General features: G+C 40.5%; 3 protein-coding genes and 1 long non-coding RNA gene across 11 annotated transcripts; all 4 read right to left on the bottom strand.

Moving 5' to 3' along the window:
* Positions 1 to 15,917: 15,917 nt before the first annotated feature.
* On the bottom strand, positions 15,918 to 29,014 carry LOC121826155 (leukocyte immunoglobulin-like receptor subfamily B member 3). Of its 4 annotated transcripts, none has more exons than XM_076568954.1 (18): positions 28,823 to 29,014; positions 28,624 to 28,659; positions 28,125 to 28,409; positions 27,681 to 27,983; positions 27,088 to 27,372; positions 26,645 to 26,947; positions 26,081 to 26,365; positions 25,293 to 25,592; positions 24,701 to 24,985; positions 24,257 to 24,553; positions 21,083 to 21,379; positions 20,556 to 20,858; positions 19,257 to 19,376; positions 18,869 to 18,944; positions 18,753 to 18,784; positions 18,460 to 18,512; positions 16,553 to 16,708; positions 15,918 to 16,478 (listed from the first exon to the last, which is right to left on the bottom strand). In XM_076568954.1, exons 1-18 carry the CDS (start codon positions 28,854 to 28,856, stop codon positions 16,368 to 16,370), a joined length of 3,561 nt encoding a protein of 1,186 aa, XP_076425069.1. In that variant the 5' UTR covers positions 28,857 to 29,014; the 3' UTR covers positions 15,918 to 16,367. The 4 variants fall into 4 exon arrangements, with proteins under 4 accessions (XP_076425069.1, XP_076425073.1, XP_076425080.1 ...); XM_076568958.1 differs by having other exon boundaries at positions 16,568 to 16,708; XM_076568965.1 differs by having other exon boundaries at positions 28,348 to 28,409; positions 28,823 to 28,852.
* Positions 29,015 to 50,500: 21,486 nt separating this feature from the next.
* LOC121826808 (leukocyte immunoglobulin-like receptor subfamily A member 6) lies at positions 50,501 to 125,676 on the bottom strand. Of its 5 annotated transcripts, none has more exons than XM_076568920.1 (11): positions 58,900 to 59,091; positions 58,611 to 58,646; positions 58,083 to 58,367; positions 57,639 to 57,935; positions 57,045 to 57,329; positions 56,602 to 56,898; positions 55,878 to 56,174; positions 55,286 to 55,570; positions 54,842 to 55,138; positions 51,791 to 51,841; positions 50,504 to 51,702 (listed from the first exon to the last, which is right to left on the bottom strand). In XM_076568920.1, the coding sequence occupies exons 1-11, from the start codon at positions 58,931 to 58,933 to the stop codon at positions 51,557 to 51,559; spliced, it is 2,310 nt and encodes a 769-aa protein (XP_076425035.1). In that variant the 5' UTR covers positions 58,934 to 59,091; the 3' UTR covers positions 50,504 to 51,556. The 5 variants fall into 5 exon arrangements, with proteins under 5 accessions (XP_076425054.1, XP_076425035.1, XP_076425043.1 ...); XM_076568928.1 differs by having other exon boundaries at positions 50,504 to 51,696; XM_076568943.1 differs by lacking the exon at positions 54,842 to 55,138 and having other exon boundaries at positions 50,506 to 51,702.
* Positions 121,158 to 125,266, bottom strand: LOC143272823 (uncharacterized). The gene is made up of 3 exons (XR_013050406.1): positions 124,952 to 125,266; positions 121,880 to 121,930; positions 121,158 to 121,777 (listed from the first exon to the last, which is right to left on the bottom strand). It is a non-coding gene; the product is annotated as an uncharacterized LOC143272823 (long non-coding RNA).
* A 900-nt stretch (positions 125,677 to 126,576) lies between the features above and the next one.
* Positions 126,577 to 137,277, bottom strand: LOC143269951 (leukocyte immunoglobulin-like receptor subfamily B member 3-like). Its single transcript, XM_076557979.1, has 5 exons — positions 137,264 to 137,277; positions 128,811 to 129,139; positions 128,367 to 128,663; positions 127,774 to 128,058; positions 126,577 to 126,869 (listed from the first exon to the last, which is right to left on the bottom strand). Exons 1-5 carry the CDS (start codon positions 137,275 to 137,277, stop codon positions 126,577 to 126,579), a joined length of 1,218 nt encoding a protein of 405 aa, XP_076414094.1.
* Between the last annotated feature and the right edge of the window lie 6,902 nt (positions 137,278 to 144,179).

Genomic DNA, 144,179 nt, shown 5'->3' with positions numbered 1-144,179 from the left:
AAGGGGGATTACTTATGACTTTGGGGAAAAACTGTTTCTGTGTTTCAATCAAGAGTAATTAAGAAATATTTGCATCGTTGAGGAAAACGTGAAAGAGAGAAAAATGTAAAGATATGATACAAATAATTGTTACTGGTCACTCTTCTCTTAGTCTCCCCAAATAATGACTCTGATATCAGCATTGTCTGGGACTTTAATACTCATTCTGACTGGATTAATGGTGAGGTTCTACAGCTTAAAACATATTGCCAATAATGTATTAACTATCTTTAAAACCTCTTTAGGGCAGAATGAGTCCATGGTTTAGCATATTCACTAAGACCAGAGTGTAATGTAACAGGCCCCCAAGCCCTTAATAGGAACCCAGACTTTAGCACATTTGACTCCACAATGGAAGTACCATCTAGGCCATAAAACTCAGCATGGAAACATCATTACCTGCTTAAATTAAAACAAAAACCGAATACATCAAATTCATAGTTCTGTGAAAGACTCTAAATGTACTAACCTTGCTTTTTGGCTTCTAGGGTTCCACTTCTTGCTAAGTGTTCTTGTTAACTAAAGTATGACAAACCAAAATATAGTTTTTGTACTTAAAAGCTTAGCCTTAGGAAGGCTGAGGCTGCACTGGAATCACAAACACCCAGTGCATTCTTTGGCCAGCTAATAAAGAGTCTCTATTGGCTTGAATCTGTGTCCCAGTTGTGTCCCACAAAAGGCTACCTTATAGCAATATATATGCATAAAATTCTCAAAGAATAAAAAACCATATATTAAAATCGAGTAAAATTGGGTAGTAGAAAGCTGGGTGGTGTTGACGCATGCCTTTAATCCCACCACTCAGGAGGTAGAGCCAGGTGGATCTCTGTGAGTTCGAGGCCAGCCCGGGCTAGAGTGAGTTCCAGGAAAGGAGCAAAGCTACACAGAGAAACCCTGTCTCGAAAAAGAAAAAAAAAATTGGGTAGTAGAAATATAATAAGAAATGTAAAATTTAGGAATTAAACTCTCAGCCTCTCTTCCCAGCAAACAACCACGAAGGCAGAGATTTTTGACCTCACAAGTTGCTGAGAGGACGTGACTATTGAGTTCTCAGCTCTAAAATAGATACGCCTTCCCCTCAAAGGCTCGAGCAACACTAGTTAAGAAGGGGCTAAAAGATTTAAGAGACAAAAGATAAAAAGGACAATAAAATACCATCTGAGTAATACACAACTATTTCAATCACAAACTCCCAACAGCTGCTGGTGAGTGTACAAGATCAGTAGGCACAGATAGATGGAGAAGGGTCTCAGAGGATCCTATCCCCCACTGACAAAATACACCCTACCTTCATATTCAGAGAAGGAAGGGGTCATTTACTATATTGTGTTCCCACTGGTTACCCCACCAGGCTTAAGGGCATAGTACCAATTCAACTGTCACACATATGGCCCTGATTAAATAAAATGGGTCACACTTCACAACCAAAACTCATGAATATGAGAAAGTGATCAGATTATAGGTTTTCGGGGCCCTAGGAAAACATCACAGACTCAAAACAAATACAAAAAATGTATTGAGTACTACTAACAGGACATTAATTTCTGAGACAAACTAGTGATGCCCTTGCAAAGGGGGGTGAGGAGGAAAATATTTTTGAAGTCAAAAACCACAGGATAATTGTGAGATTTTTGCTCCCTCTTACCAGCTGCTTGATGCAGGTATGCAGGAGACAGAGTCAAGACAAGATTCCCGGGAAGCAGACTCTGGAGACCAGCATTGAGGTACAGATTTGGTTTAATGTGTATGTCCACTGGCGTACATGCATACATTACCCAGTCAGCTAAGGTCATATCAAGTTCCTGTTCAATAAGTCTCAATAACATACAACCCATGTTATATGAGGGTGTACAGGCAATCTGTCCTGGAAGTGTGTCTGCGGAAAAAGGGCAGGAAGCAGGCAACACCCTGAGATTTGGCACTGAATTGAAGGTTCTCCAGTACCTGGGACTCCATTGTGAGTCATCTAGTGTTCCAGAGACTCAGGTCTGCTCAAATAGTCGCAAGAGGTGCTGCCACTTCTCACGTTCCCTGTCTTTTAGTGACACCATCGAGCAGAGACTGACCGCTCATATGACACTGAATATTTGCACAAGCAAGCCAGGAGCTGTTCTGCTCTGCCAAGATTATGTAGTTAATGTAACCTCAAACAAGTCCTCGACTCTCTGCATTAGCAAATTACAGAAACTAAAAAGAAGTTAGTCATAATGTAACAAGTAGACAGTCATGGCTTGCATAATTCTGGGTAGGGGAGAGTCACCAACCCAGGGTTACTAGGTACTTACTGGATTCATAGACAAACAAATAGTAGGTATCAAGATGGATGCCTAGAATAAAATGGAGGAGTTTCTTTAGTTATCATATTTATCTAGGGCTAGAGTGTTATATTTTAATTGTGTTAACTTTTTAAATATCTGTAAGTAGCCAGTTTATGATATAAGGGCCTATGATATGATTCAGAAATAACAGAATGAGAGGACCTTAGTTTGTTACATCCCCCATTGGCTCTAAGAAATGAGTGGTGGAATTTAATTTTAAGGCCCTGGTAACTATGCTGTCTGACACTGACATTTGTAAAGGATCATTAGTATGAATAAAGCAGTGAGACAGAGAGAGTAAACATTGGCTTTCCCCAGGGAAAATTTGGTAACCACAAAATAAGTCACTCAATCAGAACCCTGTCCCCATCTTGAATAACCCTTTTTTTAAGTTCCACGGCCTTTAATGTGGAACAGTTTTTATAAACAAGAACTGAGAAAGGGGGAAGAAAAAAATCTAGACACCTGTGTTAACAGAATTTAGCCATCATTTTTATATGATTTATTTTTAACAAATTCTACATGTAAACAAATATCAGAGAATATAAATTGTAGCAACTACATGTACATGACAAAATACCCAAAGGTGTACAGAGTCAAGAAGATGAATTTCTTTGATGAAATAACTAAAAACATGAGTAGTACTGAGATGCAAATTTAAGGCAAAATAATGATATATATGCACATTATTGAAGATCTAATTGAAAATGATGACTTATTATATGACAACCAATGCAGTAAAATGATTAGGAAAAATGGTTCTTCTATTTTTATAATTACCCATGGCAGGTTGTGAGGGGTGCAATATCTTTCAATACTAATATTTTAAAATGTTAGATGAGCTTTGGATATTTTATTCACTGATAAAGCATTTAAGTAAAATATGAGGCTTTAATTTATTTATTTTTATAAGCCAAGGATAAAAGTTTGGCATTAGAATACTTAACTTTATTCCCAAATGTCTTCAGGCCAGCCCTTTCTTTCTTATCCAGGCTCATTCTTAGTTCTCAGAAAAAACACAAATTAGTCTTCAGTTACTGTGTATTTGGGTATTACTAAAACATTTACTCCAGGAGAGACACAAAGAATAACTAAATTTGTAAGAAAATTACACCATTAAAGGAAACATTACTGTGATTATGCAAGAAGTCAGTAATATGGGAGACACTCTTCAGTAGAACTGCCTGCAAGTTGTGCATGAAACTCTAGTGAGTCTGGGATTAGTTACCACATGAACTGGGGTAGGAATTTTGCCTTCAAGGAAGGTTGCCTTGAAGTCTTCAACTATCATGTAAATATTCTTTCACACTACCTTTATTAAGAAAACTTATTAACTTATAAGAATCATTAAAAGAAGAAAAGATGGCCAAAAGTTTTAAAGTTTTAAAAGAGTTAAAGGACATAAAACATATAAGAAAAAATAAAATAAAAATATTGAGAAAAGTATATATAAGGGTTAAGAGACACAATTAAAATTGAGCAAATTGTAACTAATTCTAGTAAGTGATTACTAGAGAAAATGGTTCAGATTCATAAGAGATTCAAATTAAAAGTAGTAGTATTTCTTTCTTCCATCATAATTTCATGTAAATATTTTTATTAAAAATTTTAATAAACATGAGTAACAGTAGCAAAATATTCTAAGAAATTTTTCCTAAGGGCAGTGTTAGACAATATCTGGATTATATATATATATGCATGTGTGTGTGTGTGTGTGTGTGAGAGAGAGAGAGAGAGAGAGAGAGAGAGAGAGAACTTTTCATTGCTGTATAGGTGGACTTCCTCCTTATTCTTAATTTTTAGCTTGTATACCATAGTTTTTCCATGAAACATCGAGGCCTCATCCAATCAGGGTGAAATTACTTACATTCAGCTGAGAGGAGTGACTGCATAATTCGGTGAAATTCCAATGACCTTGTCTATTTCCTTTTTTTAAAAAAAAATATTAACTCTTAACATATCCATCTCTGGTTATTTTAAGCTGGTATATCTGAAGTTATTGCTGAGAGATTTTATACAAAAAGTTTTGTTTTATTTTATAACAAGTTTTTTTATATCTTCAAATGGGAACAGACAATCTATAAACCTTAATAAGTATTTTTCATAAAGTCATCAAGTTGCAAAAAACAAATGTAAGTATCAGTAACCTACAGATCATTAAAGAGAGAACTATAAAAACCAGACATCTACAGGAACTCAGAAAACATTCACATCAGGTTATTCTTATTTTTATTTTGCAGATTTTAACCATATTCAATAAGTTTACAACTCCCATGTTATAGTATGTTTAAAAGTACCTGTTTTAAAGCACATAGCGTCCTTTCTTGGGCCCTTTTGTTTTGTTTTGTCTCTTTGCTCTAGAGCTGGATGGACTTCCTATGTAAGACAGAGATTTTGGAAGCAATTTTTGAACAAGCATGTTCTAGTGGGCCACAAACTAAGTCTAGATCCAGTGTTTTTTAAATAAAGTAGAACAGTATAAAATAATACTTCAACATTATCCCTACCCAAAAGACACCTGGATCTCTGTAAAACAAAATCCAGTCATCAGAGGGAGAGACCAAAGCAAGCAGAGAACAGAGAAGGCTTAGAGACACGAAATACTGGGTGAGGGCCAGCAGTAGTGTGGTCAGCTGCCGCACCACAGTCAGCATCAAGCAGCAGAACAGGAAGCTTGTGTGTGCCTGGGTCTCACGCATCACCCCTGCCTGGTGACCCAGGAGTGGTGGTAACCAGAGCTCTGTGGTCAGACACAGCAGCCTGTTGGGAGATACAGGAAGCAGGGGAAAAAAGACATCCTTCAGAGGCAGAGAGAGGGAGAAGGATCACAAAGAGAAGGGCCTAGAGAGGTGTGCAGTGTACCAGGATTCAGTGAACCAATGAGAGGGACAGAGACAGAGCAAACTGACAAAGGGAGAGATAACATGGAGACAGCCAGGAACAATATGCATCTCAGATGTCCTGAAAATGTTGTACCATGGAGCTCAGGATTGACTTGGCTGTTTTCTGTCTAATTCACATCTTTGCAACTAAACTTGAAAACAAATCCAACAGACAACAGAAAACAGGTGCAGCACCACAGTCAGCATCAAGCAGCAGAACAGGAAGCTTGTGTGTGCCTGGGGGAGTATTTTTAAAGGCAAAAAACAAAAAACAATACAGCAATGCAATGGGGGAAGACCAGATAAGCTCAGACAAGTGGTGGCCACCTTCGTCCATACACCAAAAGCAGAGGACAGTAGGTCATCCTCTCTGCCCTGGGTTCTAGGTCTGCTCATCTGATCTTGCCTTTGTCTCTCCAGAAGTCCAGACTTCAAAGAAGAACAAACCAACCACCAATTTGTCTGAGCTTCAGAAGTACAGTGGCCAGCAATTCTTACTTTTGTCTTGCATACTGGGCTCCATGTAGCCTAAGAAGTTCACCTTGGAATTGCTTCCTCTGGGGCCTAACCACTTGTAGCAGCATTTAATTTGTGGCAGCCATGGTCTCAGGCTCCCCAGACTTCCAAGTAAACCAGGGCCTACCCAGAATTCATGTCCTGGAGTCTGCTCTATTCCAGGGACCTTGCTGAGTGATGAAATTCCCAAACCCTGGATAAAGATCATAGACTTAATTCAATTATAGTTAAAATTTTTATTGTTTATTGTTATCATGGCAACAATCTCTGAGACAAACTTGAAAATGCCTTGTTAAGTGGGGGGAGTATTTTTAAAGGCAAAAACCACAGGAAGAACTTGAGTATCTTCTCAAGCATGCCAGGAGCTGCTTTGATCTGCCAAGATTAGGTAGTCAAGGAAATCTCAAAATCGTCCTTGACTATCTGCACAAGTAGATTACAGAAGCCAAAGAGAAGTTAGTCATATCATAACATGTAGATGGCCATGGCTATACATTTCTGGATGGAGGATACGGTCAGGGTTACTATGAACTTCTCCTCAAGGAACTGGAGTCAATGACAAATAGCCAGTGGGTAACAAGACTTGTGTCCAGAAAAAAATAAGTTTCTTTAGTCACCACAAGGGGATGGGGTTTGATAAAAGTAGGAAATAAAAAGAAAAAGGTGTGGAAAGAGCATGACCAGGATGCACTGAATACAAGTAGAAGCTTGTAGGAGATTGTTGAAGTACTAAATTAATATTTTAATTATTCTTTCATATATTATATCCTGTCCATAGTTTTTCCTCCCTCCTCTCCCTCAATATCTCCTGTATCCCTAGTCTCTCCCACCCACCTTTCTTCTCCTCCATACACATTCTTCCTCCATTTCCCCTCAGAAAAGGGCAGACATCCCATCAATCAAACATGGCATGATGTGCTACAATAAGACCAAACATATACTATCATATCAAGGCTGGATGAGGCAGTCCAGCAGGAGGAAAAGAGTCCACAAGTAGTAAAAAATGGTCAGCAACCGGGAAAAGACTTTTCAATCAAATGGTCTTAAGAAACAAGCAGGGGTAGCCATCCTGATATCCAACAAAATAGACTTCAAACTAAAATCAATCAAAAGAGATCAAGAAGGGCATTACATACTCATCACAGGAAAGATCCACCAAGATGAAGTTTCAATTCTGAACATTGATGCCCCAAACACAAGGGCACCCACATATGTAAAAGAAACATTACTAAAGCTTAAACCACATATAAAACCCCACACATTAATAGTGGGAGATCTCAACACCCCACTTTCACCACTGGACAGATCTCCCAAATCGAAACTTAACAGAGAAATAAAGGACTTAACCGATGTCATGACCCAATTGGACCTAATAGATATCTACAGAACATTTCATCCTAACAAGAAAGAATATACTTTCTTCTCAGCACGCCATGGAACTTTCTCTAAAATCGACCACATACTTGGCCACAAAGCAAATCTCAACAGATACAAAACAATCAGAATAACCTCCTGTGTTCTATCAGATCACCATGGTTTAAAGCTAGATTTCAACAACAACAAAAACTACAGAAAACCTACAACCTCATGGAAACTGAATAATGCTCAACTGAATCACCAATGGGTTAAGGAAGAAATAAAGAAAGAAATTAAAGACTTCCTAGAGATCAATGAAAATGAAGACACCACATACCCAAACTTATGGGACACTATGAAAGCAGTGTTAAGAGGGAAATTCATAGCACTAAATGCCCACATAAAGAAGTTGGAGAAATCGCACACTAGTGAATTAACAGCACATCTGAAAGCTCTAGAACAAGAAGAAGCAAAGTCTCCCAGGAAGAATAGACGCCAGGAAATTATCAAAGTGAGAGGTGAAATTAATAAATTAGAAACTAAGAGAATAATACAAAAAATTAATGAAACAAAGAGTTGGTTCTTTGAGAAAATCAACAAGATAGACAAGCCCTTATCCAAACTAACCAAAAGACAGAGAGAGAGAATCCAAATCAACAAAATCAGAAATGAAAAGGGGGACATAACAACAGACATTGAGGAAATCCAGAGAATTATAAGGTCATATTTCAAAAACCTCTACTCTACAAAACTGGAAAACCTAAAAGAAATGGACATTTTTCTGGATAGATACCACATACCTAAGTTTAATCAAGACCAGATAAACTATTTAAATAGTCCAATAACCCCTAAGGAAATAGAAACAGTCATTAAAGGTCTCCCAACCAAAAACAAGCCCAGGACCAGATGGTTTCAGCGCAGAATTCTACCAGATCTTCAAAGAAGAGTTAATACCAATACTCTCTAAATTGTTCCACATAATAGAAACAGAAGGAACATTACCAAACTCCTTCTATGAGGCTACAATTACCCTGATTCCTAAACCAAACAAGGATGCAACAAAGAAAGAGAACTACAGACAGATCTCCCTCATGAATATTGATGCAAAAATACTCAATAAAATACTGGCAAACAGACTCCAAGAACACATCAGAACAATTATCCACCATGATCAAGTAGGCTTCATCCCAGGGATGCAAGGGTGGTTCAACATACGAAAGTCCATCAATGTAATACACCATATAAACAAACTCAAAGAAAAAAACCACATGATCATCTCACTAGATGCAGAAAAGGCATTTGACAAAATCCAACACCCCTTCATGATAAAAGTCTTGGAGCGATCAGGAATACAGGGAACATACCTAAACATAATAAAGGCAATATATAGCAAACCAACAGCCAACATCAAATTAAATGGAGAGAAACTCAAAGCAATTCCACTAAAATCAGGAACGAGACAAGGCTGTCCACTCTCCCCATACTTATTCAATATAGTACTTGAAGTTCTAGCCAGAGCAATAAGACAACATAAGGAGATTAAGGGGATTCAAATTGGAAAGGAAGAAGTCAAGCTTTCCCTATTTGCAGACGACATGATAGTATACTTGAGTGACCCCAAAGATTCCACCCAGGAATTGATAAAGCTTATAAACACCTTCAGCAACATAGCAGGATACAAGATCAACTCAAAAAAATCAGTAGCCCTCCTATATACAATGGACAAAGAAGCTGAGAAGGCAATTAGAGATACATCACCCTTTACAATAGCCAAAAATGACATAAAATACCTTGGGGTAACACTAACCAAGCAAGTGAAGGACCTATATGACAAGAACTTTAAGTCCCTGAAAAAAGAAATTGAAGAAGATCTCAGAAAATGGAAAGATCTCCCATGCTCATGGATAGGCAGGGTTAACATAGTAAAAATGGCAATCTTACCAAAAGCAATTTACAGGTTCAATGCAATCCCCATCAAAATACCAACACAATTCTTTACAGATCTGGAAAGAACAATACTCAACTTCATATGGAAAAACAAAAAACCCAGGATAGCTAAAAGAAATCTGTACAATAAAACAACTTCTGGAGGCATCACAATCCCCGACTTCAAGCTCTACTATAGAGCTACAGTAATAAAAACAGCCTGGTATTGGCATAAAAACCGACATGTGGACCAATGGAATCGAATTGAAGACCCTGACATTAACCCACACACCTATGGACATATAATTTTTGACAAAGAAGCCAAAAGTGTACAATGGAAAAAAGAAAGCATCTTCAACAAATAGTGCTGGCATAACTGGATATCAGCGTGTAGAAGGCTGCAAATAGATCCATATCTGTCACTGTGCACAAAACTTAAGTCCAAGTGGATCAAAGACCTCAACATAAATCCAGCTACTCTGAACCTGCTAGAAGAGAAAGTAGGAAATAGTCTTGAACGCCTTGGCATAGGAGATCACTTCCTAAATATAACACCAGTAGCGCAGACACTGAGACAAACAATCAATCAATGGGACCTCTTGAAACTGAGAAGCTTTTGTAGAGCAAAGGATACGGTCAACAAGGCAAAGCGACAGCCTACAGAATGGGAAAAGATCTTCACCAACCCCACATCTGACAGAGGACTGATATCCAGAATATATAAGGAACTCAAGAAATTAGACATCAAAAGGACCAACAGTCCAATTGAGAAATGGGCTTTAGAACTAAACAGAGAATTCTCAACAGAGGAAACTCAAATGGCTGAAAGACATTTAAGGAATTGCTCAACTTCCCTAATCATCAGGGAAATGCAAATCAAGACAACTCTGAGATACCACCTTACGCCTGTCAGAGTGGCTAAGATCAAAAACACTGAAGACACTTTATGCTGGAGAGGATGTGGAACTAGGGGAACTCTCCTCCACTGCTGGTGGGAATGCAAGCTTGTACAACCACTTTGGAAATCAATATGGCGCTTTCTTAGAAAATTGGGAATCAATCTCCCCCAAGATCCAGCTATACCACTCCTGGGCATATACCCAAGAAATGCTCAATCATACCACAAGAGCACTTGCTCAGCTATGTTCATATCAGCATTGTTTGTAATAGCCAAAACCTGGAAACAACCTAGATGCCCTTCAACTGAAGAATGGATAAATAAATTGTGGCACATATACACAATGGAATACTACTCAGCAGAGAAAAACAATGACATCACACGGTTTGCAGGCAAATGGATGGATCTAGAAAAAATCATCCTGAGTGAGGTAACCCAGACTCAGAAAGACAAATATGGTATGTACTCACTCATAGGAAGATGCTAGATGTGGAACAAGGATGACTAGACTGCTACTCACATCACCAGTGAGGCTACCTGGAAAACGGGACCCCAAAAAAAGACACGGAGAAATGGACGAGATCTACATGAATAGCCTGGTCATGAGTGGGAACAATGAAGGGCGACAGTCGAGGGAAAGAGTGGGAGATCCTAGCTGGATCAAGAAAAGAGAGGGAGAACAAGGAATAGGAGACCATGGTAAATGAAGACCACATGAGAAGGTGAGAAGGGGAGGAAGCAGAGAGCTAGGGAGACCCACGGAGATCCACAAAGATACCCCCTCAAAAGACTGCTGGCAATGGTCTCGAGACGGCAGGAACTGACCTACTCTGGTGATGGGATGGCCAGACACCCAGATAGTGGTGCCATAAACCCCATCCAAGGACTGAGGAATCTGAAGGCAGACATCCACGGCTGGGCCCCTGGTGGAGCACTGGGAGTCTAATTAGTGAGTAAGAAGAGGGTTTATATGAGCGAGAATTGTTGAAGCCAAGGTTGGATAAAGCACTGGGACAAATAACCAAATGAATGGAAGCACAGGATCTATGAACCAAAGACTGAAGGGCCCCCAACTGGATCAGGCCACCTGAACGGGTGAGACAGTCATTTGGCTTGATCTGTTTGGGAGGCAGCTGTGCAATGGTGCCAGGTCCTGGGCTCGTTGCATGAGTTGGCTGTTTGAATCCTGGGACTTATGCAGGGACACTTGGCTCGGTCTGGGAGGGGGGAATGGACCTGCCTGGACTGAGTCTACCAGGTCAACCCCGGTCCTCGGGGGAGACCTTGATCTGGAGGAGGTGGGAATGGGGGGTGGGCTGGGGGGAGGGGTGGGCGAGAGGGGGAGAACAGGGGATTCTGTGGCTATTATGTTGAACTGAATGGTGCTGTAAAATAATAATAAATAATAATAATAATAATAATAATAATAATAATAATAATAATAATAAAACCAAAAAAAAAATGGTCAGCAACCACCCCACTCCCATTCTTGGGAATACCACAAGGCACAAATCTAATCAACCATAACATATAAGCAGAGGACCTTGGTCAGACCCCAACATGCTCCCTGATCTCTGAGTGTTCCCATGAATCCCAGTCAATTGATTCTGTGGGCTATGTGTGTTTGCATCATGTTCCTGACCCCTCAGGTTCCTGAAAACCCTCTTCCCCTTCCTCCACAGGACTCCCTGAGCTCTGCTCAATGCTTGGCTCTGGGACTCTTCATCTGCATCCATCAGTTGCTGGGTGATGTCTCTCTGGTCTCTTTGATGAGGATTCTGCCAGGCCCTGGTTCCAGAACACTCTGTAGACAGGAAAAACTGTGGGTCAAAGATTTGGGGCTGAATTGGTGTCCCAATCCCTCTACCTGAGGTCTTGCCTGGTTACAGAATATGGCCACCAGTTCAGACTCCATATTCCCCATTACTAGGAGTCCCTGCTAGGGTTACTGCTGTAGATTACATGGATTTTCCATTGCATGAGTTTTCCACCTTTCAGTGGAGGGACCCTGAAATGCCTTCCAATTTTAAATGTTTCTCCCTGTATTTTCTCCTTCCTCCAATTTGATTCCTCCTCTTCCCAATCCTCCATTTATAGCTTCCCCCAAATCTATTCTATTTCCCCCTTCCAAGGGAGATCCTTGCATTCCCCTTAGGACCTTCTTGTTACTTGGTCTCTCTGGGTCTGTGGATTGTAGCATGATTATTTTTTTCTTTGCAACAAATATCCACTTATAAGTGAGTACATACCATGTTTTTCATTCTGAGTCTGGGCTACATCACTCAGAATATTTTTTTAATGTTCCATTCATTTGTCTAAAAATTTCATGAAGTCATTGTTTTTAACAGCTGTGTAATAATCCTTTGTGTAAATGTACCACATTTCTTTATCCATTCTTCACTTGAGGGCCATCTAGATTTTTTTTGAGGTTCTGGCTATTAATGAATAAAGCTGCTATGAACATAGCTGTGTAAGTATCATTGTGATATGATGGGGTATCCATTGATAATATTCCCAAAAGTGGTATATCTGAGTCTTGGGTTAGATTGATTCCCAAGTTTCTGAGAAACTGCCAAATAGATTTCCAAAATGGTTGTACAAGCTTGCACTTCCACCAGCAAATGAGGAGTATTTTTCTTGCTCCACATCCTTGACAGGATGAGCTGTCACTTGTGGTTTTGATATCTATTTTGAGAGGTATAAGACGGAATCTCAGAGATGTTTTGATTTGCATTTCCCTGATGGTTAAGGATGTTGAACATTTCTTTAAGTGATTCTCAGCAATTTGAGATTCTTCTGTTGAGAGTTCTCTGTTTAGATCTACACTCCATTTTTAACTGGATTTTTTTTGGTTTGGTAATGTCTAGTTTCTTGAGTTCTTTATATATTTTGGACATTAGCTCTCTGTCAAATGTGGATATGGTGAAAATCTTTTCCTATCCTGCTGGCTTCCTTTTTGTCTGATTGAGAGTGTCCTTTGCCCTACAGAAGACTTTAAGATTCTTGTGGACTAATTTGTGCATCTTAGTGCCTGCAAAATTGATGTTTTGTTCAGGAAGTTGTCTCCTGCACCAATGTGTTCGTTCAAGGCTGTTGCCCACTTTCTCTTCTATCATGCTCGGTGTATCTAGATTCTTTGATCCATTTGGACCTGAGTTTTGTACATGACAGTATATAGAGATCTATTTGCCTTCTACATATCAACATCCAGTCTATGAGCACCATTTTTGAAGATGTTTTCTTTTTTTGATTGTATATTTCTGGCTTCTTTATCAAGAATCTATTGTCCATAAGTGTATGGATTTATATCTGGGTCTTCAATTTTATTCCATTGGTCAATGTGCTTGTTTTTATGCCAATACAATGAGGAAGTTTTTTATTTTTATTTATTTTTTATTCCTGAATCTCTGTAGTACAGCTTGAGAACTGGGAGCAGATACCTTGAGGAGTTCTTTCATTTTGTAGGATTATTTTATCTATCTTGAATGTTTTTGTTGAGTATTGCACTTTAAAGATCTGTAAAGAATTGTGTTAGAATTTTGATGAATATTGTGTTGAATCTGTAGTTTGCTTTTAGTAGGATGGCCATTTTTTTCTATGTTAAGTCTACAGATGCATGAGCAAAGGAGATCTATCTTCTGATAGCTTCTTCAATTTCCTTCTTCAAAAACTTGAAGTTTTTTTTTATCATACATATCTTTCACTTGTTTGACTAGAGTTACTCCAAGATATTTTATATTTATTTGTGGCCACTGTGAAGGGTGTTGTTTACCTGGTTTCTTTCTCAGTGTGTTTATCACTTGTATAAAGGAGGGCTACTGATTTTTTTTACTTAATTTTGTATCCCACCACATTACTAAAGATGTTTATCAGCTGTAGGAGTTCCTTGGTAAAATTTTTGGGGTCATTTATGTATACAATCTTATCATCTGCAAATAGCAAAAAGTTTGACTTCTTCCTTTCCAATTTGTATCCCCTCGATCTCCTTCTGTTATCTTACTGCTATAGCTAGTACTTCAAAAACTACATTGAATAGGTATGGAAAGAGCAGACAGCCATGTCTTGTTCCTGATTATATTGAAATTCTTTGAGTTTCTCTCCATTCAATTTTATTTTGCCTGTAGGCTTGCTGTGTAATGTCTTTATTATGTCTAGGTATGTCCCTGTATCCCTGATTGCTCAATGGCTTTTATCATGAAGAAGTGTTGCATTTTATCAAAGGCTTTTGGAGCATCTAATGAGATGAGCATGTTTTTTTTTTCTTCTAGTTTCTTCATATACTGGATTATTTTGACAGATTTTCATATGTTGAACCATCCTTTCATCTCTGGGATGAAACCTATATAATCACAGTGGATTATCTTCTGGTGTGTTCTTGGATTCAGTTTGTATTTTATTGAATTTTTTGCATCTATGTTCCAAGGGAAATTGGTCAGTAATTCTCTTTCTTTGTTGAGTATTTGTGTGGTTTCGGTATTAGGGTGACTGTGGGCTCACAAAATAAAATTTTTAATGTTACTTCTGTTTCCATTCTGTGGAATAATTTGCAGAATATTAATATTAACTCTTATTTGAAAGTCTTGGAAAATTCTATACTAAAACGATCAGGCTCTGGGCTTTTTTTGGTCGGGAGACTTTTAATGACTGCTTCTATTTCCTCAAGGGTTATAGGCCTGTTTAAACTGCTTATCTGATCTTGATTTAACTTTGGTAATTGGTATCTATCAAGAAAATTATCCATTTCTTTCTGATTTTCCAGTTGAGTGACATACAGGTTTTTGGAGTATGGTCTAATGATATTTAGATTTCCTCAGTGTCTGTTGCTATATCTCTCTTCATTTCTGATTTTGTTAAATTAGATATCCTCTCTCTGCCTTTTGGTTACTTTGCCTAAGGGTTTGTCTATCTTATTGATTTTTCTCAAATAACCAACTATCTTTTTTTCATTGATTCTTCATATTATTCTTTGTTTTTATTTTATTGATTTCAGCTCAGAGTTTGATTATTTCCTGCCTTCTACTTCTCTTGGGTGTGTTTGCTTCTTTTGTTCTAGAGCTTTCGGTGTGCTGTTGAGTTGCTAGGGTGAGATCTCTGAAATTTCCTTATGAAAGCACATATTTTATTGAATTTTAGGAAGTCTTTATTATCTTTATTTCTGCCTTCATGTAGTAGTCAAGAACTAAATTTATTTCTAAAAATAAACATATAACAGAACTGCCTGTGGATCTATCCATGACTTACAAAGAATCAATATCAGCATGCAGTTTTTCTCTCAGACTGACATTAAACTCACTATGTAGCCCAGGGAGGAATAAAACATGTTTTCCCTGCATCGATCGGTCTTGCAATTGGCTGAGATTACCAGACAGTGTTTTCCACTTGTGACTTCTTTCTGTATCATTTATATCTTTATTCCTAATTTGGGATATGTTACTATTCTCTTTGTATAGTCTCAATATGATGATGAGTTTATGGATTTAGAAAAGGTTTTGATATATTTATTTGTGATTCTGTACAGGAAGTTTTAATGAAACAAGACTTTCTAAGAGGCCTTTACTAGAAGACCAGATTTGTAGGCCAGTCTGACACTTAGGCCAGGGTCTCCCAGGAACTGAAGTTGCAGCTTCTCGGGACAGAACTCTGCTTCCCAGGCAATGGTTATCCTCCTAAGGAATCTGTTTGAAATTTCTCAAGTTCTCTTTTCAAACATTGTCTGACTTGCCTTTCTGCTAACCTTGGCCATTTGCCCACTGCAAACAGCATATGAGGTAGTGTGCTTCTTAATAAGTTTGCCTGACATGAGACAATGACTTCTGCAAGACCTTCTGATTCAACTACTGCTTTCGTCAACTTTATTTCTTATCCCTGGTTTTCTCAGTCACTGTTTGGGACCTTATTCCTCTGTTTCAGACCAGTTCTGATTTTTTCCAAATTCATAGTACAATATGCTACAGATATTTCATCATTCAATTTACAGCTTTATTGAAGTTTGATTTACAATATGATATGTATATACACAGACACACACACATGTATATTCAGAGAAAAATTTTTCAAACTTTGTATATACATATTCATATGTACATGAAATAAACAATTAATGAAAAAGGTCTTGAATTTGAAAGAAAAGCAAAAAACAAAGAAAAGCACAAAAACAAAACGAGAGACTTCCTTCACTCCTACTTTCTTCCATTTTATCCATTGAGTAATGACAAAGTATTTGCTTTATTTATAAAATGCAGGGATATTACTTATCCTGATTACATAATCGGTTGAGTTCCCAAAGTTACCACACTCTGTGTGATATATCTGCAAAATGGCTGTACACCTGTGACAGATTTTATTTTCTCATCTCCCTGAGTCCTACCTCTCCCACAGAATATAGAGTCTGGATCTCCCTGGATCTGGACAGGTAAACACCAGAGTAGTGTCTCAAGAGGGACTTTTTGGCCTGAGATATGCGAGGTTCAGCTGCCTCTGTCTTGGAGTCATGATGTGCAGCTGAGCATAGGTCACATCACAGGGCTCCTTGGATGCAGCAGCCTGGAATGGGAGAAGGTAGAGTAATGTCTGTGCTCAGCACTGGGGCCTGGGGAACTGGAGAGGTCAGGACCCACCTGATGGTCTCTCACTTTGTCTTCTTTTGCCTGCCTGTTGTTTGAGTCCAGCGGTTCCTTTGGCATGAGGGAAGGAGAGGTGGGCTCTGCCCTTCTGAATCTGGAGGGTTTTACTTGGGCATACAAATCTTTGGGGTGATTTTCCTTATGTTGGTTCTGCCAAAAAAGAAAACAAAGCACATGGAGTGTATACTGTGGTGGTATTGTGTTCCCCAAAATATTGTGTACTCTAATAAATTTATCTGGGGTCAGAGAACAGACAGCCACTAGATACAAAGGCTAGAAAATGGTGGCACTCACACCTTTAATCCTAGCATTCCAGAGATAGAAATCCTTCTGGATCTCTGTGAGTTCAAGGCCACATTGGAAATAGCCAAGCATGGTGACACACGCCTTTAATCCCAGAAAGCCAGCCTTTAATCCCAGGGAGTGGTGGTAGATAGCAGAAAGATATATAAGGAGTGAGGACCAGAAACTAGAGGCTTTTGGCTGGTTAGTCATTTGGCTGGTTAAACATGTGGCCTGGTTAAGCTTCAGGCTTTTGAGCAGTAATTCAGCTGAGACCCATTCCGGATGAGGACTCAGAGGCCTCCAGTCTGAGGAGACAAGACCAGCTGAGGATCCGGCGAGGTGAGATAGCTGTGGCTTGTTCTGTCTCTCTGATCTACCAGCATGGACCCCAATAACTTGCCTCGGGTTTGATTTTATTAATAAGAACTTTTAAGATTCCTGCTACAGTATACTGATGCCCCAGAGGCTCTACTCCCACTTGATTTCTGTGGGGTGGAAAAGTAATACTTTAGACATCTAAGTCAAACCATGTCATTGCTGATGGGGTCTCTGGAGTTTCCTAAGACCTCTGAGTGCCTGGAAGTTTCTTCCTGAACTTCTGACATATTATCCACACAAGGTGACCTCACTCCATGGGCTCCATCTTTTAGAAAGAGAATGTTCCTTCCCACATAACACCTGTACCGGCCATGTCCTACCTAGATGTTTCTAGTATCCTCTCCACTCAGATTTCTCTTCAGAAGCCTATTTTCATCCCTTCCTTTAAGTTCACATTGATGATGTTCCCCCACACAACCACAAGTAATTCCCTCTAATTCATTTCCCTCAAACATTTTGCAAGGCTCAGTCTCTGTGTCGTCTTCATCATATTCCATCCTATAGCTTGTCCCAGTGTGTGGGGAATTCTGTTCTCTCTGTATCTGCTTCTCTCACAGGAGGCATGGTCAAGAGTGAGATCCAGGAAATTGGAAGAGGAGTCAAGCAGCAGATGGGTGGCTTTGCAAATATGAGTGACTGAGTTAGATACCCAGTGCCCACATTTTAAAAATAGCCAAGCAAGAATGCACATGTCTAGTACCCAAGCACTGGGGAAGGAAGACTGGTGTCCAATTCTCAATGGTAGCAATCTAGTCAATCAATGATCTTCATGGTCATTGAGGGACTCGGTCTCAGAAAATGAGGTGGAATAAAATAGAAGATATCGATTGTTGACTTCTATCATCTACCTGTTCTTATACATGTGTGCACACAAACATTGTCAGGTACAGGGTTCTCATATATTCATATTTCCTGTTTACTTACTTGTTAGTTTTATTGATAATATTAAGCCTTATGCATTTAAAGTAATCACTTTATCACTGAACTAGCTTCAGACACTTACACAGTCTTCTGAGACCAGGATGCATGCTAGCAAGCAGAGAGATGCTGTGAGAACAGAATGTATAGCCATATGGCCAAAAGTAAAGAAAGCAAGGGTGAGGTCATAGCATACAGAAGACAAGTGCTTCCAGAATCAAGAAGCCAGCTGTGGGAATGCTGGGAGCGGAAAAGGGGCAGTGATTGATTACAGGGTAAAGTGGGTCATAAGTTCATAGCATTGTGGAAAAGAGTCTCACCATAATGTCCAGCTCCATGCTCTCTTTAATCTGTGTTCCCTTCACCATGGTATCTGTCATAACAGAACATACAGGTCTTCCCCTGACCAAATTCCTAGGACTTCTCACCTCCCCAGTTACCTGCCCTCTCCCAGATAGCAACAGAAGAAATGGAATGTTGGGAAAGGGTCCATAATGAGTGTTTGGCAAGTGTCATAGTGACTGGTGCCTCAGAGAAGTTACCCAGGCCCTCCATCACCCCTGTGATGCTGAAACCTCAGACATTTCCCCTCCAGGGGCCCTCTTTCTCTCACACAAGGTTTCTTCCTGGATAGCAGCAGCTGGGCTAGATATGGAGAGAAAGGAGGTTGTCAGGTGGCAGTGAGGGGAGTCAGGCAGGTGGGGGTGTAGGTTGCTGGCCTTGAGTTACCTCTTCTGGATGCCTCTGTCCATGGTCACTGGCTCTCCAGCTCCTGCAGAATGTTGCAAGTTGGTCGCTGTCTGAACTGCAAGAAAGAGAAGAGTCTCATTCATGAGGGTGGAGCATCCTTACCTCGTACCTTTAGGGAAGGAAAGAAGTTTTACAACTCATTTCATATGTGTATGTGTTCACATTTTCCAGGAGATGGAACAACTCATATGATACTTGATACTGCACAAGTTTTAAGATAGTATTGATGATCTGAGTTTCACAGAAGTTTCTAAATGATGTTTCCCCATCTGGGCTTTCCACAGGGCTGGCTTGCCTAGTCCCCTCTTGGGTAGCCAAAAGGGGATGTAGTACCCCCTGAGAACATGACCACCCACACTCTACTCACCACCCTTGCTGCATTTTTTCTGGTGCCTGAGTCTGAGCAGAAGGAGTAGGGCAAGAAGGAAGAGCAGCAGGAGGAATCCCACAGAAACTCCAATCAAAATCTTCTGGTATCTTGCTAGTCCTGGGATACAGATAACATGAATGAGGACTGGGGTGAGAGGCACATACTGAATCTTTATATTCACTACCTCCCACCCTCATAGCCATACACTATGAGACCGACTCTCATTGTTCCACACAGTTCACCTGCTGGTCACCCAGCAGGAAAGAGCATTGCTGAGGACTGAACACAAGTAATCCAGCCTCCAGCCTTATTGCCTACTCTGGAACTAAACTGCATGACCTGGAAGGAAGGAGCCTGGGTACTCTGAAATGACTGTGTCATGATCACAATGTCAGATGGGGCAAGACAATTGCAGAAGTGGTTTCTAGAGAATTTTGCTGTATGAGAAGGACACAGATAAGATCAGCACTAAAAGGAACTTAACATCTAGTCCAGAGCATACTTATAGAAACTGAGAATCACACAGGAGAGGGGCTTGTCCATGTGAATCTGTCAGAAAAGACTGCATCTACCCCATATCTAGATTGAGTTGTTGCAGCAACAGAGTTCTAGTTTAGAGCTCTGTGATCAGACTCCATGGGGTAAAGGACTGGTTCCCAAGGGCATCATGGAATGGGATAGGGAAACTGTGGGAAGTTACTTCCTGCTCTCATTCACATGCTTCTCTCTCCTAGGATAGATGTCAAATATCATTCTTTGTCAGGATCATTCTATTACATCCTAGCCTGTAAGCCTTTTTTGGTTCTGGGGACCATGTTGAGCACACTGCTTGAATCCCAGCATCCTGGTCATCATGCAAGCAGATACAGAAGTAAAGACTTCCAGGGCCTGAGAGTTTTCACACTCTGGGATGGAACAAACTCCCTAGACAGGAAAATCTAACACTTCTATTGGTATGAGCTTTGGGGATCCAGGAAAGTGTTGGTAATAGGACAATGGGAGAGGGCGATGGGGAGAAATGTGGCCTAATTATCTCAGCTCTTCTCAGTCTCACATCCACACTGAAGCCTGTACAGAACCTTGCAGCTGCCTACCTGGAACATTCTGAATTTTCCTCAAGAAGGTGGAATGGGAATTAATTGAGGAATCCCAGTTTGCCTCTGTATTATTGACTAATACTAAACCCTTTCTGATTAGCCATGCTTAAGATAAGTCTACTACCAACTCAGTCAAGAGCTTCCAAGGTGAAGTATCCAATGTTACCCTCTGATCTCACATATACCAAGGTCATCTCACCTGAGACTATGATCTCCATGGAGACACTGGGTTGTGACAACAGGTAAGGAGATGATCTTTGAGAACCAAAACACATATAGATACCCCCAACGGATGGAGTCACAGCACTCATGGAGAATTCTGCCTGATATTGTGAATCTTGGAGCTTTGATATTTGACGCATGTGGGAATGGAATGCACCCTCCTTGAACAGAAGGAAGCTGTCTACTGGGATTGATGATTTACACAACAGGGTCACTTTCTCTCCTGAGGACACGGTGGTGCCTGGATGCACTGAGAGGTTGGGTGCGACAGGAGGATGTCCTAGAGAGAAGAAGGGTGAGTGAGGGGCTACAGTCATTGTTCTGAGACCCTTTTGTATTACATAGTCTTCTATATCTTCCCTGAATGCCATTCATCTACTCCCCTCTCCACAGATCTGTTCATCCTGAGAAGACCTTCATTATCTTGACCATCAATCACTTGCCTCCCCAAAGCTGACCATGATCGGAGTCTGGGTTCCTGAGAGAATACACTATGTTCCTCACCTGTGATCAGGATATCCAGAGGGTCACTGGGGGCTGACCACTCAGAAGAGATGTTGTATGAACCATGGCATCTATACCGGCCACCAGTGGTGAAATCCACAGAGTGTAAGGTGAAGTTTGCATGAGACTTTCCAGCCTGGGTAAAATGGGCAGATATCTGTGGGACATCACTTCCGCCCTCCTTGGAAAGAAGAAATCTGTCATAACTCATGTTTGAGTAACACTGGAGGGTCAGCTTCTCTCCAGGGGCCAAGATAGGTCTTTGCTGGGTTATCAGGGAGGGCTTCCTGGATGACCCTGGAAGAAGGATATGTATAAAGGCATCAGGTCAGCTCTTGCTATGCATTCCTCTGCTGGCTAAGTTTAAGTCAGCTGAACACAAGCTAGAGTCATTGGAGAAGAGGAAACATCAACTGAAAAAAGGGCTCAATAAGATTAGGCTGCACACAGTCCTGTATGGCATTGTTAATTAGGAATTGACAGGGGATGGTCCATCCTATTGTGTATGGTACTACCCCTGGTATGTAGTTCTGGGTTCTATATGAAATCAGGCTGAGCAAGGCAGTAAGCAGCAACCCTCCAGGGCTTCTGCATGAACTCCTGCTTCCAGGTTCCTGCCCTGTTTGAGTTGCTCTGCTAACTTCTTTTGAGGATAACTAGTGCTGAAAAAGTGTAAGCCAAATGAACCTTTTCCTCTACAACCTGCTTTTGTTCATGGTACTTATTTTCAACACCAGGAACTCTAACTAAGACAAATCTCCTTCTTTTCCTGCTCTGACAGTGTCATGGTCTCTTATAATCTGGGTCATAGCAGTCAAGATCTGCCTTCAGCCATCATGGCTGGAACCATCCTCAGGCCAGCAGAGCTAGTGATAAAGGGTTCCTAGTCAAAAACCAGATGACTGAATAAGTCTTCCTTACCTGAGACATATATCGTAACAGGGTTACTGGCCTCTGACCAGATATGTGGTTTACTTTTGAAGTATTCATAACATCTAAAAGGCCCACTCTTTCTGGATGTCACAGGGACTTCAGGAAACAGAGCCTTGGACTGTCCAATGTGTATACACTGTGCCTTGAGAGACCTGGAGAACCGATTTTCCCTAGTCACAATGAACCAATCATATCCTTTTGATGAGACATACTTGAGAGTCACATTCCCACCTGAGTTGACCACAGGACTGGGCAAGGCTGACAGAGTAAGTTTAACTTGTTAGACTCCTAGGAGAAGATAGAACGGCCTATTTAATGACACATTGTCTCCAGCAGCTGGGCTATGGGTGAAAATATTTGGGAGATATATTTCCTGAGGGAAAATGTAGAGGACATGAATGTTATCCGTGCAGTGTGTCGGCTCAATTGATGGAATAAATACCTGTTTTCTATCAAGAGAACTGGGAATGGATGTTGTTAATAACCAGGAGACCATCTATCTGTAGCTCCAGGCATCACCTGAATACCCCAGAATGTTTATCCCAGACTCTGTCTCCCTAGACTTTTTCATTAGCTCTCAGTTAATAAAGCCCATTCTTAGGCAAGATGTGCTGTACACTTTACAGCCTGCTGACATGTACACTATGTCAGTCATTGACCACACTAGATTAAAGGCCCCTTAGCTATAGAACCCATCTCCACGGTCACTTCTGAGTTGAGTTTTGATACAATTATGTCTAGTTGCTCACTAGATTTTCTATTATACCAGGAATCTTTTTGTCCAGATTTGTAATATGTTTAAATTTGCTTGCAATAAGTGACCTGGTTTCAGGATTTTAAGAGTATGAACTGGCAACTACTATGTCAGCCTGATCTGAGTTTTCCTTATTACATCATGTGGGCCATCCCCTTGCCAGCAGCAGAGCTCTCAGGGTCCCCACAGGAAAATGTGAAGACTGTGACCCTTAGTGTCCACAGATCTGTCACCACCAGCTCCACAGCATCACTCTGCTGTGTCCACCCAGCAGAGTTATAACAGTAACAGCGATATCGTCCTGCATTATAAGCCCTCATGGTTGGGATTAAAAACTTGGCCCTGTGATCAGGCACTGGTGCAGTTAATCTGTCCCAGGCTGCTGGGCTTCCTTCTTTATACAGGAAATATATTTGGGTTTCCATTGTTCCCTCACACCAGATTGTCACAGGATTCCCTAAGGTGATCACAGAGCCTGGCTCAGCCCAGATGTTGGGTTTCTTGAGGGTTCCTGAAAAGAGGAAAGAGAGAGGGATGTGGGACTTTAAAGAGTTTCACAGTGAATACAATACTCAGACTTGACCCTTGAATAAAAGGACACATAGGGCCATCTGAAGACCCGTCTCTCTCCTCACCCTTCCAAGTTCCCTTCTCAGAACTCCGCTCAGTACTTTCTATATCTTGACTCCCATAATCTGCAGCTGTATATATGGGTTCAGGAATCTGTCCATCCCTGTACTTATCACACAATAGGGTTTCCTGGGGAAACCTGTTTCATGTTCAATGTCATTCAATGGAGAGGCTAGGGCTTCCTCCCTTAGACTAGAAGCTACAGGATGTCACTCCCTTCTGACCACACTTGAGGCTTGCTTGTGTGATAGCCATAGCATCTGAAACTCCATCTTTCACTGAGTGTGATGGGACCCATTTGGAATCTGGCTGGAGACAGGCCAGTATATACATATTGTGAGTCCATGGTGATGTAGAACTGCTTGTACTTAATTAGAATGAACCTGTAGTATTTCTGATTTGAGGTACATGAGAGGGTCACAGATCCTCCTAAGGCTACAACAGGGTTTGGCAGTGCAGACAGGGTGGGTTTGTAATAGACACCTAGAAGAGATACATGTAGAATATTAAATGAGTTCACACAGTCTGGATTGCCTCCCAGACCTGAGCAATGAGTGGGGATACATTCAGAGCAAACTTTTCTAAAGAGTCACAGCTATGGATTCATATGATTCCTGAGTAACGACTCACCTATCACCAACAACTCCAGGGAGGTACTGTACTGAGTAGTTAACCCTTATATAACAGAAGGACACATTGAACCATCTGAATATACATCTCTCTGCTGACCCTGCCAGGCTCCCTTCTCAGAACACCCCTCAGCACTTTCTGTATATTGACTCCCATAATCTGCATGCTGTATATGTGGGCTCAGGAACCTGTCCTTCCCCATACTTATCACACTGGGGCTTCCTCACCTGTGACTAAAAGCTCCAAGATGTCACTCCCTTCGGACCACACTTGAGGCTTGCTTGTGTGATAGCCATAGCATCTGAAACTCCATCTTTCACTGAGTGTGATGGGACCCACTTGGAATCTAGCTGAAGACTGATCAGTATATACATATTGTGAGTCCATGGAGCTGTAGAACTGCTTGTCCTTAATTAAAACGAACCCATCATATGTCTGATTTGAGGTACATGAAAGGGTCACAGATCCTCCTAAGGTTACAACAGGTTTTGGCAGTGCAGACAGGGTTGGTTTGTTGTAGACACCTAGGAGAGTTACATATGGACTATTAAATGGATTCACACAGTCTGGATTGTCCCCCAGACCTGAGGATTGAGTGGGGATACATTCAGAGCAAACTTTTCTAAAGAGTCACATCTGGGGATTCATATGATTCCTAAGTATCTACTCACCTGTCACCACCAGCTCCATGGAGTCACTGTGTTGTGTCCACCCAGCAGAGTTAAAACAGTAACAACGATATCGCCCTGCATTATTTTCTCCCATGAATGGGATGAAAAACTTGACCCTGTGATCAGGCACTGGTACAGTCAATCTTTCCCAGGGTGCTGGGCTTCCTTCTTTATACAGGAAATATATTTGAGTTTCCATTGTTCCCTCACACCAGATTGTCACAGGATTCCCTAAGGTGATCACAGAGCCTGGCTCAGCCGAGATGCTGGGTTTTTTGAGGGTTCCTGAAAAGAAGTAGGTGAGAGGGATGTTGGACTTTAAACAATTACACAAGGAAAGTAAAACTTGGAATTGACTCTTGAATAACCGAAGGACACATGGAGCCATGTAAGGATCCATCTTTCTCCTGACCCTCCCAGGTTCAATTCTCACAATTGAAAAACCTCATTGGTTTGTGTATCTTGAACCTGGCAATATGCTTGCTGTATCAGTGAGCTCAATAACCTGTCTTGCCCTGTATTTATCACACATTAGGGTCTCCAGGGCAAACCCATTTCAGTGTCATTCAACAGAGAGCTGGAATGTCCTCACCTGAGACTAGAATATCCAGGATGTCACTCCCTTCTGACCACACTTGAGGGTTGCTTGTGTGATAGCCATAGCATCTGAAACTCCATCTTTGGCTGGAGGTCATGAGACGCACTTGGAACCTGGCAGAAGACAGCCCAGTATATACATTCTGGGAGCCCATGGAGCTGGAAAACTTCTGCTTGTCCTTAATTAAACTGAACCAGTTGTATCTCTGATTTGAGGTACATGAGAGGGTCACAGACCGTCCTATGGTTCCAACAGGGCTGTTCAGGGCTACCAGTCTGGGTTTGATGGAGACTCCTAGAAGAGGTAAACATGGAAATTTAAGTAGGCTCACACAGTCTGCACTGTCCCCTGAAATGTTGATGAGTGGGAATACATTCAGACTAGATGTTTTAAGAGTCATGTCTTGCAGTTGATTGGCTTGATCTGTTTGGGAGGCATCTAGGCAGTGGTACCAGATCCTGGGCTCATTGCATGAGTTAGCTGTTTGAAACCTGGGACTTATGCACGGATGCTTGGCTCAATCTGGGAGGAGGGGACTGGACCTGCCTGGACTGAGTCTACCAGGTCGATCTCAGTCCTCAGGGGAGGCTTTGCCCTGGAGAAGGTAGGAATGGGGGGTTTGCTGGGGGGAAGGGTAGGGGCACAGGAAGGTTTAGATCAAGGGAATCTGTGGCTGTTATGTAGAACCGAATGGTATTGTAAAACAAAATAAAATTAAATTAAATTAAAAAAAAAGAGTCATGTCTTGGGTTACAATTCCTGAGTACTGTACAAACACTCACCTGTCACCACCAGCTCCAGGGTATCACTGCGCTCTGACCACCCAGCAGAGTTGTAAGAATAACAGTGATATTTCCCTGCATGCAGTGTTGTCACAGATGGGATGGTGAATTTTGCCTTATTGTTGTGATCCCTTTGGGTCTGTCTGCCCCAGGGTTCTGGACTTCCCTCTTTACGTAGCACATACATTTGGGTTTCTCTGGTCCCCTCACACCAGATGGTGACAGGACTCCCTAAGTTGATCAGAGTGCCTGGATCAGCCCAGATGGTGGGTTTGTGGAGGGTCCCTGCAGAGTAGAACAAAATGAGATACATCTCTTAGGATACTTGTGCAAAGGTTACACTTGAAAATGACACAAGCTGATTGGTAAAGCCAGAGGGACATATAAAGACCCAATCTTTTCATGAACTCCTAAGTTCTACTGTTATTATCAACCCTTGTCTCCTGAATTCTGTGAAATTGGACTTAGGAGCTTGAGTTCATTAGCCCACCATATATCAGATCCTTCTTTGAGAACTTTTGTCAAATCAATTATTATTCAGAGAAAAGTCTAGGGTTTTCTTACCTGAGATTAGGAGCTCTAGATGGTTACTGGGTACTGACCACAGCTGAGGGCTGTTCCAGTAACAGCCATAGCATGTGAAAATCCATCTCTTTTGGGGATTCACAGGACCCACTTTGAACAGCGCCCAGAAGTCCCTGTAGTATGTATACTGTGATTCCATGGGCCTGGAGAATTTCTCATCTTCCATAATTAGAATGAACCTGTTATATCCATGCTGTGAGAAACACTTAAGGGTCACATACCCTCCTGAGGTCACCACAGGGCTATACTGGGCTGACAAGGAGACTTTGCTGGGATAGACTCCTAGGAGAGAAGAGGAAACTTGTGAAGTTTATTTGTTAAAGTATACATTTGCCCCTCTTCTCAGATTTGAGAAGGGGCCTCAAAGAGAATGTAGTCCCTTTTTCAAAGCAGGTCCTGAGATTAGGGATGAGTCCTCTCACCTGTCACCACCAGCTCCAAGGTATCACTGTTTTGTGACCACCCAGCAGAGTTGTAACAGTAACAGTGAAAATTCCCTGCATGCATTTTTGTCACAGAAGGGATAGTGAATTTTGCCTTATTGTTGAGATCCCTTTGGGTCTGTCTGTCCCAGGGTTCTGGACTTCCCTGTTTATGTAGCACATATATTTTGGTTTCTCTGGTCCCCTCACACCAGATGGTGACAGGACTCCCTAATGTGATCAGAGTGCCTGGCTCAGCCCAGATGTTGGGTTTGTGGAGGGACCCTGCAAAGAACAAGAAAAAAATGTTTCTTTGCTAAGACAGTTGCACAAAGAAGTTCACACTTGCAGATGATAGTTATGCTGATCTGCAGCAGCAGAAGGACACATAAAGACCAGATTCTTTCCTGAACCTAATGGCTTCTACTTTTAATGTCCATCCTGGTTTTTGAACCTTAATCACAGCTGTATCCCAAGTTCTGTGACATTGGGCTCAGGAGCATGAGCTCCCAAACCCACCACATATCAGGTCCTTTCCTGTGACCTCATATCTGGCCAATGATTATTCAAAGCAAAATCTAAAGCTCCCTTACCTGAGACCAGGAGTTCTAGGCTGTTACTGGGTACTGACCACAGCTGTAAGCTGTTCAGGTAATAGCCATAGCATGTGAATCTCCATCTCTGTTGTGGAGTCACAGGACCCACTGTGAACAGGGCCTGGAATATACCAGTGTATGTGTCCTGTGAGGCCATGGCACTAGAAAATTTTTGATCTTCCTTCACTAGAATGAAACTGTTGTATTCCTCTTGTGAGGAGCACTGAAGAGTCACATCACCTCCTGAGGTCACCACAGGGCTGGGCAGGGATGAAAGGGTGACTTTGCTGGAGTAGACTCCTAGGAGAGAAGAGGAAGCCTTCTTAGTGGACTTATATTGCTAACCTGGTCACCCCTGTTCCAGAATTGTCAAAGGGACCCCACAGTAAATACACTCATTTTCTCAAGACAAATCCTAGTGTTGGGGAAGGGTCTTTTCACCTGTCACCAAGAGCTCCAGGGTGTCACTGTGTTCTGATGTGCCATTAGGGTGTTTATAATAACACTGATATTGGCCTGCATCCTGACTGCTAATGGAGGAGATAATGATCTTGTTATTTTTTTCAATGTCTTCATAAGCTGTTGGTATCTGGAAATCTGGATTTCCTTCTTTATAGAGCTTGTATTCCTGGGCATCTAAGGGGCCTTCACAAATTAGAGTTACCTGCTCCCCAGTGGTTACCACATTACTTGGCACAGCTCTGAGTGTGGGTTTGGAGAGGCCCCCTGAAAACAAAACAAAAAAAAAACAAACAAACAACAACAAAAAATGGAAGTTTGGTCAGAAGACATTCTGTTTAAATCAAAGCTATTGGTCTCATGACCTTGCAGGCAACACCAGCATCAGCCCACACCAGCTCTTCTCCATCTCTTTTCTTCAGAGGTGACCTTTGATTCCCGCTGAGAATGTACACTTTATAAAAGCTGGGAAGACACTCACCTGCCAACACTTGGTTCCTGGGGCCCAGACTCAGTCCTGCAAGAGAATTACCTGTGAGTGTATGTCCTTGAAGCCTGAGCAGGACCTCCACTTCCAGATGACTTCTGAGCTACTGAAACACCCTTGATGGATTACTGCTCAACTATGAGGTAGACTACTTCTCAGTACAGAATTCTCTCTCCACAACTTCATTTCTCACCAAGACAAAGCAGAAATGTGAGGTTTGGGATCATAGCCTCTTCCAGTTGCCAAAAGTTTGCAGATGGTTCGTCCTCTTGCAAAAGGAACAGACACAAAGTATATTGCCTGTGCAGTATGGTGCCTCCTTGTCGAGAGTATGTTATACAGGCAGTCCTTGCAAAATCAGGAACTGCTCTTTCTAGGCAAGTGGCTTTTGTTTTCCCACTGCTGTGAAGGGTGGGGCTCCAAAACATGTGGTCTCTGTAACTGTGGTTTTCTTTGGTTTTGGTTTTGGTTTCTGACAGAAAGCCTCCTGAAACTCTGGGAGGTCTAAATCTCCTCCCCTTTCTAGGTCAGCTTCTTGTGTGCTAGGTTTACAAACCCATATCTGATTGTGGTCTCTTTTTGCAGAGCATCTCCCATATACCCATCTACATTAGCTTGCATGATCCTCTTCACCAAAGACCAGGACTTAACTAGCAATAATCCTGGTATCTTCCTGAGCCAACACCTTCAAATGAAGGTGCTCAGAGCTGATCTTTTCCTGTCAGCGTTTCTGCTTGGTTCTCTATCATTTCAGCCAGACAACACTCATAATGCTGTAGATTCCTTATCATGTCCAGCTTCCCACCCAGCCCTAGATATGCTTTGGGTATTTTGTGTGAAATTTTCTTGGGGATACATGAATACTGATTGGCTGCTTCCCCAAGAGGGAACATCAATGACAAAGACATAGACATGATTCTATCCAAATCAAGTGGGTGAAACAATGAGTTTTATAAGTGATCCTTAGAGGGATATGAGCAAACATTTTCAAATATGTTTCTTTTTTTTTGAGACCAGGTCTCAGTTTTTACCTCTGGATGTTCTTGAACTCACTTTGTAGAAAAGATGGACCATAGACTCATGAAACCTGAAGGAAGAATTCCCACCAGCTCTACCCGGATTAACACTTGAGTGTTAACATCTAGCCTTGATCTGCCTTTTGTGTTTGTTACCCCTGTCTCCATACCTTGTGTTTGAAGTTTTAGCTGAGAGTTTTTCTAGGGGATCAAAGCCTATGCAAACTAGTAACAAAATCCAATGCCCCTCCAAAAAACCTATGGTAAAAAGGAGAATTGCATTTGGCATTATCTCTCTTGGGGGCTTAGAACAAAGATATTTGTATATGGAATTGACTTGTTAAAGGTGTGATTTGTAAAACAATAAAAGGATCCTTTACTCACCAAGGCTGGTTCAGTTCATAGAAGTGAATCCACCCTACACCTAGAGAAGGATAAGAATTCATCCTTGTTGTACCTCCATACAACTTTTCTCATATCTGCCTGGACCTAAACCCACACTCAATATACAAGATATTAATGCCCAATGTGGAGCTTAATGTTTCGGCAATGCCTGTGCTACTGCCACCCATTCACCAAATCTGAGTTAGGGGCTGTGGATTAAAAAATAACAGACAAGAGACAGTGAGTCATTTGCCACAGCAGAATGCCGAATGCTGTTTTTTGAAAGAGGAAGAAAATCTTAAATACAGGCTTACAACACAATGGAGGACCCCTGGAGGGCAGAAGTTCCCTACCCAATGTTCTACATTCTTGCATCTAAGCTGTTTACACCAAATGAAGGATACACAAACAAAGAACCTCCAGTGATCTTTCAGTAGAAAGGAAACCAGCAGGGAGTCAGCATAGGGAGGACATCTGGTCAAGGTCATAAGCAAGGCAGCAGCCACTCACAGTGGGGGGCTAGGCCCCAAAGGTCCCCCCTTTTACTAAAAATGAGCTTCTGACTTAGGTTGTGTGGGAGGTCAGCAGGTCACCTTACCTGTCCTGGAGACACCTGCCTAAGCCACACAGATGCTCTAGCTTAGGTTGATGACCAATGACCACCCCCCAGGCATTACCCTTCTCAGAAAACTCATTATCATACAGACTCAACCATGTGAGGTGTAGAGTAACTGCTGCCAAAGATCTCAAAGTGGTGCTGGGCTTGCAATCTGGGCAACATAGAAAAGACCAACAGAAGTCCTAACCCACCCATAAGCCACTAGGCTAAAGGCAATTGAGTCATTCCCTTCCTTAACGTTCCTTACTGCAAATTGGAGTCCTCATAAGGTGGTATCCCATGGGCAAGTGGAACTTGAGTTTTATAAATTTTACAACTTTCAAAGCCAATTCAGATGTACACTTGTAGAATTAAATTTATTATGCCCAATAGAATGAAAGATTAACTAACTGTGGTAGCTACATTTGTGAGCAGGAGCAGGAGCCCTAACCCTAACACTAACTCTAAATTTATTAGGGTTCATGCTACACTCTAACCCTAAAAATAAATAAATAAACAATATAAATAAATAAATATTTAGATAATAAATAAATAAATGTGCTAGCTCTAGTAACCAATTATGAAATAGCAATCCCAGAAACAGTAGCAGCTGCGTGGCCACCACCACTATAATAGCAACAATGGCAACAACGATGTCAGATTCTCTTCTGGAGCATGTGAGCATCATCTGTGTCTAACTGCTATGGTCCACTGGCATGGACAGGGCTCCAGGAACACGAACCATCAAGGCCCATTTTTCTTGATCCCAGCATGACTAAAGTGGCAGCTCTGCAAAAGAACACCTAAGAACCATAAAGAAAGAAAAAAAGACAGCAAACAAGGAACAGAACTAATGGTCTCATAATGGCTACATTCAGGTTCACAAATTTTAAGGTATCTTCAAAAGAGGTTAGATGTATTTAAGGAGACCAATAAATGTTTCACAGAGCCACTCCTGAAAAGTAGGTAGTACACCAGCTCGAAGAGGATTGCAAAATATGAAAGGCTTAGCTGGCATGCTATAGTTAACCAATGAAGGTCAATGACTTTTAGAGTTATCCTTAATCTCCAAGGTGTCTGGGTGACACATTCTCAAATATACTTGCAAAAGCAGTTACAATACATTACCTTCTGAGGAATCCAACCACATGGCTACAGTTCCTAGGCTTACATTAATGCTTGCCAAGGCTGGCCATATTGGGCTCTCAATCCCCATTGGCATCAAAAGGGGAGAGTTTTTCATGAAGGCCCAATAGGTCTCTGCCATTTTGGGATTCAGCAGCAGCCACAGGGCACACACAGCACTCAGGAACCCAAAGAGGAACCTAATTGACCAAGGAAAGACACAAACAGATCCCCGGGGCCCACACCAACACTGCATCAGGTCCCCTCCAAGTGCCAGTAGAAAGATCCTCCATCGCTCCAGAGGGTGATTTGTAACAGGAGCCCTCCAGTGCTTATCTGCAGCAGATACTCCAGCAGAGTCCACTGATAAAAATTTTAAAAAATATAAAACAAGGGAAAGAATAGAATGTGGAGAGGAGAGATGAGCCCCTAGCTCCTGCCTTTTTACTTTAGCAATATATGTTTTTAAGGTATGATGGCAGCATTCTAATATTGCTTGTCCTTGAGGATTATAAGGAATACCAGTCTTATTAATGATAGAAAAATCTTGGCAGAATTTTGAAAATCTCATATTGCTGTAGGCGGGACCATTATCAGTCTTTATGCATTTTGGCACTCCCATATAGGCAAAAACAATGAAGATATCCTTAACCTTTTACCCTGAATAGACAGAAGCAAACATTAGAGAAGAATACGTATCAATACACATGGATATATTGTAATTTTCCAAAGGAAGGCACCTGTGTGGCGTCCATCTGCCACACATGATTAGGTAAAAGTCCTCAGGGATTAACTCCCAAATGAGGAACAGGTAAAAATTCAACACAAATAGGACATGATTTAACTATCTGGATGGCTTCTTCCCAGGTTATGCCTAGGTGATGACGAAGAGATCCAGCATTAAGATGATAACATTGATGCAACTGAGTAGCCTTTTCAAAGGCAGACCAAATTAATGTGACAGCCATACGAGTAATGGCATCAGCCCTCTGATTACCTTCTCTTAGAGGTCCAGGCAATTGGGTATGAGCTCTAATGTGGCCCACATAAAGGTTATGTGAGAGGGACCATGTGAGTCCTTGCACTTGCAATAAATATTCATGAATGGGAGAAATAGGCTGTTGTCTCCAAAGGCATAATGGCATGTGCCACATATTGACTATCAGTATAAATATTTACACTCTCATCAGAAAACATTTGTAAAGCAAGCAACAGTGCCTGTACCTCTGCCATCTGGGTAGAAATGCCCTGGACTTTTATTCTCTTCACTATGTTACCAGAAACCACCACAGCAAAACCACGTGAAGTACCATCAGTAAATACCACATGGGCCTGAGGAATAGGAGTCATCTGTATTATTTTGGGAAATATAACAGAATGCAATTGACCCGTCCAGCAGGCCAGGTTATTCGAGGGTCTCGAGGAGGGACCACCTGTGAATCAATGGGGGGCGAGAGGGAAAGGAGACCAAGCGCGTGAAGAAAGACAAAGCAGTCTGAGTTGCGTCAAGGCCTCACTTTATTGACTGGTGTTAGAGCTTATAAACAGGGCTTCAGGTAGGGAGGGGGAGCAGGAGTGAGGAGAGGACAAAGAAAATTCCTAAGGAGGGTCAGCAGGAGGTCGCTTTGGTCCCAGGCCCCTGCAGCTAGCTGATTTAAAGAGGTTTATTTAATCCTACATTCCTAGGTTAGACTAAAAGCCTTTTATTTACACGGGGCTTGATAAATCGTGGCAGGTAACACAAGGTTCAAGACACAGCTGTCCAGAGTCGGTCTCCAACATGCAATTTAAAAAATTGACACACATCATTGGAGGGGTAGTGAGTATTAAACTGACCCTGCATGGAGCATGTCAATATGGTCCAATCATTATCATTAGCTTGCAACCATGCTATTTGAGACTGGGTGTATGGGGTCACCACAATATCTGGCTCCTTTCCAAAGGTTCGAACACTGATCTTGATTCCCTTAAATATAATCTGAGCAACAGCCTGAGGATAAGGAGTAATGGTTTTCGCTGGAGAAGCTGGGGAATATACCCATCGTATAGGACCTGTCTGTCAAAACACTCCAGTAGGTGAATGAGAAAAACCAAATATTCATGACCTAAATTGCTATGGATATTGCTCTATATAAATAAAACACTGATGGCCAGTGACCAGGCAGGAAGTAGGTTGCCAGGCAGGAAGTAGGTGGGACAAGGAGAGAGGAGAATTCTGGGAAGCGAAAGGCTGAGGGGGGAGACACTGCAGCCACCGCCAGGACAAGCAGCATGTAAAGACTCTGGTAAGCCACAGGCCACGTGGCAAGGTATAGATTTATAAAAATGGGTTAATTTAAATAAAAGAACAGTTAGCAAGAAGCCTGCCACGGCCATACAGTTTATAAGTGATATAAGCGTCTGAGTGATTATTTTATACATGGATTGTGGGACTGCGGGGCTTGGGGAACCTGGAGAGAAGCCCTCCAGCAACACTAAATAATGATAGGGAAAAGATACCTGTACCTTTTCTGGGGCTATTTGTAAATTAGCCAGGCTAAGAACCTCTTGTAATTTAGAAAACACATCAAAAACAAGCATTTTATCTTTAGCAGCCAATAAAATATAAGTCAATCACAATTAAATTCCAATGTTTAGGAATTGCCACAGGGGCAGACAAACCAGGCTGTGTTGCTCCCATGAGAAGCATGGTTTTATTTACAGCTCTAAGATCCTGTAATAGCCTCCATTTTCCCGACTTCTTTTTAATAACAAATATAGGTGAGTTCCAAGGTGAAGTGGGAGAAATGGTATGTCCAGCATCTAACTGTTCCTTAACTAATGTGTTTGTAGCCTCCAATTTTTCCTTAGTAAGGGGCCACTGTTCCACCCATACAGGGTCATCATTTTTCCAAGTGATTTTTATTGGTTGTATTATGGAAGGCTGTTGTACAGTGACCCCTATGGAAAAGACCCTAATCTTCTAGTATCCCCAGGACATCTAGTGACACAGCTTTTGTCTGCCACAGGTAGTGGGTCTCCTTGCAACATTTTCCAAAACCTCTGCCCAGGCAACAGACTCTTCAGCATCTGTTGTACAGGCTGTTTAGTAAGCACTACTTTCATACCATCTAACACATCCCATCCCCACAAATTCACTGGAATGTCAGGTAGCACAAAGGGTTGAAAAGTTCCTGCATGACCTTCCTCATCCTTCCAATTTAAATGTAGCCTGCTCTGTAATGGCATCTGAGCTGTGCCGATACCTTGTAGGTTAGAGGTAGAATTTTTAAGGGGCCAATTGGGATCTCAGGATTCTTGTGAAATTGTAGATATGTCTTGCACCAGAATCCAATAATCTTCCAATCTCAATCCCATATAATTTTTTTTTTAATTTAGGCTGCTTATCATTGATAACTGTTTGTCAAAATACCTTTTTTTCCTGTACCTCCAAAGCCTCCAGTTCTACATATAGGTGCCATTTTGCATTTAAAATATGAAAGCAGTAATAATTGAGCAATTCTATCACCAGCTTCTATTTCTATGGTCCTTTTTACATATGCCGATTATAAAAGCATTAAATACAATCTCCATAGGATTTGAAGAGGTAACTTTAGGTAATACTCTTGAGTATTTTTATAAAATCTTAAAAAAGAAAGATCCTTTTTTATAGATTTCAAGTAACACATTAGCACAAATAGCCAATTATTACCAATGTGGACCAACAATTTACCTGTATTTTATCTACTGGAAAAATAATTTTGTAACCTCTTTATCAGTAAGAAATTATTTTTATGGGTTTATCTTAGCAACATTTATTTAATAAGCTAATAACCCAATCCATTTCAGGTGTTATTTTTCTATAGAATTAAACCAAGAATTTCTAGAAAGCAACTTAAATTGCAGAGACAAATCTTTAGTAATGATCAACAGACAAGAACATACCTAATATGTAGTTCAAAATTATGAATTTTGTTCCTTTAGTTTATCTACCATGAAAATCCAAACATTTATTAAGACAATCAAAAGAACAGAACATCCTTTATTCACATATTGACAGCATTCCATGTCCTGACCGAAACCATTTTTCACCAGAAATTAGGCCCCTTTAAATTTTAGCGCCTGTCCCTCTCCCAGGACTCTGCTTTCCTTGGTGTGTTTCTGTTGGCCTCCTGGCTCTACCACCTCCTGCCTGTGCATACCTGCCTACCTGCTGCTCTGTGCTATCTCGCTGCCTCTGCAGCATGCAACTTTGTCCACAACCATGCTGGACATGCGCCGCCACCCCCCCTCATTCCTGTTTAAACTTTTAGCACTAGTCCCGTCTTGGGCTTCTGCTTGCTTGGAGCCAGCTGAGGCTGTGGCTTAGCTTTGGCTCTGCCCAGTGCTCAGGCTCTAGGGCCTGTGCCTGTCCAGGCTGCACTCCATCTCAGCTCTGCCTCCCACCTGTAAGTACCTGTCTGCCCACTGGTCCGGGCTATCTCATGCATGCCTTTGTCCTCTACCACCACGCTGGGTGTGCATCCTGCACACACAAACTCACGTTTAAACTTCCTACTCCCATGAAGGGACTACTTAATGAGTTATTCCCATCATAACGGAAAAACAGAAAAACATTTCCCACAAAGGAATCCTAAATATTGAATTATTCCCACTCTGAGGGAAAAATAAAAAACATTTAAACCAAAATGAGCAAACAGATAGCAAACCTTAAGCTCTGGGCTCCCTTGTTACTCAGCCAGCAGCAATGAGGCCTACCTGTTGATTCTTTGTAATTCTGATGCTGCTGCTCTGCACTGGCAGGCAGAAAGAGCTCAGAGTTTCAGCTATCCTGAAAATTCTACAATTGGAGTCTTTTCTTCCTCCATTATCACTGGGAAGAGGCTTCTCTCTTTTGTTCATCCTTCCTCTACAGGGCCCCAATCACTAGGCCTAGTTTCAAAAATTTTCCCCTTTATACTTGGAAAATCCTATTTTGTTGATTAAATTTTTTCCTTTTCTTTTTTTTGTTTATTTTATTTTATTTTATTTTTTATTTTATAATACAGTTCAATTCTACATATCAGCCATGGATTCCCTTGTTCTCCCCACTCCAGCCCCTCTCCTCTTCCCCACAGACTACCCCCCAATTCCACCTCCTCCAGGGCAAAGCCTCCTCCAAGGACTGAGATCAACCTGGTAGACTCAGTCCAGGCAGGTCCAGTCCCCTCCTCCCAGGCCGAGCCAAGCAACCCCACATAAGCCCCAGGTTCCAAACAGCCAACTCATGCAATGAGAACAGAACCCAGTCCCACTGCCTGGATGCCTCCCAAACAGATCAAGCCAATCAACTGGCTCACACATTCAGAAGGTCTGATCCAGTTGAGGGCACCTCAGCCATTGGTTCATAGTTTCTGTGTTTCCATTCGTTTGGCTATTTGTCCCTGTGCTTTATCCAACCTTGGTTTCAACAATTCTCCCTCATATAAACCCTTCTCTTTCTCACTAATTAGATTCCCGGAGCTCCACCTGGGGCCTGGCCTTGGATCTCTGCATCCAGAATCCTCAGTCCCTGGATGGGGTTTCTGGTACGACTATTAGGGTGTCTGGCCATCCCATTACCAGAGTAGGTCAGTTCCAGCTGTCTCTCGACCATTGCCAGCAGTTTATTGTGGGGGTATGTTTGTGGACTTCTGTGGGCCTCACTAGCACTTTGTTTCTTCCTTTTCTCATGTGGTCTTCATTTACCATGGTCTCCTATTCCTTTTTCTCCATCTCTGTTCTTGATCCAGCTGGGATCTCCCGCTCCCACAGGCTCTCAGCTCTCATGTACAGGTTGTTCAAGTAGATCTCAGCCATATCTCTTTCATTTGATGATCCTCGTGTCTTTCTTGGGGTCCTGTTTTACAGGTAGCCTCCCTGATGTGAGTAGCAGTCCAGTCATCCTTTTTCCACATCTAGTATCCTCCTATGAATGAGTACATAACATATTTGTCTTTCTGAGTCTGGGTTACCTCACTCATAATGATTTTTCTAGATCTATCCATTTGCCTGCAAACATCATGATGTCATTGTTTTTCTCTCCTGAGTACTATTCCATTGTGTATATATGCCACAATTTATTTATCCATTCTTCAGTTGAAGGGCATCTTTCCATTTTCTGACATCTTCTTCAATTTCATTTTTCAGGGACTTAAAGTTCTTATCATATAGGTCCTTCACTTGCTTGGTTAGTGCTACCCCAAGTTATTTTATGTCATTTGTGGCTATTGTAAAGGGTGACATACCTCTGATTCCCTTCTCAGCTTATTTGTCCATTGTATATAGGAGGGCTACTGATTTTTTTTTAGTTGATCTTGTATCCTGCTATGTTGCTGAAGGTGTTTATAAGTTTCTCAGTTCCTGGGTGGAATCTTTGGGGTCACTCGAGTATACTATCATGTCATCTGCAAATAGGGAAAGCTTTACTTCTTCCTTTCCAATTTGTATCCCCTTAATCTCCTTATGTTGTCTTCTTGTTTTGGCTAGAACTTCAAGTACTATATTGAATAAGTATGGGGAGAGCAGACATCCTTGCCTTGTTCCTGATTTTAGTGGAATTGCTTTGAGTTTCTCTCCATTTAATTTGATGTTGGCTGTTGGCTTGCTGTAAATTGCCTTTATTATGTTTAGGTATGTTCCCTGTATTCCTGATAGCTTCAACACTTTTATCATGAAGGGGTGTTGGTTTTTGTCAAATGCTTTTTCTATATCTAGTGAGATGATCATGTGTTTTTTTTTTCTTTGAGTTTGTTTATGGTGTATTACATTTACGGACTTTCTTATGTTGAACCACCCTTGCATCCCTGGGATGAAGCCTACTTGATCATGGTGGATAATTGTTTTGATGTGTTCTTGGAGTCTGTTTGCCAGTATTTTATTGAGATTTTTTGCATCAATGTTCATGAGGGAGATCAGTCTGTAGTTCTCTTTCTTTGTTGTATCATTGTTTGGTTTAGGAATCAGGATAATTGTAGCCTCATAGAAGGAGTTTGGTAATGTTCCTTCTGTTTCTATTGTGAGGAACAATTTAGAGAGTATTGGTATTAACTCTTCTTTGAAGATCTTGTAGAATTCTGTGCTGAAACCATCTGGTCCTGGGGTTTTTTTGGTTGGGAGACTTTTAATGACTGTTTCTATTTCCTTAGGGGTTATTGGACTATTTAAAAAGTTTATCTGGTCTTGATTTAACTTAGGTATGTGGTACCTATCCAGAAAATTATCCATTTCTTTTAGGTTTTCCAGTTTTGTGGAGTGGAGGTTTTTGAAATATGACCTGATAATTCTCTGGATTTCCTCAATGTCTGTTGTTATGTCCCCCTTTTCATTTCTGATTTCGTTAATTTGTATTCGTTCTGTGTGTGTTTTGGTTAGTTTGGATAAGGGATGTCTATCTTGTTGATTTTCTCAAAGAACCAACTCTTTGTTTCATTAATTTTTTGAATTGTTCTCTTAGTTTCTATTTTATTGATTCCCCCTCTCACTTTGATAATTTCCTGGCATCTATTCTTCCTGGGAGACTTTGCTTTTTCTTGTTCTAGAGCTTTCATGTGTGCTGTTAAGTCACTAGTGTGAGATTTCTCCAACTTCTTTATGTGGGCATTTAGTGCTATGAATTTCCCTCTTAGCACTGCTTTCATAGTGTCCCATAAGTTTGGGTATGTGGTGTCTTCATTTTTGTTCATCTCTAGGAAGTCTTTACTTTCTTTCTTTATTTCTTCCTTAACCTGTTGGTGATTCAGTTGAGCATTATTCAGTTTCCATGAAATTGTAGGTTTTCTGTAGTTTTTTTTGTTGTTGAAATCTAACTTTTAACCATGATGGTCTGATAGAACACAGGAGGTCATTCCAATTGTTTTGTATCTGTTGAGATTTGCTTTGTGACCAAGTATGTGGTCGACTTTAGAGTAAGTTCTATGAGGTGCTGAGAAAAAGTTGTATTCTCCTTTTTTAGGATGAAATGTTCTGTAGATATCTATTAGGTCCATTTGGGTCATGACATCAGTTGAGTCCCTTATTTCTCTATTATGTTTCGATTTGGGAGATCTGTCCAGTGGTGAAAGTGGCCTATTGAGATCTCCCACTATTAATGTGTGGGGTTTTATATGTGGTTTAAGCTATAGTAATGTTTCTTTTAAATATATGGGTGCTCTTGTGTTTGGGGCATAAATGTTCAGCATTGAAACTTCATCTTGGTGGATCTTTCCTGTGATGAGTATGTAATGCCCTTCTTGATTTCTTTTGATTTATTTTAGTTTGAAGTCTATTTTGTTGGATATCAGGATGGCTACACCCACTTGTTTCTTAAGACAGTTTGATTGGAAAGTCTTTTCCAGCCTTTTATTCTTTGGTAGTGTCTGTCTTTGAATTTGAGATGTGTTTCTTGTATGCAGTAGAAAGATGGGTCCTGCTTTTGTATCCATTGTGTAAGCCTATGTCTTTTTATAGGTGGATTAAGTCCATTGATATTAAGTGATATTAATGACCCATGACTGTTCATCCCTGTTATTTTTTGGTGGTATTGTGTTTGTACTTCTCTTCTTTGGGGTTTACTGCTGTGGCTTTATCTATTGCCTGTGTTTTCGAGTGTGAATCTGACTTCCTTTTGTTGGAATTTTCCTTCTAGTGCTTTCTGTAGGGCTGGGTTTGTAGATAAGTATTGTTTAAATCTGGCTTTTTCTTAGAATGTCTTGTTCATTCCGTCTATGATGATTGAAAATTTTGCTGGGTTTATTAGTCTGGGCTGGCATCCATGGTCTCTTAGTGTCTACATTACATCTGTCCAGGTCCATCTGGCTTTCAAAGTCTCCATTGAGAAGTCTGGTGTTATTCTGATTGGTTTGCCTTTATAATTCACTTGGCCTTTTTACTTTGCTGCTCTTAATATTCTTTCTTTATTCTGTACATTTATTTGTTTAATTGTTATGTGGCAAGGGGACTTTTGGGGGTTCTAGTCTGTTTAGTGTTCTATAGGCTTCTTTTATCTTCATTGGTATTTCCTTCTTTAAGTTGGGAAAGTTTTCTTCTATGATTTTGTTGAATATATTTTCTGTGCCTTTGATTTGGTATTCTTCTCCTTCTTCTATCCCTATTATTTGTAGGTTTGGTCTTTTCATGGTGTCCCAAATTTCTTGGACATTTTGGTTCATGACTTTGTTGGCTTTAGTGTTTTCTTTGACTGATGAATCTGTTTCGTCTATTGTATCATCAACACCAGAGATTCTCTCTTCCATCTCTTGCATTCTGTTGGTTATTCTTTCATCTGAAGTTCCTGTTCATTTACTCCAATTTTCTATCTCTAGCCTTCCCTATGTTTGTGTCTTCTTCATGTTTTTCTATTTCCCTTTTCAAGTCTTGGATTGTATCCTTCATTTGTTTCATTGCTTTTTCATGATTTTCTTTCAGTACTTTGTTGTTTTCTTCCAGGACTTTATTGTTTTCTTGTAATTTGTTTGCCATTTTCTCTGTTTTTTTATAGCAAAGTGCCCGTTTTTTTTTTTTTTTTTTTTTTTTTTTTTTTTTTTTTTTTTTTTTTTATGTGTGTGTTTTCCTCTACACAAGCCTCTACCTTCTTCATGATGTTATTCATAAGGCTGTTTTCTTCTGCTTCTTCCAATTTTTGATGTTCAGGTCTAGATGTTGGAGGCAGGCTAGGTTCTGGTGATGCTGTATTGCTCTTCATTTTGTTGTATGCACTTCTGCCTTGATGTCTGCTCATCTCCTTGTGGTTCGTTCTTGGTCTTATCAGTGTACTTGGTTCAGACAGAGTTGGCAGATTCTGGAAGTCTCTCTCTCTCTCTTGTCCAGATGGGAGTTCTTTTGTCCAAATGGGAACTCTGGGGCAGCATTGAGGCTTGGAGTTCCCTTCTGGACAAGAGCGCCCATCCTGCCCTGGACTTCCCTTCTGCACAAGAGGGCCCATCCTGCCCCGGAATTCCCGTCTAGATATTTTCTCCTTTTCTAACAGGTAAGTTCCTTTCCTTTCCTCTTTTCTGTTGGGAAAATTTTCTTTTTCTTTTTTTTTTTGAATCTTTAGTTGTCTTGCCCTTTCTTAACCTTATTTGCACCCATGACAATTCATTCTTACCTTTTCTTTTTTCTTTAAAACACTGACCAGCCTTCCAAGAGTGTCCATCAGCTTTTCCATTCTTTCTCAGATCTCAGTAAGAACCTCAATTTGTTGCGGTAACACCCGCTCTACCACCACCCATTCACCATGTCCAAGGGAGGGGCGGTGGATTAAAAAATAACAGACAAGAGACAGGGAGTCATTCACCACAGCAGAATGCCAAATGCCAAATGCCATTTATTGAAGGAGGGAGGAAACCTTAAATATAGGCTTACAGCACAATGGAGGATCCCTGGAGGGCAGAAGTTCCCTACCCAATGTTCTACATTCTTGCATCTAAGCTGTTTACACCAAATGCAGGATATATGAACAAAGAACCTCCAGTGATCATTCAGTAAGAAGGAAACCAGCAGGGAAGCAGCTTAGGGAGGACATCTGTTCAAGGTCATAAGCAAGGCAGCAGCCACTCACAGTGGAGGGCCAGGGCCCACAGCTTAAAGAAGGACAAATGATTCCAGACATCTCTGAGGACTGAAGGCAATCATTCTCACTGTAAGAGGACTCCAGGATTGGCAGGGATTCATGGGAAACTTCCCTTTTGGGGAACAACAGTATTGCAATTATTAAAATGTCCTTTAAAAGGAAATGGAGTGACAGGGAAGAAAAAAGCAGCTCACAGGGCTTTTGTTATTAATTAAACAACACTGCCATTAATTTCAGGCAACTCCTCATGTTCAGTTATAACTGAAGATATGGAAGCAAGTATTGTAAACTTTGAGGAGAGCTCTTTAGAAAGAAAAACCAATACTATGCTGTAGTAGAGATGGAAGTCAGGCATGGTGATACTTCCTGAAGTTGCTTTATTATATAGGATTGTTTGAGCTATCCTTGGGTTGTTTTTTTTTGTTGTTGTTGTTTTGTGTTGTTTTTCCATATGAAGTTGGATATTGTTCTTTTGAGGTACACTTCCTAAATATAACACCAGTAGCGCAAGCACTGACAGCATCAGTTAATAAATGGAAGCTCCTGAAACTGAGAAGATTCTGTAAGGGAAAAGACATGATAAATATGGCAAAATGACAGCCTACAGAATAGGCAAAGTTCTTCACCAACCCCACATCCAACAGAGGGTTGACATCCAAATACATAAAGAACTCACAAAACTAGACATCAAAATACCAAACAATCAAATTTAAAAAATGGGCTAAAGATCTAGACAGAAAATTCTCTTCAAAAGAATCCCAAATGGCTGAAAGACATTTAAGGAATTGTTCAACATCCTCAGTAACCAGGGAAATGAAAATAAAAGGACTCTGAAATACTATCTTACAAATGTCAGAATGGTTAAGATTAAAAACACTGAAGACAGCCTATGTTGGAGAAGACGTGGAGTCAGGGGAACACTCCTACACTACTAGGGGGAGTGTAAACTTGTACAGCGACTTTGGAAATCAGTATGGTGACTTCTCAGAAAATTGGTTAACAATAAGCCGGGCGGTGGTGGCGCACGCCTTTAATCCCAGCACTCGGGAGGCAGAGCCAGGCAGATCTCTGTGAGTTCGAGGCCAGCCTGGGCTACCAAGTGAGTTCCAGGAAAGGCGCAAAGCTGCACAGAGAAACCCTGTCTCGAAAAACAAAACAAAAAAAAAAAAAAGAAAATTGGTTAACAATATACCTCAAGACCCAAGGATACAATGTTTGGGCATATATCCATGCCATTCTCAATCATACCAGAAGAACATTTGCTCAACAATTTTCATAGCAGCGTGATTCATAATAGCCAGAATATGGCAGCAACCTAGATGATCCTCAATCAAAGAATGAATGAAGAAAATGTGGTATATATACATACAGCGAGTATGACTCAGCTGTAAATAAAGAATGACATCATTAAATTTGCAGACAAATAGATGGAACTAGAAAATATCATCCTGAATGAGGTAACCCAGATTCACAAAGACAAACATTATGTGTACTCACTCATACGTGGATACTAGAGGTAAAGCTAAAAATAACCAGACTACATCTCACAGTTCCAAAGAAGCTAACTAACAAAGAGGACTCTATGAGTTATGCATGGGTCATCCCGGGAAGGGGAAATAGATGAAATATCCTGAGTAAACTGGGTGTCAGGAGGACAATAGAAAGTAGGGGGTGAAAACAAGAGGGAATGTGATGGTTGAGCTGGGGGAGGGATGGAGTGGGAGAGGAATGAAAAGAGATATCCTGAAGGAGGGAGACATTATTGGGTTAGGGAGAAATCTGGTGCTAGGCAAATTCCCAGGAATCCACAAGGATGACCCCAGTATAGACCATTAGCAATAGTGAAGATGGTGCCTGAACTGGCCTACCCTAGTTATCAGATTGGTGAATACCCTAACTGTCATCATAGAGACTTACTTGAGTAACTGATGGAAGCAGATGCAGACATCCACAGCCAAATACCAGGCTGAGCTTTAGAGTCCAGTTGATAAGAGGGAGGAGTGATTTTATGAACAACAGGGTCAAGATCATGAGGGGAAATCTACAGAGAGAACTGAAACCAGCTTGTGGAACGCATGAACTTTAGTTCTGCAGCTGTGAAGCCTGCATAGAACAGGACCAGACCCTCTGCACTTGGGACACAGTTGTGTAGCTTGGTCTTGAGGGGACCCTGGCAGTGGAATCAGTATCTATTGCTGGTGCATGATGTGGCTTTTGGGGCCCCAATGCCTAGGGTGAGATGCCTCACTCAGTCCTGATGCAGGAGGGAGGAACTTGGTCCTGGCTCTTCTGAATGTACCAGGCTTTGCCTTTGGAAGCCTTACCCTTTTGGAGGAGGGGATGGAGTAGGTCATTGGTGAAGGTTGTGGGAGAGTGGGAAGGAATGAGTGAGGGATCTGTGGTTGGTATGTAAAATCAATAAAAAAATTTTCTTAAATAATCAAATTAATCATCAGGGAAATGCAAATCAAAACAACTCTGAGAAACCATCTTACACATGTAACAATGACTAAGATCAAAAACACTGAAGACAGCTTAGGTTGGAGGGGATGTGGAGCAAGGGGAATACTCCTCTACTGTTGGTGGAAATGCAAGATTATACAGAAACTTTAGAAATCAGTATGGCGATTTCTCAGAAAATTGGAACTCAATCTCTCTCAATACCCAGCTCTACCACTCTTGGGCAAATATCCAAGGAATGCTCAATCATACCACAAGGACACATGCTCAACTATGTTCATTTCAGCATTATTTGTAATATCCAGAACCTGGAAACAACCTAGATGCTCCTCAACTGAAGAATGGATAAAGAAAATGTGATACACACACACACACACACACACACACACACACACACACACACACACACACACACACACATAATGGAGTACTACACAGTGGAGAATAACAATGACATCATGAGGTTTGCAGGCAAATGGATGGACTTAGAAAATATCATCCTGGGTGAGGTAACCTAGATTCAGAAGTACAATCATGGTATGTACTCATTCATAAGTGGACACTAGATGGAAAGCAAATGATAACTAGATTACAACCCACAGCTCCAGAGAGGCTAGCTAGTAAGTAGGACCTCAGGAAAGACACAGGGATGGCCCAGTGATCGAAAAATGGATGAGATCTACATGAGCAAACTGAGGAAGATGGGGAGGGGTAATGGAGTCAAAAGATGGGGAATAAGAGTTTAGGGGAGAGGGAGGTCCTAGCTGGATCAGGAACAGAATGGGAGGACAAGGAAAGAGATACCATGATAAATGAAGGCACCATGGGAATAGGAAGAAGCAGAGTGCTAGGGAGATCCCCAGAAATCCACAAAGATAAGTCCACCATGGACTGCTGGCAATGGATGAGAGGGTGCCTGAGCTGACTTACTCTGTTGATCAAATGGCTGAATATCTTACCTGTCATCACAGAACCCTCATCCAGTGACTAATGGAAGCAGATGCAGAGATCCATGGCTGGGTCCCAGGCAGAGCTCCAGGAGACCAATTGACAAGAGAGAGGAGGGATTTATGAGCCAGAGATATTGAGACCATGATTTCAAAAATTACATAGACAACTAGCCAAACTAGTAGAAGCACATAAACTGTGGACCAGTAGCTGAGGAGCCCCTATGGTACTAGACTAGGTATTCTGGCCAAGAAATACAGTAGTTTAGCTTGAACTGTGTAGGGGGTCCCCAGGCATTGGGACAAGGTCCTGTTTCTAGTTCATTAGCTGGCTGTTTGAACCTAGTGCCTATGCTGAGACACTTTATGCAGCCTCAGTGGAGGGAGGAGTGCCATGGACCTGCCTCAACTGAATATACCAGGCTCTGCTGACTCCCCATATGAGACCTTGCCTTGGAGGAGGTGTGAATAAGGTGTGGGCTGTGGGGGAAGGCTGGGGTGTGGTAGGAGGGAGGACAGGGGAATCTGTGGTTGATATGTAGAATGAACAGAAAATATTTTATTTAAAAAAAGAATGAAGTTGTATGAGGAAAAATATTAAATAAAAAAATTAATTTAGGCAAATTGTTTCTTTATAATGAAATAAACTTGTGTAGAGAATGTTGCGGTGATGCAAAAACAGCCATTTAGCTACATAGCCAGCCTTGAAATAAGAGCAAGGTTTAATCAAGTAAGAGAATGGGAATAGCCCAGGGGCAAAAGGTAGACAGGATAATTTAAAGTAATAGGGAATTACTTCTCAGCCTTTTGGCTAAGATCAAGTGTTAAAGTTATGGCAAGAAACAAGCCAAGCTTAGTCTAATAATTAATATAATATATATAGTTATAACATAATAACTAATTCTTAATTAGTCTTATAATTAAGAATAAGCCTCCATATATGATTTATTTTGAAGCTGTGTTGTGGTCTTCTCAAAAGAGAAAACACAACTACAGGTCTGTGCTGAGCCTAGGACCATGAGAGGGAGAGGTGGGTTACTAATATGTGATAAGAATGCCCAGGAGGTGGCTGAGGACAGAAAATTCAGAGGCAGAGAAGTTGCTCCATGTGCCTTAGCATCTGTACCAGTTTCAAACGAAAGCTTCTTAGAGGGCTCAGGGAAAGGTTGGCCCAAGAGATCCAAGCCTGGAGCTTTTTGCTTCAAGGCTGGGTGATGTGAATTCTTCCAAGCTTATGCAGAATGAATCTCCCATGGCTGACATCAGGGAGACCCTGGGGACAATACAGAGCCATTGTGAATCACTAGTGATGGATTTCAGGAAAGTCCTGTAAGGAAGATGGCCCAAGCATCTTGGAATAATTCTCTAATTCTCACAATCAGGTCTTTATATCTCTCGTAATCTGACTCATAAGACGTTAGCTCTGTGCTGTCACATTCTATCATTGCTCTCTTTGGATCAAGGCTCACAGCAGGACATTTAGTTCTCAAATACTTCAGTCAAGGTTGGGTTTCCTTCACCTAAGACTAGAAGATGCAGGAGGTCACTAGGCATTGCCCATATCTGTGGATTGTTTTTATTGTAATTATAGCATCTGAATGTTCCCTTGTGGTTAAGCTCTAATTGAACATGTGATGGACATGGCTTACGCCTGGGGGAGTTCATGTGTTAATCTGTATTTTCCTCAGTTGAACAGAATTAAGATTTGGAGTCCACAGGCCTGGGTGCCTCTGGTGCTCTTCTGTATGTGCTGGAATCAAACCAAGGGGTTTTTATACCAGTGAAAGAAGAGACTTTTTAGCATGTATGAGAGCAAATCTCAAAGATTTGACATTTGTGTCTGTATTATGAAAAGTGTACAGCAGGTGGCAGTATGATGTCTGTCTATAACAAAATTAATGTATTCTGCTGAATTTTGAGAAGTGAAAATAGTTTCCCAAGGAAAAGAAGCCTGTACTGAGTCACTACTAACTCTGTTCCAGGCAATGACCAAAGGAGAGTTTGAGTGCCTCTCCAGGATCACAGTCCCTAACAATTCATGGAGGAGGGTGATGTTGAGAGTCTAGATGTGTCTGAAACTCAAGGAGGGTTGACACTGCATTCTCAAGCTCACTCACTGAACAAGTGCCTTCCTGATAGGTAAGAGAGGGTAGGACAGAGAAATGGCATTTGTCCCTTGTCATCTCATTCTGCAGAGCTATGAGGAGGGGTAGGAAGGATGGCACTGAAAAAGAAAGACTCTGGTCAGGGAGGATCCACTTCAGTAATCACAGCTAGTGTGGGAGAATATGCAGAAGTATCTGTGTATTAGGGGTGGGACATGGGTGGTGAATACGTGGCACATTTCTGAATTAAAATGATCTTTTCAGAATGAGACAGATGGCTTAGAGATTGGCTGCTCTTGCACAAGACCACATTTGGATTCCTCTCAGCTGTCTGTAACTTAGGTGTGGGGTACTTGACACCATCTTCTAGCTTCCTTGCATAATTTCTCCGTGGAGTACACAAATGCAGGAAAATGTTCATAAACAAAAATTAAATTGAAGTTGAAATGAACCTTTATAAAATTTGAAGTCTAGGCACATTTCTTCCTCTAATCAACACTTAGAATCTTCACTTTGGAGAAGGAAAAGGAGACTATCTCATTCAGACAAGACAAAGGAGAACATTTGTTTGTTTCTATCACTTATGTAAACTGGAGACTTGCTGGTGAAAGTTAATCATTAAGAATGGCATTTATAGGACAGCCCATATCCAGTTAATTCTCTCTCTGCTTCCTGACTATGGATTATATTTGAGCAGTACCATGCTTTCCCAGCCATGGTGGACTGTACTATTTCCTTTAGCTACAAAACAAAATAAACACTTCCTTAATTTGGTTCATATCATTGTGTCACAACAATTAGAACAGTAATAATACAGCACCTTCGTAATGAATACAAAGACAGTAGACACTCCTAATCCCATCTCCCAGGTTAGAAACAAGGAAATATGGCTCCTCTCCACTCATACTCATTGTTGTATTTGAAACCCTACAATTTTTTTCAGCAATTTTAGATCTTACAACAAGGTGGTGAATGGGTTTTGAATTTACTCATTTGCCAGATGAGAGGCAGGAATTTGGGTTGATTCTTCAGTGTGTAGAAATCAGTTTCCCACCATCATCAACTAAATAGGTTAGTTTTTTGTTGTTATTTCTCCAAAGTACATTTTGAAAAGCTTAGCCAAAATTTATGTGACTATAAAGGAATGAGCTTATTTCTTGGCCATTTATTCTATTCTTTGGCCTCCATGTCTGTATAATGTTGACTCTAAGTTTATTTTATAGACAGTCTTTATTATGTGGAGGTATCTTGGGATAGATATGAGGAAGAATGTGATGTTTTGATTCATGATCATAGTGGTAGTGACCAATTCACAGAAGTGAACATGTGCATGACATTGAACTTTACCATACATTCATTATCTACCCAGAGTGGAAGAATATGCTATTTGGACTTTACTAGAAATGTTCTGACTACTAGTAACTTCTTATCAAATTTGCAATAATTAAACCCATTAGGTACAAACTCAGGGTCGTTAATATGCTTTCACGTCACATTAAACACAGGGATCAGTTAAACAACCATTGGAACCATGAACCCACAGCAACTGAGGTTAACTGCAATGGGCATGTGCAAGATTGGCCCTGTGAACAGTAGGCATGGATGAGGGGCATCACTGGGCCTTACCACTTAATACTGAACAATTGGATTGACTGATTGTGGGAGAGGTAGGGTCTTTGTCTTCAGTTGTGGAACCACTACTGAGCTTGCCAGACTCCAATGGATGTCACACAGATGGTCTTGGTTAAACTCTGGAAGTTGACACACAAAAGGAATGGGCAGCAGCGAAGTTTAGTAGGGCTATTACAAGGGGTGGAGTTAAAAGTGGTCACTATGCACAATGTATATCATGTAACTGTACATATAAATTTGCAAAAATACAAATTTAATTAATAAAATAATATTTTTTTAAGAAAGGAATTTAGGCTTACTTTGGAATAGTATGACCAATACTGAACCCACACTTGAATATTCCATTTTCTCTCTGTTGTCAGTTTTTTGTAGGTTGTGGTCTCTACATTGTCTGTAGTCAGTTCTATCTATTTTGTCTGTGTCACCAGGACTGCTTGATGTCCTTCTGTGAGTCTCTCACAAAGGGCTTTTGCTTTGCCATTAACTAAATAGTGAAATCTTCAAGAGTTTTATAAGAGATTTAAATCACCGTGTACAGCTAAAATTTACTGACTCCATCTGAGCATTGAATGACCCAAATAACAAACAGTACCACAAATGCCTTTTCATAATTAATATCTGCATTATAATTTCAGCATTGATGGTGGATTATTTTCAAGGCCATTATCTACTTATTTCCTGTTTTCAGCAAATGATTATCAAAACACACATACAGCCACATACATTGCTCTCTGGTTCAGGGCTTCAAGAGCGCCTATCTGAAGATCAAAATTATGTATCAGGTTAGAATATAAAAGCTCTTGACATAGGCAATGTATGGCAAGTAAGGTTGGTTGTTCCATAGTTTTCTTAAATGCTGGTTAAACAAACAAGCTGTGGTCACAGTAGGGTATCAACCTTAAAACTTAAGTGACTTCAAGATGTATTATTAACTCTGGATTTGGGGTCCAGAAAACATTCCAGTCTCTTTGAATTTAAGAGTTTTTTCATTGTAGTCTAACTTTATAAAACTAGTCTTCCACTCTAGAATTGGACACCTTGACAGGTAAGTCACAAAGAAATTGTCACCAAAAAATGTGCTATGATCCTGAGGAGACAGGTTTGGAGAGACACATGAAAATTAAAATTACATCAATCAATTTGAGGTCCTTTTTTTTAAATCTGCACCTTTCCCTTAGGGGAAGATCAGAAGATCTGAAGAAGTGGATAAGACAAGATGGAAGCAGGACACAGGAGAGTAGGGGATGGAGAATATATAAACAACACATTTTACATATGTATGAAACTATCAAAATTAATGGCAAAAAAGAGAATGGCTATCATGGAAAAACAAAAGACAATAAATGACAGTAACAAACTTGAAAAAGAGGAACATTTACATGCTTCCGGTTGTCACTTAAATTCATTCAGTTGCTATGAAAACCAGCTTGGAATTTCTTCAAAATGTTGAAAGTAAGACTAGAATTTGTCCTAAATATACCACTCCTGGTGCACATCTAATGAATTCTAAGTCAACACACCAGAAAGCTAGTTACACGTCCATTTTTATCACTGCAGTATTCACAAAAGAGAAGAAAGGAAACAAGCCTAAATGCCAATCAACTGATACATTGATAAAGAAAACATGGCAACCCATGGAAGAGCTGGAGGGGTTGAAGGAGCCAGAGTGTTTGAGGACACTGTGATAACATGGCCGCTAGAATCAACTAAGCAAGGCTCAGTGTCTCACAGAGCCTGAAACAGCAATCAGAGACTGCATGGGTCTATGGGTGCTAAGTCCTCTGTTTACATGTTGTGGTGTTTTAGCTTGGGGATTTTGTGAAACTCCCAAATTTGGGAATAGAAATGTTTCCCCCATGTCAATAGGTGAGAAGAAAGGAGGCACTGGTCAGCAAATTCCACAGCAAGATGTAAGGGAATAATTTTGATTGGTGGAGAAAGTACTCTCCATCCCAATAAACAGACATTTATTTCCCTTGCACTCAATTCACATTGACCCCTAGTCAGTTCTCCAACATGAACAACTGTATTTTCTTACAATTCCACCCTCAATCCCCATACTTAGTGTCTAGTCCATGACACTGCAAAAGATGTGTTGCTGTACTTTCCATTCATAGTCCATTTCTGTGTTGATCATGTCTAGAGCTGTGACAAGCATCAAACACCAGTATTCCAAGGACCACAAGGACCAAGGCTGCCATCCCCATTCTGAGCAGATTCTCCACTGTGTGATGATCCTGTGTCTCTGAGTCTGTGGCTGTGGAGAAAGAATGAAGGGAAGAAGAAAATCAACTGAGGAAGATCAGATATCAAAACCCTCAGAAAAGCTGAGAATTTGTACTCACCTGTCTTTGGTTTGGACATGTTTTGTGATATAGTGATGTTCTCATCAGTTCCTAGGTACAGAAGAGAAGGTACACAATTAATTAAGTACATAAGAGAGCAGAGAGTCTTCTCTGAAGTCAACATTCATATTTCCAGTAATTTTCATTTCTTATAATTGCATATTAGGCTAATCACAAAACTTCAGAAGGATCCAGTATCAATCCTTTCCCTAGGGTGCCATGATTCCTTCTGGATTCTTCACAGACATCAAGTTGTTTGAGTTCACACTTCAGACTAAGACACTTGAGTGTGATTTTTTTTTTTATCAACACAAGAACTAAGTATTGGTGAAGAAATTCACCTCCCATTTCCAATTCATAATTTAGGAGGACTTCCTATGCTTTCTGTTCAGTCTGGGGCATGGGAACATGCAACTAAATTCATGAAGGAGAAATTGTGTGTAAGTCCATATCAATACTTTTTATTCACCACCTCTTTCTCACATAACCATGCAATGTATGACTGACTCCTATCACTCCTAGACATTTTACCTACTGATCACTCAGCAGGAAGGCACACTGTGGAGGATTAAATGCAAGAAATCCAAACTTTAACTGTGTTCTCCACTCTGAAGATAAAATGCATGAACTGAAAGGAAGGAGCCTGAATGCCTTGTCCTGGCTCTGTTGCATACCCATACACAGTGTCACCATCACAGTTTCAGATATGGCACAACAATTTTAGAAGTGGTTTCTCTGTGTGAGGAAGATAAGATATCTCTGTGTGATAAGGTCAGAATTAAAAAGAACTTAACATCTAGGCCAGTGCTTTCCAATTTACAGTTGTCAAAACTGAGAATTCGAAAGGAGAGCAGCTTTTACATGTGTCTGTCCCTCTCAGAAGAGACTCCATCTATCCATCTTTATATTGAGTCCATGGACCAATCTTCAACAGAGTTCTAGTTTAGACCTCTATGGTCAGACTCCAGAGGGTGAGGGGAGAGTCTAACCCACCGTGGGTGATACTGTCCTTGAGGTGTTCATCCTGGATTTTATCAAAAGCAGGCTGAGTAATCCATGAAGAGCAAACCAGTGAACAGCACCCATCTAAGCCTCTGTAATGACACCTGCCTCCAGAGTCCTGACATGTTTGAGTTCCAGCCCTGACTTCCTTTAAGGATTAACAGTGCTGTGAAAATGTAAGCCAAATAAAGCTTTTCCTATACAACTTGCTTTTTGATGGTGATATTTCATTTCAACACTAGAAACCCTAACTAAGATAATGCATTCTTCAATTCTTTCTCGGTCAGTGACTTGGGCTCCCCCCTTGAGCAATAGATGCCAAGAGCTCCCTTCAGGCATCATGACTGGAACCATCCTCAGGGCAGCAGAGCTAGTGATAAAGATTTCTCCTATCAAAAACTGTTGAGCAAACAAGAGGTTCTCATCTGAGACAAATATCTCCAGAGGGTTACTGGCCACTGACCACATATGTGGTCTGCTTTGGAAGTATTCTTAATATCTAAAGGGCCCACTCTTGTTGGATGTCACAGGGATCTCAGGAAACAGAGCCTGGGACTATCGTGTGTGTGTGTACTGAGCCTTGAGGGACCTGGAGAAATTCTGTTCTTTCCCAGTTTCAATGAATCAATCATATCTTTTTGATGAGACACATTGGAGGTTCACCCTCCCACCTGAGGTATCAACAGGGCTGGGCCATGATGACAGAGTAGGTTTACCTTCAATGACCCTTAGTAAAAAGAGGACACAGCCTATTAACTGATACATTGGCACCAGCAGTTGGACTATAGGCCAAATCAATATATTTCCTGAGGAAAAATGTTGAGGACATGATGTGCTTCATCTCACAAATAACATGGGAGATATCAGGAAAGTTATCCATGCAGTGTGTCTTCTCAACTGATGGAATAAATACCTGTTTTCTATCAAGAGAGCTGGGAATGGATGTTGTTAATAACCAGGGGACCATGTATCTGTAGCTCCAGACATCACCTGAATACCCCAGAAAGTTTATCCTAGACTCTGTCTCCCTAGACTTTTTCATTAGCTCTCAGTTAATAAAGTCCATCTTAGGCAAGATGTGCTATATACTTTATAGCCTGCTGACATGTACACTATGTCAGTCATTGACCACACTAGATTAAAGGCCCTTTAGCTATAAAATCCATCTTCATGGTCACATTTGAGTTGAGTTTTGATGCAATAAATCCTAGGTGTTCACTGGATTTTCTATTACACCAGGGATCCTTTTTTTTTTTCCAATTTCGTACTGTGTTTAAACTTGCTTACAATCAACCACATGGTGTCATACATTTTAGAAGTGTGTAGCAGCAAGTATTATGTTAGTGTGATCAAACTTTTCCTTGTTATTGCATGTAGGCAATATTCTCCCAAGAAAGAGCTTTCAGGGACCCACACACAGAAAATGTGAAGATTTTGACCCTTATTTTCCACAGACCTGTCACCACCAGCTCCAGGGTGTCACTGTGCTGTGTCCACCAGCAGAGTTATAACACTAAGAGTGATATCGCCCTGCATTATGCTCTCTCATTAATGGAATGATAAGCTTGGCCTTGTGATCAGGCAATGGTGCAGTTAATCTGCACCAGGGTGCTGGGCTTCCTTCCTTATACACAATATATATTTGTGTTTCCATGACACCAGATTGTCACAGGATTCCCTGAGGTGATCACAGAGCCTGGCGCAGCCCGGATGCTGGGTTTCTTGAGGGTCCCTACAAAGAAGTAGGTGATAGGGATGTGGGACTTTAAACAGTTGCACAGTGGATATGATACTTGGACTGACCCTTGAATAACAGGAAGCATGGAGCCCTCTGAAGACCCTTCTCTCTCTCTTTCACCTCACCCTCCCAAGTTCCCTTTTCAGAACACCCCTCATTGGTTTCTGTACATTGACTCCCATAATCTGTATGCTGGCCCATATGTGGGCTGAGGAACCTTTACTTCCCTGTACTTATCACACATTATGGTCTCCTGGGTAAACATGTTTCAGGTTCAGTGTCTTTCAATAGGGAGCCTGGGGCTTCCTCACCTGAGACTAGAAGCTCCAGGATGTCACTCCCTTCTGACCACACTTGAGGCTTGCTTGCATGATAACCATAGCATCTGAAACTCCATTTTTCACTGAGTGTGATGGGACTCACTTGGAATCTGGCTGGAGACAGCCCAGTATATACATATTGTGAGTCCATGGAGCTGTAGAACTGCTCATCCTTAATTAAAATGAACCTATCATATCTCTGATTTGAGGTACATGAGAGGGTCACAGATCCTCCTAAGATTACAACAGGGTTTGGCAGGGCAGACAGGGTGGGTTTGTAGTAGACACCTAAAAGAGATACATATGGAATATTAAATGAGTTCACACAGTTTGGATTGTCCCCCAAACCTAAGTAATGAGTGGGGATACATTCAGAGCAAACTTTTCTAAAGAGTCACATTTAGGAATTCATGTGATTTCTGAGTAATGACTCACCTGTCACCACCAGCTCCAGGGCGTCACTCTTCTCAGTCCACCCAGCAGAGTTATAACAGTAACAGCGATATCGCCCTGCATTATTCTCTCTCATGGATGGGATGATAAACTTGGCCCTGTGATCAGGCACTGGTGCTGTCAATCTGCTCCTGGGTGCTGGGCTTCCTTCTTTATACAGGAAATACATTTGGGTTTCCATGGTTCCCTCACACCAGATTGTCACAGGATTCCCTGAGGTGATCACAGAGCCTGGCTCAGCCCACATTCTGGGTTTTGGGAGGGTTCCTGAAAATAAGTAGGTGGGAGTCATGTGGTATTTTACCAGTTGCACGGTGAATATAAAACTTGTAGTTCACACTTGAATAACAGAAAGACAGGGGATCATGTGAACATCCATCTCTCTGCTGACCCTACCAGGTTCCCTTCTCAGAACACCCCTCAGTGCTTTCTGTATACTGACTCCATTAATCTGCATGTTGTATATGTGGACTCAGGAACAAGTCCTTCCCTGTGTTCATCACACATTAGGGTCTCATTTGGAAATCTGTTTCAGGTTCAGTATCTTCCAATAGAGAGGATAAAACTTTTTCACCTGAGACTAGGAGCTCCAGGATGTCACTGCCTTCTGACCACACTTGAGGCTTGCTTGAGTAATAGCCAAAGCATCTGAAACTCCATTTTTCACTGAGTGTGATGGGACCCACTTGGAACCTGGCTGGAGACAGCCCATCATATACATATTGTGAGTCCATGGAACTGGAGAAGTGCTCATCCTTAATTAAAATGAACCCATTATATCTCTGATTGGAGGTACATGAGAGGGTCACAGATCCTCCTAAGGTTACAACAGGGTATGGAAGTGTAGACAGGGTGGGTTTGTAGTAGACACCTAGAAGAGATACATATGGAATTTTAAATGAGTTCACACAGTCTGGATTGTCCCCCAGACCGGAATAATGAGTGGGGATACATTCAGAGCAGACTTTTTAAAGAGTCTCATCTGGGAATTCATATTATTCCTGAGTAATGACTCACCTGTCACCAACAGCTACAGGGAGGTACTGTACTGAGTAGTTGACCCGTGTATAACAGAAGGACACATGGAACCATCAGAGTATCCATCTCTCTGCTGACTCTGCCAGGCTCACTTATCAGAACACCCCTCAGTGCTTTCTGTATTTTGACTCCCTAATCTGCATGTTGTATATGTGGGTTCAGGAACCTGTCCATCCCTGTACTTATCACACATTAGGGTCTCCTGGGGAAACCTGTTTCAAGTTCAGTGTCATTCAATAGGGAGCCTGGGGCTTCCTCACCTGAGACTATAAGCTCCAGGATGTCACTCCCTTCTGACCACACTTGAGGCTTGCTTGCATGATAACCATAGCATCTGAAACTCCATCTTTCACTGAGTGTGATGGGACCCACTTGGAACCTGGCTGGAGACAGGCCAGTATATACATATTGTGAGTCCATGAAGCTGTAGAACTGCTTGTCCTTAATTAAAATGAACCTGTCGTATTTCTGATTTGAGGTACATGAGAGGGTCACAGATCCTCCTAAGATTACAACAGGGTTTGGCAGGGCAGACAGGGTGGGTTTGTAGTAGACACCTAGGAGAGATACATATGGACGATTAAATGAGTTCACATAGTCTGGATTGTCCCCAGAACTGAGTAATGAGTGGGGATACATTCAAAGCAGACTTTTCTAAAGAGTCACATTTGAGGATTCATATGATTCCTGAGTAATGTCTCACCTGTCACCACCAGCTCCAGGGCGTCACTCTTCTCAGTCCACCCAGCAGAGTTATAACAGTAACAGTGATATTGCCCTGCATTATTCTCTCTCATGGATGGGATGATAAACTTAGCCCTGTGATCAGGCACTGGTGCCATCAATCTTCTCCTGGGTGCTGGGCTTCCTTCTTTATACAGGAAATATATTTGGGTTTCCATGGTTCCCTCACACCAGATTGTCACAGGATTCCCTGAGGTGATCACAGAGCCTGGCTCAGCCCACATTCTGGGTTTCGGGAGGGTTCCTGAAAATAAGTAGGTGGGAGTCATGTGGTATTTTACCAGTTGCACGGTGAATATAAAACTTGTAGTTCACACTTGAATAACAGAAAGACACAGGGGATCATGTGAACATCCATCTCTCTGCTGACCCTACCAGGTTCCCTTCTCAGAACACCCCTCAGTGCTTTCTGTATACTGACTCCATTAATCTGCATGTTGTATATGTGGACTCAGGAACAAGTCCTTCCCTGTGTTCATCACACATTAGGGTCTCATTTGGAAATCTGTTTCAGGTTCAGTGTCTTTCAATAGAGAAGATGAGACTTTCTCACCTGAGACTAGGAGCTCCAGGATGTCACTGCCTTCTGACCACACTTGAGGCTTGCTTGAGTAATAGCCAAAGCATCTGAAACTCCATTTTTCACTGAGTGTGATGGGACCCACTTGGAACCTGGCTGGAGACTGACCAGTATATACATATTGTGAGTCCATGGATCTGTAGAACTGCTCATCCTTAATTAAAATGAACCCATCATATCCCTGATTTGAAGTACATGAAAGGGTCACAGATGTTCCAAAGGTTACAACAGGGTTTGGCAGGGCAGACAGGGTGGGTTTGGTGTAGACACCTAGGAGAGATACATATAGACTATTAAATGGGTTCACACAGTCTGGATTGTCCCCTAGACATGAGCAATGAGTGGGGATACATTCAGAGAAGACTTTTCTAGAGAGTCACATCCGGGGATTCATATGATTCCTGAGTATCCACTCACCTGTCACCACCAGCTCCAGGGGGTCACTGTGTTCTGATGTGCCATCAGGGCTTTTATAATAACACCAATATTGGCCTGCATCATGACTTTTAATGGATGAGATAAAGATCTTGTCCTTTTTTTCAGTGTCTTCATGAGCTGTTGGTACCTGGGAATCTGGGTTACCTTCTTTATAGAAATGGTATTCCTGGGCATCTAAGGGGCCTTCACAAAGTAGAGTTACCTCCTTCCCAATGGTTACCTCATTACTTGGCACAGCTCTGAGTGTGGGTTTTGAGAGACCCCCTGAAAACAAAACAAAAGAAAAACAAAAAAACAAAACAAAGCAATGCAAACAAACAACAATAGCAACCAAAAATGGGAGCTGGGTCAGAGGACATCCTACTTAATTCCAAGCTCTCAATCTCAGGAACTTGCAGGCAACACCAGCATCAGCCCACACCAACTCTTCTCTATCTCTTTTCTTCAGAGTTCACCATTGATTCCCACTGAGTGTACACACCCTAGAAAAGCTGGGAAGACACTCACCTGCCAGCACTGGGTTCCTGGGGCCCAGACTCAGTCCTGCAAGAGAGTTACCTGTGAGTGTATGTCCTTGAAGCCTGAGCAGGACTACCAATTCCAGGTGCCTTCTGAGGTACTGAGAGACCATGATGGATTACTGCTCAACTGTGAGGAAGACTACTTCTTAGAACAGAATTCTCTCTCCACAACTTCATTTCTCACCAACAAAGCAGAACTATTATGGATTACTGCTCAACTGTGAGGTAGACTACTTCTTAGAACAGAATTCTCTCTTCACAACGTCATTTCTCACCAAGACAAAGCAGAACTATGAGGGTGGGGATCATAGCATCTTCCAGTTGCCAAAAGTTCGCAGATGGTTGGTCCTCTTGCAAAAAGAACAGACACAAAGTATATTGCCTGTGCAGTATGGTGCCTCCTTGTCGAGAGTATGTTATACAGGCAGTCCTTTCAAAAACAGGAACTGCTCTTTCTAGGCAAGTGGCTTTTATTTTCCCACTGCTGTGAAGGGCGTGGCTGCAAAACATGTGGTCTCTGTTCCTGTGGGTTTCTTTGGTTTTGGTTTTGGTTTCTGACAGGAAGCCTCCTGAAATCGGGCAGGTCTAAATCTCCTCCCCTTTCTCGGTCAGCTTCTTGTGTGCTAGGTTTACAAACCCATATCTGATTGTGGTCTCCTTTTGGAGAGCATCTCCCATATACTCATCTATATTTGCTTGCATGGTCCTCTTCACCAAAGACTTGACTTAACTAGAAATAATCCTGGTATCTTCCTGAACCTGGTATCACCTTCAGGTGAGAGTGCTCAGAGCTAATCTTTTCCTGTCAGCGTTTCTGTTTGTTCCTCTATCATTTCAGCCAGACCACACTCATAATGCTGTAGGTTCCTTATCATGGGCAGGTCCCTACCCAGCCTTAGATATGCTTTGGGTATTTTGTATGAATTTTTCTTGGGGATACATGAATACTGAATGGCTACTTCCCCAAGAAGGAACATCAATGACAAAGACATAGACATGATTCTATCCAAATCAAGTGGGTGAAACAATGAGTTTTATAAGTGATCCTTAGAGGGATATGAGCAAACATTTTCAAATATGTTTCTTTTTTTCGAGACAGGGTCTCAGTGTTTACCTCTGGGTGTTCTTGAACTCACTCTGTAGAAAAGATGGACCGTGTACTCATGAAACCTGAGGGAAGAATTCCCACAAGTTATATCTGGTTTATCACTGGAGGGTTAGCATCTAGCCTTGATCTGCCTTTTGTGTTTGTTACCCCTGTCTCCATATCTTGTGTTTGAAGATTTATCTGAGAGTTTTCCTAGGGCATCAAAGCCTATGCAAACTAGTAAAAAAATCCAATCCCCCTCCAAAAAACCTATGGTAAAAATGAGAATTGCATTTGGCATTATCTCTCTTGGGGGCTTAGGACAAAGATATTTGTGTATGGAATTGACTTGTTAAAGGTGTGATTTGTAAAACAATAAAAAGACCCTTTACTCACCAAGGCTGGTTCAGTCCATAGAAGTGAATCCACCCTACACCTAGAAAAGGATAAGAATTCATCCTTGATGTGCATCCATACAACTTTTCTCATATCTGCCTGGACCTATAACCACACTCAATATACAAGATATTAATGCCCAATGTGGAGCTTAATGTTTTGGGAATGCCTGTGCTACTGCCACCCATTCACCAAATCCGAGTGAGGGGCTGTGGATTAAAAAATAACAGACAAGAGACAGCAAGTCATTTGCCACAGCAGAATGCCGAATGCTGTTTATTGAAAGAGGAAGGAAACCTTAAATACAGGCTTACAGTGCAATGGAGGATCCCCGGAGGGCAGAAGTTCGATGCCCAATGTTGTACATTCTTGCATCTAAGCTGTTTACACCAAATGCAGGATACAGGAACAAAGAACCTCCAGTGATCATTCAGTAAGAAGGAAACCAGCAGGAATCAGCATAGGGAGGACATCTGGTCAAGGTCATAAGCAAGGCAGCAGCCACTCACAGTGGGGGCAGTGGGGGGCTAGGCCCCAAAGGTCCCGCCGTCCGTGTCCCCCCCCCCACCCCCCACCCCCGCCGTTTTACTAAAAAATGAGCTTCTGACTTAGGTTGTGTGGGAGGTCAGCAGGTCACCTTACCTGTCCTGGGGACACCTGCCTAAGCCACACATGTGCTCTGGCTTAGGTTGATGATAGATGGCCACCCCCCAGGCATTACCCTTCTCAGAATACTCATTATCATACAGACTCAACCATGTGAGGTGTAGAGTAACTGCTGCCAAAGATCTCAAAGTGGTGCTGGGCTTGCAATCTGGGCAACATAGGAAAGACCAACAGAAGTCCTAACCCACCCATAAGCCAGTAGACTAAAGGCAATTGAGTCATTCCCTTCCTTAATGTTCCTTACTGCAAATTGGGATCCTCATGAGGTGGTATCCCATGGGCAAGTGGAACTTGAGTTTTATAAATTTTATAACTTTCAAAGCCAATTCAGATGTACAATTGTAGAATTAAATTTATTATGCCCAATAGAATGAAAGATTAACTAACTGTGGTGTCTACTTTTGTGAGCAGGAGCATGAGCCCTAACCCTAACACTAACCCTAAATTTATTAGGGTTCATGCTACACCCTAACCCTAACCCTAAAAATAAATAAATAAATAATAAAAATAAATAAATGTGCTAGCTCTAGTAGCCAATTATGAAATAGCAATCCCAGAAACAGTAGCAGCTGCGTGGCCACCACCACTATAATAGCAACAATGGCAACAGTGATGTTGATTCTCTTCTGGAGCATGTGAGCACCATCTGTGTCTAACTGCTATGGTCCACTGGCATGGACACAGCTCCAGCAACACGAACCACCAAGGCCCATTTTTCTTGATCCCAGCATGACTAAAGTGGCAGCTCTGCAAAAGAACACCTAAGAACCATAAAGAAAGAAAAAAAGACAGCAAACAAGGAGTAGAACTAATGGTCTCATAATGGCTACATTCAGGTTCACAAATTTTAAGGTATCTTCAAAAGAGGCTAGATGTATTTAAGGAGACCAATAAATGTTTCACAGAGCCACTCCTGAAAACTAGGTAGTACACCAGCTCGAAGAGGAGTGCAAAATATGAAAGGCTTAGCTGGCATGCTATAGTTAAGAAATGAAGGTCAATGACTTTCAGAGTTATCCTTAATCTCCAAGGTGTGATACATTCTCAACGTTTTTGAAAAAAGTTACCATACATTACCTTCTGAAGAATCCAATCACATGGCTACAGTTCCTAGGCTTACATTAATGCTTGCCAAGGCTGGACATATTGGGCTCTCAATCCCCATTGGCATCAAAAGGGGAGAGTTTTTCATGAAGGCCCAATAGGTCTCTGCCATGGTGGAATTCAGCAGTAGCCACAGGGCACACACAGCACCCAGGAACCCAAAGAGGAACCGAATTGTCCAAGGAAAGACACAAACAGATCCCTGGGCCCACACCAACACTGCATCGGGTCCCCTCTAAGTTCATGTAGAGCGATCCTCTATTGCTCCAGAGGGTGATTTGTAACAGGAGCCCTCCAGTGCTTATCTGCAGCAGATACTCCAGCAGAGTCCACTGATAAAAATTTTAAAATATATAAAACAAGGGAAAGAATAGAATGTGGAGAGGAGAGATGCGCCCCTAGCTACCCCCTTTTTACTTTAGTAATATATGTTTTTAAGGTATGATGGCAGCATTCTAATATTGCCTGTCCTTGAGGATTATAAGGAATACCAGTCTTATTAATGATAGAAAAATCTTGGCAGAATTTTGAAAATCTCATACTGCTGTAGGTAGGACCATTATCAGTCTTTATGCATTTTGGCACTCCCATACAGGCAAAAACCATGACGATATCCTTAACCTTTTACCCTGAATAGACAGAAGCAAACATTAGAGAAGAATATGTATCAATACACATGGACATATTGTAATTTTCCAAAGGAAGGCACCTGTGTGGCGTCCATCTGCCACACATGATTAGGTAAAAGTCCTCAGGGATTAACTCCCAAATGAGGAACAGGTAAAAATTCAACACAAATAGGACATGATTTAACTATCTGGATGGCTTCTTCCCAGGTTATGCCTAGGTGATGACGAAGAGATCCAGCATTAAGATGATAACATTGATGCAACTGAGTAGCCTTTTCAAAGGCAGACCAAATTAATGTGACAGCCATACGAGTAATGGCATCAGCCCTCTGATTACCTTCGCTTAGAGGTCCAGGCAATTGGGTATGAGCTCTAATGTGGCCCACATAAAGGTTATGTGAGCGGGACCATGTGAGTCCTTGCACTTGTAATAAATATTCATGAATGGGAGAAATAGATGGTATGTAGGCTGTTGTCTCCAAAGGCATAATGGCATGTGCCACATATTGACTATCAGTATAAATATTACACTCTCATCAGAAAACACCTGTAAAGCAAGCAACATTGCCTGTACCTCTGCCATCTGGGCAGAAGTGCCCTGGACTTTTATTCTCTTCACTATGTTACCAGAAACCACCACAGCAAAACCACGTGAAGTACCATCAGTAAATACCACATGGGCCTGAGGAATAGGAGTCATCTGTATCATTTTGGGAAATATAACAGAATGCAATTTAAAAAATTGACACACATCATTGGAGGGGTAGTGAGTATCAAAGGACCCTGCATGTAGCATGTCAATATGGTCCAATCATTATCATTAGCTTGCAACCATGCTATTTGAGACTGGGTGTATGGGGTCACCACAATATCCGGCTCCTTTCCAAAGGTTTGAACACTGATCTTGATTCCCTTAAATATAATTTGAGCAACAGCCTGAGGATAAGGAGTAATGGTTTTCGCTGGAGAAGCTGGGGAATGTACCCATAGTATAGGACCTGTTTGTCAAAACACTCCAGGAGGTGAATGAGAAAAACCAAATATTCATGACCTAAATTGCTGTGGATATTGCTCTATATAAATAAAACACTGATGGCCAGTGACCAGGCAGGAAGTAGGTTGCCAGGCAGGAAGTAGGTGGGACAAGGAGAGAGGAGAATTCTGGGAAGCAAAAGGCTGAGGGGGAAGACACTGCAGCCACCGCCAGGACAAGCAGCATGTATAGATTCTGGTAAGCCACCAGCCACTTGGCAAGGTATAGATTTATAAAAATGGGATAATTTAAGATAAAAGAACAGTTAGCAAGAAGCCTGACATGGCCATTCAGTTTATAAGTGATATAAGCGTCTGAGTGATCATTTTATACGTGGATTGTGGGACTTCGGGGCTTGGGGAACCTGGAGAGAATCCCTCCAGCAACAAGTGGTGCCCAACGGCTCAAGTTTCCACCTTAAACCTGAGAATATTTAATAACCAATTTTAAACAGAGCCAAAAACCAGGTTCCTGCTTCATGTCTCACAAGGGCAGCTAGACACCACAAAACGCGGGTTTGAACACTGGCTGGTTCCTAGCGTGTGCCTTTGACTGGCAGTTTGGCGGAAATGAGGCATCTGCCAGTGGATTTTTAAATACTAGTAAAGATTTAGTCTTTACTAGTATTTAAAAAAAAAGGTTTCTGGGCTACACGCTGCTTTGATAAAAGCTTAGACCCACTATTTCTGAGACTTGATGAATTCCAGAGCTGGCGGAAAACGTACCACTGCCATGTTGGGAAGCTGAAGTGGGCGGAGCCAGCAACCACAGTGCCTTTTCAGTCTTAGAATGACACAGTTTAAAGCAATAGGCTCAAGGTAATATAAAAAATAAGCCACGTAAAGATGGCTACCACACAGAGAATCTGGATTATGTTCTCTTTGATATTCGTAACTAAAGAAAAACATTTGATTACAAAAGCTGTTGAGTTATGCCAAAATGTGTATTTTAAAGGTACCTTGACTTCAAAATTTGGATTTAAGGATATGTTGCTTTGGAAAAGAGGTTCTGCTTTTGTTTCCACAGAAAGCCAGAGGCTGTGGATTTGTTCCAGATTAAGATACATCAGGTTTCACCAGCCAAGACCCCCTGAAAGGTCTCTGATGACACCATGGCCCAGATGATTCAACATCCAGAGCGGTTTCAAGGCAACTGGTTCACACAATACAGCCTCACGGACTACCCCATAGGCCTAAAATTTTCTTTGCACCCCCATAAGATACAGCTTCCCCTCCAGCAGGAAGTAGTAAGAGATTCTATGCCCAAATTCCCAAATATACAAAGCTGGCTTTAGAGGTGGAATTGGCTCACTGCCCCTCTAAACCCAGACATATTGCTTTAAAAAAAGAATGGTTAAGAGATTCTTGTGTCCCAAATCAGAAGAGCCTTCTTCTGTGGGACAGAGAAAAACCAATATTTTTATTTAAAACAGGTTGATTATAAATGTGATCTCTTTCTAAAAAAGAAAAAGGGATATGATATAGATATATAGGAGGATATGGAGATGATAAGATAAAAGGGTAGATTAATGAACCTACTTTTAATGAACAACTTGTTTAAAATGTTTTACATTGGTATAGATTTTAGTTTATGTTTAAAATGTTTTACATTGGTATAAATTTTAGTTTATTGATACAAACTTGAAGTTAATTTTGTTATACTGTATATATATATATTTCTATTCTTCTTTGAGGTATTATGTTTATGTAACTCATTTAAAATTTTAATTGATAATTAAAAAATAGATTAATAATTAGTCATCTATGATAATCATATCTGTAGTTATGTTAGTTAAGTCTTCTAGGTATATATAGATATATTTCAGATAGATAGGTAATCTTCAAACACTTCATAGACCTAGAGAATATGGCATTTAAATAACTTAAAATTCTGTTGACGTGAGACACAATTGCTCCTGGCTGCACCAATTGATCCCGAGAGAATGTTGGGCTTCTAAGACATTTCCATTTGGAAGTTTGTCTTTTTGGCACAAAATGGCCTACTAGGCAAAGAACTGCCCTTGCCTTGATGGCTGACAGTACAAATATAATGCTGTCCTTTCTGGACAAGCGGGACACAAGGAAAGCGACCACTGTACTCTGCCAAGACAGGGTAAGATGGTCTCTCAGAATTCCTGCTTCTAAAAATGGTCTGTCAGATACTCTAGGCCTGTAGCCAATTTGAATGCACCAACAATGCTGAGAAACATTAGGTGACTGTTCAGGCTGCCAACTGTCTTGGTCTACTTTTGCAAGATTCCCGAAAGTTGCTTGCATCCATCTACCATTTCTCAGGTACCTTTATGTTCCTTCTCAGGTCTTTGATGTGGTTGAAAACTAGATAGTTGTAATTTCCTCAGTTATGATAAAAGATAAGTTAGATATAAAACCTTAAACTCACAAATATAAGATAGATAAGACATCTTCTTTAATATTGTAACTATAATTCTTGCTCGGTAATTGTTTAGTTATATGTAATTTTACCATGTTAAAGTTAAAAACTTCCTTTTTAAAAAAAGAAAAAAAAAAGGGAAGTGCTATGGATATTGCTCTATATAAATAAAACACTGATGGCCAGTGACCAGGCAGGAAGTATGACCCGTCCAGCAGGCCAGGTTATTCGAGGGTCTCGAGGAGGGACCACCTGTGAATCAATGGGGGGCGAGAGGGAAAGGAGACCAAGCACATGAAGAAAGACAAAGCAGTCTGAGTTGCGTCAAGGCCTCGTTTATTGACTGGGTGTTAGAGCTTATAAACAGGGCTTCAGGTAGGGAGGGGGAGCAGGAGTGAGGAGAGGACAAAGAAAATTCCTAAGGAGGGTCAGCAGGAGGTCGCTTTGGTCCCAGGCCCCTGCAGCTAGCTGATTTAAAGAGGTTTATTCAATCCTACATTCCTAGGTTAGACTAAAAGCCTCCTATTTACACGAGGCTTGATAAATCGTGGCAGGTAACACAAGGTTCAAGACACCGCTGTCCAGAGTCGGTCTCCAACAGTTCCCCCTCTTTTCTCAAAAATGGACCAAGTCCATGTGATCGGGGTTGCGGAGGTCCGAGAGAGCCTCTGTCTTAGGCTATACAGGGGGACTCCCACGCATGGCAGGTGCCATGTTGAACCGGTCTCAATGACCTCTGTATGCTGTTGACTCCGGCGTGGGCCCTGTACTATTCCCGTCATTGAGTACTCTCTAGCAAGACCGTGGGGACGTTAGGGCTTTAGGACACTGAATCTGAGTCCTTGATGGGGCTCCTGGCTGGCCTCCTAGGAATCTACTCTGTGATAATGAATCGAGACGTGTCGTGGTAAAGCCGAATCAATCTGATTTTTGATAAACCGAGTCAACTGCTGAAAGGCCCAGGGACCAAAGGTAATGAGAAGGAGAAGGAAAATAATCAGGGGTCCAGGAGGGTGGGGATCAGAGTAGAAAGCTAAGGGGATTCTTTAAAGCTTTTGTATAGAAGAGCAAACCCTGCTCCTAAGAGCAAGAGCCGCATCTTACTGAAGCCCCATAAAGGCTAATAAAGGAAAAACCCACAAGATTACAATTCCCATACAATTTCGTTTCACAAGATCATGGTCTGGGTACAGAGTGATCACAGATGGGTAATTTGTATCAACAGGTACATTTTTCCTGAAACCTCAAGGGAGGGGTATCAAGGCGGGAGTGGAGTTTACACAAAGGTCACAGTGGTCCTTCCTGGAACATCTGCAACTATCCCAGTCACAGTTGAGCACATCTTTTAGCAGAAATCTCTTTACATTGTTATATGGTTGCAGGGGAGATTGAACAATGGCTAAGTCAGGTTGCTCTTGGAACTAGATTTTTAGTTTCTCATTTCTTGGTGCTTGAAGTTTTCTCTTTTCCTGAGGCTTGGGGGTGTAAGCCTGAAGGGCTAGGGTCTTTCACTCCCCCATTTCTTTTTGGCAAATTTTAATCTTAAAATTATGGCATTACATTTGGTACCTCATGGCCTATTTTAGTAACTCATGGCCTGTAATGGCCATGCATAGTTCATGTATAATTAGCCATCTGGTCTCTATGCCAGGGAGTTTTCTTTTGACCCAGCATTTTAGCCTTTTTAGAACAAGGAAAATGGGACGATGTATTCTCTTCTGGAACTGCTTCAAGCTGGCATTGGGGTGTCGTTATCAGGGCCCCTCCCCCAAAAGGCTGAAAATCTGGTCAAAGACTGGGCAGGGGGTATTCATCAGTAGCATGTAGCTGCCTGACACCATAGTGACAGAGAAGAATCATGTTAGCTGGGCTGGTCCACGTTAGCCTTTAGCACGTCGGAGTCCACAGTCATCTGGAGTGGTGGAGTCAGCAACTGAAACTTGGAGGTGTCTGACAGCCAAGTAGAAATCTGTTGAGACAGATTTAAACTAGGAACAGAGGTTAAAATTTGTGAACTTATTTGGAACCCTTAGGTTTATACCCTTAGTAATAGGAAAAGCACTAATCCCAAGACCATGAGAGAGGAAAAATACCATCTTTAGGAATACTTATCTGGGTTCTTTCGACCTCTGTGGAGTGGGTCTATGTTTTTATGACTCTTTTGATCCTTTGAGGCCTTTTTGCAGAATGACATAAAAGTTTTAGATACATTAGTATTACCTATCTGTACTGAAATCCATATTGTAGACAAAGCAGATAAAGGGTATCTGTAAAACAGCAGAAGTAGACTTATACCTTTGAGTCCCAACAAGAACTACAGATTTGGGCATTTTACTTCTGTCCAGAAAGCCAGGTGTAAGTTGGACAGAGATTTTAAGCCTGGTGAAAAGCACTTTTAGGCTTACATTAGACATATCTATATGACATCTAAAACAAATCCAAAATGTTGAACTTGTGACTGAACAGTAAGTGGTCATTGCTCTACCAGCTCATCAGGACTCCTAAATGTTAAGCTCTGAACCATAGAACAGGAGAGTAATCTGAAACATATCTTATTTTAGACTCATATCCAAACCTTTATGATTTATTTAAATTTTTACATCTTAGAACATTTTCTTAAAAGTGTGCTTACAAGCTAGCTATGGCCTTGCAGAAAGATCTGGTTGTCTGATGCTGCCATGCTGACAAAATTAGAGCTAGCCTAGTCATCAGCACTGTCAGAGATCTGAGAAGGATAAACTATATCTGAGTGCAGACCAAGAAGCTTCCAATCCTATAAATTACAGTGATCAACCCCTTACCCAGGTTTCTATAGTGTTGGAGGTACCAGTCAGAACAACATCAATCTTTTACCACCATCAAGCCCATAAGGCAGAGTACCTTTTCTGTGGAATAGGGACACGGAAGACTGACAGTGTCCTACTACTTGTCCACAGTCTGGGCTGGGTCCTGGAGGCAGGTGTTGCATTGGGGCATCTTGCCCTGTGGTCAGTGTCTTTCGCAATTCAGGTGGCATCTTTTTGTCATTCCATATCTTCTTTGGAGACCTTGGGAGTCATTGCTAGGAGCTGGGGAGCTAGGAGTCTCTGTTTCTGATAGTAAGTTTTTAATCAAATAATTTAAATGTCATATTCATCAGATCATTGACAGGTTTGAGGACAATTATCTATTAAATGTATCTGAGCCAAATAAATTTAGGCCTAATCTTGAAAATATCTCTAAGTTTGGTAATAATGACCAGGCTAATTTGTTCTCCTATAGATATATTAGTCAAATATACCTCTCAGTTTGTTTTATTTTAAATAGAACCATTTATGCTTTAAACTAGTATCTGGATAGCCAGATGACTAGTATTAACTTGTATTCCTAAACACAAAGGACATGCATGCAAACTCAGACATTCAAAACCAAACATACATGTGGCCACATTTTCATTCATACCTGCAGAGTAGACAGACATTTTTAAAACTATGACCCTTTGGAGTCTCCATGTAACAGCAGAATAGCAAGAGAAAGAAATCTGAAACATGTTTACTTAAACTTTAAAGTTAGACCTTAAAGTTTCATTATATTTTTTTAAACTGTCATGACATGCTTAAGCCTTTAAATTTTTATATCTTAAACTGCTTCCTCATGTCAAAAATTCATTTATTTAAACTTTTATTTTAACCAACAATAATTTGAAACCAATTTTCTTAAATGATGGCAAGTATTTGTAACACATTCAACTCAAATGACCAAAACCCATGTAAATTTTTATTTTTTCTGTGAAAACAAAAGCATAATTTCCCCAGTATCTTGAACTGGTAATTTAACATTTCTTTATTAAGCAATATCAGTGTTATGCCCAGATCGCGTCCCCAAAGAAGCCACTGGAGACCTCAGGTACAGAATGCAAAAGCAAGGTTTATACAAATGAAGTTTACAAGCCTCGGCAGGGGGGCTAGTTTCAAACTTCTCACACACAGCAGGGAGGTTGGAAGGAGCACATGTCTTTCTTTGTAAGGCTAGCACAGACCACATAATTCATCTCCCACCGCCCACATCCCTCTTTTAGGTTCATATCAGTAGTTTTTTATGTTATGTTGGTTCATATCAGTAGTTTTTTATGTTATCTTTATTTCTCATTAGTTTAGCAACCGTGTTTAGGAGTTTTATGAGCTGTCTCCCGGGTTTGGGGAGTTTGGGGAGTTTGGGATGTTTTATGACCACTTAGTCTCTGTCAGATGGTCATATATCCTAACTCTGTGTTTTCTTAAGTTTCTGTAGTTGATAAAGCCACCTGGAAAAAGGCGTCTAAGTTCTTATCTACATTTAAGAATCCTGGTTTTAGCTTTTCTTTGTCTGTAGGGGATGAAGTTGTGGGGGGGGAGGTTACTGAGGTTTCACAATCAGGACAGAGAAGGGTTAACAAGAGAAATTCCTAGCTGGCAAAGAGACTTTGAAGTTATCACAGTAAAGGAAGGGAGGGGGAGCAGTGGTCATAAAGTATCTCCTTGGCTGCCAGTGTTCCTGAAAAAAAGTTTTTGTTAACTCCTCTGACTAAAGTCAGATTCTCTGTTCAGTGTTCACACAGTTTTGTCAGTTGCAGGCAGCCATTGCCCTGTCCAGAGCAGGACATGAGAATCTTAGCCCACCTGTACCCAGAGCACGCACCCCCACCTTCGTGAGAGCAGCCAGCTGCCTGCAGTCCTGATAGCAAGAGAGCTAGGGAGGGAGGGAGGTGGCCCTCGCTGTGCCTCTCTCTCCTCCTCGCAGGAAAATAAGGGAGATGAGTAGTAGAAACAGATGACATTTACACAGACAATCCAAGTGCCAGCACATCAGCACTGAGATGATGATGGCCTCACTCACAGCAAGCAAGCCCCTCGATTGTGGCTCGCACATCCTTCTGGTGGGCTAGGCAAAGGTCTAGTGGAGAAGAAGGGGACTGTCCCATAGCGTCCGTCACAGTCAAGTCAACAATGAAAACAGTTAACACACTACACACAAGACCAAGGGCACACGAAAGAAAAACTTTGCCCCAACGAGACAACCAACAAAGCTCCAAGAACAATGACAGCCTGATGTGCTCTGTGGAGAGTGACCCTCCAGGCTCAATCACACCAAAAACAATCCAGATCAAACAGACATCAGGGGGCTTTCACATCCCTGTCAGTCAGACATGTACCTTATTTCTTGGAAGAGAAACAGAGTGTAAAGTAACAATGACCACAATAAAACATACAACAACAAAAAAAATCCCCCACAAAATGGCTCTAACAATTTCCCGGAACAAAATACAAAGTGGCACTTCTTCCCACCATGGGGAAAGGTACCCAAAAATGCTCCTCTCCTGAGCACTCCCTGGAGGAGACTCCTAAAATCAAATGGTCACCTCTGAGGTGGCCCCAAATGGCTCGGGACTAGGGGGTCCCTTGCCCAAATCAGGGAATGAGACGTCTCTCTTTCCCTCCCAGGATCACTGTCCGGACACGTCTGTCCCAGTAAGAGCCTGCAAAGTATAAATCAGTCGACTGGCACAAAACTTAACGAGACAAGACAGAGACAGAGACAAGACAGAGAGCGCTCTTACCGGTAGATGTCAATAAACCTCTGGACCCTTGAGGGTCCCTGTGGGTCTTTTGGTCTTTTGTTCAATGTGATTTGTGACAACCTCACTCTTACCGTCTTCTGGGATGGACACATCGTTTAATAGGTCCTCAGCAAGTGCCAGAATCTGTGACACCCTACTATCCTTTTCTGAATCCTTTAAAACATCTCTGATTACTCCATAGAAACTAAAGAATGCATCGGGGACGTACTCTCCGTCCTTAAGCAAGTTATTGATAGCCTTTTTAACTTTATTTTACGTCAAAGGGTAGATGCCCGGGCCATTAATAACCAGCCAGGGACATTTTTCTTTCACAAAATAGAAAAACTTAATTAAATCTTTTTTTTTTTTTGACTCTTATTCCCCTCTCCCTGATTTCTTCATTTCCTTAATGAAGAGAGCCTCTTTAGAGAGTGCTTTACCCATTGATTGATGAACGGCACTTACCTCAAGGCTGCCCACGGCGCACGAGTGATGCTGTTGGGGCACCTCTACCCTAGTGAGTCTGGCCAGACCACGTTTTCTCTTCGCCGTCCAGTAGTGAGCCGCCGTGCCTCGAGCCCCACGTTGGGCGCCACTTGACCCGTCCAGCAGGCCAGGTTATTCGAGGGTCTCGAGGAGGGACCACCTGTGAATCAATGGGGGGCGAGAGGGAAAGGAGACCAAGCACATGAAGAAAGACAAAGCAGTCTGAGTTGCGTCAAGGCCTCGTTTATTGACTGGGTGTTAGAGCTTATAAACAGGGCTTCAGGTAGGGAGGGGGAGCAGGAGTGAGGAGAGGACAAAGAAAATTCCTAAGGAGGGTCAGCAGGAGGTCGCTTTGGTCCCAGGCCCCTGCAGCTAGCTGATTTAAAGAGGTTTATTCAATCCTACATTCCTAGGTTAGACTAAAAGCCTCCTATTTACACGAGGCTTGATAAATCGTGGCAGGTAACACAAGGTTCAAGACACCGCTGTCCAGAGTCGGTCTCCAACAGAAGTAGATTGCCAGGCAGGAAGTAGGTGGGACAAGGAAAGAGGAGAATTCTGGGAAGCGAAAGCTGAGGGGGGAGACACTGCAGCCACCACCAGGACAAGCAGCATGTAAAGACTCTGGTAAGCCACCAGCCACGTGGCAAGGTATAGATTTATAAAAATGGGTTAATTTAAGATAAAAGAACAGTTAGCAAGAAGCCTGCCACGGCCATACAGTTTATAAGTGATATAAGCGTCTGAGTGATTATTTTATATGTGGATTGTGGGACTGCGGGGCTTGGGGAACCTGGAGAGAAGCCCTCCAGCAACACTAAATAATGATAGGGAAAAGATACCTGTACCTTTTCTGGGACTATTTGTAAATTAGCCAGGCTAAGAACTTCTTGTAATTTAGAAAACACATCAAAAACAAGCATTTTATCTTTAGCAGCCAATAAAATATAAGTCAATCACAATTAAATTCCAATGTTTAGGAATTGCCACAGGGGCAGACAAACCAGGCTGTGTTGCTCCCATGAGAAGCATGGTTTTATTTACAGCTCTAAGATCCTGTAATAGCCTCCATTTTCCCGACTTCTTTTTAATAACAAATATAGGTGAGTTCCAAGGTGAAGTGGGAGAAATGGTATGTCCAGCATCTAACTGTTCCTTAACTAATGTGTTTGTAGCCTCCAATTTTTCCTTAGTAAGGGGCCACTGTTCCACCCATACAGGGTCATCATTTTTCCAAGTGATTTTTATTGGTTGTATTATGGAAGGCTGTTGTACAGTGACCCCTATGGAAAAGACCCTAATCTTCTAGTATCCCCAGGACATCTAGTGACACAGCTTTTGTCTGCCACAGGTAGTGGGTCTCCTTGCAACATTTTCCCTAAACCTCTGCCCAGGCAGTAGCCCTGACTCTTCAGCATCTGTTGTACAGGCTGTTTAGTAAGCACTACTTTCATACCATCTAACACATCCCATCCCCACAAGTTCACTGGAATGTCAGGTAGCACAAAGGGTTGAAAAGTTCCTGCATGACCTTCCTCATCCTTGCAATTTAAAAGTAGCCTGCTCTGTAATGGCATCTGAGCTGTGCCGATACCTTGTAGGTTAGAGGTAGAATTTTTAAGGGGCCAATTGGGATCTCAGGATTCTTGTGAAATTATAGCTATGTCCAGCACCAGAATCCAATAATCTTCCAATCTCAATCCCATATAATTTTATTTTTAATTTAGGCTGCTAATAAATAATTAATAACTGTTTGTCAAAATACATTTTTTTCCCTGTACCTCCAAAGCCTCCAGTTCTACATATAGGTGCCATTTTGCATTTAAAATATGAAAGCAGTAATAATTGAGCAATTCTATCACCAGCTTCTATTTCTATGGTCCTTTTTACATATGCCGATTATAAAAACATTAAATACAATCTCTATAGGATTTGAAGAGGTAACTTTAAGTAATACACTTGAGTATTTTTATAAAATCTTAAAAAAGAAAGATCCTTTTTTATACATTTCAAGTAACACATTAGCACAAATAGCCATTTATTACCAATGTGGACCAACAATTTACCTGTATTTTATCTACTGGAAAAATAATTTTGTAACCTCTTTATCAGTAAGAAATTATTTTTATGGGTTTATCTTAGCAACATTTATTTAATAAGCTAATAACCCAATCCATTTCAGGTGTTATTTTTCTATAGAATTAAACCAAGAATTTCTAGAAAGCAACTTAAATTGCAGAGCCAAATTTTTAGTAATGATCAACAGACAAGAACATACCTAATATATAGTTCAAAATTATGAATTTTGTTCCTTTAGTTTATCTACCATGAAAATCCAAACATTTATTAAGACAATCAAAAGAACAGAACATCCCTTATTCACATAGTATTGACAGCATTCCATGTCCAGACCGAAACCATTTTTCACCAGAAATTAGGCCCCTTTAAATTTTAGTGCCTGTCCCTCTCCCAGGACTCTGCTTGCTTGGTGTTGGCCTCCTGGCTCTACCTCCTGCCTGTGCATACCTGCCCACCTGCTGCTCCGTGCTATCTCGCTGCCACTGCAGCATGCAACTTTGTCCACAACCATGCTGGACATGTGCCGCCCCCCCCCCCATTCCTGTTTAAACTTTTAGCACTAGTCCCGTCTTGGGCTTCTGCTTGCTTGGAGCCAGCTGAGGCTGTGGCTTAGCTTTGGCTCTGCCCAGTGCTCAGGCTCTAGTGCCTGTGCCTGTCCAGGCTGCACTCCATCTCAGCTCTGCCTCCCACCTGCAAGTATCTGTCTATGCACTGGTCCGGGCTCTCTCATGCATGCCTTTGTCCTCTACCACCACTCAGTGTGTGCATCCTGCACACACAAACTCATGTTTAGACTTCCTACTCCCATGAAGGGACTACTTAATAATTAGTTATTCCCACCATAAAGGAAAAACAGAAAAACATTTCCCACAAAGGGATCCTAAATATTGAATTATTCCCACTCTGAGGGAAAAAATAAAAAAACATTTAAACCAAAATGAACAAACAGATAGCAAACCTTAAGCTCTGGGCTCCCTTGCTGTTCAGCCAGCAGCAATGAGGTCCACCTGTTGATTCTTTGTAATTCAGATGCTGCCGCTCTGCACTGGCAGGCAGAAAGAGCTCAGAGTTTCAGCTATCCTGAAAACTCTACAATTGGAAAGTCTTTTCTTCCTCCATTACCACTGGGAAGAGACTTCTCTCTTTCCTTCATCCCTCCTCTACAGGGCCCCAATCTTTAGAACTAGTTTCAAAAATTTTCCCCTTTTTACTGGGAAAATCCTTTTTCTTGATTATTTTTTTTCTTTTTTCTTTGGTTTATTTTATTTTATTTTTTATTTTACAATACAGTTCAGTTCTACATATCAGCCACGGATTCCCTTGTTCTCCCCCCTCCAGCCCCTCTGTCCTTCCCCACAGGCTACCCCCCATTTCCACCTCCTCCAGGGCAAAGCCTCCTCCAAGGACTGAGATCAACCTGGTAGACTCAGTCTGCATAAGCCCCAGGTTTCAAACAGCCAACTCATGCAATGAGAACAGAACCCAGTCCCACTGCCTGATGCCTCCCAAACAGATCAAGCCAATCAACTGGCTCACACATTCAGAAGGTCTGATCCAGTTGAGGGCACCTCGGCCATTGGTTCATAGTTTCTGTGTTTCCATTCGTTTGGCTATTTGACTCTGTGCTTTATCCAACTTTGGTTTCAACAATTCTCCCTCATATAAACCTGCCTCTTTCTCACTAATTAGACCCCCGGAGCTCCACCTGGGGCCTGGCCTTGAATCTCTGCATCGAGAATCCTCAATCCTTGGATGGGGTTTCTGGCACGACTATTAGGGGGTCTGGCCATCCCATCACCAGAATAGGTCAGTTCCAACTGTCTCTCGACCATTGCCAGCAGTCTATTGTGGGGGTATGTTTGTGGATTTCTGTGGGCCTCTCTAGCACTTTGTTTCTTCCTTTTCTCATGTGGTCTTCATTTACCATGGTCTCCTATTCCTTGTTCTCTATCTCTGTTCTTGATCCAGCTGGTTTCTCCTGCTCCCACAGGCTCTCTTGTCCAGGTTGTTCAAGTAGATCTCAGCCATATCTTCTTCATTTGGTGATCCTCGTGTCTTTCTTGGGGTCCTGTTTTCCAGGTAGCCTCCCTGATGTGAGTAGCAGTCCAGTCATCCTTGTTCCACATCTAGTATCCTCCTATGAGTGAATACATAACATATTTGTCTTTCTGAGTCTGGGTTACATCACTCAGGATGATTTTTTCTAGATCCATCCATTTGCCTGCAAACCTCATGATGTCATTGTTTTTCTCTCCTGAGTACTATTCCATTGTGTATATATGCCACGAATTATTTATCCATTCTTCAGTTGAAGGGCATCTAGGTTGTTTCCACGTTTTGGCTATTACAAACAATGCCAATATGAACATAGCTGAGCAAGTGCTCTTGTGGTATGATTGAGCATTTCTTGGGTATATGCCCAAAGGTGGTATAGCTGGATCTTGGGGAAGATTGATTCCCAATTTTCTTTTTTTTTCCGAGACAGGGTTTCTTTGTGTAGCTTTGCGCCTTTCCTGGAACTCACTTGGTAGCCCAGGCTGGCCTCGAACTCACAGAGATCCGCCTGCCTCTGCCTCTGGAGTGCTGGCATTAAAGGCGTGCGCCGCCACCACCACCCGGCTCAGATTCCCAATTTTCTAAGAAAGCTCCATATTGATTTCCAAAGTGGTTGTACAAGCTTGCATTCCCACCCGCAGTGGAGGAGAGTTCCCCAAGTTCTACATCCTCTCCAGCATACAGTGTCTTCAGTGTTTTTGATCTTAGCCATTCTGACAGGCATAAGATGGTATCTCAGAGTTGTTTTGATTTGCATTTCCCTGATAATTAGGGATGTTGAGCAATTCCTTAAATGTCTTTCAGCCATTTGAGTTTCCTCTGTTGAGAATTCTCTGTTTAGTTCTATAGCCCATTTCTTAATTGGATTGTTGGTCGTTTTGATGTCTAATTTCTTGAGTTCCTTATATATTCTGGATATCAGTCCTCTGTCAGATGTGGGGATGGTGAAGACCTTTTCCCATTCTGTAGGCTGTTGCTTTGCCTTGTTGACCACATCCTTTGCTCCACAAAAGGTTTTCAGTTTCAAGAGGTCCCATTGATTGATTGTTTCTCTCAGTGTCTGTGCTACTGGTGTTATATTTAGGAAGTGATCTCCTATGACAATGCGTTCAAGACTACTTTTTACTTTCTCTTCTAGAAGGTTCAGAATAGCTGGATTTATGTCGAGGTCCTTGATCCACTTGGACTTAAGTTTTGTGCACGGTGACAGATATGGATTTATAGCCTTCTGCACGGTGATATCCAGTTATGCCATCACCATTTGTTGAAGATGCTTTCTTTTTTCCATTGTACACTTTTGGCTTCTTTGTCAAAAATTATATGTTCATAGGTGTGTGGGTTAATGTCAGGGTTTTCAATTCGATTCCATTGGTCCACATGTCAGTTTTTATGCCAATATCAAGCTGTTTTTATTACTGTAGCTCTATAATAGTGCTTGAAGTCAGGGAACGTGATGCCTCCAGAGATTATTTAATTGTATAGCATTCTTTTGGCTATCCTGGGTTTTTTGTTTTTCCATATGAAGTTGAGTATTGTTCCTTCCAGGTCTGTGGAGAATTGTGTTGGTATTTTGATGGGGATTGCATTGAATCTGTAGATTGTTTTTGGTAAGATTGCCATTTTTACTATGTTAATCCTGCCTATCCATGAGCATGGAAGATCTTTCCATTTTCTGACATCTTCCATTTCTTTTTTCAGGGACTTAAAGTTCTTATCATATAGGTCCTTCATGTGCTTGGTTAGTGTTACCCCAAGGTATTTTATGTCATTTGTGGCTATTGTAAAGGGTGATGTATCTCTGATTCCCTTCTCAGCTTCTTTGTCCATTGTATATAGGAGGGCTACTGATTTCTTTTGAGTTGATCTTGTATCCTGCTATGTTGCTGAAGGTGTTTATAAGCTTTATCAGTTCCTGGGTAGAATCTTTGGGGTCACTCAAGTATACTATCATGTCATCTGCAAATAGGGAAATCTTGACTTCTTCCTTTCCAATTTGTATCACCTTAATCTCCTTATGTTGTCTTATTGCTCTGGCTAGAATTTCAAGTACTGTATTGAATAAGTATGGCGAGAGCAGAGAGTCTTGCCTCGTTCCTGATTTTAGTGGAATTGCTTTGAGTTTCTCTCCATTTAATTTGATGTTGGCTGTTGGGTTGCTGTAAATTGCCTTTATTATGTTTAGGTATGTTCCCTGTATTCCTGATAGCTCCAAGACTTTTATCATGAAGGGGTGTTGTTTTTTGTCAAATGCCTTTTCTGCATCTAGTGAGATGATCATGTGTATTTTTTTCTTTGAGATTGTTTATATGGTGTATTACATTTATGGACTTTCTTATGTTGAACCACCCTTGCATTCCTGGGATGAAGCCTACATGATAATGGTGGATAATTGTTTTGATGTGTTCTTGGAGTCTGTTTGCCAGTATTTTATTGAGAATTTTTGCATCAATGTTCATGAGGGAGATCAGTCTGTAGTTTTTATTCTTTGTTGTAACTTTGATTGGTTTAGGAATCAGGATAATTGTAGACTCATAGAAGGAGTTTGGTAATGTTCCTTCTGTTTCTATTGTGTGGAACAATTTAGACAGTAATGGTATTAACTCTTTTTTGAAGATCTGGTAGAATTCTGTGCTGAAACTATCTGGTCCTGGGGTTTTTTTGGTTGCGAGACTTTTAATGACTGTTTCTATTTCCTTAGGGGTTATTGGACTATTTAAAAAGTTTATCTGGTCTTGATTTAACTTAGGTATGTGGTACCTATCCAGAAAATTATCCATTTCTTTTAGGTTTTCCAGTTTTGTGGAGTGGAGGTTTTTGAAATATGACCTGATAATTCTCTGGATTTCCTCAATGTCTGTTGTTATGTCCCCCTTTTCATTTCAGATTTTGTTAATTTGGATTTGTTCTGTGTGTGTTTTGGTTAGTTTGGATAAGGGCTTGTCTATCTTGTTGATTTTCTCCAAGAACCGCCTCTTTGTTTCATTAATTTTTTTGTATTGTTCTTATTGTTCTCTTAGTTTCTATTTTATTGATTCCCCCTCTCACTTTGATAATTTCTTGGCATCTATTCTTCCTGGGAGACTTTGCTTCTTCTTGTTCTAGAGCTTTCATGTGTGCTGTTAAGTCATTAGTTTGAGATTTCTCCAACTTCTTTATGTGGGCATATGAATTATGTACTATGAATTTCCCTCTTAGCACTGCTTTCATAGTGTCCCATAAGTTTGGGTATGTGGTGTCTTCATTTTCGTTCATCTCTAGGAAGTCTTTAATTTCTTTCTTTATTTCTTCCTTAACCTGTTGGTGATTCAGTTGAGCATTATTCAGTTTCCATGAGATTGTAGGTTTTCTGTAGTTTTTGTTGTTGTTGAAATCTAACGTCAAACCATGATGGTCTGGTAGAACACAAGAGGTCATTCCAATTGTTTTGTATCTGTTGAGATTTGCTTTGTGACCAAGTATGTGGTCGATTTTAGAGAAAGTTCTCTGGGGTGCTGAGAAAAAGGTATATTCTCCTTTGTTAGGATGGAATGTTCTGTAGATATCTATTAGGAACATTTGGGTCATGACATCAGTTGAGTCCCTTATTTCCCTATTATGTTTTGATTTGGGAGATCTGTCCAGTGGTGAAAGTAGGGTTTTGAGATCTCCCACTATTAATGTGTGGGGTTTTATATGTGGTTTAAGCTTTAGTAATGTTTCTTTTACATATGTGGGTGCTCTTGTGTTTGGGGCATAAATGTTCAGCATTGAAACTTCATCTTGGTGGATCTTTCCTGTGATGAGTATGTAATGCCCTTCTTGATCTCTTTTGATTTATTTTAGTTTGAAGTCTATTTTGCTGAATATCAGGATGGCTACCCTCACTTGTTTCTTAAGACCGTTTGATTGGAAAGTCTTTTCCCAGCCTTTTAGTCTTAGGTAGTGTCTGTCTTTGAATTTGAGATGTGTTTCTTGTATGCAGCAGAAAGATGGGTCCTGCTTTTGTATCCATTCTGTTAGCCTATCTCTTTTTATAGGTGAATTAAATCCATTGATATTAAGGGATATTAGTGACCCATGATTGTCCATCCCTGTTATTTTTTGGTGGTAGTATGTGTGTACTTCTCTTCTTTGGGGTTTACTGCTGTGGCTTTATCTATTGCCTGTGTTTTCGAGTGTATATCTGACTTCCTTTGGTTGGAATTTTCCTTCTAGTGTTTTCTGTAGGGCTGGGTTTGTGGATAAGTATTGTTTAAATCTGGCTTTTTCTTGGAATGTCTTGTTCATTCCGTCTATGATGATTGAAAATTTTGCTGGGTTTATTAGTCTGGGCTGGCATCCATGGTCTCTTAGTGTCTGCATTACATCGGTCCAGGTCCTTCTGGTTTTCAAAGTCTCCATTGAGAAGTCAGGTGTTATTCTGATTGGTTTGCCTTTATAATTCACTTGGCTTTTTCCTTTGCTGCTCTTAATATTCTTTCTTTATTCTGTATGTTTATTTGTTTAATTATTATGTGGCAAGGAACTTTTTTGGGGTTTTAGTCTGTTTAGTGTTCTATAGGCTTCTTGTATCTTCTTAGGTATTTCCTTCTTTAAGTTGGGAAATCTGTTTCTTCTATTGTATCTTCAACACCAGAGATCATCTCTTCCATCTCTTGCATTCTGTTGGTTATGCTTTCATCTGAAGTTTCTGTTCGTTTACTCAGATTTTCTATTTCCAGCCTTCCCTCTCTTTGTGTCTTCTTCATTTTTTCTATTTCCCTTTTCAAGTCTTGGACTGTTTCCTTCATTTGTTTCATGATTTTCTTTCAGTAATTTGTTTTCTTCCAGGACTTTATTGTTTTCTTCTAATTTGTTTGCCATTTCCTCTAGTTGTTTATAGTGTTCTTCCCATTTTTTTGTCTTTTCCTCTACACAAGCCTCTACCTTCTTCATGATGTTATTCATAAGGCTGTTTTCTTCTGCTTCTTCCAATTCTTGATGTTCAGGTCTAGATGGTGGAGGTGGGATAGGTTCTGGTGATGCTGTATTGCTCTTCATTTTGTTGTATGCACTTCTGCCTTGATGTCTGCTCATCTCCTTGTGGTTCGTTCTTGGTCTTATCAGTGTACTGGGTTCAGACAGAGCTGACATCCTGCCATGGACTTCCCATCTAGATATTTTCTTCTTTTCTGACAGGAAAGTTCCTTTCCTTTCCTCTTTTCTATTGGGAAAATTTTCTTTCTTTTTTTTTTTGAATCTTTAGTTGTCTTGCCCTTTCTTAACCCTATTTGCACCCATGACAATTTACTCTTACCTTTTCTTTTTTTCTTTAAAATATTGGCCAGCCTTCCAAGAGTGTCCATCAGCTTTTCCATTCTTTCTCAGATCTCAGTAAGAACCTCAATTTGTTGTGGTAACACCTGCTCTACCACCACCCATTCACCATGTCCAAGGGAGGGGCGGTGGATTAAAAAATAACAGACAAGAGACAGGAGTCATTCACCACAGCAGAATGTCAATTGCCAAATGCCATTTATTGAAGGAGGGAGGAAACCTTAAATACAGGCTTACAGCACAATGGAGGATCCCTGGAGGGCAGAAGTTCCCTACCCAATGTTCTACATTCTTGCATCTAAGATGTTTACACCAAATGCAGGATATATGAACAAAGAATCTCCAGTGAGCATTCAATAAGAAGAAAACGAGCAGGGAATCAGCATAGGGAGGACATCTGTTCAAGGTCATAAGCAAGGCAGCAGCCACTCACAGTGGAGGGCCAGGGCCCACAGCTTAAAGAAGGACAAATGATTCCAGACATCTCTGAGGCTGAAGAAAATCACTCTTACTGTAAGAGGACTCCAGGATTGGCAGGGATTCATGGGAAACTTCCCTTTTGGGGAACAACAGTATTGCAATTATTAAAATGTTCATTAAAAGGAAATGGAGTGATAGGGAAGAAAAAAACTGCTCACAGGGCTTTTGTAATTAATTAAACAGCACTGCCATTAATTTCAGACAACTCCTCATGTTCAGTTAAAGCTGAAGATATGGAAGCAAGTATTGTAAACTTTGAGGAGAGCTCTTTAGAAAGAAGAATCAATACTATGCTATAGTAGAGCTTGAAGTCAGGTATGGTGATACTTCCTGAAGTTGCTTTATTGTATAGGATTGTTTGAGCTGTCCTTGGGTTGTTTTATTGTTGTTGTTGTCTTGTGTTGTTTTTCCATATGAAGTTGGATATTGTTCTTTTGAGGTACGCTTCCTAAATATAACACCAATAGCACAAACCCTGAGAGCAACAATTAATAAATGGAAGCTCCTGAAACTGAGAAGATTCTGTAAGGGAAAAGACATGATAAATATGGCAAAATGACAGCCTACAGAATAGGCAAAGTTCTTCACCAACCCCACATCTGACAGAGGGTTGACATCCAAATACATAAAGAAGTCACAAAACTAGACATCAAAATAACAAACAATCAAATTAAAAAATGGGCTAAAGATATAGACAGAAAATTCTCTTCAAAAGAATCCCAAATGACTGAAAGACATTTAAAGAATTGTTCAACATCCTCTGTAACCAGGGAAATGAAAATAAAAGGACTCTGAAATACTATCTTACAAATGTCAGAATGGTTAAGATGAAAAACACTGAAGACAGCTTATGTTGGAGAAGACTTGGAGTCAGGGGAACACTCTTACGCTACTAGGGGGAGAGTAAACTTGGACAGCTACTTTCAAAATCAGTATGGTGACTTCTCAGAAAATTGGCTATCAATATACCTCAAGACCCAAGGATACAATGTTTGCGCATATATCCATGGCATGCTCAATCATACCAGAAGAACATTTGCTCAACAATTTTCATAGCAGCGTGATTCATAATAGCCAGAATATGGCAGCAACCTAGATGATCCTCAATCAAAGAATGAATGAAGAAAATGTGGTATATATACCCAGTCGAGTATTACTCAGCTGTAAATAAAGAATACATCATTAAATTTGCAGGCAAATAGATGGAACTAGAAAATATCATCCTGAATGAGGTAACCCAGATTCACAGAGACAAACATTATATGTACTCACTCATAAGTGGATACTAGAGGTAAAGCTAAAGATAACAGGACTACATCTCACAGTTCCAAAGAAGCTAACTAACAAAGAGGACTCTATGAGGGATGCAGGGGCCATCCTGCGAAGGGGAAATAGATGAAATATCCTGAGTAAACTGGGGGTCAGGAGGACAATAGAGAGTAGGGGGTGAAAACAAGAGGGAATGTGATGGTTGAGCTGGGAGAGGGATGGAGTGGGAGAGGAATGAAAAGAGATATCCTGAAGGAGGGAGACTTTATTGGGTTAGGGAGAAACCTGGTGCTAGGCAAATTCCCAGGAATCTACAAGGATGACCCCAGTATAGACTACTAGCAATAGTGGAGAGGGTGCCTGAATTGGCCTACCCTGGTTATCAGATTGGTGAATACCCTAACTGTCATCATAGAGACTTACTTGAGTAACTGATGGAAGCAGATGCAGAGATCCACAGCCAAACACCAAGCTGAGCTCTAGAGTTCAGTTGATGAGAGGGAGGAGTGATTTTATGAGCAACGGCATCAAGATCACGAGGGGAAATCTACAGAGAGAACTGAAACAAGCTTATGGAACTTGTGAACTTTAGTTCTGCAGCTGTGGAGCCTGCATAGAACAGGACTAGACCCTCTGCACATGGGACACAGTTGTGTAGCATGGTCTGTTTGAGTGGCCTCTGGTAGTGGAATAAGTATCTATCCCTGGTTCATGATCTGGCTTTTTGGGGCCCAATACCTAGGGTGAGATGCCTCATTAAGTCCTGATGCAAGAGGGAGGAACTTGATCCTGGCTCTACTGAATGTACCAGGTCAAGGGTGAAGGCTCTGGGAGAGTGGGAAGGAATGAGAGAGGGATCTGTGGTTGGTATGTAAAATCAATGAAAAAAATTTCTTAAATAAATAATCAAATTAATCATCAGGGAAATGCAAATCAAAATGACTCTGAGATACCATCTTACACCTGTAACAATGACTAAGATCAAAAACACTGAAGAAGGCTTATGTTGGAGAGGATGTGGAGCAAGTGGAACATTCTTCCACTGTTGGTGGGAATGAAAGTTTGTACAGCAACTTTGAAAATCATTATGGCACTTTCTCAGAAAATTGGGAATCAATATCCGTCAAGACCCAGCTATACTACTCTTGGGCATATACCGAAGGGATGCTCAATTATACCACAAAGACACATTCCCAACTATGTTCATAGCAGCATTATTTGTAATATCCAGAACCTGGAAATAACCTAGATGCCCCTCAACTGAAGAATGGATATAGAAAATGTGGTACATATATACAATGGAGTACTACACAGCAGAGAAAAACAATGACATCATGAGGTTTGCAGGCAAATGGATGGACTTGGAAAATATCATCCTGGGTGAGGTAACCTAGACTCAGAAATAAAAACATGGTATATACTCACTCATAAGTAGATTCTAGATATAAAGCAAATGATAACCAGATTGCAATCCACCACTCCAGGGAGGCTAGCTGGTAAGGAGGACATCAGGAATGACACAGGGATTGCCCAGTGATGGAGAAATGGATGAGATCTACATGAGCAAACTGTGGAAGTTGGAGAGGGTAATGAAGGGCAAGGGATGGGGGAATGAGAGTGTAGGGGAGTGGGAGGTCCTAGCTGGATCAGGAACAGAGTGGGAGAACAAGGAAAGAGATACCATGATAAATAAAGGCACCATGAGAATAGGGAGAAGCAGAGGGCTAGGGAGGTCCCCAGGAATCCACAAATATGACTCCACAATAGATTGCCAGCAATGGTGGAGAGAAAGCTCGAACTGACCTACTCTGATGATCAAATGACTGAATATCCTACCTGTTGTCATAGAACCTTCATCCAGTGACTAATGGAAGCAGATGCAGAGATCCACCGCTGGGTCCCAGGCAGAGCTCCAGGAGTCATATTGACAAGAGAGAGGAGGGATTCTATGAAGCAGAGATATTGAGACCATGATTGAAAAAATTACAGAGACAACTAGCCAAACTAGTAGAAACATGTGAACTGTGGACCAGTAGCTGAGGAGCCCCTATGGTACTGGATTAGGCCCTCTGGACAAGCAACACAGTAGGTTAGTAGGTCAGTTCAAGCTTCCTCTCCACCATTAGTAGGGTCCCCAGACATTGGGCCCAGGTCCTGGTTTTTAGTGCATGATCTGGATTTTTGGAACCTAGTGCTTATGGTGAGACATTTTGCACAGCCTCAATGGAGGGAGGAGTGGTGTGGACCTGCCTCAACTGAATGTACCAGGCTCAGCTGACTCCCCATGGAAGACCTTGCCATGAAGGAGGTGTAAATGGGATGTGGGTTGTTGGGGAAGGCTGGGGGGTAGTAGGAGGCAGGACAGGGGAATCTGTGGTTGATATGTAGAATGAATAGAAAATCTCTTAATTAAAAAAGAATGAATTTGTATGAGGAAAAAATATTAAATAAAAAATTAATTTAGGCAAATTGTTTTTTATAATGAAATAAACTTGTGTAGAGATTGTCGTGGTGATATTTTATTTGTGCTGAAATGTGGTGATATTTTTTTGTATGTTAATAAAGTTTGCCTGGAGATCAGAGGTCATAGCCAGCCATAAACAGAAGTCATGTGTGGGTAGCACATGCCCTTAATCTGATCACATGGCAGGCAGAGTCTCTGTATGTTCAGCTACACAGTCAAGTGTGGTGAAACATGCCTTTAATCCCAGTACCAACCAAAGAGATCTGGACGTCTGTACAGAGAGGCAATGAAGAGGGTATGAGGTGGCTGGGCAAAGAGCCAATGAGAAGGCAGAACAACAAGGCAATAAAGGCACAGGTTAGAGAGGAAGAAGCTGGTTCTCTCTGGGGAAGCTACAGAGGCATGGTGAGTAAGGTTAGCTGGTGGCTACCACTATTTCTCTGATGTATATGGCTTTCACCCCTGTGTTTGGCTCTGTGTTTCTTATTTAATAAGACTTTTTAGAAATTCATGTATAGAATGTCTTATAAAAAGGAGATATATACTGTTAAAAAGTTGATCTTTATGTAATTTAATTTCAAATGATCTGATGCCATTGCAGAGTGAGGAGTCACTTAAACCTGTATCTAAAGTAGAAGAAGGAAGTAAAAGGAAGACATTGAGGCTGGAAATTGTCAGTCAGATGAAGAGAATGCTCCTTCACAGGATGGTAGGAAGGAAGGCTGTTTCAGAGGATATTGAAATTGAGAAAGACAAGACAGTGAAGATGACTCTCCTCCTCCATCAGATGAAACACTCAGAAATAAGAATGGCTGAAAGGATAACTGCATATTTACAACTACAAGAGAATCTGAGACAAAGAATAAAAAAGGGAAAAACGAAACTTCCCAGTAGAGGAATGGTAAAGAAAGGAGAAAAAAAAGAAATATTCCCAGTATTATGAAGGACAGGAGAAAGAAGTAAAAGAAAAAAATATTCCCTATAGGAAATGGGGAAAGAAAAGGAATTTTCCTGCTAGAAAAAAGGGAAAAATTATGGAACTATGGTACCAACTTATGATGGATTTCAGGAATGGTTGGCTAAGGTTACAAGAACACCCCCACAGGTGTTCCAAGTAACTATAAAGCAAATGCTTACAAATAATCATTATCCTCAAAGATTATTGGATTCTGGTCCTGATGTATCTATCACATCACAAGAATCCTGGGATACCATGTGGGCTTTACACAAAGGCACCACTCAATTTAGGCATTGAAACCTTATCTGAAGTAAAACAGAGTGTAGATTGGGTTAAATGCATAGGACCAGGACCTGAAGAGATATTAAAGTCTTATGTGACTCATATAGCCATGATTTATGGGGAAGAGACTTGTTACAACAATGGGGAGCTCAACTTAATATTACTACAATTTCAGAAACAGCTCACAAATTCATGTTTAATGTGGGATATATTCCTGGAAAGAGCATCTGGTAGAAATTTAAGGGAAGGTCACAGGCTATGCAGGTTGTACAAAAGCAGGATAGGACAAGAATTGGCTGTCCAAATTTCAATAGGGGCCAATGCCCATAGCCCAACTGTTCTACTTTTAAAAATGGCTAACTAAGAAGCCTCTATGGATAGAACAGAAACCCTTAAACAAAAAAATTTACAGGCACTTGAACAACTACTGAAACACCAGTTAGATGCTAAGCACTTAGAGGAAACAACTAGTCCTTGGAATTCTCCTGTGTTTCTTATAAAAATTAAATCTGGAAAATGGAGAGTGTCAATTGACTTAAAAAACAGCAATAAATAAGATAATACAACTCATGGGAACATTGTAGCCTGGAATTCCATTACCTCCTTTATTACCTAAAGACTGGCCTATTATATTTATTGATCTACAAGACTGCTTCTTTACTATTCCTTTACAAGAGCATTAGAGAAAATTTGCTTTTACAGTTCCTAGTTATAATAATGCTTAACCAGTAAGGAATTTCTTACCTCAGGGTGTGTTAAATTGCCTGAAGTTATATTAATATTTTGTAAATCAACCACTGGAAGTGGTATGTAAACAATTTCCTCAATCTATTATTTATCTTCATATGAATGATATTTAATTGGCTGCTTCTGATACAGATAGATACCTTAGAAGGAATGTATAATATGGTACAGAAATTTTGACCCTATTGGGGATTACAAATTTCTCCTGAATAAAATACAAAGAGGAGGATGTTTTACTTATTTAGGTTATAAATTAAGTAACCTGAGAATTCACTTGCAAAAGGTACAGATTAGGAGAGATCAATTACACACTCTTAATGATTTTTCAAAAATTATTGGGTGATATTAGTTGGCTGCATCGTACCATTGGATTGTGTACTCAAAAATTAAGTAATTTATTACAAATTTTGCAGAGTGACTCATATTCAAACATCCCAAGACAATTAACAGCTTAAGATGAAAGGGAATTAGATTAAGTAGAAAAAAGCATATAAAATGCCTATGTGGATCTGATTAGATCTCACAAATAGGGGTATTTTTGTAATTTTACCTTCTATGCATTCTTCTACTGAACTTACTATGCAAAGGAAAGGTAATATTTTAGAATGAATATTTTTAGCACATAAACAGTAAAAGATAGATAAATAGATAGATGATAGATAGATAGATAGATGACAGATAGATAGATAGAAAGATAGATAGATTGATAGATAGATAGATAGATAGATAGATACATACATACATACATACATACATACATACATACATACATACATACAAATCGCTGAATTCTTCATAAAGGGCACAGCAAGATTTCAGTTGTCAGGAATAGAACCAGCTGAGATTTTAGTACCCTATACTAGTGCTGAAATTGTGCAGTTGTGGACAATTAATGGCAATTAGCAGAAAGCTTGTAGTAATTTATCAGGAGAAATTAACTAGAATCATCTACAACATAAGCAACTACAAGATATATATATAAAAAAAAAAGGAGTGGATTCTTCCTTGCATGGTGAAAGAGCACCAGTACTCAGCTCTTAAATCCTACACTGATGCAAATAAATTAGAAATGGCTGCTTATAAATCAGGGAACAACAATAAGATTGTTCAAGGCCCTTATGATTCAGTTCAAAAATCAGAGTTTTATGCCATTATGATGTTTTTTTTATACAGTAATGAATCTCTTAATTTAATTACTGATTCTCAATATACAGAACGGGTTGTATTGTATATAAAAACTGCTGTACTTATTCCTGATTATTCAGAATTAATTTTATTATTTGTACAATTACAACAAGCAATTTAAGAAAGGAATCAGTCAGTTTATACTACCTGCCTCAGATCTCATACTGGGTGCCTGAACCTTTAGCAAAAGGAAAAGAGGACAGATGAGTTAATGATAGGAAATGTGTTAGAAGGCTCAGAATATCATAAGTAACACCATGTTAATAATAGAAGCTTAAAGAAGAAATTTTCCATTACTTGCAATAGGCTGAAATATTGTCCTGCTTCTTTTTATAATCAGGTTTCTTTACCTGCAGGAACTAATCCTGAAGGTACACAAAGGACTGAAATTCGGGTAATAGATCTATTTCATTTAGCAGAATGTGGAAAATTGAAATATGTTAATTATACCATTGATACATAGTCACAGTATCAATGGGCATCTGCATTAAGTTCTGAAAAGGCTAATTCTATAATTACACATTTGTTAGAAACAATGGCTGTAATGTGCATACTGTTAAAAACTAAAACTAATAATTCCCCAGCTTATGTTTCCAGTAAAATAAAACAAATTTTTGTATGTGTGTGTTTCAACATAAAACACATAACAGGGATATGATATAATAATATAGGACAAGCAACTATTGAAAGATCTAATCATACTCTAAAGGAGATACTTGCTAAACAGAAGGGGGATGTGAAGACCCCCAAAGATAGACTGCATAATGCCTTATTAACCTTAAATTTTCTAAATGTTAATGAAACAGAGGCGATACCTGCTGAAAGTCATTGGACCATAGGAAAAATAACTTCTGAAACAAATCAACCTATGTACCACAAAGATGTCATGACATCTTCAGAGAAAAGGGGAGAGGTGTGATGATGATGTTTAAGTTATGCTTATGTCTAAAGAAGAGAAAAAATTGTGGATCCCATTGAAATTGATAAAAATCCAGCATGAGTAAGAGATATTGCCCAGATGTTGTGGCTGTAGAATTGTCTTGGTGAAAAACTAGATACAGGAGGCCTTTGGAGCAAGTGAAAGCCCTGTATGGTAAGAATTTAGAAGAAGAAGAAGAAGAAGAAGAAGAAGAAGAAGAAGAAGAAGAAGAAGAAGAAGAAGAAGAGGAGGAGGAGGAGGAGGAGGAGGAGGAGGAGGAGGAGGAGGAGGAGGAGGAGGAGGAGGAGGAGGAGGAGGAGGAGGAGGAGGAAGAAATCAGAAAATGGAGAGATCTCCCATGCTCATGGATAGGTAGAATCAACATAGTAAAAATGTCAATCTTACCAAAAGCAATATATCGATTCAATGCAATCCCCATCAAAATCCCAATGAAATTCTTCACGGACTTGGAAAGAATAATATTAAGCTTCATATGGAAAAACAAAAGAGCCAGGATAGCTAAAAGAATCCTGTATAATAAAGCAACCTCTGGAGGAATCATGGTCTCTGACTTCAAGTTGTATTATAGAGCTATAGTAATAAAAACACCAAGGTACTGGCATAAAAACCAACACGTGGACCAATGGAATCGAAGTGAAGGCCCTGACATTAATCCACACACCAATGAACATACAATTTTTGACAAAGAAGCCAAAACTGTATCATGGGGGGGAAAAGCATGTTCAACAAATGGTGCTGGAATAACTGCATGTCAACATGCAGAAGATTGCAAATAGATCCATATCTGTTGCCATGCACAAAACTCAAGTCCAAGTGGATCAAAGACCTCAACGTAAATCAGATTATACTGAACTTAATGGAAGAGAAAGTAGGAAATAGTCTGGAACAAATTGACACAGGAGACCACTTCCAGAATATAACACCAGTAACTCAGACACTGAGAGCGACCATTAATAAATGGAACCTCCAGAAACTGAGACTCTTTTGTAGAGCGAAGGACATGGCCAGTAAGACAAAATGACAGCCTACACAATGGGAAAAGATCTTCTCCAACCCCGCATTTGACAGGGGGCTGATCTCAAAATATATAAAGAACACAAAAAGATAGACTTCAAAATACTGGACATTCCAATTAAAAAAATGGGCTACAGAGCTTAACAGAGAATTCTCAACAGAAGAATCTCAAATGGCTGAAAGGCATTTAAGGAATTTCTCAACATCCTTAGTCATCAGGGAAATGCAAATGCAAAAAGATTTTTGGTCTTTCAGATGTAATTAAAGTGCTATTTTCTGCTCTCATCATTTACACATAGAAAACATATTAAGCCTAAACTGTAAATGTTATCAAATCAAGAGTGAAAAAGAGAACTGAAAATTAAAGTGTCCAAAATGCACAAGGTCCAGTGTTCAAGCCAAGAACTGGTTACACTGTGCTGTACTGGATTCTACCATCAAGAAGTTTCACTGCAGGGAGATTGCCTCCTTCCTTGATGGGTGCTGCAGTGTCAGAGCTCTAAGAGAGTGTTAGTAGCTGTGTAGTGCCCATGCCCCATATGAAGATGGGTACTGGGATAGCTCACATTACTGTGTTGTGCCTACAGTGACTCTAAAATACATTCATTTAATTTCATCCACAGGTACATGTCTGATATGTTGGCATCAGTATTAGTGTGAAATCCATTCCTGCCAGAATAGGAGCCAGTAGCCTATGTACATAATCCAAGGTGTTATCTCCATGTTAAGCTCTACTAACTGACAACAAAAATAGTAATCCTTATCTGTTTTTTCCTACTATATGAATCAGTTCACATTATATTTCTATAACATAATTATTAACGCATTGTCATTATAAAAATATCTAGTTACCTTAGCTGATAATTTGGCAAGATATAAGTACAACATCAGGCATCCCCCCAACTAATCTTCCGATGAGAATGCTGTTTGTTTTGTTGCAAAATTCTAGAGGAGATGAAAGGAAATTCCCAGGGACAGCGAGAAAATCTGCATTGTGTTTATTGAATTCTGTACTAACATACTCCAGTAAGAATTCATCATGGTTTCATGGAGCTACAGTAGTAATTATGAGGGTGATATTCAAATATATGGGCTGTTCTTGATTTGGATGTGACCTTAAAGATCTCTCCAGCATACATATCCACACTTGGATGCCAGATTTATGCAAATTAACACAAATTGGCAGGGCAGTTGTATGAAACTATTCCTGTGAAGCTGTGAACAAACATATATTCATGTGAGATAAGGAACTGATGATTGATAAAAGTGAGTATAACTGTTATAATTTGGAAATAGTGAGCAATGGTCTTGGCAGTTTGGAGCCAAGGGGCCCAATGTCAGGTGAGAGAGACACACACCATGCAGCAGTGTTGCTGTACAGGATTTATTGGAATGGGAGAGAAGAACTGGAGAGATAAGGGGAAGAAATAAAGAAGGGAGAGAAATAGAAGAAGAAACAAAAAAGAGGAAGGAAGGAGATGCAGAGGTGGTCTCAAGGGAAGAGAGAGAGGGGAGGGATTTTCTTTTACAGGAGAGTAGCAAATACACAACAGGTTGCATGGGATGACATTGTCAAAATACAGTAGGCCAAAGTAGGGGTCAAATACAGTGGGAGGTGTGAGTGAAGAAGCATTCAGTTAGCTGCTATCCTGGAGACCTCAAAAACATGTTTTATTGAGGAGGCAGAGAAGGCAGGTTGCTAGGAAAGAAAAATAGATTATTAACACCAGCCCTATGAATGGGGCTAGTCATGGGAAGGGTGATGTAGCTGCCAGAAAGAAAGAAAGGAAGGTGTGCCTTGTTGTACAGAAGAAGCAAGGGTGGATGATTAAAACACAAGAGCAGATATTTCCTTCATTTGAACATCTTGGAATACCAGGTTCCAGTTGCTGGGTTCATGCCTTCTTGAGCATAGAGAGGTGGTACCAGCAGTGAAGTCCCAGAAACTTGGGAAATGGCATGCCAAATTGAGGGATGATGTATTCTTCAGGAGTACCTGAGCTATCACATCTGCTATTTTTTGGAGGTAGGAAATGCCTCTATTTATCCTGTAAAAATGTTAACAAGTTCAGATAATGAACTTTTATGAGTGGGCATGGAAGTGAAGTCAACCTGCCAGTATTTTCCTGGTTGAGATTTTCAGAGCTGAATCTGGTAAAGGGGCTGGTCTATCTGGAAGACCCCTTGTAGGTTGGCCATGACATGAGTCTGGCAGGAGGGGAGGACCTGTGTAGGAACCTGTAGGTGTCTGTAAAACAACTGGGATAGATTTATATCCTGGTGTCATAGCAAAATGCTTGACATTTAAGGACTCCTGAAAATTGTTTATAGTCAGTGCTCTATCAGTTTGTCAAAACAGTATTTATTAATGTTAAGACTTTGAACCTCTGAAGTTACAACTGAAACCAGTTTATCCAGTACCATGAAGTCTGTGAATAAGGCACACCTGTCTCTACTCTGAACAAGAAATTTACTAATGAGCTTCCAAGGTGCTTGTAGCCTTGCAGTTGGGGGGAGTGCTGTAAAAGTGGCAAGTCTATTGATACCCTGGTCATCAAACACCATCAGATCTGAGAAGGATAAGTAAATGAGCTGAAGTGAGACGTCTTTCGGCTACCTAGGCAGTCCCCAGTCTCTGTGGTCATTAGTGGAGCAAGTGCCAAAATCTGCACTTTCTCAGCAGTCTCTCCCAAATCTGACAGATTTTTGTGGAGTAGGAAGTTGGGGAGATCGCCCCCCACCCCCATCTTGGCAGAGCAGGACAATCAATCCCTTTTTGGTCCTCTTATCAACAGTTTGGATAGAATCTCAGTAGCAGCTTAAGGTGTAAAGCAGCTTTTCACAGTGTGGCTGGTTTTGCTACATTTGAAGAAAGCCACCAGGTAAAAGTTCTTCTGTGGTCACCCATCTTCTTGGAGAAGATACAGAATGCTGCCAGGAGCTGGTATGTCTCTCTATCATAAAAAGCTGATATAACCCATAGAACCATGAAGGCTATATATATAGCACGGAGGTCCCTAGGATGACTGTGGCTTATAATAAATTTTGGTTTTACTCAATTATTGAAAAAAATAGTCAAATGAATGGAAACACATGAACTATGAACCAAAGGCTGAGGGGCCCCCAGCTGGATCAGGCCCTCTGAATAGGTGTGACAGTTGTTTGGCTTGATCAGTTTGGGAGGCAACTAGGCAGTGTGACCAAGTCCTGTGCTTATTGCATGACTTGGCTGTTTGAAACCTGGAGCTTATGCAGGGACACTGGCTCAGGCTGGGAGGAAGGGACTGGACCTGCTTGGACTGAGTCTACCAGGTTGATCCCAGTCCTCGGGGAAGGATTTGGCCTGGAGGAGGTGGGAATGGGGGGTGGGCTAGAGGTAAGGGGAAGATGTGGGAGGGGGGAGAATAGGGAAACCCGTGGCTGATATGTAGAACTGAATGGTATTGTAAAATAAAATAAATAAAATTAAAAAAATAAATCAAAAGCTGTTATATTAAATGCCATATTCTCAGATCTCTAAAGGCATTTTAGGATCAGGGAAACAAAATTGATTAGGTATATCTAAATGAGACAAATATTCTCTAACTTTGAAGGGATATGTAAGTTAATTCTGGACATGCAGTTTACTCATTTAGTAAGAGCTTACCAATGTTAGTGAAAGAAAAAATTAAACCTCTGGTTTTTAGCTGTGTTCCTAAGACATATAAGGCAAAACCATGCTTTAACATTGCAAACAATTCAGTTTCGTATCAGTGGGCTTATTCTTAAGTAAAAAAATCTGACTGCCAGCAAGATTCATACGTGTATGTGAATGCAGAGGTGCAGTTTTAATATTTCTGGAAACCAGCATTGTTTTATATCTTATCTTATATAAACCTTGTTTTTAGAACAGGAAAGTATTTATTATATAGAAATCTATCTAATTCAAAATAATTTGGACATCTGATGTCTCCAGGTGGACCCCTCTCCATGTGCTCACCCTTACTAAAGATAGTGGTGAAGTCATATGACCTATCTGTCTTTGACCTTAGCCAAGACAGCAACTGCCCACATGATCACCCCCATGATGGTGTTTTCCAAAGCAATTTAAATCTTTAGAAATTCATCGAGGACGGATGAGGACACACAGACTGGCCAGTGGATCATCACCCAAAGTTTCAGGGGCCTTGAAGAGGAAGAATCAATGGGATGCAATTTCTAGCATTCCCAAAATTCAGAGAGGACCTATGAGGTTTGAGCCCCTAGAGAGAGAGAGAAACGTGGTTTGTCTAGTACAAGAACTTAGGGGAGCAAAGAGGTAACAAACCACTGTCAAGATGAATCCTCGCTTGTGGGAAATGAACAGAGGTGGAGAATGGGGTCTTACCAATCATGCTGGTGTTGATTGAATTGGCCAGCGATTTTGTTGTTGGAAAAGTGAAGCTGTTGAATGTTCCAGGGTCCCGGCATGCCTCAGACTACCAGCAGGCAGGAGAGGGAGCCAGGAGGGCCTGTTTAGTTTTTATAGCTCCAAATATAATTTAGAAATGGCAGGTGGTGGACTTGGCAGGCTGGATTCAAGGGGACCCACAGTGGGTGAGAAAGAAACACACGATGCAGACAGTGCTCATGTGAAAGATTTATTGGAAGAGGGAGAGAAGAGCTGGGGAGAGAAGAAGAACAAGAAAAGAAGTGAGAAGATAAGAAGAGAGGGAAATGGGAAAGAAAGGGGAGTTCAGATGTGGCTTTGTGGGTGGAGGACAGGATGGAGAGGTTTACCCTTAAAGGGGACTTAGCAAATGAACAATTGGGCTACATAGGAAGACATCAGGACCCTGAGTAGGCCAAAGCACTGGCTGCTTACTGACTAGATACCCAAGGGTCTGGCCAGGTAATGTCTAAATGCTAACAAAAACACTGAAGTCCAACTTGAGAAACAAATGCTTTTTAAAGGATTATTTAAAGAAATGTGAGTTAGAGGTTGTTTACAGGAAGGAAAATGACTCAAAGACAACTACTGACTGACCAAATCTAAGCCAAGAATAGTTACAGATCATGATGACCTGTAGATCCCAGAGCAACTGGCAGGTATCTCAACAGGTTGGAGAGTATTTTTTCTAGTCATCACAGCTCTCATGAACAGTGACAGGAACAACTCAGAATAAAATTGTTTGTAGTTAATATCAGAACTAACAGTGGAGATGTAAGAGCTAAAGAGGAGTACACTCTTCCTGAGTTGACTATTATGTCAACAGGACCATTAGAGTGTAGAATGTCCCAGGGGAAGGAGGTTTGGGTAAACTTTCACAAGACCTAGCTGAACCATAGAAGGAAACTCATGCTATTCTTGGTTGGGATTGTCCTTTAGTTCCTCATAGCTTTGTTCCCCTGAATTCCTTGTTGCTAGACAAGACAGCTCCTCCTACTCACATCACTGCATCTAAACTTTAAGACTTCTCCTTAGTCAACCCTGCTCTCCTGATCTCAAATACTCATACAATACTGCAGATTGTGCCTCAATGATCCAGGCAGTGATGCTCACTGGAGGAATGTCACTACCTTCTATTTAAGAATAGAAGATAATACTTACAACTCTTCAACCTTAAGCAGGTCTTAATCACCTTGCTCCCTCACTTGGGCTCAGATGATGTTGATGTCCTTTATTGCAGAGTTACTGTGGGAACACACTATTCTGATAACATGGAAGAATTTTAAAATCTGGATTTTAGATTCATGGCTAGGCCCCGGGTGGAGATCCGGGAGTCTAATTAGCAAGAAAGTGGAGGGTTTTTATGAGCAAGAATTGTTGAAACCAAGGTTGGATAAAGCACAGGGACAGATAGCCAAACGAATGGAAACACATGAACTATGAACCAAAGGCTGAGGGGCCCCAAACTGGATCAGGCCCTCTGAATGGGTGAGACAGTCGATTTGCTTGATCTGTTTGGGAGGCATCTAGGCACTGGTACTGGGTCCTGTGCTCATTGCATGAGTTGGCTATTTGAAACCTGGGGCTTATGCAGGGACGCTTGGCTCAGTCTGGGAGGAGGGGACTGGAGCTGCCTGGACTGAGTCTACCACCAGGTTGACCTCAGTCCTCAGGAGAGGCTTTGCCCTGGAGGAGGTGGGAATAGGGGGTGTGCTGGGGGGAATGGGAGGGGAGCAGGAGGAGGGAGAACAAGGTAATCTGTGGCTGATATGTAGAACTGAATGGTATTGTAAAATAAAATAAAAGGAAAAAAAGAAATATAAAAAATCCTTGAAGTACACAAGTATTGATATAGAACTACTATTAATAAAACTGCCTGCTTTGTTTTGAATAAAAAAAAAGAAGTTTCAGAGACAGGTATTGAGGTGGATTGAATGTTATTGGCCCCCATTGGGTCATAGGGACTGGCAATATTAAGGGCTGTGGCCTTGTTGGTGTAGGTGCATCATTGGTTGAGGAAGTTTTTCTCAGTTCACTTCCTGATGCCTTAGGATCCAGATGTAGAACTCTTATCTTCTCTGCAATACCATGTCTACCTGCATGTCACCATTATTTCCTACCATGGTGATAATAGACTAAACCTCTGAACTGTATGATAGCCCCAATTAAATGTTTTCCTTCATGTGCTGTTATGGTCACTGTGTCTCTTCATAGCAAAAATACCCTAACTATGACAGAAGTTTGGTACCTGGTCTGGTATATTGTGATTGGCCTATCCATGTGTTTGTTTGGAGGAGTGTAGACTTTGGGACTGTTTATGTAGAAAAGAAGTGAATGTGGAACCTGTACAGGAACAGACTAGGACCTCTGGATATGGAAGAGAGTTGTGTAGCTTTGTTTTTTTGAGGGGCTTCTGGCTGTGTGGTCAGGATCTATCCCTGGTGCATGAGCTAGCTTTTTTGAGCCCATTACCTATGGTGGGACACCTTGCTCAGCCTTGATGCATGGGGGGTTGGGGGTTGGTCCTTCCTCAACTGAGTACATCAGGCTTTGCTGATTCCACATGGGTACCTTACACTTTTGGAGGAGAGGATGTGGGTGGGTCATGGGGGAAGGTTGAGGAGATAGGGGAGGTATGAGAGGGGTCCCTTTGGTTGTAATGTAAAGTGAATTAAAATAATTTTTAATAGAAAAAGAGAAGCAGTTGAATGCATTGAGTGAGTTTATTGGGCAATATTGTAGGAATATTGAAGACAGTGTTGCTGAGGGTGATATGAATTGTGGGGACCTGGCTCAAGCAGATTCATAGGAGAAGAAATTTAATGTTTTGCCTAAATATTTTTGTGATATTTAGGTGGCTATCTAAAAGTATTTGGCTACATTTTGCCCTTATCTAAAGAGTATGCCTGGAGTAAAAGTGAAGAAATTTGGATTAATACCACAGAGGAAGTTTCCCAATAACCTAGTATTGACTGTCATGTGATTATTAGTGGTCATTTTTATAAATAGCTATAATGGAAAAAGAACAAGATGTGCAAGGCAATATTACAAAATGTACAATTTGAAGAGAAAATAGGTACCAGGAAGTAGAAGGGATATAACTCCTGATTTCACAGAGATGAACAAATTAAAGAAAAACAGAATGTTAAATAGAAGAATGGGACTGGTGAACTCATGGCAAGATAATACCCACCTCAGCTTCCATTTTCTGAAAATGAACTAAAAAACAGCTTTTGTTGAGGCATGGTGGCACACAATTCAAATCCAAATAGTCCAGAGAAAGAGGCATGCAGATCTCTGAGTTCAAGACCACTCTGGTCTACAGAGAAAGTTCCAGGACATCAAGCATAGGCAGTGAAGACAAGCACTGAAAACAGAAAGGTGTTGAGGATGTAAATAAATGAGGGGGCCGTGTTCCAGCTTTTGCAAGAGGCATAACTTGTAAGATTTGGTCATGTGGTTATGGAATCTTCCTCCCTTCTGAGGAATGCCCCTGTGGCCAGGCATGTGTGAAGGGTGTCCATGCTTAGAGGCCCAGAAAGACCATTATGTGAAGCTCTGAAGGCAAAGCTTGGGTTGCCTTTGAGACCCCAAGATGTTAGAGATGCTGGAGCCATGAAATACCTATCAAGGCAAGCTGATAACAGGGAATTCAACCAGCTCAAGAGAAAGAAATCTGTTGTAGGTAACAAGGGTGAAGCAACTTGGGGATCAGAAAATTTATTGACATCAGCCATGAAGATGCAGATTTTAGAGTGTGCCCAGCTTGTTTTTGGTCTTGCCTTGGTCTAGTATATTCTTAATATGATCACTTTCCTCCATTATGGGACTGTAATTTATATCCTATGCCATTATAGGTTGGAAGTATGTGATCCCCTTATTTATTTTGATTTTATAGAGTATCACAGTTAAGAAAATCCCATAAATCTCAGAAGAGACTTAGGACTCTTATTTGCTATGTAGACTTTTGAAATTGGATGAAATACATTTTGCATTATAGTATATAGTTACAAGCCTTTGGGAAACAGGGAGTGGACTGTGGTAGTTTGAATGTAATTGGCTCCCATAGGCTCATAGTGAGGGGCAATGTTAGTTGGTTTTGCCTTGCATAGCAGGTGTGGCATTATAATAGGGAATGTGTCTCAGTTCACTTCCTGCTGCTACAGATCAAGATGAAGCATTTTCAGCTCCTCTCCAGAGCCATGTTTCTTTGTGTGCTGCCATACTTTCCCACCAAGATGATAAAAGACTAAACTTCTGTATTGTAAGTTAGCCCTATTAAATGGTTTCCTTCATCTGAGTTAACCATGGTCCTGGTGTCTCTTCACAGCAATAAAATACTAACTAGTACATGTATGGAAAACTTCTCCCATTGTCATTCTAGGTAGCACAAGATGTACACCCCACAACAATACAAGGTGTTGTCATGTTTTTCTATAACACATTAAAAACAAACCTATTGCTAAAAATAACACAAAATTTGGTTGCAGAACATGGAGGAATCAAGCTGAAAATGAGCTGGAATTTTCAACCTTTTCGTTAGCTTCTTCATTTTTAATTATTTTGAATGTGTTTTGTAAATGACTTCTAAGGGAGGAAGGTAACACATGGCCTCACTAGCTGGGAGCCCTGTATGCTACAGTACTTCCTTGCAAAGTACTATCTCCATTTTGTGCAGTAGTGGCATGACTATTTAGGAATGGTTAACTCTTTTCTTATGCTATATGTTTTATGCTCCACAGGAGAGTATCCATGCAGGGTGCTGTATACTGTATACTGGGTTACAACCTGCTGCTGGAGATGTTATAGACAATAAAGTAAAACCTAAAACTGTCATTTTACTAAGTTGCAATAATGTTAAACTGCTTTCTTGTTATGTTTATATGAACAGTTTAGTCCTGGCCTCAGAGTTGGTCAGAAATGTTTCTGTATGCAAATAATGATTAACTGATAGCACAAACTCATAGCTGGCAAAAGTGTGAGAATATGTGACTACTGAGGGCTTGGACCTGTTCAGGACATATATATCCCCCCACAAGGCTCAGGGAACATGGAATAAGAAAGCTGCAGGACAAAGAATAGTGCTGTGATATACTATTTCCTGCACATAATGTTGAATTCTACAAATAACCCCATAGCAATGTGGTTGCATTCTCAAGAACAGCATAATCCTCAGCTGTCAATATTTAAACATTGTTAACAGAGGCGCTCATGAGGCCTATCTCGTTAATTTCCTGTTAATATGATGAAATACTCAGTGGAGGAGTGTGAGTTAAAGTCAAAAGTTCTTTTAGAGCTACAGCCCTAGGCTAGAGTTGACCATTGAAAAGAAATCAAGCAGCAGAATCTTAAATCATCCAGTCACATAATATCCACACTCAGAAAGCAGAGAAGGATAGATGAGTACATACTGGTGCTCAGTTTGCTTTCTTCATTTTTTTTTTTTTACAAACAGGCACCTTGTTATCCTAAAAATAGTACCACATACAATTAAGATGGGACTTTCCACATAAATCACTGTAATCAAGATAATGCCTTGGAAACATGTTCAGAGGCTCAAGAGTTGTTGGAAGTCTTGACCAGGTCTTCCATACCTCTGTGCTAACCTTAGCATTCTGGATCTTCAGGCTTCCCATCTCCTCTTGGCAGTGTCTGAGTTTAATCTCCATGGGGATATTTAGCCCAGCATTTGCTGTATCCAGATTGACAATTCACATTCCTCTGGTTCTTGTCTCTTTAACAAAACAAGAGACTATCAAATGGGAGTGTTCACACTTGACCTTGATAAAACAGCTAGGATGAACAAAACAAGGGTTTCCTCTTTATAGATGTCAGAAATTCCAAAGTCAACTGAAGACAATAAATCTTCTCTATTATGAGAATACAAAGATGTATCAGAGTTTGGTGTTATCCAGCCTCCTTACACAGAGTGAAGTCAGGAGTGCTAAGGCTGACACTTCTCTGATCAGTGCACTTTATTGCTCCCAGAATGGATCTTTCTGACCTTGGTATACAGGCAGAGGCTGAGACTACAAGGTCCTCAGGGAGGGAATCATGTATACCAATCTAATGAGCAAATACTGCAGACCTGTTCTTTTTAGAAAAATATTTTTAAAACAGTATCAACAGTGTCCTACCAGACTATTTAAACACTGGACAGCAAGTTTTTAAATATTAAATGAAAATTAATTATGCTTGTCATAAATTCCAAATGGTTTGAGAGTGCAGAGTTTCAGTGCCTCATTTATATTTAGATATTTTACTCAGGATTCTGACTTTTGCTCATAAGATTGTTTTGTTATTTACTCAAAATCCTTTTCCATATAACAAAAACAAAACAAACAACAACAAAGAAAGTTTCCTAATGTACAATGTGGAATATGATGATTTAAAACATAGGAAATTATTACAAGAGAATGAGGGAAAGTAGAGCATGAACAAAGATGAGGACTCAAACCTCACTGGTGGTCATCATAGTCCCCCACATCATGGAATGAGAGGAAAAGAGGGAGAAATCTACGAAAAGTCCACCACAAGGTGGAGGGTAACATTAATGTTCCTCGACCAAAGAATAGACACAGAAAATGTAGTACATTTACACAGTAGATTATTATTACTCAGTTGTTAAAAAAAGCAAATCATGAAATTTGCAGACAATTAGATTGAACTGGGAAAAAAATCATCCTGAATGAGTTAACCCAGACCCAAAGAGCCAAACACAGTATTTACTCACTTATAAGTTGATATTAACTGTAAAATAAAGGATTATTATGTCACAATCCACAAACTTGGTAAGGCTGAGTAACAAGGATGGATCAAGAGGGGGACACCAGGATCTACCTGGACAGAGGAAATGCAATAGATTTTGGCGGTGTACTGGGGCCAAGTGGAAAAGGGAACAGGGTAGATTGGAGGAGGAGGTATTGAAGGAGGGGCTCCAATGTCATGCCTTCCACTGTTTTTCTTCATTTTTTTTCAGGAATACTAGAGGCAAAATAGTCTTTACTCATCCCATTTTAGAGAAAATGGAAACAAAAAACAATTTCATTAATTCAGGTAGCATCCTTACACGCAAACAAGGAAGAACATTCAAATGCTTAGACAATACTTCCTTAAGAGAAAGCTGAAAGGTCAGAAGTCAGAGTTTGTTGTGCAGGGTTAATATACTTCCCCATTTCCCCAAGCCTTGGCAAACAACTCTACTTGTAAATTGGCACAATAATGTAGAACACAGTAACTGATCATTTCTACTGCAGCCCAAAACAGATAGCCCACCTATTATACCATAACATATCAATTTCTTCTTCTTTATGGGCATAGAACCATCATCATGACAGCTTTCTAGAACATTCGCTGAGGGCTTATTTACTGAATTAGAGGTCACACTATCTATTCTTTCAGAGTTGTGAAATCACCATACATCACACTACAAAAAGTAACTAAATATGACTGAAATAAACTGAAAGCCATTTTTGAATTGGAGTCACCTTAGGTAGTGAAAGAGAAGAAACCAGAACAGAAAATGCTTTCAAAGCAGATACCAAAACATGTGCAGAAACAAAACTAGATGATGCAGTATTTCAATTTGTTCATTGCAAATATTTTGAAAATGCTGGGGAGCCAGAAAATGGAACCTCTCCAGTGAAAATCCCTATGGGACTTCAGAGTCAAGATCCCAGCAGCACTCCAACCTGCAAGTCATCACAGCCTCCTTACTAACTCAGGGATATATTGGAGAGACACCCAGATCCATAAACAGAAACAGAGCTCATACTACTGGCAACCACAACCATAAATAAGCAAAGTCAAGAATCATGATGATTGACACAGGAGAAGAAAACAAGAGTTTTTGACCTGACTTTCACATGGAAAGGCAACCTCTGAGACAGAAGAAAAGGATGAGGTTCATTATTCCAGAGTGAGTTCCTTTCAGAATTTCTCCTTTGGATTCACAGATAACTCCAGATTCATAAAGACATCAATGCTTCTATTGAATAGTCTTTTTCTGTAATACAATGCCTACTTTATTTATTCTTAAGATTTTTATTCATTTTACATACCAACCACAGATCTCCCTCTCATTCCTCCTCCTGTCCCCTCTCTACCTTCCCCCACCAGCTCACCACTCCTGTCCTCCTCCAAAAGAGTATCTTCTCCAATGGGGGGAACAGCTAAGCCTGGTACATTAAGTTGAGCCAAGACCAAGCCCCTCCCCATTGCATAAAGGATGAGCAAAGTGTCTGACCATAGGTAATGGGATTCAGAAAACCAGCTCATGCACTGGGGATAGATACTGATCACATTGCCAGGGACCCATCAAACACAGCTACACACCTCTGTCCCATATGCAGAGGGTCTAGTCTGGTCCCATGGGGGTTCCACAGCTGTCAATCTAATGTCCTTGAGTTCCTATAAGCTTGGCTCAGTGGTCTCTGTAGATTTCTCCATCATGTTCCACAGATGCACCAGGCCAAGCTCTGAGAGTCCAGTTGAAGAGAGAGAAGAAGGATTTTAATTTTAAATGAGCGGTACAGGCATAATACCTTAAACAAGAGTAGGAATATACCTACAGTATATCAAAATTAACTTTAAATTTGTATCATTAAACTAAAATCTATAGCAACGTAAAATATTTGAAATAAATTGTTAGTCTTTAAAAGTAGATTTAATAATCTGTCATTTTATCCTATCATATCTATATCCTAGCCTCCTTTTTTCTTTAGAAATATATTGACTATGACCAATAGTAATTTGTAACCCATTTCTAAACAAAGATAAATATCCATAATCCAGTTTTTGGGGGATGTGGGTATAGTTTTCTAGGCTACTTCCTGCTGATTTTGGGTGCTGGTAGTCTTGTGGAGACACAAAGAAAATTTTAGGATTATGGTCAAGTCTTAAGGGAGTAGTCTGTGAGGCTGTGTTGTCTCAGCAAGTTGCTTTGAACCTGTTTGGATGTTGGATCTTCTGGGCCATGGATGTCATTGGAAACCTCTCAGGGGTCTTGACTGATGAAATCATTTTAGTCTAGAAGAAATCCACAGGTTCTCCTTTTCTGTGGAAACAAAAGCAGAACCTCTTCTGCAAAGCAATGTATCTTTAGACACAAATTTTGAAGTCAAGATACCATATATAAATTAGCAGCCTTTACAATCAAATGTATTTCTGAAGTTAAAAATCCCAAAGACAAAAATATAATTCAGACTCTCTGAGTGTTTCCATTTTACATGGCTTATTGTTTGTATTATTTTTACTGTCTCTTGAAAGATTTTATTTTGTAAATCTATTTATTTCTTTATATAACTGCATATATTCCTTTTTCTCTCTCTTTCTAGCCTATGTACATTTTTACATACATTTTAAATTGTTTAGAGGTATATTTCATTTGAATCTGGCTTTTTGTGAATCTATCTCTTTAAACTGCAGAGTGGCTAGGACAGATACTTCAGCATTGGCTGCTGATTCTGCCTACTTCAACTTTCCAACATGCCAGGGGTAATTCATTGCCAGTTCTGGGAGCCATGCTCTCTGCTGTCTCTGGAAGGCAGTGGGTCCATGCCTTCATCCAGCAGCTTGTAGCCCAGAAACCTCTTGTCTTTTTCTGTACTAGCAAAAGCTAAATCCAACACACAGTGTGCTGAATGGCTTGGAGATGCCACTGTGTACCCTGGCGGGAATCTGCCATGATGCTTAGCTTATACAGCTGGTGGAAAGTTCCAACTCACACACAGCTCTTTGGAGATGAGTCTCTAAGCTGCTACTGGCATGAGACTGTGAGACTAGGAGGCCTAGTGTGGCTCCATTTCTGTGCATTCAGAATATTTAAGCTTTCTTAGGTCTATATAGGTCAATGCCCAACAGTGAGTGCTAAATGTAGCTGGATATTTTCCTGTGTCCTGCCCAGTCCTGCAGCCACACAGACCCAAGTAAACACATGAGGCTTATATCATTTCAAACAATACGGCCTAATGGTTTAGTCTTCTCACTCTCTAGCTCTTACCTCTTAAATAACCCATTTCTATAAATGTATATTTTGCAATGTGGCTTGTGGCTTTCCGGTACTTTTACATCTTGCTTCTGGCAGTGGCTAGCAGCATCTCTTCTGCTTCTCCTTTCTCTTCCCTTCTATCTACTTGGATTTCTGTCTGCCACTAAGCTACCTTGCCAGAGGCCCATGGAGCTTTATTTATAAAAAAACAATTAGAGCAACACATAATCACAGCATACAAAAATGATACTCCACAGCAATCCTTGTCTTCCTTCTCTTCCTCCTCCTCATCCTCATCATCATAAACATCATCATTGTGGTTTTCATGACTTGAATGAGAATGGGCTTCATAAAATCATATTCAAATTTTTGGTGAGTGGCATTATCAAGTTTAGTCTTGGTGTGAGTATTGCCTTGTTGTCAGAATTATGTCACGCAGATGGCTTTGGGGTAATAAATGTCAAGGACAGGCCCAAGGCCTCTCTCTTCTAGCTGCTTGCTCATCCAGATTTAGATGTTTTGCTGCATTGTCCAGTACCCTGTCTACCTGCACTTGGCCATGCCTCTTACCATGGTGATAATGAACAAAACCTCTGAACCTGTAAACTAGTCTCAATTACATAATTTTCTTTAAAAAGTTGTTTTGGCCATTATGTATTTTCAAAGCAATAGAAACCCCAAGTAACCACTTTGTTGATAACTGAGGCCAGGGTATTGTAATAAGCTTGATCATACATTTTGGAGCAACATGGAACACTTTGGGACTTTAAACTAGAAAAGCAGTTGAACACTTTAAGCATGGCTTACTGAGTCATACCATTAGTAGAATGGAACAGAGGGAGCTACGGAATTACAATTTGGACAAAAGAGATTTCCAGAAAGCCCAGTGTTAATTATGATTCTTGGATTTTAGTGACATGCTTATGCATACCTACAATGAAACAGAAAATGCTGAGCATGGAAAAATACAATATTAATCGTTTATGGATAAAGGGGGCATCAAAGCTAATTCCTGTCTTCAAGGAGATGAAAATTAAAGAAAAGTATGATACTAAATGGAATAAAGAGGACAGTGAGCTCAGGAAAATATCACATGCAGTTAAGCTTACAAAATGTGAAAAATAATTAAAGAGAAGCTTAGGCATGGGCAAGGTGGCACATGCCTCATTCCTAGCACAGAAGGACAGAGATAGGTAGATCTTCGAGTGTGAGGCCAGCCTGGGCTACAGATTGAATTCCAGTACAGCCAAGCTTCAGCAGTGATGGAAACCATCAAAAAAAGAAATCTGACATAGACAATTTAAAAGGTGGGCCAATGTCCAACCACAGAAAGCAGCAGAATTTGGCAGCTTCAGTCATCTAGTCTTTGTTTTAGAGTCAATAATAAAAGAAAGGGGTTTTTGAATCTCAACCCACAACTAAGGAAAGCTTCTGACGCCAGATATGTGTCAGAAGTCTCCTTGCATTGATGCTGAAAGAGGCCATTGTATGAAGCTCTCAAGGTAAAGCCTGGATTGCTTTGGAGACCCCAAGATTTTGGAGATACTAGAGTCTTGGGATACTTTCCAAAGGGACCAGATAATATGGAGTGTAACCAGCCCATCAGAGAGACATTTATTGCAGTCAACCAAGGTCAGTGGAGTTGGAGACCTGAAGAGTGCTTTGACATCAGACAACGGGATGCAGTTTCCCATTTGTCTTGATGGGTTTTGTTCTCACTTTAGTTCAGTATTTCATTACCAGATGTTCTTTATCTCTTTTGGAACTGTAATCATATCCTCTGCCACTATCTATAGGAAGTATATCATCTGCTTTTTGATATTGACATCATAGGGAATATAGGTATGAGATTGCCATTAGTATCTGAAGAGATTTTGGACATTGGTCTTTTAAACCAGGTTGAGACTGGTAGAATATGTGGATTTTTGTAGTTTAATTGAATACATTTCTGCTTTATTATATAGGTACAATCCTATGGAAGACAGAGAGTGTAATGTGATTGTTTGAATGACAATGTCTCCAATAATTCATATGTTAAAGCTTAAAGATTTTTATGAGGTGATGTAGCCTTGTTGGAGTAATTGAGGCCTTGTTAAATTGTTTACTTGGGTAGGGCTTTGGGGATTCAAATTCCAAAGCCTGGCTCACAGGCTCTCTGTGTTCCTGATTTATCCTGATCCAGAACAATAAAATTCAGCACCTGTTCTAGCAGTATGTCTGCTTGCACAAGGCCATTTTTCCTGCCATGATAATAGACCCAAACTCTGAACCTGTCAGCCAGATCCAAATAACTTTTTTCCATTTTAAAATTTCGTCATCATGTTGACTTTGTACAACAGTAGTAAAACAGAGACAATCAACTTAATCACCATCATCAACATTATCATCATTTGACAACTTAGGATATTTAAACCATGTATTATAAACATATTAATGTCCAACTCATTTGAGGTAAAATTTTGTGCATGGTAAGAGTCCTGAATCTTGTTTAATTTTTCTGCATGTTAAAATCCATGTATACCACCAGTTGTTGAAGATTAGTCTTTCTATGGTATGCATTTTTACAACTTTTACAAAGATCAGGTAACTTTTGTAGCACAGACTTATATTAGAATCTACTACTGTATTCTATTTATCTATATCACTTTTGTGCCAATATTGTTTTCTTTTGATCACTATGGCTTGGTAGTTTAACTTTAATTAAAGTATGATGAGACTTCCCACACCATTCTTTTTGTTCAGGATGGCTTGACTTTCCTTGTCCTTACCTTTGTTTCTCTGTATAATTGAGTTCATTGTTTTCTATGTCTGTGAAGAAAGGTCATGATATTTTGTTTAGCATAGAATTGAATCTGCAGAGCCATTGGCCAAACATTTACAATTATTATTAAATCTCCATGCTCCTTACTTGAAAGCACTGCTGGAGAAGGAAAACGTCAACAGCAAATGGTACCTATCTGTCTACTGTATATCCACATATTACCTGAGAAAGAATTAAAAGATTCTAGGCAAACAAAATGAGAGCCAGATTGGATTTCTAGTCTCGTGTCTCCCATGCTGGCTGTGGTACAGGGACACATCTCCCGGCCAGTGTCTGTGGGCCTGCCTCACCAATGCACTGTGAGATAAGCTTTGTAGTGTGTTCTTGAAGTCTCTCATGCCAGCCCTGATATAATCTATGTGGCAGGTTCCCAAATTTTCTCACACAGGCCATAGAACAAAGAGAGGTGTCTCACAGCCACTGCCTGTGGACTTGAGTTGACAGCATGAGCCACCAAGTACTGCATGGTAGGTTTAGAGTACTGCTCACGAAGACAAAAACAAAAACAAAAACACAGTAAAGACAGATTCAGACAGAAAAAGAAGAAAAATGTCTAAATAGGTTACAGTGTGTTTAAAAAATGCATAGAACCTAGAGGTGGTGGCACATGACATTAATCCCTGCCCTCAGGAAGGAAGCAGAGTCAGGAAGATCTCTGTGAGTTCGAGGCCAGCCTGATCTACAGAGCAAGATTAGGAAAGGCACTAAAACTACACAGAGAACTCTGTCTCAAAAAATAAAAACAAAAACAAAATACATAGGTTTATGAGAGACAAATAAAGAATATATACAGTTTCAGATTAAAATATATATTTGTATAATAATAAAGTCCTTAAGAGGAGTAAAGTATTATAATAAATAAACTAGGGAGACTGGAGAGATGGCTCAGAGGATAGGAGCACTGCTTATTCTTCCAAAGGTCCTGAGTTCAGTTCCCAGCAACTACATGGTGGCTCACAACCATCTGTAATGAATTCTGGTGCCCTCTTCAGGCCTGCAGGGATATGTGTAGACAGAACACTGTATATATAATAAACAAATAAATATTTAAAAAAAACTAAAAAAAGATGTAAAAAATACACAGAAATTCTGGATCCTATATATTATTGTATTGTTTTAGGTTTTTGACTACTCATGAACAAAATAAACTGCTAAGAAACATTTAATTATAAAAGTTGCCAGCTCAAACCAATCTATGTATTTTGAAATACCTTAGCCACAACATTTATGTCAAAAGGTATGCTGCTTTAAGGGAGTGGTTATGTTTTTGTTTCCAAATGAAATGAGAGGCTTTGCATTCACTCTGGGTTAAGGAAAATCAGGCTCTATTATGGAAGACACCCTGAAAAATCTCCAATGGGAACAGATGGTCCAGATGATCCACTGTCTCAGAGCAGCTCTGTTGCAGTTTTGTGAGCTCTGCATCCAGAGCAGCATCAAGGCAGCTAGGTATGATGGTCCAATTGCACAAACTATCACAATCAAGAATTAACCATTGTCCTGAATTTTCTCAGGGTCTCAAGATTACAGTGCCCACAGCCAACAAAAAGAAGTCTAGAGAGCCACTTCCAATTCACAAATATTGCTTGTGGATGTTTGTTTTCATTTGGGAGTTGGGGGGTTGGTTGCAAATTGCTATTAGTAATGGTTAAAAAAAGAAAAGTAAAAAGAGAAGATTCAGAGATCTCAATTTGCAAAGAAAAAATGGGGATATAGAAATGACAGGATAAAAGAATATATTATTAAATCAACTTTTAAATATCAACAAAAAATACTCGTCTTAAATACTTTACCTTGGTATGGATTTTATTATTGATGCAAATTTAAAGTTAGTTTTGTTATACCGTGAGTACATTTCTACTCTTTTTATGGTATTGTGGTTATAGAGCTCATTTTAAAAAATATAGTACCCAATTAAGAAATGCAGGTTAATATTCATCTATTATAATCAAACTTATAGTCATGTTAGATATGAGTTTAAGGTCACACAGAGATATATTTAGATAGATAGATTATCTTCAAACTCTTCAGAGACCTACAAGATATGGCATTTAATATGTTTAATAACCTAAGGTTTTTCATATCAATGAGACACATCTGCTCCTGGCAACACTGATCTACTTTGATGAAGATAATGGGCATTAAAGAAACTCCATATATAGTTTGTTTTCTTTATGGTAAAAGCTAGCCTTATGGGTAAAGGAACTGCCCTTATCTCAATTGTTGGCAGTTGCTGTCCAAACTGGACCAGCAGTGCATAATGAAGGTGACTGCCAAACTTTGACAAGAGAAAGTAGGACAGTTCTTCGAAATTCTCTGCTTATTAGAAAAGTCTGTCAGATATACTAGGCCTATGGGCCAAAGATTGATGCTACAACATTACATAAGAACTTTGGGTTACTTTCCAGACATTGAGATGTCCCTGTCATTATGTAACATTTCACTCTTATGGGATCTATGAAGGAGTCAGAGACTAGATATTCATGGTTAGTTTTTTAGTTGTGATGGAAGGTTAAATTAAATGTGAAAATTTAGACTCACCATGGTAAGATAGATAATATAATATTTTCTCTAATTTTGACAAATACAAATGGACCAGATATTGTAACTGTGATTCTTATTTGGTAACTGCTTTCGTTATATACAGTTTTACTCTGTTAAGGTTAAAACGCCCTTTTTGATTAGACAAAAAATGGGGAATACTGTGGAACAATTCTTCTATACACTGTGAATATGCATTAATCTCATTGGATAATAAAGAAGCTGACTGACCAATAGCTGAACAGGATAAGGTTGGGTGAAAGAGCCAAAATGACAATTCTGGGAACAAAAAAGATAGAATCTGGAGTTGCCAGCCAGACACAGAAGGAGCAAGAGATGAACATGTCATACAAATAAAGTTACTCCCATGTGGCAGAGCATAAATAAGGAATATGGGTTAACTTAAAAATGTAAGAGCTATTTAATAATAAGCCTGAGCTATTAGCAGAGCATTGACAATTAATATTAAGTATTCATATTGGTTATTTGGGACCACCACTGGGAGAGGAATTCTCTGCCAAGAAATCCCAAGGATTGCCTTTTGATAGCCATGACTTCAGAACATCCATTTCTTTTTGGAGTTCATGGGAACCCTTTGAAATCAAACATATTGTGAGTCCAGGGTGGTGAGATATTTCTGGTCATAATTAGACAAGGTCAACCTGTCATAGTTCTCTTGTAGGCAAATTAGAACACTGGTTTTCAACCTGTGGATCCTTTCCCCTTTGGTAGTAAACAACCATTCCACTGGTTGTTTCCTAAGATCATCTGCATATCAGATATTTAAACTATGAATCATACAGTAGCAAAATCACAGTTACGTAGTAGTATGGAAAATAATTTTATGTTTGGGGTCACATGAGGAACTGTATTAAAGAGAAGCAGCATTAGAAAGTTTGAGAACCACTGTGCTAGAATGTCACCATCATTTCTGAGGTTAATGCAAGGTTGAGCAGAAATGACAGGCTGAGTTTCATATGAAATTCTAGGAAAGATGCACATGGACAATTAAGTGGTCTCATGCAGTCCAAGTACTTGCCTAGGGATGGCCTGTGACCTTAGACACTTTTAAGAGCAGACTTTTCTTTTTTATTTTATAATTTAATTTAAGTTTACATATCAGCCACAGATTCCCTTGTCCTTTCCCCCTCCTCCCACCCCACCTTCCCCCTAACCCACCCCCCATTACCATCTCCTCCAGGGCAAAGACTCCCCTGAGTATTGAGTTCAACCTGGTAGATTCAGTCCAGGCAGGTCCAGTCCCCTCCTCCCAGGCTGAGCCAAGTGTCCCTGCATAAGTTTCAGGTTCCAAACAGCCAGCACTATATGAATGTGAGTGGGGGTAATGAAGGGCAAGGGTCAAGGGAAAGAGAGCTTAGGGGAGCAGGAGATCCAGGCTAGATCAAGAACAGAGAGGGAGAACAAGGAATAAAAGACCATGATAAATGAAGACCACATGAGAATAGAAAGAAGCCAAGTGCTAGCGAGTTCCACAGAAATACACAAAGATACCCCCACAATAGACTACTGGCAATGGTCGAGACACAGCCTGAACTGACCTACTCTGGTGATAGAATGGCCAAACACCCCAAATGTTGTGCTAGACACCCCATGCAATGACTGAGGGAACTGGATGCAGAGATCCATGCCCAGGCCCCAGGTGGAGCAGAGTTTTCTTGATAATAGGTTCTATGGCTGAAATGTCTCAGTGTCATCTGATTGATGAACGCCAATTCTAGGGTGTCACAGAACTTTGACCACCCAACAAAGTTGTAACAAAACAGTTATATTGTAGTGCATGATGGTCTTCCAGGGTTGTGATAGAGAACTTGATCTTGTTACTACTCTCCTGTGTAGCTTGTCATTCCTAGGTGCTGGTCTTCCTTGTTTATGAAAGAATATGTTTGATTTTCCATGGTTCCCTCATACCACATGATCATAGGATTCCCTAAAAGGATCACAGAGCATAGCTCAGCCCATAGGGAGATTTGTGGACAGTCTCTGCCAGAAAGTAGTTTGAGGAGTGGGGACTTCGGACATTGCACAGTGACAGTTGTACTCCTGGTCTTCGTATTATGATTTCGGTGCCACTGGTCTCTGCGAGTTCAGAAATTGTGTTTGAGCCACTTGGCAACAGTGTACCTTACTTGTGGAAACCCAAACTTCGTGATTAAATGTTCACACATTTCACTAATAAGTCTTTCTGTGCTTTCTGCTACATCTGGGTGCAGGATAACGGTAGGCAATTCCCCTGTATAAGGATTTCCACTCAATCCCCAAAAGAGGGTCCAAGATTAGGAGTAAGAATTGCTCCTTGGTGGGCTCCTGAATGTCATGAGTACAAAGGAGTGAGAGTTGTGGAAATTCTTCCCTGGGGAAATATCAATCAGTTCCAAAGTTACTGCACAATCCCTTTGTGTCTCATGCCCTAATCATTACATGGTTAGAAATACATAGATGCACAAATATAAGTATATGAAACATATATCATGTATTTTTAGGAATGGTTTTATATCTACATATTTAAAATTATAAAGTGTGTAATATTAATAGGGATGACTTCTTCAAATTTATACACTACATGTAAATATATAATATGTTCAATTGTAGAAGCATATCTAAATAGTTATATAATATATGTGATAACAGATAAGTGCATTTGAAGCAAGTTAATATGGTTTCCTAGGAAGTGGATACAAATGGAGATAAACATATTAATTAACATTAGTCAAATACAAAAAGAAAACCATGATGTTTTCTCTCACTTATGGGGTCCAAAGTTTACACATGTACATAAAGATCATAAATGCCCATATGTTTCATATTATGTCTATTTTTGATTGTCAACTGGACTAAATATGGAATTAACTAAAACCTAAGTTGGTAGGTACACATGTGAGTGATTTTTTTTTGTTGGTACAAATGTGAGTGATTTTTCTTAATTAAAGCATTTTAGGTGAGAAGACTCAACTTTAGTTTGACTCTTTTGAGGTGGGAATTTCCATTTTAACCAGGGCCACACCTCCCAGTGACAGCCTATCTAAAATCATGGAAGAAGGAAACTTGCTCTTTTTGCCTGTTTCCCCTTGCACTTGCTGACAATGCCATTCCTTTACAGTCATTAGAGCCTACTCCTTTAGGATTCCTGCATATACAAAAGACCACCTGAGACATTCAGCTACACTGAATGAGGAGGAAGATTCTTGGAATTTCAATTGGTAGATTAAATGGAACTAATTAGAACAACTACTTTCTCCAGTGAGCAACTGCTGAAACACATTTCTCTGTGAGAGGTTTGTGCCTTTTTGTAAATAGAGCATCAGATAAACATGTGTGTATATATGTGTGTACATACATTTACACACACACACACACACACACACACATATATATATATATATATATATATATATATATATATATATATATATATATTCATCTGTCAGTTCTGTTCCTATAGAAAATCCTGACAAGTACAGCATGAAACTAGACACATGCTTCCTGGAGGAATGATGGGAATAGTGGAAAGAGTAGAGGAAAGGAGGAGTAGATGGTCAACATATATGGTATGAAATAGTCTGCAAATGCCTATGAATCCCATCACTATATACAGAATATACATGAATAGCAATATTTAAAAAGGAAGCAACACTTATATCTTATTGACATTGATAGCAATTTTATCAGGCAATAAAAATATATTTCTTTGTTGTTGTCTATGCTACTGTATCCTACTTTTTGGACCCTTTCCTCATATTGGGTTTCCTAGTCCAGCCTTGATGATGGAGAGGTGTGTGGTTTTGTTGCATTTTGGTGTGCTATGGCTGGCTGATGCACATGGAATGACTGCATTTTTCTGGTGAGAGAGGAAGTGGAATGGATGAGGGAGTCACTTGGGAGGAGCGACTGTGAGAGCATGGGGGAGCTGTGATTGGGTTGGAATGAAATTAATTAATCTATTGGTTAGAAAAGAAAACTAAAACTTCTACACCAACACATACACACACACAAACACACACGTGTGTTTGTGTGTGTGTATTATACATATATGTACATATATAAATACATACATACATGTGTGTATATATATACATATATATGCATGTATATACATATATATTTACCTAGAAGGGGGTAGGACAAATATATACTATGAAAAATAATACAGAGAAAATAAAAGCATTATCTATCCTTAATTATCCGAAATCACAAAATTAATTATTAAGTAGCTTAAATAGTTCATCAATGTTCCCAAACTAAGCATGTTTACATGAAAAACTTCACAAACATTGAGCCCATCAGTAATCACTGATTTGTAGTTTTGTTGATAATAGACTTTAAGTCTTATCTCTGGGTCTTTGTTTTCTCTGACTCAGCCACTCCAAACCCTTGACTGTTTCAAACACTCTCCCTCCCGAAAATTGCCAGCCATTTATCAGGGTTCCTTCATAATGGCATACATGGAAGAAGTCTGTGTTGTAGAATATTATTTTAAGATGTGTTACTTATGTTACATCTGTTTAACTCTGTGATTCTGTGATATTTTGCCTGTCTAAAACACCTGATGGTCTAAAAAAGAACTGAACAGCCAATAGCAAAGTAGGAGAAAGGTTAGATGGAACTGGCAGGCAGAGAGAATATATAGAAGGAAAAAATTGGGAAAAGAGAGATCCAGTAGCCAGAGAAGGAGGAGGATGCAAAAACAGCCATTTAGCTACATAGCCAGCCTTGAAGTAAGAGCAAGATTTAATCAAGTAAGAGAATGGGAATAGCCCAGGGGCAAAAGGTAGACAGGATAATTTAAAGTAATGGGGAATCGCTTCTCGGCCTTTTGGCTAAGATCAAGTGTTAAAGTTATGGGAAGCTAGCAAGAAACAAGCCAAGCTTAGTCTAATAATTAATATAATATATGTAGTTATAACATAATAACTAATTCTTAATTAGTCTTATAATTAAGAATAAACCTCCAATGTGATTTGTTTTGGAGCTGTGTTGTGGTCTTCTCAAAAGAGAAAACACAACTACAGGTCTGTGCTGAGCCTAGGACCATGAGAGGGAGAGGTGGGTTACTAATATGTGATAAGAATGCCCAGGAGGTGGCTGAGGACAGAAAATTCAGAGGCAGAGAAGTGGCTCAATGTATCTTAGCATCTGTACCAGCTTCAAACAAAAGCTTCTTAGAGGGCTCAGGGAAAGGTTGGCCAAGAGATCCTAGCCTGGAGTTTTTGCTTCAAGGCTGGGTGATGTGAATTCTTCCAAGCTTATGCAGAATGAATCACCCATAGCTGACATCAGGGAGACCCTGGGGACAATACAGAGCCATTGTGAATCACTAGTGATGGATTTCAGGAAAGTCCTGTAAGGAAGAAGGCCCAAGCATCTAGGAATAATTCTCTAATTCTCACAATCAGGTCTTTATATCTCTTGTAATCTGATTCATAAGACCTGAGCTCTGTCCTGTCACATTCTATCTTTGCTCTCTTTGGATCAAGGCTCACAGCAGGACATTTAGTTCTCAAATACTTCAGTCAAGGTTGGGTTTCCTGCACCTAAAACTAGAAGATGCAGGAGGTCACTAGGCATTGCCCATATCTGTGGATTGTTTTTATTGTAATTACAGCATCTGAATGTTCCCTTGTGGTTCAGCTCTAATTGAACACGGGATGGACATGGCTTGTGCCTGGGGGAGTTCATGTGTTAATCTGTATTTTCCTCAGTTGGACAGAATTAAGATTTGGAGTCCACAGGCCTGGGTGCCTCTGATGCTCTTCTGTATGTGCTGGAATCAAACCAAGGGGTTTTTACACCAGTGAAAGAAGAGACTTTTTAGCATGTATGAGAGCAAATCTCAAAGATTTGACATTTGTGTCTGTATTATGAAAAGTGTACAGCAGGTGGCAGTATGATGTCTGTCTATAACAAAATCAATGTATTCTGCTGAATTTTGAGAAGTGAAAATAGTTTCCCAAGGAAAAGAAGCCTGTACTGAGTCACTACTAACTCTGTTCCAGGCAATGACCAAAGGAGAGTTTGAGTACCTCTCCAGGATCACAGTCCCTAACAATTCATGGAGGAGGGTGATGTTGAGAGTCTAGATGTGTCTGAAACTCAAGAAGGGTTGACACTGCATTCTCAAGCTCACTCACTGAACAAGTGCCTTTCTGATAGGTAAGAGAGGGTAGGACAGAGAAATGGCATTTGTCCCTTGTCATCTCATTCTGCAGAGCTATGAGGAGGGGTAGGAAGGATGGCACTGAAAAAGAAAGACTCTGGTCAGGGAGGATCCACTTCAGTAATCACAGCTAGTGTGGGAGAATATGCAGAAGTATCTGTGTATCAGGGGTGGGACATGGGTGGTGAATACGTGGCTCATTTCTGAATTAAAATGATCTTTTCAGAACGATACAGATGGCTTAGAGTTTGGCTGCTCTTGCACAAGACCACATTTGGATTCCTCTCAGCTGTCTGTAACTTAGGTGTGGGGTACTTGACACCATCTTCTAGCTTCCTTTCATAATTTCTCCATGGAGTACACAAATGCAGGAAAATGTTCATAAACAAAAATTAAATTGAAGTTGAAATGAACCTTTATAAAATTTGAAGTCTAGGCACATTTCTTCCTCTAATCAACACTCAGAATCTTCACTTTGGAGAAGGAAAAGGAGACTATCTCATTCAGACAAGACAAAGGAGAACATTGGTTTGTTTCTATCACTTATGTAAAGTGGAGACTTGCTGGTGGAAGTTAATCATTAAGAATGGCATTTATAGGACAGCCCATATCCAGTTCTCTCTCTGCTTCCTGACTGTAGATTATATTTGAGCAGTACCATGCTTTCCCAGCCATGGTGGACTGTACTATTTCCATTAGCTACAAAACAAAATAAACACTTCCTTAATTTGGTTCATATCATTCTGTCACAACAATTAGAACAGTAATAATACAGCACCTTCATAATGAAAACAAGAACAGTAGACACTTCTAATCCCATCTCCCAGGTTAGAAAGAAGGAAACATGGCTCCTCTCCACTCATACTCATGGTTGCCTTTGAAACCGTAAAAATTTTCAGCAATTTTAGATGTTACAACAAGGTGGTGAATGGGTTTTGAATTTATTCATTTGCTAGATGAGAGGCAGGAATTTGGGTTGACTCTTCAGTGTGTAGAAATCAGTTTCCCACCATCATCAACTATATAGGTTAGTTTTTTTTGTTATTTCTCCAAAGTACATTTTGAAAAGCTTAGCCAAAATTTATGTGACTATAAAGGAATGAGCTTATTTCTTGGCCATTTATTCTATTCATTGGCCTCCATGTCTGTATAATGTTGACTCTAAGTTTATTTTATAGACAGTCTTTATTATGTGGAGGTATCTTGGTTTATATATGAGGAAGAATCTGATGTTTTGATTCATGATCATAGTGGTAGTGACAAATTCACAGAAGTTAACATGTGCATGACGTTGAACTTTACCATAGATTCGTTATCTACCCAGAGTGGAAGAATATGCTATTTAGACTTTACTAGAAATGTCTGACTACTAGTAACTTCTCATGAAATCTGTACCAATTAAACCCATTAGGTACAAACTCAGGGTCATTGATATGCTTTCACATCACATTAAACACAGGGATCAGTTAAACAGCCATTTCATCCATGAGCTCACAGCAACTGAGGTTAACTGCAATGGGCATGTGCAGGATTGGCCCTGTGAACAGTAGGCATGGATGAGGGGCCTCACTGGGCCTTACCACTTAATACTGAACAATTGGATTGACTGATTGTGGGAGAGGTAGGGTCTTTGTCCTCAGTTGTGGAACCACTACTGAGCTTGCTAGACTCCAAAGGATATCACACAGATGGTCTTCTTTAAACTCTGGAAGTTGACACACAAAAGGAATGGGCAACAGCAAAGTTTAGTAGGGCTATTACAAGGGGTGGAGGTGAAAGTGGTCACTATGCACAATGTATATCATGTAACTGTACATATAAAATTGCAAAAATACAAATTTAATTAATAAAATAATAATTTTTTTTAGAAAGGAATTTAGGCTTACTTTGGAATAGTATGACCAATACTGAACCCACACTTGAATATTCCATTTTCTCTCTGTTGTCAGTTTTTTGTAGTTTGTGGTCTCTGCATTGTCTGTAATCAGTTCTTTCTATTTAGTCTGTGTCACCAGGACTGCGTGATGTCCTTCTCTGAGTCTCTCACAAAGGGCTTTTACTTTGCCATTAACTAAATAGTGAAATCTTCAAGAGTTTATAACAGATTTAAATCACTGAGTACAGCTAAAATTTACGGACTCCATCTGTGCATTGAATGACCCAAATAACAAACAGTACCACAAATGCACTTTCATAATTAATATCTGCATTATAATTTCAGCATTGAAGGTGGATTATTTTCAAGGCCATTATCTAATTATCTCCTGTTTTCAGTAAATGATTATCATAACACACATATAGCCACATACATTGCTCTCGGGTTCAGGTCTTCAAGAACCCCTATCTGAAGATCAAAACTATGTATCAGATTAGAATATAAAAGCTCTTGACATAGGCAATGTATGGCAAATAAGGTTGGTTGTTCCATAGTTTTCTTAAACACTGGTTAAACAAACAAGCTGTGGTCACAGTAGGGTATCAATCTTAAAACTTAAGTGACTTCAAGATGTATTATTAACTCTGGACTTGGGGTTCAGAAAAAGGTCCAGCCTCTTTGAATTTAAGAGTTTTTTCCCTTATAAAACTAGTCTTCCAATCTAGAATTGGACACCTTGACAGGTAAGTCACAAAGAAATTGTCACCAAAAAATGTTCTATGATCATGAGGTGACAGGTTTGGAGAGACACATGAAAAATAAAATAACATCAATTAATTTGAGATCCATTTTTTTAAATCTGCACCTTTCCCTTAAGGAAAGATTAGAAGATCTGAAGAAGTGGATAAGACAAGATGGAAGCAGGATACAGGACAGTAGGGGAGGGAGAATATATAAACAACACATTTTACATATGTATGAAACTGTCAAAGATAATGGCAAAAAAGAGAATGGCTATCATGGAAAAACAAAACCAATAAACGCCAGTAACAAACTGGAAAAAGAGGAACATTTACATGCTTCAGGTTGTCACTTAAATTCATTCAGTTGCTATGAAAACCAGCTTGGAATTTCCTTAAAATATTGAAAGTAGGACTAGAATTTGACCTAAATATACCACTCCCAGTGCACACCTAATGAATTCTAAGTCTACAAACCAGAAAGCTTGTTACACGTCCATTTTTATCACTGCAGTATTCACAAAAAAAAAGAAGAAATGAAACAAGTTTAAATGCCCATCAACTGATAAATTTATAAAGAAAACATGGCAACCCATGGAAGAGCTGGAGGGGTTGAAGGAGCCAGAGTGTTTGAGGACACTGTGATAACATGGCCGCTAGAATCAACTAAGCAAGGCTCAGTGTCTCACAGAGCCTGAAACAGCAATCAGAGACTGCATGGGTCTATGGGTGCTAAGTCCTCTGTGTATATGTTGTGGGTGTTTACCTTGGGGATTTTGTGAAACTCCCAACTTTGGGAATAGAAATGTTTCTGATTCCTTTGCTAGCTCTTGGGACCCTTTTGATCCTACTGGGTTTCCTCATCCAGAATTGAAATGAGGTTTGTGCCTAGTCTTATTTCATCTTGTTGTGCTGTTTTCAGATGATATCTTTGGAAGCCTGCAGGAGGAGAGGCTTGAATCACCTCTACTAAATGAACCAGGTTCTGCTGACTCCCCATGGGAGGTTTTACCTTGTTGGAGGAGGAAATAGGGGTTGGTGTGGGGGAAGATTGGATGCACAGGAGGAGGGACGATATGGGGATATGTGGTTGGTATATAAAATGAATACAAAATTTCATAATAAAAATAAAATAAATAAATGTATTTAAGATAAGGGAAAGGCTATGTAGAGAGTAATCATAAAATACTTTACATTAGGACTTTGCTTTCTAAGTAATGATTTCAAACCATGTTGTAGCAGGAATCTTAGAAGGTCTTATTAATAAAATCAATCCTGAGCCAGGTATTGGAGTGAATGCTGAAAGATCAGAGAGACAGAACAAGCCACAGCTAACCTCACCTGGCCAACTTCTCAGCTGATCTTCTTTCCTCAGACTGGAAGCCTCTGTGTCCTCATATCTGAATGGATCTTAGCTGAACTGCTGCTTGATAGGCAGAATGCTTAACCAGCCAAATGCTTCTAGTTTCTGGTCCTCATGCCTTTTATACCTTTCTGCTTTCTACCACCACACCCTGTGATTAAAGGCTTGCTGTCTGGGATTAAAGGCTTGTGTCACCACCCTTGGCTGCAACTTTGAAGCCAAGGGTTTCTTCCTCTGGAATGCTAGGATTAAAGGCGTGTGCTACCACTGCCTATCCTACATACCTAGTGGCTTTTCTGTTCTCTGACACCAGATAAGTTTATTGGGGTACACAATATTTGGGGAACACAATACCACCACACCATGTGAATAATATCCTGCCAATGAGTTCTTCTAACAATGGTATATCAATGGCAATCTTTTCCCTATTAAAAGAATTATCAAATGGTGAAAACTGAAGGTCCCAAAGTTTGCAAGAAGAGTCTCAGAATATCATTTGAATAAAGTAACTTATTTTTTATCCTGGTGGTTTATTTCTGCTGATGTTTATTGTAATTGAGTTTAGTACTTTGCTCTCAGTAGAAAAGAACCTGAAGTTTGTAATGTTGATGGGAACATAGTAATCTAAAATAATAGAAAGTTACATGAAAGAAAGACAAAGCAGAATAAGTGTATAGATTAGGAGACAACCCTAGTTGATAGTACAGAATGTTCCCCCAAGCCATTAGGTGAGAAGAAAAGAGGCACTGGTCAGCAAATTTCACAGCAAGATGTAAAGGAATAATTTAGATTGGTGGAGAAAGTACTCTCCATCCTGATAAACACACATTTATTTCCCTTGCACTCAATTCACATTACCCTTAGTCAGTTCGCCAACATGAGCAACTGTATTTTCTTACAAATCCACCCTGAATCCCCATACTTAGTGTCTAGTCCATGACACTGCAAAAGATGTGTTGCTGTACTTCCCATTCATAGTCCATTTCTGTGTTGATCATGTCTAGAGCTGTGACAAGCATCAAACACCAGTATTCCAAGGACCACAAGGACCAAGGCTGCCATCCCCATTCTGAGCAGATTCTCCACTGTGTGGTGATCCTGTGTCTCTGAGTCTGTGGTTGTGGAGAAAGAATGAACGGAAGAAGAACATCAACTGAGGAAGATCAGATATCAAAACCCTCAGAAAAGCTGTATGAGTGAGAATTTGTACTTACCTGTGTTTGGTTTTGACATGTTTTGTGATATAGTGATGTTCTCAGCAGATCCTAAATACAGAAGAGAATGTACACAATTAATGAAGTACATAAGACAGCAGAGAGACTTCTCTGAAGTCAGCATTCATATTTCCAGTAATTTTCATTTCTTATAATTGAATATTAGGCTAATCACAAAACTTCAGAAGGATCCAGTATCAATCCTTTCCCTAGGGTGCCATGATTCCTTCTGGATCCTTCACAGACATTAAGGTGTTTGAGTTCACACTTCAGACTAAGACACTTGAGTATGATGTTTTTTTTTTTTTTTATCAACACAAGATCTAAGTATTGGTGAAGAAAATCACCTCCCATTTCCAATTCAGAATTTAGGAGGCCTTCCTATCCTTTCTGTTCAGTCTAGGGTATGGGAACATGCAACTAAATTCATGAAGGAGAAATTGTGTGTGAGGTCCATATCATTTTTTTTGTATTCACCACCTCTTACTCACATAACCATGCATTGTAAGACTGACTCCTATCACTTTTAGACATTTTACCTACTGGTCACCCAGCAGGAAGGCACATTGTGGAGGATTAAATGCAAGAAATCCAAACTTCAGCTGTGTTCCCTACTCTGAAGATAAAATGCATGAACTGAAAGGAAGGAGCCTGAATGCCTTGTCCTGGCTCTGTTGCATACCCATACACAGTGTCACCATCACAGTGTCAGATACGGCACAACAATTTTGGAAGTGTTTTCTCTGTATGACGAAGACACAGATAAGGTCAGAATTAAAAAGAACTTAACATCTAGGCCAGTGCTTTTCAATTTACAGTTGTGGAAACTGAGAAATCGAAAGGAGAGCGGCTTTTACATGTGTCTGTCCCTCTCAGAAGAGACTCCATCTATCCATCTTTATATTGAGTCCCTGGACAAATCCTCAACAGAGTTCTAGTTTAGACCTCTATGGTCAGACTCCAGGGGGTGAAGGGAGAGTCTAACCCACTGTGGGTGATACCATCCTTGAGGTGTTCATCCTGGATTTTATATGAAAGCAGGCTAAGGAAGCCATGAAGAGCAAACCAGTGAGCAGCACCCCATGTAATCCTCTGTAATGACACCTGCCTCCAGCGTCCTGACCTGTTTGAGTTCCAGCCCTGACTTCCTTTAAATATTAACAGTGCTGTGTAAGTGTAAGCCAAATAAAGCTTTTCCTATACAACTTGCTTTTTGATGATGATATTTCATTTCAACACTAGAAACCCTAATTAAGATTCTTCTATTCTTTCTAGGTCAGTGACATGGGCTCTCCCATCTGAGCAATAGATGCCAAGGGCTACCTTCAGCCATCATGACTGGAACCATCCTCAGGGCAGCAGATCTAGTGATAAAGAATTCTCCTATCAAAAACAGTTGAGCAAACAAGAGACAAATATCTCCAGAGGGTTACTGGCCCCTAACCAAATATGTGGTCTACTCTTGAAGTATCCATAATATCTAAAGAGCCCACACTTGTTGGATGTCACAGGGATCTTTGGAAACAGAGCCTGGGACTATCCAGTGTGTGTGTACTGAGCATTGGGGGACCTGGAGAAATTCTGTTCTTCCCCAGTTTCAATTAATCAATCATATCTTTTTGATGAGACACATTGGAGGTTCACCCTCCCACCTGAGGTATCAACATGATGACAGAGTAGTTTTACCTTCAATGACCCTTAGTAAAAAGAGGACACAGTCTGTTAAATGATACATTGGCACCAGAAGTTGGACGGTAGGTCAAATCAATATATTTCCTGAGGAAAAATGTTGAGGACATGATGTGCTTGATCTCACAAGTAACATGGGAGATATCAGGAAAGTTATCCATGCAGTGTGACTCCTGAACTGATAAATACCTGTTTTCTATCAAGAGAGCTGGGAATGGATGTTGTTAATAACCAGGGGACCATGTATCTGTAGCTCCAGACATCACCTGAATACCCCAGAATGTTTATCCCAGACTCTGTCTCCCTAGACTTTTTCACTAGCTCTCAGTTAATAAAGTCCATCTTAGGCAAGATGTGCTATACACTTTACAGCCTGCTGACATGTACACTATGTCAGTCATTGACCACACTAGATTAAAGGCCCTTTAGCTATAGAACCCATCTTCATGGTCACATTTGAGTTGAGATTTGATGCAATAAATCCTAGGTGTTCACTGGATTTTCTATTACAGCAGGAATCTTTTTTTCCGAATTTGTACTGTGTTTAAATTTGCTTACAATCAACCACATGGTGTCATACATTTTAGAAGTGTAAAGCAGCAAGTATTATGTTAGTGTGATCAAACTTTTCCTTGTTATTTCATATGGGTCCTATTCTCCCAAGCAGCAGAGCTTTCAGGGACTCACACACAGAAAATGTGAAGACTGTGACCCTTAGTTTCCAAAGACCTGTCACCACCAGCTCCAGGGTGTCACTGTGCTGTATCCACCCAGCAGAGTCATAACAGTAACAGTGATATTGCCCTGCATGATGCTCTCTCATTAATGGAAGGATAAGCTTGGCCTTGTGATCAGGCAATGGTGCAGTTAATCTGCCCAAGGGTACTGGCCTCCTTCCTTATACAGGAAATTATATATATATATATATATATATATATATATATATATATATATATATATATATATATATATATATATATATGGGTTTCTAGTGTTCCTGCACACCAGATTGTCACAGGATTCCCTGAGGTGATCACAGAGCTTGGCTCAGCCCAGATTCTGGGTTTCTGGAAGGTCCCTACAAAGAAGTAGGTGAGAGGCATGTGGGAATTTAAACTGTTGCACAGTGGATATGATACTTGGACTTGACCCTTGAATAACATGGCATATGGAATCCTCAGAAAACCCTTCTCTCTATCACACTCCCAATTTCCCTTCTGAGAACACCCCTCAGTACTTTCTGTATCTTGACTCCCATAGTCTGCATCTGTATATGTGGGCTCAGAAACCATTCTTTCTCTATACTTATCACACATTAGGGTCTCCTGGGGAAACCTGTTTCAGGTTCAGTGTCATTCAATAGAAGAGATGTGGCTTACTCACCTGAGACAAGAAGCTCTAGAATGTCACTCCCTTCTGACCACACTTGAGGCTTCCTTGTGTGATAGCCATAGCATCTGAAACTCCATCTTTCACTGAGTGTGATGGGACCCACTTGGAATCTGGCTGATGCCTGATCAGTATATACATATTGTGAGTCCATGGAGCTGTAGAACTGCTTGTCCTTAATTAAAATGAACCTGCCATATCCCTGATTTGAGATACATGAGAGGGTCACAGACCCTCCTAAGGTTACAACAGGGTTTGGCAGTGCAGACAGGGTGGGTTTGTTGTAGACTCCTAGGAGAGATACATATGGACTATTAAATGGGTTCACACAGTCTGGATTGTCCCAAGACCTAAGTAATGAGTGGGGATACATTCAGAGCAGACATTTCCAAAGAGTCACATCTGGACATTCATATGATTCCTGAGACTCCACTCACCTGTCACCACCAGCTCCAGGGTGTCACTCTTCTCAGTCCACCCAGCAGAGTTATAACAGTAACAGTGATATCGCCCTGCATTATTCTCTCTCATGGATGGGATGATAAACTTGGCTCTGTGATCAGGCACTGGTGCAGTTAATCTGTCCAAGGGTGCTGGGCTTCCTACTTTATACAGGAAATATATTTGGGTTTCCTTAGTTCCCTCACACCAGATTGTCACAGGATTCCCTGAGGTGATCACAGAGCCTGGCTCAGCCCAGATGCTGGGTTTCTGGAGGGTCCCTGAAAAGACATAAGTGAGAGGCATGTGGGACTTTAAACAGTTGTACAGTGAATGTGATTCTCAGACTTGACCCTTGAATAACTGAAGGACACATGGAAGTATCTGAAGATCCATATCTTTGCCGACCCTCCCATGTTCTATTACCACAACAACTCTCATTAGTTTCTGTATCTTGACTCCCAGAGTCTGCATCTGTATCTGTGGGCTAATACACACGTCCTTCCCTGTGCTCACTACAGGGACACATAGAGACCTCTGAAGACATGTCTCTCCCCTCCCCCTACCAAGTTCCCTTCTGAGAACCCCCACTCAGTAGTTTCTGTATCTTGACTCCCACAATCTGCAGCTGTATATGTGGGCTCAGGAACCTGTCCTTCACTGTACTTATGACACATTAGGGTCTCCTAGGAAAAACTGTTTCAGGTTCAGTGTCATTCAATAGGGAGCCTGGGGCTTCCTCACCTGAGACTAGAAGCTCCAGGATGTCACTCCCTTCTGACCACACTTGAGGCTTGCTTGTGTGATAACCATAGCATCTGAAACTCCATCTTTCACTGAGTGTGATGGCACTCACTTGGAATCTGGCTGAAGACAGGCCAGTATATACATATTGTGAGTCCATGGAGCTGTAGAACTGCTCATCCTTAATTAAAATGAACCTGCCGTATCCCTGATTTGAGATACATGAGAGGTTCACAGATCCTCCTAAGGTTACAACAGGGTTTGGCAGTGCAGACAGGGTGGGTTTGTTGTAGACACCTAGGAGAGATATATGGACTATTCAATGAGTTCACACAGTCTGGATTGTACCTCAGAACTGAGTAATGAGTTGGCATACATTCAGAGCAAACTTTTCCAAAGAGTCACATCTGGGGATTCATATGATTCCTGAGTCATTACTCACCTGTCACCACCAGTTCCAGGGCATCACTCTGCTGTGTCCACCCAGCAGTGTTATAACAGTAACAGTGATATCGTCCTGCATTATAAGCCCTCATCGTTGGGATGAAAAACTTGGCCTTGTGAACAGGCACTGGTGCAGTTAATCTGTCCAAGGGTGCTGGGCTTCCTTCTTTATACAGGAAATATATTTGAGTTTCCATGGTTCCCTCACACCAGATTGTCACAGGATTCCCTGAGGTGATCATAGAGCCCGGTTCAGCCCAGATGCTGGGTTTCTGGAGGGTCCCTGAAAAGACATAAGTGAGAGGCATGTGGGACTTTAAACAGTTGTACAGTGAATGTGAAACTCAGACTTGACCCTTGAATAACTGAAGGACACATGGAAGTATCTGAAGATCCATATCTTTGCCGACCCTCCCATGTTCTATTACCACAACAACTCTCATTAGTTTCTGTATCTTGACTCCCAGAGTCTGCATCTGTATCTGTGGGCTAATACACACGTCCTTCCCTGTGCTCACTACAGGGACACATAGAGACCTCTGAAGACATGTCTCTCCCCTCCCCCTACCAAGTTCCCTTCTGAGAACCCCCACTCAGTAGTTTCTGTATCTTGACTCCCACAATCTGCAGCTGTATATGTGGGCTCAGGAACCTGTCCTTCACTGTACTTATGACACATTAGGGTCTCCTAGGAAAAACTGTTTCAGGTTCAGTGTCATTCAATAGGGAGCCTGGGGCTTCCTCACCTGAGACTAGAAGCTCCAGGATGTCACTCCCTTCTGACCACACTTGAGGCTTGCTTGTGTGATAACCATAGCATCTGAAACTCCATCTTTCACTGAGTGTGATGGCACTCACTTGGAATCTGGCTGAAGACAGGCCAGTATATACATATTGTGAGTCCATGGAGCTGTAGAACTGCTCATCCTTAATTAAAATGAACCTGCCGTATCCCTGATTTGAGATACATGAGAGGTTCACAGATCCTCCTAAGGTTACAACAGGGTTTGGCACTGCAGACAGGGTGGGTTTGTTGTAGACACCTAGGAGAGATATATGGACTATTCAATGAGTTCACACAGTCTGCATTGTCCCCAGACCTGAGTCATGAGTGGGGATACATTCAGAGCAGATTTTTTCAAAGAGTCACATCTGGAGATTTATATGATTCCTGAGTCTGCACTCACCTGTCACCACCAGCTCCAGAAAGTCACTGTGCTGTGTCCACCCAGCAGAGTCATAACAGTAACAGCGATATCGTCCTGCATTATACTTTGTAATGGATGGGATGATAAACTTGGCCTTGTGATCAGGCACTGGTGCAGTTAATCTGCTCCAGGGTGCTGGGCTTCCTTCTTTATACAGGAAATATATTTGAGTTTCCATGGTTCCCTCACACCAAATTGTCACAGGATTCCCTGAGGTGATCACAGAGCCTGGCTCAGCCCACATTCTGGGTTTCTGGAGGGTTCCTGAAAACAAGTAGGTGGGAGGAATATGGGATTTTACCAGTTGCATGGTGAATATGAAACTTGTAGTTCACACTTGTATAACAGAAGAACACATGGGACCATGTGAACATCAGTCTCTCTGCCGACCCTGCCAGGTTCCCTTCTCAGAACACCCCTCAGTGCTTTCTGTATACTGACTCCCATAATCTGCATGCTGTATTGTGGACTCAGAAACATGTTCTTTCCTTTGTTCATCATACATTAGGGTCTCCTTTGGAAATCTGTTTCAGGTTCAGTGTCATTCAATAGAGAGAATGAGACTTTCTCACCTGAAATTAGAAGCTCCAGGATGTCACTGCCTTCTGACCACACTTGAGGCTCTCCTGAGTAATAGCCATAGCATTTGAAACTCCATCTTTCACTGAGTGTGGTGGGACTCACTTGGAATCTGGCTGAAGACCGACCAGTATATACATATTGTGAGTCCATGGAGCTGTAGAAGTGCTCGTTCTTAATTAAAATGAACCCATCATATCTCTGATTTGAGGTACATGAGAGGGCCACAGATCCTCCTAAGGTTACAACAGGGTATGGCAGTGCATACAAGGTGGGTTTGGTGTAGACACCTAGGAGAGATATATGTGGAATATTAAATGGGTTCATGCAGTCTGGATTATCCCCTAGACCTGAGCAATGAGTGGGAATACATTCCGAGAAGACTTTTCTAAAGGGTCACATTTGGGATTTCATATGATTCCTGAGTCTCCACTCACCTGTCACCACCAGCTCCAGGGGGTCACTGTGTTCTGATGTGCCATCAGGGCTTTTATAATAACACCAGTACTGGCCTGCATCATGACTTTTAATGGATGAGATAAAGATCTTGTCCTTTTTTTCAGTGTTTTCATGAGCTGTTGGTACGTGGGGATCTGGGTTACCTTCTTTATAGAAATGGTATTCCTGGGCATCTAAGGGGCCTTCACAAAGTAGAGTTACCTGCTTCCCAATGGTTACCACATTCCTTGGCACAGCTCCGATTGTGGGTTTAGAGAGGACCCCTGAAAACAAAACAAAACAAAAGAAAAACAAAAAACAAAACAAACTAAAGCAAAGAAAACAACAGCAACAAAAAATGGGAGCTGGGTCAGAGGACATCCTGCTTCATTCTAAGCTCTCAATCTCAGGAACTTGTAGTCAACACCAGTAACGGCCCACACCTGTTCTTCTCTATCTGTTTTCTTCAGAGTTAACTTTTGATTCCCACTGATAGTGTACACCCTAGAAAAAAGCGGAGGACACTTACCTGCCAGCACTGGGTTCCTGGAGCCCAGACTCAGTCCTGCAAGAGAGTTACCTGTGAGTGTATGTACTTGAAGCTTGAGCAGGATTCCACTTCTAGATCCCTTCTGAGCTACTGAGATACCCTGATGGATTACTGCTCAACTATGATGTTGACTACTTCTCAGAACAGAATTCTCTCTCCACAACTTCATTTCTCACCAAGACAAAGCAGAACTGTGAGGGTGGGGATCATAGCCTCTTCTAGTTGCCAAAAGTTTCCAGATGGTTCGTCCTCTTGCCAAAAATCAGACACAAAGTATATTGCCTGCTCAGTATGGTGTCTCCTTTTCATGAGTATGTTATACAGGCAGTCTTTGCAAAAAAAAAAAAAGGAACAGCTCTTTCTAGGCAAGTGGCTTTTGTTTTCCCACTGCTGTGATGGGTGGACCTGCAAAACATGTGGTCTCTGTTCCTGTGGGTTTCTTTGGTTTTGGTTTCTGACACAAAGCCTCCTGAAATCGGGCAGGTCTGAATATCCTCCCCTTTCTCAGTCAGCTTCCTGTGAGATTGGTTTACAAACCCTTATCTGATTGTGGTCTCTTCTTTCAGAGCATCTCCCATATACCCTTCTATATTTGCTTGCATGGTCCTCTTCACCAAAGATGCAGTGGGGAGAAGCTTTGTCCTTCCTCAATTGAATACATCAGGCTTTGCTGATTCTGCCTGGGTACTTTAAACTTTGGAGGAGGGGATGGGGTTGGTCATACGGGGAGTTTGGGGGATCATGGAAGGATGAGGGGGTGCCTTTCATTGTAAATTAAAATGAATAAAAATAATTTTTAAATAGAAACAGTAAAGCTATTGAATGCCTTGTGTGGCTTTAATGGGCTATATAGTAGGAATATTGAAGACAGTGGTGCTGAGGGTGATATAGATTCTGGGGGCCTGGCTAAAGCAGATTCATAGAAGAAATTTAGTGTTTTGCCTAGAGATCATTTTGTGATATTTAGGTGGCTATATAAAAGTATGGGGTTGCTTTTGGCCCTTATCTAAAGAGTATGCCTGGGGCAAAAGTGAAGAGATTTGGATTAATTCCACAGAGGATGTTTCCAAACAGCCTAGCATTGACTCTGTCATGTGATTATTAGTTGTCATTCTTATAAATAGCTATAATGAAAAAACAGCGAGATGTATAAGGATATATTACAAAATGTACAATTTGAAGAGAAAATGGGTACCAGGAAGTAGAATGGAGTTAAATCCTGATTTCACAGAGATAAACAAATTAAAGAAAAGTAGAATGTTAAATAGAAAAATAGGAAATAGTGAACTCATGGCAAGATAATACCAACCTAAGCTTCTATTTTGTGAAAGTGAACTAAAAAACAGCTTTTGTTGAGGCATGGTGGCACACAACTTGAATCCCAGCAGTCCAGAGAAAGAGGCATGCAGTTCTCTGAGTTCAAGACCAATCTGGTCTACAGTGCAAGTTCCAGGACATCAAGCATAGGCAGTGAGGAAAAGCACTGAAAACAGAAAGGTATTGAGGATGTAATTAAATGAGGGGGCCATGTTCCAGCCTTATCAAGCAGCATAATTTGTAAATTTGGTCATGGGGACCTAAATTCAGAGTCAAAGAAAGAAGAAAAGGGGTTATGGAATCTTCCTCCATTCTGAGGAATGCCCCTTTGGCCAGGCATTTGTGAAGGGTGTCCATGTATAGAGGCCCAGAAAGACCATAATGTGAAGCTCTGAAGGCAAAGCTTGGGTTGCCTTTGAGACGCCAAGATGTTAGAGATGCTGGAGCCTTGGTATACCTACCAAGGCAAGCTCCGAACAGGGAAGGCAGCCAGCTCAATAGAAAAAAATCTGTTGCAGGTAACAAGGGTGGAAAAAAAGTTAGGAATCAGAAAATTTCTTGACATCACCCATGAAGATACAGATTTTAGAGTGTGCCCAGCTTGTTTTTGGTCTTGCCTTGGTCCAGTATTGTCTTAATATGCTCACTTTCCTCATTTATGGGGCTGTAATTTATATTCTATTCCATTATAGGTTGGAATGATGTGATCTAATTATTTATTGTAATTTGATAGATTATTACAGTTTAGAAAATCCCATAAGTCTCAGAAGAGACTTAGGACTCTTATATGCTATGTAGACTTTTGAAATTGGATGAAATACATTTTTCATTATAGTATAGTTACAAGCCTTTGGGAAACAGAAAGTGGACTGTGGTAGTTTGAATGTAATTGGTTCCCATAGGCTCATAGTGAGGGGCAATGTTAGGTGGTTGCCTTGCATATGCCTTGCATAGCATAGCAGGTGTGGCATTATTATAGGGAGTATGTCTCAGTTCACTTCCTGCTGCTGCAGATCAAGATGAAGTATGTTCAGCTCCTCTCCAGAGCCATGTTTCTCTGTGTGCTGCCATACTTTCCCACCAAGATGATAAAAGACTAAACTTCTGAGTTGTAAGTTAGCCCTTATTAAATGGTTTTCTTCATCTGAGTTAACCATGGTCCTGGTGTCTCTCCACAGCAATAAAATACTATCTAGTACATGTATGGAAAACTGCTCTCATTGTCATTCTAGGCAGCACAAGACGTACACCCCACAACAATACAGGGCAATGTCATGTTTTTCTATAACACATTAAAAACAAACCTATTGCTAAAAAATAACACAAAATTTGGTTGCAGAACATGGAGGAATCAAGCTGAAAATGAGCTAGAATTTTCAAACTTTTTGTTAGCTTCTTTATTTTGAATGTGTTTTGTTAACTGCTAAAGGAGGAAGGTAACATATGGCCTCACTAGCTGGGAGCCCTGTATGCTACAGTACCTCCTTGCAAAGTTCTATCTCCATTTTGTGCAGTAGAGGCATGACTATTAAGGGATGACTAACTCTTTTCTTATGGTATATGTTTTATGTTCCACAGAAGAGTATCCATGCGGGTGCTGTACACTGGGTTACAAACCAACCACTGGAGATGTTATACACCATAAAGGGAAATCTAAAACTGTTATTTTGCTTAATCGCAATCATGTTAAACAGCTTTCTTGCTATGTTTATATGAACAGATTTGTTCTGGCCTCAGAGTCATTGAGATATGTAGCACAAACTCATAGCTGGCAAAAGGTGAGAATATGTGACTAATGAGGGCTTGGACCTATTCAGGATATATATATATATATATATATATATATCCCTACAAGGCTCAGGAAACATAGAATAAGAAAGCTTCAGGACAAAGAATAGTGCTGCGATATACTATTTCCTGCACATTATGTTGCATTCTACAAATAAGCTCATAGCAATGTGGTTACATGCACAAGAATAGCATAATCCTCAGCTGTCGATATTTAAATATTATTAAACAGAGGTACTCATGAGGCCTATGTCAGTTAATTTTCCTGTTAATACTATAAAATACTCAGTGGAGGAGTGCGAGTTAAAGTCAAAAGTTCTTTTAGAGCTACAGCCCTAGGCTAGAGTTGACCAGCAAAGAGAAATAAAGCAGCAGAATCTTAAATCATCCAATCACATGATATCCACACCAGAAAGCAGAGAAGGACAGATGAGTACATGCTGGTGCTCTGGTCACTTTCTTCATTTTTTTACAAACAGGCACCTTGTTATCCTAAGAATAGTACCACATACAATTAAGATGGGACTTTCCACAACAATCACTGTAATCAAATAATGCCTTGGAAACATGTTCAGAGGCTCAGGAGTCATAATGAGTTGTTGGAAGTCCTGACCAGGTCTTCCATAACTCTGTGCTAACATTTACATTCTGGATCTTCAGGCTCCCCATCTCCTTCTTGTCAGTGTCTGAGTTTAATCTCCATGGGGATATTTAGCCCAGCATTTGCTGTATCCAGATTGACAATTCATATTCCTCTGGTTCTTATCCCTTTAACAAAACGAGAGACTATCAAATGGGAGTGTTCACACTTGACCTTGACAAAACAGCTAGGATGCACAAAACAAGGGTTTCCTCTTTATAGATGTCAGAAATTCCAAAGTCAACTGAAGACAACAAATCTTCTCTATTATGAGAATGCAAAGATGTATCAGAGTTTGGTGTTGTACAGCCTCCTTACACAGAATGAAGTCAGGAGTGCTAAGGCTGCCACTTCTCTGATCAGTGCACTTTATTGCTCCCAGAATGGATCTTTTTGACCTTGGTATAGAGGGTGAGGCTAGGACTACAAGGTCCTCATGGAGGGAATCATATATACAAATCTAATCAGCAAATACCACAGACCAGGTCTTGTTTGGCAAAATATTTTTAAAAAAGTGTCAACAGTGTCCAACCAGACAATTTCTTTAAACACTGGACTAAAAGTTTTTAATTAAATTTTAATTTAATTAGTTTTTAATTAATTAATTAAATTTAATTAAAATTAATAATGAGTGTCATAAATTCAAATGGTTTGAGAGTGCCGAGTTTAACAGTGCCTTATTTATATTTAGTTATTTTATTCAGGTATCTGTCTTTTGCTCATAATATTGTTTTGTTATTTACTCAAATTCCTTTTCCATAGTAACAAAACCAAAACAAACAACAACATCAAAAAGGCTCTTAATGTACAATGTGGATTATGATGATTTAAAACATAAGAAATTAATACATGAGAATCTGGGAAGTAGAACATGCACAGAAATGAGGACTCAAACCTCACTGGTGGTCATCATAGTCCCCCTCATCATGGAATGAGAAGAAAAGAGGGAGAAATCTACAAAAAGTCCACAGTAAGGTGGAGGGTAACATTAATGTCCCTTGACCAAAGAATAGACAAAGAAAATGTGGTACATTTACACAGTAGAGTATTATTACTCAGTTGTAAAAAAGAAAGAAATCATGAAATTTGCAGACAACTGGATCAAACTGGGAAAAAAATCATCCTGAGTGAGATAATTTAGACCCAGAAAGACAAACATGGTATTTACTCACTTATAAGTGATATTAGCTATAAAAATAAAGGACTATTATGCCACAATCCACAAACTCAGTGAGTCTGAGTAACAAGGATGGATCAAGAGGGGGACACATGGATTTACCCGGACAGGGGAAGTACAGTAGAATTTGGAGGTGAACTGGAGGCAAGTATGGAAGGGAACAGGGGGATCAGGTGGGGTGGAGATATTGAAGGAGGGGCTCCAATGTCATGCCTTCCATTGTTTTTCTTCATTGTTTCTTCAGGAATACTAGAGACAAACTAGTCTTGACTCAGCCCATTTAGAGAAAAAAGGAAACATAAAACAATTGCAGTAATTCAGGTAGCAACTTATGCGCAAACAAGGTAGAACATTCAAATGCTTAGACAACACTTCTTTAAGAGAAAGCTGAAAGGTCAGAAGTCAGAGTTCTTGCTCATGGTTAATATACTTCCCCATTTCCCCAGCCTTGGGAAACAGCTCTACTTGTAAATTGGCACAATAATGTAGAACACAGTAACTGATCATTTCTACTGCAGTCCAAAACAAAGATTCTACCTATTGTACAATGATATACCAATTTCTGCTTTTTTTTATGGGGATAGAAACATCATGACAGCTTTCTAGAACATTCACTGAGTGCTTAATTACTGAATTAGAGGCCATGTTATTCACTTTCCAGAGCTGTGAAATTACCATCCATCACACTACAAAATGTAACTAAATACAACTGAAATAAACTAAAAGCCACATTTGAATGAGAGGTGACTTAGGTTGCGAAAGAGAAGAAAACAGAACAGAAAATGTTTTCAAAGCAGAAGCAAAACAATGTGCAGGAACAAAACTAGATGATACAGCATTTTCATTTCTTCAGTGGGAGTATTTCAGGCTGGGGAGCCAGAAAATGAAACCTCTCCAATGAAAATCCCTATGGGATTTCAGAGTCAAGATCCCTGGAGCACTCCATCCAGCAAATCATTCCAGCCTCCATATTAACTCAATGACTTATTAGAGAGCCAACCATTTCTGTAAACCGAACCAGAGTTCATACTACTGGCAACCCAAGCATAATGAGCAGAGTCAAGAATTATGATGACTCACACTGGAGAAGAAAATAGAGAGTTGGTGACCTGACTTTGGCATGGAAAGGCAACCTATGAGATAGAAGAGAAGGAGGAAGTTCATTATTCCAGGGTGAGCTCCTTTCAGAGTTTCTCCTTTGAACTCCAGATTCATAAAGACATCAATGCTTCTATTGAATAGTCTTTCTCTGTAATACAATGCCTATTTTATTTATTTATTTTTTACTTATTTATTTATTTAATTTTTATTCATTTTACATACCAACCATAGATCCTCCTCTCATCCCTCCTCCTTCCAGTCCTCTGACTGCCCCCCCAAGCAAACCCCTCCTCCTCTCTTCCAAAAGGGCTTCTTCTTTAGCTGTCCCATGAGGTGTCAGCTAAACCTGGTACATTCAGTTGAGACAGGACCAAGCCCCTCCCTACTTCATCAAGGGTGAGCAAAGTGTCTGACCATAGGGAATGGGATTCAGGAAGCCAGCTCATGCACTGGGGATAGATCCAAATCACACTGCCAGGGTCCCCTCCAACAGATTCAGCTACACATCTCTCTCCCATATGCAAGGGGTCTAGTCTGGTCCCAAGCAGGTTCCACAGCTGTTGGTCTAATGTCTGTGAGTTCCTACGAGCTTGGGTTAGTGGTCTCTGTAGATTTCCCCATCATGATCCACAGATGCAGTGATCCACAACCAAGCACCAGGCCGAGCTCTGAGAATCCAGTCAAAGAGAGGGAAGAGAGATTATATGAACAAGGGGGGCCAAAAGCATAGTCTATTTTTACCTTGAGTACTTCGTGATGTTGACAGTGGCTTTTCATTTCCCTCCAATTGGATAACCTAGTCTCCTTCCCATTAACTTCTTGGGAAAGGTAGTGGCACATGTTCCACATTATTTTCTTAATAAGAGTTGGAGGAGGAACTCTATTTAGTGAAGTATGATGTCTCATGGCAAAAATAAAGTCCTGGAAAGCCACATGCCCAGCCAATGATTTATATAAAGTGCTATGATCTAATGATGCCACACAGTGCACTACACGGCTTGGAGACACACCTGTGTACCCTGTCGGGAATCTGCCATGCTGCTTAGCTTAAGTGGCTGGCAGAAAGCTCCAACTCATGGGCAGATGTCAGAAGATGAGTCTCTAAGCTGCTATTGGCATGAGACTGTGAGACTAGGAAGCTTAGTGTGGCTACATTTCTGTTGCATTTGGAATCTTTAAGCTTCCTTAGGTCTAAGTGGATTAATGCCCAACAGTAAGTGCCAAATATAGCTGGAGGTTTTCCTGTGTCTGCCCAGTCCTGCAGCCACTCAGACCCAAGTAAATACACACAGGCTTATATTATTTTCAAATGATATGACCTAATGGCTCAGGCTTCTCACTAGCTATCTCTTACATTTTAAATTAACCCCTTTCTATAAATCTATAAGTTGCCACATGGCATGTAGTTTACCTGTACTTTTACATCTTGCTTCTCCTGGCAGTGGCTAGCAGTATCTCTTCTTCCTCTCCTTTCTCTTCCTGATTTTCTGCTTGGATTTCTGCCTGTCATGAAGCTGCCTTGCCAGACGCCAATGCAGATTTATTTATGAATAACCAATTAGAGCAACACATATTCACAAAATACAGAAAGATACTCCACAGCAACATCATCATCATCATCATAATCACCATAATCATCATCATTGTGGTTTGCATGACTTGAATGAAAATGGGCTACATAAAATCATATTGAAAATTTTAGTGAGTGGCATTATCAAGTTTGGTCTTGGTGTGAGTATTGCCTTTGTTGTTGGAATTATGTCATGGGAGTGCCTTTGTGGCACTGAATGTCAAGGACAGGCCCAGTTCCTCTCTCTCTTATAGCTTATTGCTCATTTAGATGTAGATCTTTTGCTGCACTGTCTAGTACCATGTGTACCTGCACTTGGTCATGCCTCACACCATGATGATAATGGACAAAACCTCTGAACATGTAAACTATTCACAATTAAATCATTTCCTTTATAAAAGTTGCTGTGATCCTTATGTATTTTCAAAGCAATAGAAACCCTAACTAACCAATTTGTTGATAACTGAGCCCAGGGTATTGCTGTAATAAACTTGATCATATATTTTCTTGGAGCAATATGGACCACTTTGGGACTTTAAACTAGAAAAGCAATTGGACATTTCAAGCAGGGCTTAATGAGCCATACTAATAGAAGAATGGAATACATGGATTCTGAGTGTGATTTGAATTATGCAGGCATAGTTGAAGAGATTTCAGAGGATAAGAATATTAGTTTGTGGCCTAGAGACAATTTCTGTGGTATTTTGGTGAAAATGTGGCTGCTTTCTGCATTTGCAAAAAAAATCATATGGTTTTTAATTGATGGGCTATGGAATAATAATTTGAGCAAAAAAGATTTCCAGAAAGCCCAGTATTGACTCTGTTGCTTGAATTTTAGTGACATACTTATGCAAACAAAGAAAATGAAAGCAATATCTATCCTTAATTATCAGAAATTACAAAATGAATTGTTAAGTAGCTTAAATAGTTCATCAATGTTCCCAAACTATGCACGTTTACATGAAAAACTTCACAAATATTGAGCCCATCAGTAATCACTGGTTTATAATTTTATTGATAATAGACTTTTAGGCTTGTCTCTGAGTACATGGGTCTCTGTTTTCTCTGAATCAGCCACTCCAAACTCTTGACTGTTTCAAACTCTTTCCCTTCTGAAAATTGCCAAACATTTATCAAGGTCAGCTCTTAATGGCATACCTGGAAGAGATCTGTGTTGTAGTTGGTTATTTTAAAGTCTATTACCTTTGATTATGTTGCATTTGTTTAACTCTCTGAAGCTGTGATACTTATCCTGTCTAAAACACCTGATGGTCTAGTAGAGAACTGAACAGCCAATAGCAAGTCAGGAGAAAGACTAGGTGGGATTGGCAGGCAGAGAGAATATATAAAAGAAGAAATCTGGGAGAAGAGAGAAGTAGTAGTCAGAGAAGGAGGAGGACCCAGGGGCCAGCCACCCAGTTACACAGCAGTCCATGGAGTAAGAGTACGATTTACAGAAGTAACAGAATGGAAAAATAACACAGGAAATGTGATAACTAAAAGTTAAAGAAAGCTGGCAAGAAACAAGCCAAGCTAAGGCCACATATTCATAAATAAGAATAAGCCTTCATGTGCGATTTATTTGCAAGCTTTGTGATGGTCTTCCCAAATAGTGAACCCAACAACAGAACTGTACTGAGTCTAGGACCATGATAAGGAAGGTAGGATCAGAATGCCCAGCAGCTGGTTGAGGGCAGAAAACTCAGAGGAGTGGCTCCATGTACCTTAGCATCTGTACCAGCTTCAAATGAAAGCTTCTTAGAGGGCCCAGGGAAAGGTTGTCTCAAGAGAACTCAGCCTGGAGCTTTTTGCCTCAAGGCTGGGTAAGGTGAGTTCTTCCAAGTCTGTGCAGAATGAATCTCCCATGGCTGGCATCAGGGATACTATGGGGGTAGTACAGAGCCATTATGAATCACTAGTGATGGCTTCCAGGAAAGTCCTGTAAGGAAGATAGCCCAAGGGCCTAGGAATAATTCTCTAATTCTCTCAGTCAGAATCACCCAATCAAAATATGAGTTATGACATTTTAGCTCTATGCAGTCACATTCTCCTTAAAACTGGGAGATCCAACAGGTCACTGGGCATTGCCCATGTCTGTGAGTTGTTCTTTTTTTATTGTTTTAAGTTTTTTATTATTAAGAGATTTTCTATTCATTTTGCATACCAACCACAGCTTTCCCTCTCCTCCCTCCTCACGCCCCACCCTCCCCTCCCAACTCCCCTCCCATTCCCACCTCCTCCAAGGCAAGGTCTCCTACTGGGGAGTCAGCAGAGCCTGGAACATTCAGGTGAGGCAGGACCAAGCCCCTCCTCCCTGCACAAAGGCTGTGCAAGTATCCCACCATAGGCACTAGGCTCCAAAAACCAGCTCATGTACCAGAGACAGGTCCCAATGCCAGGGCCCCCTAAACATTTCAAGCTAAACAACTGTCTCACCTATCTAGAGGACCTAGTCAGGTACCATGGGGACTCCTCAGCTATTGTTCCACACTTTATGTGTTTCCACTGGCTTCACTGGTCATCTCTGTACATTTTCCCATCATGATCTCGATGTCCCTTGCTCATAGAATTCTTCCTCTCCCTCATCGATTGGGCTCCTGGAGCTCGGCCTGGCCCCTAGTTGTGGATCTCTACATCTGCTTCCATCAGTCACTGGATGAGGTTGTTCTTTTTCTAAGTATAGCATCTGGATGTTCCCTGGTAGATCAGAGAAGTATTGAACACAAGATAACAATCGTTTATGCCTGGGGGAGTTCACGTGAGAAGTGATATTCTCCTCGGTTGTACAGAATGCGGATTTGGAGTTCATATGCCTGGGTTGTTCTAGTGCTCTTCTGTATATGCTGGAATCTAACCACGGGGCTCTATTGCCAGGTGAAAGAAGAGACTTTTCAGCAAGAATGAGAGCAAATGTCTCTCTGTATTATGAAAAGTGTACAGCAGGTGGCAGTACGAGGTCTGTCTGTAACAAAATCAATATAGTGTGCTGAAATTTTTTTTTTTCTTTTTTTTTTTTTCTTTTTATTTCGAGACAGGGTTTCTCTGTGTAGCTTTGTGCTTTTCCTGGAACTCACTTGGTAGTCCGGACTGGCCTTGAACTCACAGAGATCTGCCTGGCTCTGCCTCCGGAGTACTGGGATTAAAGGCGTGTGCCACCACTGCCCAGCTGTGCTGAAATTTTAAGAAGTGAAAATAAAGTGTTGCAATCAAAGTCAACACTGAGTGACTGTTTAACTCTGTCCCAGGCAAAAGCTAAGGAGAGGATGAGTATCTTTTCAGAGTCACAGTCACTGATAATTCATGGAGGAGGAGGATGGTGAGAACCTTTAAAAATTTGAAGTCTAGACACATTTCTTGATTCATTCAACACTCAGAATATTCACTTTGGAGAAGGAAAAGGAGACTATCTCATTCAGACAGGACAAAGGAGAACATTGGTTTGTTTCTATCATTTATCAAAAGTGGAGCCTTGCTAGTGAAAGTGAATCATTAAGAATGGCTTTTATAGGACATCCATTTCCTGTTCTCTCTCCACTTCCTGACTGTGGATTATATTTAAGCAGTACCCTGCTTTCCAAACTATGGTGGACTGTAATATCTCCTTTAGCTGCAAAACAAAATAAACTCTTCCTTAATTTGTTTCCTATCATTCTGTCACAACAATTAGAACAGTAATAATACAGCACCTTCGTAATGAAAACAAGAACAGTAGACACTCCTAATCCCATCTCCTAGATTAGAAAGAAGGAAATATGGCTCCTCTCCACTCATACTCATGGTTGTATTTGAAACACCAAACTTTATTCAGCGATTTTAGAACTTACAACAAAGTGTTGGATGGGTTTTGAATTTATTCATTTGCCAGATGAGAGGGGGGGAATTTGGATTCACTCTTCACTATGTAGAAATCAGTTTCCCACCACTATCAACTAAATACTTTTGTTGTTGTTGTTATTTCTCCAAAGTACACTTGAAAATCTTAGTCAAGATTATGTGACTATAAGAGAGTGGGCTTATTTCTTGGCCATTTATTCTATTCTTTGGCCTCCATGTCTGTATAATGTTGACTCTAAGTTTATTTTATGGACATTCTTTTTTTATGTGGAGGTATCTTGGTATAGATATGAGGAAGAATGTGATGTTTTGATTCATGATCATATTGGTAGTGACCAATTCACAGAAGTTAACATGTGCATGACGTTGAACTTTACCATAGATTCATTATCTACCCAGAGTAGAAGAATATGCTATTTGGACTTTACTAGAAATGTTCTGACTACTAGTAACTTCTTATCAAATTTGCAACAATTAAACCCATTAGGTACAAACTCAGGGTCATTGTTATGCTTCCACATCACATTAAAGACAGGGATCAATTAAACAACCATTGCAACCATGAAATCACAGCAACTGAAGTTAACTGCAATGGACATGTGCAGGATTGGTCCTGTGAACAGTAGGCATGGATGAGGGCCCTCACTGGACCTTACCACTTAATACTGAACAATTGGATTGACTGATTGTGGGAAAGGTAGGGTCTTTGTCCTCAGTTGTGGAACCACTACTGAGCTTGCTAGACTCCAAAGGATATCACACAGATGGTCTTGGTTAAACTCGGAAAGTTGACATACAAAATAAATGGGCAACAGCGAAGTTTAGTAGGGCTATAACAAGGGGTGGAGGTGAAAGTGGTCACTATGCATAATGTCTATCTTGTAACTGTACATATAAAATTGCAAAAATACAAACTTATTTGATAAAATAATAATTTGCTTTAGAAAGGAATTTAGGCTTACTTTGGAATAGTTTGACCAATACTGAACCCACACGTGAATGTTACCCTTTTCTCTCCGTGGTCAGTTTTTTGTAGGTTGTGGTCTCTGCATTGTCTGTAATCAGTTCTTTCTATTTTGTGTGTGTCACCAGGACTGCTTGATGTCCTTCTGTGAGTCTATCACAAAAGGGCTTTTGCTTTGCCATTAACTAAATAGTGAAATCTTCAAGAGTTTTATAACAGATTTAAATCACCGAGTACAGCTAAAATTTACTGACTCCATCTGAGCATTGAATGACCCAAAAAACAAACAGTACCACAAATGCACTTTCATAATTAATATCTGCATTATAATTTCAGCATTGATGGTAGATTATTTTCAAGGCCATTATCTACTTATTTCCTGTTTTCAGCAAATGATTATCATAACACACATATAGCCACATACATTGCTCTCGGGTCCAGGGCTTTAAGAGCCCCTATCTGAAGATCAAAACTATGTATCAGGTTAGAATATAAAAGCTCTTGACATAGGCAATGTATGGCAAATAAGGTTGGTTGTTCCATAGTTTTCTTAAATACTGGTTAAACAAACAAGCTGTGGTTACAGTAGGGTATCAATCTTAAAACTTAAGTGACTTCAAGATGTATTATTAACTCTGGATTTGGGGTCCAGAAAATGTTCCAGCCTCTTTGAATTTAAAAGTTTTTTCATTATAGTCTGACTTTATAAAACTAGTCTTCCACTCTAGAATTGGATACCTTGACAGGTAAGTCACAAAGAAATTGTCACAAAAAAAATGTGCTATGATCATGAGGAGACAGGTTTGGAGATAAATAAAATTACATCAATTAATTTGAGATCCATTCCTTTTTTAGTCTGCAAATTTCCCTTAAGGGAAGATCAGAAGATCTGAAGAAGTGGATAAGACAGGATGGCAGCAGGAACAGGAGAGTAGGGGAGGGAGAATATATAAACAACACATTTTACATATGTATGAAACTGTCAAAAATAATGGCAAAAAAAGAGAATGGCTGTCATGGAAAAACAAAAGACAGTAAATGCCAGTAACAAACTGGAAAAAGAGGAACATTTACATGCTTCAGGTTGTCACTTAAATTCATTCAGTTGCTATGAAAACCAGCTTGGAATTTCCTTAAAATATTGAAAGTAGGACTAGAATTTGACCTAAATATACCACTCCCAGTGCACACCTAATGAATTCTAAGTCTACAAACCAGAAAGCTTGTTACACGTCCATTTTTATCACTGCAGTATTCACAAAAAAAGAAGAAATGAAACAAGTTTAAATGCGCATCAACTGATAAATTGATAAAGAAAACATGGGAACCCATGGAAGAGCTGGAGGGGTTGTAGGAGCCAGAGTGTTTGAGGACACTGTGATAACATGGCCCCTAGAATCAACTAAGCAAGGCTCAGTGTCTCACAGAGCCTGAAACAGCAATCAGAGACTGCATGGGTCTATGTGTGCTAAGTCCTCTGTGTACATGTTGTGGGTGTTTAGCTTGGAGATTTTGGGAAACTCCCAACTTTGGGAGTAGAAATGTTTCTGATTCCTTTGCTAGCTCTTGGGACCCTTTGATCCTATTGGGTTTCCTCATCCAGAATTGAAATGAGGTTTGTGCCTAGTCTTATTTCATCTTGTTGTGCTGTTTTCAGATGATATCTTTGGAAGCCTGCAGGAGGAGAGGCTTGAATCACCTCTACTAAATGAACCAGGTTCTGCTGACTCCCCATGGGAGGTTTTACCTTGTTGGAGGAGGAAATAGGGGTTGGTGTGGGGGAAGATTGGATGCCCAGGAGGAGGGACAATATGGGGATATGTGGTTGGTATATAAAATGAATACAAAATTTCATAATAAAAATAAAATAAATAAATGTATTTAAGATAAGGGAAAGGCTATGTAGAGAGTAATCATAAAATACTTTACATTAGGACTTTGCTTTCTAAGTAATGATTTCAAAACCATGTTGTAGCAGGAATCTTAGAAGGTCTTATTAATAAAATCAATCCTGAGCCAGGTATTGGAGTGAATGCTGAAAGATCAGAGAGACAGAACAAGCCACAAATAACCTCACCTGGCCAACTTCTCAGCTGATCTTCTTTCCTCAGACTGGAAGCCTCTGTGTCCTCATATCTGAATGGATCTTAGCTGAACTGCTGCTTGATAGGCAGAATGCTTAACCAGCCAAATGCTTCTAGTTTCTGGTCCTCATGCCTTATATACCTTTCTGCTTTCTACCACCACACCCTGTGATTAAAGGCTTGCTGTCTGGGATTAAAGGCTTGTGTCACCACACTTGGCTGCAACTTTGAAGCCAGGGGTTTCTTCCTCTGGAATGCTAGGATTAAAGGCGTGTGCTACCACTGCCTATCCTACGTATCTAGTGGCTTTTCTGTTCTCTGACACCAGATAAGTTTATTGGGG

The sequence above is a fragment of the Peromyscus maniculatus genome, chromosome 1 (genome assembly GCF_049852395.1).
Source record: "Peromyscus maniculatus bairdii isolate BWxNUB_F1_BW_parent chromosome 1, HU_Pman_BW_mat_3.1, whole genome shotgun sequence".
Taxonomy (NCBI): Eukaryota; Metazoa; Chordata; class Mammalia; order Rodentia; family Cricetidae; genus Peromyscus; species Peromyscus maniculatus.
The sequence above is the reverse complement of the archived record's forward strand: the minus strand, read 5'-3'. Positions and strand labels throughout refer to the sequence as shown.

Coding starts and splice junctions, on each gene's coding strand:
- LOC121826155 (XM_076568954.1), bottom strand. CDS start 28,856: ATGATCCCAAACCTCACATTTCTGCTTTGTCTTG. Junction 26,366..26,644: donor TCTAGAGCTCCTAATCTCAG/GTAAGAAAACCC, acceptor TCTACTCTGCAG/GGACCCTCCACAAACCCACC. Junction 24,986..25,292: donor CCTGGATATTCTAGTCTCAG/GTGAGGACATTC, acceptor ACTTCTTTTCAG/GAACCCTCAAAAAACCCAGC.
- LOC121826808 (XM_076568920.1), bottom strand. CDS start 58,933: ATGATCCCCACCCTCATAGTTCTGCTTTGTCTTG. Junction 58,368..58,610: donor CAGGAACCCAGTGCTGGCAG/GTGAGTGTCTTC, acceptor TTTTGTTTTCAG/GGGGTCTCTCAAAACCCACA. Junction 56,175..56,601: donor CCTGGAGCTTATAGTCTCAG/GTGAGGAAGCCC, acceptor TATCTCTTCTAG/GTGTCTACTACAAACCCACC.
- LOC143269951 (XM_076557979.1), bottom strand. Junction 128,059..128,366: donor CCTGGAGCTTCTAATTTCAG/GTGAGAAAGTCT, acceptor ACTTGTTTTCAG/GAACCCTCCAGAAACCCAGA. Junction 126,870..127,773: donor TCTGGAGCTGGTGGTGACAG/GTGAGTGCAGAC, acceptor ATGTCTTTTCAG/GGACCCTCCAGAAACCCAGC.